Consider the following 127,264-nt stretch of genomic DNA (forward strand, 5'->3'; position numbering starts at 1 on the left):
TGGACCTGGTTTAGTCCTGGTTTAGTGCAGCTCTTGTGTGGTGTTCTAGTGTAGCATTAGTATATATCAGAGAAGCTTTAGACCTGGTTTAGACCTGGTTTAGACCTGGTTTAGACCTGGTTCAGTCCTGGCTTAGTCCTGGTTCAGACCTGGTTTAGTCCTAGTTTAGTCCTGGTTTAGAGCAGCTCTTTCAGAGTGTTCTAGTGCAGCAACAACATTGACCTGATGTAGATCTGATTTAGACTTGGTTTAATCCTGTATTGGACCTGGTTTAGTCCTGGTTTAGACCTGGTTCAGTCCTGGTTTAGTCCTGGTTGAGTCATTGGTTTAGACCTGGTTTAGACCTGGGTTGGACCTGGTTCAGTCCTGATTTAGTCCTGGGTTAGACCTGGTTCAGTTCTAGTTTAGTCCTGGTTTAGAGCAGCTCTTTTGGAGTGTTCTAGTGCAGCAACAACATTGACCTGATTTAGATCTGATTGAGAATTGGTTTAATCCTGTATTGGACCTGTTTTAGTCCTGGTTTAGACCTGGTTCAGTCCTACTTTAGTTCTTGTTTAGGGCAGCAATAGCATATATCAGAGGATCTTTAGACCTGGTTCAGTCCTGGTTTAGTTCTGGTTCAGTCCTGGTTCAGTCCTGGTTCAGACCTGGTTTAGACCTGATTTAGACCTGGTTTAGACCTGGTTTAGACCTGGTTTAGACCTGGTTCAGTCCTGGTTTAGTCCTAGTCTTAGTTAGCATTACTCAAAGTGCATCTCTTTTAGTTATGGGGTACAGAAAATAAGATAAGTAATGATGTCAAAATAAAAACATTTTTACTTGAGAAAAATTTGTATATAAAATAAAATAAATAAACTGAAGTGGGAGACAGAAAAACCTCAAAAATAATGTTATAATCTGCTAAAAATGCTGCAGACGTATTGGCCCAAGAATATATTTTCAGTAGCATCAATTTATTCAATCCACAAGTGTGAGTTTAATTAATTATAACTATAAAGGCAAGTTGGGGGCGACTCCTTAACCAAAAAAATTCAACATTTGTGGGTTTATTTTGTTTCTGAATTGGCTTAAAATATGATTAAATAAAGTAATTTAGACCCCTACTTTATGTCTGAAATGATGATATTTTCAAGAACGTGCACAAATGATCCCAAAAATGAACAAACGCAACAAAGTCTGATGTTGTTGTTACGCTTGTTGTCCAGTAGGAGGCAGCGCTGACCTCACACTTCACTCGTGCACAGTGCAGCGGCTCGGTGCGTCTCTCTTTATGTCTCTTTAGGTCTATATGGTGTTGCTGCTGGTTGGCTCGTTGAGGTTGCGGGTTAAATTTCACACCTCCAGTTCAGAGTCACTGTCCGTCACGGAAAGGGGCGTGTCCTCGTCCCCGTGTCCCGCGCTGTCTCTGGGACTGTCCCCTCCGCTCAGTCTGTGCAGCTGCAACCTGGTGCCAAAAAAAACACGGAGGATAAATAATGCTATAACTATATTAAAAATAGACAGAGTATGAAAAAAGTTAAATTATGGGTGTTAAAAAAGCGGGGAAAGTGCAAATACTGCTGAGTAAAACAACATTACGCATGAAAAATAATTCTTTTTTCTAGCATTTGCAGCATTTTTATTCATCTAATCTACTCCCTATCAACAAGTTTCATTTACTTGATAAAAAAAATGGTATTTGGTATGAAATTGAGAAGTTTTGCCTGATCATATCGCGCGTAATCCTGGTGTTAAGTGTTGTGTAATAAGGATAAATGCGCGTAAAAATAAGTTCAGTCACAGTTATTGATTTTCTGTAACTGAATCCGTGTCCTATATTTATCACAATGTGCTGAGATGCTCCAGTTGGCTGTAATGACATATTTATTCACTAACCCCATTCCTCCTGAACACTGACCCTGACATAATGGGAGTCGACTAGAGAAAGCAAAAGGAAAAGTGGACAAGCCGCTCTTTCCGCTCCAACAGTTTTGGTCCCAAGAGTGTTGAAGGTGGAAGCCACAAATCACAGGACAGTTTTCAATATGGAGAATTTAACTTCATTTTACTTAATTTTATTCATTTTAACTTAAGCGTAAATGTTGGAGATTTAATTTTGAGAACTGAAGTACCGTTATTGCTCAGTGTCGCCTTTTACGCACAGCCTTTACGCACAGCTTTTACGCACAAACCAAATGGAACGCACCTGTTTTTGGCCGCCGCCGCTCTGTCTCGCTGTCTCCTGTTCTTGAACCAGTTGCCCACTTGTGTCGGGGTCAGTCCCGTGGCACGTGCCAGCTCGCGCTTCTTGCTCGGGTTGGGGTAGGGGTCCTGGAGGTACCACTCCCGGAGCAGGCCCCTCGTGCGCTCCTTGAAGCAGTGCGTCTTCTGCTCTCCGTCCCAGATGGTCCGAGGCAGAGGGAACTTCTTCCTCACGCGGTACTTGTCCACGGGGCCCAGGGGCCTCCCGCGCAGCCGCTCGGCCTCACGGTAGTGCGCCTCGAGCCACATGGCCTGCAGTTTGCCGTGAGAGGCGCGCGTGAACCGGTGCGTCTCGAGGATGTGGTACAATTCTTTGAAGCTTCCCGCGTGGAAAGCGACCACAGCGCGTGCCCTCTGAACCGACTCGTGCTCGAAAATGGAATCCACACTGACTGGAAGTGACCACAGGAACCGGGCCAGTCTCTCGATGTCGCCGGTGTCCTCCAAAGTTTCGCAGACGCTCGCGACCTGCGCCGCCGAGAAGCACAGTCCCGGGAGGGCCACGGGGGCGCGCAGCGTGTCCATCAGCTGGGACCGGAACAGAGTGTCCATCTCCGCGGTCAGACCGGGACTGAGGCGGGGGACGCGAGGAGCGGGCTTTACACCTGCCCCGAGCTCACTCCTGATTGGTCAGAGGCTCCGGAGGATGGGTTACCATGGAGCAGCTGTCAGTCACGCTCAGATTCACGCACAATTCTCCAAGGAAAAAAAAAAAAACCTTCATCCTTTACCAAGAGCGGCTCCGTTAATCTGCAGTTGACCCTGAACACTGTCACAGCATCAAATGAACAGCGTTTATGGCCAAAGCTTTATAAAAACGTGAGTTACAATACTGCTGTACACCCCAGTACCTCAACATGATTAATCCCTGATGGCCTCATATTTACAGTGGCAAAAATAATAACGACTTGGAATAAAAATATATATAAAATCAGTGTTTTATATTGTATTTTCTGCGTGTCTCTCATCAGTACCATGGCCAAAATGTAGCATATGTATCTCTACTTATCACTTTTCATTTTCTAATTTCCATAAATCCGCAGCATAAACCACACTTCGCTCGATTACCTGGGATTATCGTAGCATCTGTTCGTATTTATCCATTCAATCCACAGAATTTACGCTGCATCGTCTCAAATTTGGACGCGTAAACTTCACAATAACGCAGAAATGAAAACTAGAACATGGAAATCTCTTGAAAAGTTCTTATGTTGACCTGTTTACATTAAAGATGAATAAAAACTGCGATGTGTGGAAAAGGGGGTCGCGGGTTTAAACGGGTCAATGCCAATTAGATGAATGACAGACAGATGTCCAGGCGCGTCCGGATCGCGGCGTGTGCCAGTTTTTCATTATCCATACGCGCTTTTTGATTCTAGATCATATGAGGAGGTCTGTGTTTAGGCTTTGTTGTTATTTTATTCTCATTGCTGCACTGAAAAACTAAGAATGACTTATTTTTCAATTTTATATTGACATTTATACATTTGTACATTTACATTTATACAATTATTCCTTATTTGACACCTGTCTCTTGCTATTTTTGCTACTTATTTAGAATTTATTATTACGATTTATATGTTTTTTACTCTTTGTTATTATATTATATTGTGATGGTTGAGCTACGGTGTCCAAATAATTTCCCTTGTAGATCAATAAAGCTTGTCTATAAGTCTAAGTTATGGCAAAACATTCAGTATTTTTAAGATATGAAAGCGATAGAACTGTTTCCCAATTGACAATTACAGAGACAAATCAAATAAGAAGGTGGATGAAGTGTCTTGCCCAAGGACTCAACTATATATATATATATATATATATATATATATATATATATATATATATATATATATATATATATATATAAAACCGTCAGAAGTGGGATCAAACTGACAGCCTTTTGGTTTGTGGTGCAGACTCTGTATAAAGAAGTGGAGTAAGTGAGTGTGATGTTATTTATTTATGGACAAAATAGTGTAATAAAAACACCAGGATCATGTAGAGCAGCGGGTTAAAATGAATATTTAGACCAAAATGACGAGGCTCACAGCAGCAGTTACAGAGAAAGAAGCAGTAGTTTTTCAATGTAAAGTCAATTAGAGCCAGAGTTGATGGAGCTGAAAGTGCTGCCATTCTCACTTCCTATTTGGAACGTGGAGGGTAGTGGGTTAAATATGTTTATTTATATGTACAGTCTACGGTTTGTGGGAAACCATTAAAGGGACAGTTCAGAATTTTGGACATAGGACCTCATTTCCTCGTGAGTGAGTCAGAGTGTTGGAGACGTGTGGAGACACTTTTTGAAATATTCCATCCAGTCCTTGTATTTGCAGAGGTCACTGGTGCTAGACTAGTGCATGTCAATGGCCATAGTTATCCTGCCACTAAAAACAGTCTTACCCACTCCACAAAACACCCGAAACAAATCTATTATTACACCAGACTGTCGATGTAAATGTCTGTGTTAATAGAATAATTTTAGAAGTAAAACCAACCTTGCATTTGAAGGATTTATGTCTGAGCAGCAGCAGTGAGTTGTACTTCCTGATAGAAAATTTGGCAGCGGCGGACTGATATATGAGAAAATAGTCCCTCAACATGTGACGATTCATGCGATGTAAGGTTAGTTTTATTTCAAACATTCTATTGACACAGACATTTACATGGACAGTCTGGTGTAATAATAGATTTGTTTCGGGTGTTTTGTGGAGTGGGTAAGACTGTTTTTAGTGTCAGTATAACTACGACCATTGACATGCACTAGTCTAGCACCAGCGACCTCTGTAAATAAACTCTGTGGCCGTACCGGTTTGTCAAAGCCTGGTCCCATCAGATCTCAAAAGCTCAGCAGGGCCGGGCCTGCACTTGGATGGGAGACCTCTGGGAAAATCAGGTGACACAGTGGGGCGCCAGTCATAAAACTGTCGTTGTGTCCTTAGGCAAGACACTTCACCCACATTGCCTAGTATGAAAGTGGTGTGTGTGTGAGTGATGATGGTGGTTGGAGGGACTGATGGCGCCGACTGGCATGGCAGCCATACTTCCGCTGCCCCAGGGCAGCTGTGGCTACAATAGTAATTTACCATCACCGGGTGTGGAGAGAAAAGAATAATGATATATAATATAATTATCTGTAAAGTGTCTTTGTGACATACGTCTGTGAAAAACGCTACAAAAAAAAAAAAAAAAAGACTTACTTACTTACAAGGACTGGATGGAATATTTTTAAAAGTGTCTCCACACGTCTCCAACACTGACTCACTAGGAAATGAGGTCCTATGTCCAAAATTCCAAACTGTCTCTTTAAACAGATTATTTCTTTCCCCGGAATGTTCCTTTTGGCACCAAACAAATCTATTTTGCATTTATTACACAAAAATCCAACCCAAAAAACAAAAACTGTATTTTTATTATGAGCTGACTTCACTCTCCACAGATCTGACCTGTAACTTGGCTTGTCTCCTCGCAGATAGATAAGTTGTCACACTGGGGAATTACATCTCCATGGAGACAAGCAGGCGGTAAACAATCCACTAGAAAAGTTACAAAGTGCATCTTTAATCACACAAGTGGGTGAAGTGTAGCGTCCACTGTTACTCCTAACGAGATTTCCTAAAGTACAACTTCCTTTTCTTTATCCTCTTCCTCTTTTCAGACAGATCCAGGAAACACTCGTCTTTCACTCTGCAGCTCTTTTGTCTCCACAGACACAACAACAAACCTCCTCCAGCACATCGGACGCAGACGGAGACTAAACTCTTTTACTCAAGACGTTTATGTTTGAAGACGACGTTTGGTGAAAGCTGGAAAATATCAGCAACTGGTTTTGGAAATATCTTAAATGATCTAAATTATGCTGTGTGCTACTGTTTGCCAAGTACTGATTATACTCATTAGTTCTGATTTGGACCTAGTTGAGTCCTAGTTTAATCCTGATTTTAGACCTGGTTTAACCCGGATTTAGTCCTGATTTAGACCCGATTATAGACCTGGTTTAGTTTGGGTTTAGTCCTTATAAATCATAGTTAAGTTCTAGTTTAGTCCTTGTTTAGTCCTGAATTTAGACCTGGTTTAGTTTGGGTTTGGTCCTTATAAATTGTAGTTTAGTTCTTGTTTAGTTCTAGTTTAATCCTTGTTTAATTCTGATTTAGACCTAATTATAGACCTGGTTTAGTTTGGTCTTAGTCTTTTTAAATCACAGTTTAGTTCTGGTTTAGTCCTGATTTAGTCTTGATTTAGGCCTGATTTTAGACCCGGTTTAGTTTGGGCTTAGTCCTTATAAATCACAATTTCGTTCTGGTTTAGTTCTAGTTTAGTCCTGATTTAGTCCTGATTATAGACCTGGTTTAGTTTAGGCTTAGTCCTTATAAACTGTAGTTCAGTTTTGGTTTAGTCCTGATTTAGACCTGATTATAGACCTGGTTTAGTCCTTATAAATCATAGTTTTGTTCTTGTTTAGTCCTAGTTTAGTCCTAATTTAGTCTTGATTTTAAACCTGGTTTCATTTGGTCTTAGTCCTTATAAATCATAGTTCAGTTTAGTCTTGATTTTAGACCTGGTTTAGTCGGGGTTTAGTCCTTATAAGCAATAGTTCAGTCATGGTTTAGTCCTAATTTTAGACCTGGTTTAGTTTGGCTTTAGTCTTCATAAATCGTTGTTCAGTTCTGGTTTAGTCCTGATTATAGATCTCATTTAGTTTGGTCGTAGTCCTTATAAATCATAGTTCAATTCTGGTTTAATATTTGTTTAATCTGGATTTAGTCCTGATTTTAGACCTGGTTTAGTCCAAGTTAAGTTCAGTTCTTGCTCAAAACTGGTCACTGAACCACCTGGACCACAACAAAATGATGTAGACCTGTGATTTACAACAACATTTAATAAAAAAAACAAACAAAAAACAACTTTATCCTGATTTATTCATAGACAAAGACCTGATTTAAACCTGGATTAGTTGTGGTTCGGTTCTTTATTCTTGTTGATTTAGTGTTGTATTTTATGTTTACCCAAAGCAAATCATTTCAATTTCAAATAATCCTTTAAAAATATTTACACCGTCTTATTTAAAATGGTAAAAAGTGGAATAATACGTTAAAAATAGTTCAATATTTCATTTCGTAGTTGTGTAGTTTAGCCCTGATTTTGAATTCCTCCTCCTTAAACTCACGCTGGTGCCACCAACGATCCCCGATAAGTGTTTCTCAAAAGCTTTTACAATGAAGTCAATAGAGCTACATGCCCCATTCAGAGGAGGGGCAATTAGCAGGTGGGGGGGGGGGTTCAGGGTACACCTCCGGGTTCGGGGCGTCTTCTTCTGCCCCTTCGGTAAACAATAGCCCCAGCTCCTAATTAACCCATTCACTGACCTACACAACTTAGCCCTGACCCCTTAAGCCCCGATGTGTCATGGGGCATTTACGGACCCGCCCCCCTCCAGCTCGTTAGGGCCGCTAATCACTTCCTGGGTCTGCCGTTGTGCTTTTGTGCCTCACACCGAGCGCACAATGGGGTAGAAAGGGAAAGTATGGAAGGGGGTTGTTGAAGAATTCAGACAGAGCGCAGGTTCGGTAAAGGGTCAAAATCACAACCTGTGTTTAAATGAGATTAGTTTTATTTTTGGTCACGTTTTTTTAAGGTTATAGTTCAAGTATTAGGCTGTTTACAGATCCATGTTGTTATGTTTCCTCAACAAAAACAGACCTGGAGTTGTGTTTTGTTTCATTCACACATGTTTAACACACAAATTCTGCGTATTTAGGCTGAGTTCTCATACAACAGACCTTTTTATGAGTAAAACTTATGAGATAGAGTCTAAGAAAAAGATCGTGTATATCGCAAGTCACGTCATGGGTGCGTATACGAGCGCGTTTCATTGAAGCCAGTGTAAAGCCAAAAGCGATTCTAAAGTATTTAAAAGTTAATACCTTTGTCATTCCTGTGTCTATCAACGTAAAAATAAAAAGTGTCAGAATATTTCAGCTGTAAATCCCTGTGGAGCCAATTTCTTGTTGCATCTGAGAAGGACGCTGCCATAACTGTTTTCCTTTCGGATCAAAATAAATGGTAAAACAGAGCGCATGGAGAGACAGCTGCATATATACACGTGTATCGACCAAACGTGTATCGAATCGTGAGACCAGTATCAAACGATTCGATATTATATCAAATATTGTTGTATCCCTAATCAGAATCAATGAAAATATAACTTTTAATGACCCGGCCCCGGATAAACGGAAGAAAATGGATGGATGGATGAACATATGATTAGGGAACAGAGTTATAAAATGGTTAAAATCTCATAAAAGTAGATTTTAAAAGTCCAACATTACACAAAATTGACTCTTATGAGCTTTAAGTCGTGTTATAATGTTGTTACCTCCTCAAAAACAAACCTGGAGTTGTGTTTTGTTTTCATTCACACATGTTTAAGTAATTCTTTATTATTAGTCTGTCTGCATCTCCAAAGCTCAAAATGCTCTGTTCCACCTTGTGATGTCATGTGGTAATACAGAAGTGCTCCACTGTGTTTTTAAACTCCATACCCATTCACTTGCATCATATGGATGATTGCAAAACTGGAATTGCCAATCTCGACTGAACTAAAGGTAAAAGGCTGTTAACTTGGAAACTACCTCTTCATGACATCACAAGGTGGAACACAGCATTTTCAGTTTTGGAGATGTAGACAGACTAATAATAAAGGAACAAAATATTTTACTGGAAGTGCCTTTCGTTTAGACAGTGACGGCGTTTTTGGATCTTAAAAACGCAAAAATCTGAAACCACAATCCAGAGTGGAAAAGTTGAATACACGCCGCCGTAGCGTTTCCGTCTACACTGCCCAAGACGCAAAACTCTGGTCAGATCTGCTCACGTCATGAACACGTTTACGTCACATACATACAGAACACGGAAACCTGGCGTGCATAACCAATCGAATTCCTCACACTTTTGCGTCACCGTATGCACGCAGATTTCCTCCTGAAAACACTCGTCTAAACGCGGAATAAAAAGCGAAGAAGCAACACCACTTTTGCGTCTTCTGTTCAGCCCGTCATCATATAAACGTAACCTTAGTGTCGCAGGGCAGTGTGTGGGAGGAGCTACTTTTCTGTCGCTGTTGGAAGAGGCAGCGAATCGCGGACAGAGGCATGAGGCGCGTGCACACAGTGAGACACAAGAGGAAAATAAACCATCAAATCATCATCAAAGAAGGAAAAGTCTGATAGTGTAGCTCATCTACCACTCTATATTATGAATAGACTGATTATATTATAAAATACACAATAGTCTGGGAAAGCTCTGTTCTTATTTTCACTGAATAAAAAGGCTGAGCTGTGAATCACTGAACCAAATGAACTAAAACACTTCACATATAAACTACAACTTTACATTGTATTGTATGTGCATCATAGTGTTATTATATTGTACTCATTAACAGAAACAATTACATGAGATCTTTATCTTTTTGCATCTTAAACCGTAATGAAATTGAATCGAAAACCATATTGTTGCATCCGTAATTCTGATATTAAGCCTTAACTTGCGATATTCCACAGTATGGCATTAACCTCATCTCTTTATAGTTTGCTGTGCTGACAAATACCTTGAAAAACATACGTTCTTACTATGAGCAGGATTGACTCTCCACAGATCTGACGTGCGACTTGGCCCGGTGGCGTCACCCGCTTCGAGGCAGAGTAATCTCCATGAAGAAAAACAACTGGGGGGACTTTCCATCTGAAAAGTTACATAGTGCATCTTTAAAAACACAGAAGAGCATTTTCTGGAGCACTTTATGACATCAGAAAGAGGAAACAAGCATCTGGTTTTAGTAAATATGAACGAAAACACAACTCAACGTGTTTTTGATAATGAAACAACAGAATACACAGCGAGTGAGTTAAGTTGCCATTATTATAAGATCTTTAACCCTCTCCAGGCAGGCGTTGCAGATTTGCAGCAGCTAAATTCCAATTACATACTTACTCCACATCCATGTTTTATGAGTTTTTTTTACTCAGGAGCCTTTTCTCCCATCCATGCTGATAAACGTGGGCGATGCAGACTGTGTAAGAAAGGCTACACGCAAACGGCCTGACAGAAGTGCAAAGTACTTTTTTTGTTTATGAAGGATAAATAAGTCAGGGTTTTCCTGATACTAAAAATTAATTTGAGCCTGATAGGGTTAAAGTGCTAAGAAAGTTTTAAGATACTGTAGATTCAGCAAAAATGTGTCTTAGTCGTGGTGCAGGAGAAATGTTTATATGTTTGTGTCTGTGGTTTGAGTTTAGATTTACAGGTAGAACAGTTAATCCCACTTACCTGAACTGAAATCTGATCTAAAGCCTAGGAGAAGAGGCATTTCTTACAGAGATAGTTTAGTGTTTTTATTATCAAATAAATATCGCACTATTCACAAATAGAATTCATGACTTACAAATAAATGTGTGTAAATTGACAGGACCTGGCTGATAATTTTCACTTTTAAGTTCAGTCACGAACTAGAAAAGCAGTCAGAGAGCGCAGACCTCCGCCAAGGACTACAGTCCCCCTCATATTAATTGTGTTTTCCATAAATATTTGTCTCGTATCTTTCAATTTGGAATATGAAAGAGGATCCCATTGTCCATCCCTGAGTCAAATTTCATGGGGTTTGGTCAATAATTAACCGAGATATTGAGAAACTAAATTTTTGGCCCCATTTACCACAATGTTAACAAAAATTTCAAAGTGATCCAGAATCCAGGATTTCTTCCGGATCACCCCCAAAATGAAATCAGTTCTTCCTTTTCACATTTCCAACAAATCCTGAAAATTTCATCAAAATCGGTCCATAACTTTTTGAGTTATGTTGCTAACAAACAAACAAACAAACAGACAAACAGACAAACAAACTGACAAACAAACTGACAAATGCCGGCAAAAACATAACCTCCTTGGCGGAGGTAATAAACATAAAAACAAGTCGTACTTACAGTTGACGAACCGCCTTCCCTCGACATTTTCGACAACCTGAAATTGATCTGGAATCTCTGGACCTAAAAATAGTAGTAAATCATAAACCATAAGCTTGAACATCAGCTGAAAGGAAAAAAAATCACATTTGTGCATGGAACGCCGTCAGGAAGAGCTCAAAAATCCACAAATAAATATAACTGCACTGACATTTGTGAGTCGAGAAATGCTTTTGTGAACATTCTTACATTTATTTTTCATGAATTATATTTGTGAATGTCGTTATATTTGTTTGTGGACCAAGAAATTTATTTGTGAATGCCCTGATATTTATTTAATAGTAAAGACACTAACCTATCTCCATAATTTCTGTGTTTAAAATGATGACGACAATAAACAAAAAAGAAAGAAAATAACACAAAAACACTCAGTAAGTCCCTGTTTGCATTTGACCCATTCATCCTTCAGTGCCACTGAGACCATCTACAGATCTTGAGCTAGTCTTGGTCAGGATGATCTTCGCTGGTGCATGTTTTAGGTTAAAGGTGAAAACTCTTAGTCTGATTCATCAGCCGGTTTCTCTTCATGGAAACCGTCTGACCTCGCAGCGTTAGAATTTGTTCGCTCGACGGTAGGTGGGTACTTTTTAAATTTAACCAATCGCTGCTATTTGGTGACGTGACGCTTTTCCCAAATCCCGTAATAACGTCTTTCCCCTTGATAAAATTCACCAAACATTCTCTTTGTTCCGGTTTTAAAATCTCGGGAATCTCTCCAGCGACTAGGTCAGAATACACTAGACGGTTCGCAAAAACCCCGGAAGTGTGAGTTCGGGCACCAGCCAATCAGCGAAGAGCCAGACATTCTGTGTTGGCAACAATTCCCGAGATCAAGGATTTAAAGATGAAACAAAGAGATGTTTGGTGAATTTTATCAAGGGGAAAGACGTTATTGTCCTTCTTCCTACGAAATTTGGCGCATTACATTCCTCACGAAAAACCAGCAGCGATTGGTTACATAACAAAAGTACCCACCTACTGTCGAACGCTGCGAGGTCAGACGGTTTCCACGAAGTGAAACTGGCTGATGAATCAGGCTGATTTAGATCTGCATCAGCTACACAAGGTTTTGAATATTTATTAGTCTTTGAAAAAAAAGTAGCAAAATTTTAGTTCAGCTTCAGTTCAAAACACATCGTAACACGTGTGACAATAAAAGAATATAGCTCGATCATTCCATGTCGACTCAACCAAGGCCCCAGCACTCAAAAAATACTGGCAACGATTCTCGAGATCGAGGATTTAAAGCCAGAACAAAGAGAATGTTTGGTGAAAGACGTTATTGCCCTTCTTCCTACGGGATTTGGCGCATTACATACATCACGACCAAAGAGCAGCGATTAAAAAAAAAAAGTACCCACCTACTATCAAGTGAATGAACCCTAATGCTGTGAGGTCAGACGGTTTCCACAAAGTGAAACCGTCTGATGAATCAGGCGGGTAGTTTTGCATACAGAACAATGAATGAACTCTGACCCACTCTACACTGCATAAAGCTTGGCCAAAATTTAAGATATAAACACTTAAATCCATCAGAAAATGACTCAAAAGTTGTGAAATTATCTGTCCATGCAGCAAGATCATTTTACTTGACAAGTTATCTTAAAATAAACAAAGTCTAGACTAGAATTAAACCTTCTCAGAACTCGTAAGTAGATAATAAATCGGACTTGTGGGACTTTTGCGATTTCACATCATCGAGGTTGCTTCTTCTTTCTTAAATTGGGAACATAAAAAGTGGGATTATGGAGTTGGTGTCGGGGCAGTGGGCAGATCCGGTCTGGTGTTTTTTGGAATAATCCCGTCTAATCTGAGCTGTGTTAACCAATCTGAGCATCCACGGACCATAATCCCACTGACAACGCGACGCTCGTCTGAAAAACCACTCCACTCAAAATCATATGCTCAAACACACACACACAAACACAAACACACACATATTAACAAGGTAATACACAAAATGAACAGGCTAAAGGGACAGCAAGATGATGGACACGCTGACACTAAAAGGCTGTATTTATCGGCAGTTTACTTTTACTTAATTATTTATTTTTATACTTCACTGTGTCAAAGTTTCACACACACACAAAGATATTCTTCGCTGACACTACAGTAGACACAATATTTATGTTTAGTTTCTTTGTATTATTCCCCCCTTCATTCTCAATTTACTTTACTTTTAGATTTTATTTATGCACTAACAAAAAGTCCTAAACGCTTTATTTTACGAGACAGTATCCTATGAATTGGGGGTGAAGAGTGGAGAGAGACATTCAGCAGATTGCCAAAGTTGGTAATCTAACTCACAGTGCAGAAGTTGCCTTGGAGTTTGTAGTTTTTATATAAACTATAACCTGATTGTGAAATATTCTAGCAAAAGATCATTTAGACCCCGTTTACAGTGAAATGAATCCACGTATCACCGTATCGGAAATGATCTGCATCCACACACGTCGTTTCTGTGTCCGCAATCCTTCCTTATACACTCAGCTTTGAGCATATTTGTTTATGTTTTACAGAAACAAAACTTAAAACCACATGGTTAATTTGCATAAACTGAGCTCTCAAAAAAACAGCTCGCTCCTTGTGCGCTGATGTGGTTCAGCTTCTGTGGGACTAAAGGACACGACTCAGTGGAATATGAGTGTTGTTTCTGTGACAGAGGGGTGTTCTGCTGATGGTGAGTCTGTTCTGTGCTTCTGTCACGTTGGAGATGGTTCATGTTAAACTTTTCAGAGATTATACGTCTGCAGGTCAAATGCACAGACCAAATATATGAATGGACATATATTCTAGCCTCTTAGCGTTATGGCGGTGAATTACTTTGTGGCACATAGAACTACATCAGAGTATCAGTGTTTTCAAGCGTCCACACAGTGCCGGATCAGATCTGTACTCAGATGAATTCGTGGGAGCTGGCGGCACCAGATCGTTCCGTCTCTGGAGCAGTTTCCATCGGGTTAGTGTGGACAAAAATGACTCGAATACATACTAGTGTGGATGGGGCCTCAGCTAAGCATTGAAAAAACAAAACAAAACAAAAAAAACACAACATTTTAATTGGAAAAATCAACTGAAATCCTTACCAGTTTTTATCTGTTGATAAAAAATATATTTAAAAGTGCTCTATCTAACGTTTTCATTTGGGGGTCCATCACCTGCTTGTTGCTCTGCCTGGAATGTTCCACAGTATGACATTAAACAGATCTACCTTACTTTTATTCAATTACAGGTGGTCAAAAATACCTAAAAAAAAATTGAATTCTGACTGTGTTGCCTCTCCACAGATCTGACCTGTAACTTTTGCTTGGTTTGGTCACCATGAAGATTAGGGGTGAGCAAAAATTTTGAAATATATTGTGAGCTGCTGTATTGATACATTTTTTGGTTTATTTACTAAATTATTTTGTTACAGCGCTACAGTTTTGTTGCTGGAAACTCGTTTATGCGACACATTTGACATTTTCACTGGTTTGATGAATAAAATGTTTGTGTTTCAGATGAACTTTGCACAAGTAGTGGTTTAACAAAGTCTTTTAGTATCACAGCCATGATTTTAACCTTTATTTTTTATTTGAACCGTATCAAATCAACTTGAAATAAATCGTTGAGTTGTTCCTGTTCTGCTTTGTGTTTTTGTGTTTTGAACAGGAACAACTCAAATCTATCATCTCTGACCACTGTAAAAAAGAAAACCACATTATGGACTGGGACGGAGCAAACGTCACTGGGACAGAGGAAAACAAACATCACCGCTGGATTAAAGAGGCAATTGAAATACAGAAACGTGCCCAAGGGACGATAAACCGAGACGAGGGGGCTTTTTTACTCTCACACACCTGGGATACTGTCCTGAGGAAGTCGGACTGCAGATGGCGCTGTCGTCTTGCCTCCACAGCGCCAAAACCGGTTTAAATCAGCTGATCAGACACGTCACAGCAACATCACGTGACTCTGAGGACGACCACTGGGTATGTCAGGTATGAAAACAAACTCTCGGTCCGTAAAAAGAGCCTAATAACATAAAAGATCGGAAGACCAAATTCATCTCATTGGAGTCTTCAAGTGTTTAATAATTATGTACAAACATGGACCAAAAAAAAGAGAAAAAAGTAAGTAAATAAATAATAAGTAGATGGTTAATAAACGTTTAACCAGTATTTTACAGGTATTTTCAAGTCGAGCGTACCGAGTCTTGCCAACCCTCTTCTTCTCTACCCTATTTGTAGATGGAACTCAAGGTTACTGGGGAAATAAGAATACAAGAAAAACATGGAGTGGGTGTAGGAGCGCTAGGAGTACATAGCTCATATCTCGCGCTCTAACAAAGCAGCTGGTTTTGCTATTTGCAAACGGCAGCCCAAGGTCGCGGGGTCGACGAACCTTGCGGAGGCACAAAGAGAGAACATAGAGGAGATGATAGGTGTACGATGAATAGGGACGCTGCAGTGTCATTGAACAAGCTCGAAAGACGTAAACGGTTAAAGTAAAGAACCTGCAGCTTTTCCGCGTACTTCAAGGTTTTTCCAATGTACAGGTTTATAGAAGGTAAGACACACACGTGGTTAAAAGAATAATAAAAGTATAGACAGATACTGGCTACTGCAAAGAGGTTTCCAATGCTGTTTTTAAAGTGAAAGTAAACATTAAATCACAAAAAAAAAACTAAACTTATGGTGTGTCAAAGGTGCATCGTGTAACTCTTCTGGTGGAGGGTTCGTCAAATGCTTCGTCTGGAACGTTTCTATCTTCACGGAGACCAAACCGGACCAAGTTACGAGTCAGATCTGTGGAGAGGTGACCCCACTCACAGTCAGAATCCCTGTTTTCAAGGTATTAAATATAAAACCATCTGTAATTGAATAAATGTAAAGTAGAGATGTTTAATGTCATACTGTGGAACTTTCTAGGCAGAAACAAGCAGGTGACATAGCACAAAACATTTCACAGTACATCTTTAAAGGGACAGTTCGGAATTTTGGACATAGGACCTCATTTCCTAGTGAGCCAGAGTGTTGGAGACGTGTGGAGACACTTTTTTAAAATATTCCATCCAGTCCTTGTATTTGCAGAGGTCACTGGTGCTAGACTAGTGCATGTCAATGGCCATAGTTATTCTGCCACTAAAAACAGTCTTACCCACTCCACAAAACACCCGGAACAAACCTATTATTACACCAGACTGTCCATGTAAATGTCTGTGTTGATAGAATAATGTTTGAAATAAAACTAACCTTGCATCGCATGAATCGTCGCAGGTTGAGGGACTATTTTCTCATATATCAGTCCGCCGCTGCCAAACTTTCTATCAGGAAGTACAACTCACTGCTGCTGCTCAGACATAAATCCTTCAAATGCAACGTTAATATAACCTTAGTTTTATTTTGAGTGTTTTTATTGCTCCAAAAATACCTTAAAAAAAACCTAAATTCTTACTGTCATCTGTCCAAAATTGTGACCTGTAAACTTGGCCTGGTTGTGACGCTGGATTGTCTCCATGGAAACAGACGAGTTTAATGCCATACTGAGGAACAATCCAGGCAAAGTAATGTAAAATCTCTTTAAACTGTACTAATAAATTTATTCCTGCCTAAAAATCTCTGTGCGTTAATATTAAAATTGCCGGTGTGTGAATAAATTTGCATTTTATTATCCTTACTGTAATAAACGAACGTTAGATTAGCGACATCTGTTCTTACATTGTCTTTTAAGGGGTCACTGTTTTCCTTTATTGTCATGGATTTAAATTTGGCGTGTGCCTCGAATAAACCACAACCATCACCAAATTAATTTACCCCCCCCTCCAAAAAAAAAAAAAAAAAAAAACACATCACATTATCATAATAACAATAATGACGGCAGCAGAGGTGGACTGCTCATTCCAGTAATCCCACACCAGATTGAGAACACCTTTGAAACTGCGGAGATGGAGATTTGGGATTATGACCAAATTAAGGAGAGATTAGACCAGGTTTTGTGGTGGTGTCGTATTTTCATTGCGATCTCTCAGTCTGGAATGAGCTGCAGATGTTCAGAGTATAAATAATCTCATCTAAAGAGGAGGCTCTGTTCACACCTGTACGACACTGAGATATGGACTGGAATAAAAATATAAACCGGTTTTTAAGACCACACATTTACTATGTTTTAGCTTCAAATGTTAAAATTAAACTCATAATTAAATATTTGCTTAAACTGCAGATTTTTTTTTTCTTTCCCATAATGTGAGATATGCATGTGTAAAAGGACAATGTAATTTAACATCTTTAAAAGGTGCACAGTGTAACATTTCCAGTGGAAGGTAAGGTGTCTCCATGGAGATGTTATTGCTTTACTTTCACAGTACGACATTAACCTTCTCCATCTCTCTGGTGACAAGCAAGAAACCCTGCTAAATGTTAGAATGTTTGCATTTCAGGTATTTCAGCAATAAACTCATTTTCAAGCCTTAATTGAATAAACACAAGATTGTTAAGTTTAATGCCATACAGTGGAACATTTCAGCCAAAGCAAGAACATCTTCATGAAGACAAGGAGGCTGTTGACTCCCTACCTGAAACGTTACACAATGCACCATTAAGTATTTTAGTATTTTAAGACATTTTAGTCCACTACATTGAAGGCCAAACATCTTATGAAAAGTTGCTTTTATGTATATTTGAAAAAAAAAAAAAAAAAAAAGTTACTGTACTTTTTGGACTATAAGTTGCTCCGGAGTATACAGTAAGTCGCACTTTTTGGGGGAAATTAATTTTTATAAAATCAGAGACCAAGAACCGACATTTTATCTTGAAAGGCAAGTTATAGTAAAAACAATAGAACAAAGAACAACAAGACTGTTAATGTCACATATGAACAGTTCTTCATATTAAACTATAACAAACAGAACAGAACAAGTTTACCAAACTCTCCATCTCACTCCAAATCACTAAATCCATTCAATTCTTCATCCTCGGTGTCACTTCTGAGCAACTTCATGACCTCCGCAGGTAAACAGAGCGCTGCTTCTTCTGCGTCACTGTCGTCAGACTCAGCATCAGTTCCAGCCAGAATTATTCCGGCCTTTCTGAATCTCGACAGGATGGTTTCGGGTGTCTTTATATAAGTTTGTTTAAATTTAAAATTGTTCAGTTGTACAGAAGTAATGGTGCAATCGACTGACATGATACAGACAGGACAGAGGCTCTTTCTGCAGGAGACACGTGCAGTAGAGTGAAGTGACAGTGGTACAGGAGGAACAGATACTGACACACAAGACTAGAGCCTCTCGCTGCTGTCAGTCTGAAAATTTTAATATATAAGTCGCAGCGGAGTATAAGTCGAAGGAAACACCCAAACCATGAAAAAAAGTGCGACTTATAGTCCGAAAAATACGGTACTCACTCTAATGACTAATGCAGCTCTATGTTCAATCACAGGAACTTGTCCAATCCTCTTATTGCTCAGCCTCTTGATAAAAAAGAATAAAATGTAAATCCTGACCTTGACATTAAAGTAGCATTGTGTAACTTTTCTGGTGGAAGGTCCGTCAAGTGCTTTTCTCCATGGAACCTAAGCCTAACCACCTGTAATTTAATAAATGTCAAGTAGAGCTGTTTAATGTCATACTGTGGAACATTCCGGGCAGAGCAGTGACAGATCTACGGAAATAAGCAGGTGACGGAGCCCCAAACATAAAGTTACGCAGTGCAACTTTAAGAAAATAGTTTGTTTTTGCTGTAATCAACCCCCCGTACGTTTATATAAGAGTGTTCTGAAATGAGACGTGGAGAGGAGGTCCTTGGCAGGTCTTTTATTTCATATATAGACGCTTTCTGTAATCAAATGTGAGTGCATCAAACAACAGCAATACAAACATTACCAATGCAGTCTGAAACCAGAAGGGGTTAAAACAGGGAGTCATTCACTCTACACAGCGAGCAGCTAGGAACCTCATGGACAACATAAAAAATAAAGAAAAAAATATATCGATTTCCTCCATCTTCAGGACAGTCCACCACTTTGACTGTTTTTGAGCGACTCGGGCCCAAAAGTCCTGCTCCAACCAACCAGTGATTCAACAAAGCCCCCGAAAATCCCCCCAAATTTGCCATGAGTTCATTTTGTTGCTTGCAGTGAACCAACTTCCCATGTAGCCCCCGTCATGATTATCATCGTCTAATCATCAACAAAGAAAAAAAAAACAAAAAAAAAAAACATTTGAAATCCACTTCGCACACGGCAGGAGTCCAGAGGTCCTTCACGGTTAAGTCACGTTTTAAGTTTTTTTTAATCCAATGGCTGTCCAAGCGCTGGTCAATAAAGAAAAAAAATGACGACGCTGTACACGAAGAATCCTATAGAAGTCCTCATGCGGTGCTCAGGTGAGTGTGGCGTAAAGTCCCGCCCTCTTTCTCTCGACGGACCAATCAGGAGCAGACGTCGGCTCAAAATACAAAAAGCGGTCAAATCGTTTTCAAATCCCGCTTGAAATGTTTCTCGTGACGATATTTTCATCTGAACCGCCGAATATAACACACACGTAAAAGCGGTGGGACTTGCTATTCCAACGCGTACCACTAGATGGAGTCGAGAGCCGCAGCAGTGCCGTTCGAATATTACACATCCAAAATGGCGTCTGATTTCTTAAACGTTGCTATGACGACCACAGAAATGTTAATACATGGCTAATTAATTACCAAAATAGTATCTCTCTATAGACATTAGCCACTTCAGCGAAATTCCCTATATACAGTCAATACGCACATTTTAGCTCATAAGTGCTTTGCTCTCAGTTCTACCGTAAAGTTCTACCGTGTTTTGTTTTTTTATTTTGTTATTTTGTACATTTGGTTTTGTCCCAGCGCAGCTCTTGAGGTCAAAACGAGACCGTTGCGTTCTGCGTCTTTTCGTAAAGCGCTTTATTGTAGTAAAGCTGATACGCTGTTTGCATGCTAGTTACCGTGGTGGCAAAACTCTGGTCTCTGAAAGCTGTGAAAAGTACTTATAAACTCATTGCTCTGTTTTTTTGTTTTGTTTTTCTCAAGTCTTTAAGACCGTAGGCTTTATTCACGCTTACGTCACAAACCGGGAAGACGTTCGGAAAATGCGACGACGACTTCCGGGGGGCTCCGTTCGCGGTAGTAAGTCTGACAAAATCTAGGAAAAATTAGAAAATGACCCACTTTTCTTTATCTACCTGTAATTGAAGCGTTCTGTTATGTTCAGCTAATCAACAATTACAACCACACCTCAGTTTTGATCATTTCCCCGCTGACACGCGATTAGAAGTGGTTAGGTGTGTGCAAAAATATCGAAATATCGTTATATTGCATCGATATCGTGGGCTGCTGTATCGATATATCGCCAAGAGTATTTTTTGTTATTTTACTAAATTATTTTGTTACAGTGCTACAGTTTTGTTGCTTGTTCAGAGGAAGGAAACGTTTTTATGCAACACATTTGACATTTTCACTGTTTTGAGGATTAAAATGTTTGTGTTTTATATGAACTTTACACAAGACGTTTTTTAACAAAGACTTTTAGCATCACAGCCACGATTTAACGATCTTAAAATCTGTATCTGCATTTCAGGTCCCTTTTGTGATGGAAGCATTCATTTCAGCACTAATGAAACTAGAGGGAATACTATACAATACTGAGCTGGTTAATGATACCCTGTCCTAGTATCAATAGTTTTAACACGTCTTCTCCAATTTTTATTTTTATCACCTATTTTTTTGCATATTATTCTCTCAGACAATCGTGTTAATGCATTTATGCGACACATTTGACATTTTCACTGTTTTGACGATTAAAATGTTTGTTTTTTATATGAACTTTGCACAAGACATGGTTTAACAAAGACTTTTAGTATCACAGCCATGATTTAATGATCTTAACGATACCCAGTCCTAGTATCAATAGTCTTATTTGAGTTATAACACGTCTTGTCCCATTCTCATCTATTTTTTTGCATATTATTTTCTCAGATGATCGTGTTAATGCGTTTATGCGACACATTTGACATTTTCACTGTTTTGAGGATTAAAATGCTTGTGTTTCATATGAACTTTGCACGAGACGTGGTTTAACAAAGACGTTTAGTATCAGAGCCATGATTTAGCAAATAAATTTGAAATATATTGAATCGAAAGTGCGCTATATCCAGATATGTATCGTATCGTGACCTATGTATCGTATCAGCTTCTTAAGCCCTAGAAAAGATGAGGAAGCCAAATTCAAGATGATTCCAAACAGCACATACGTATGAAATCTTCATTTTACCGCTGACGACATTTACTTCAGTGGGTTTTATCACAGTCGGGAACTATACTAGAAGTTGTCATCGCATGTTTCCATACTAAAAATCTTCCTGGTTTGTGACGTAAGCGTGAATAGAGCGTAAAAAACTCAGGTACATCCCCTTTAAACGTCACTGTACACGACTCTCACCGCTGTTGACAACTCCGGTACAATCTTACAAAACACGTGAAGGCACTGGATCGCTATTTGGACTTAAATATCTTAAATAATATCACGGACAAATCTCCAATGACCATGTTTTTTTTGTTTTTTTTGTATTTTACCACGTCAGTTCCTGAGTGGTCCACCAGGGGGCGCGACGTTTCCTTTGTATGTACTTGTATGTAAATGTTTGCGTTTTAATATGTGTCCAAGGGCGAAAAAGCGATAAGGGATGTTAGGCATTTTTATCTCATGATCTGGACTCTCACACACACAAGAAGGTCCAGGAGAATAAGGAATCAACATCGAAAAGTTTATCCCCAAAACGATTCGCTTAAAATTTCGCAAGCGCTTTGTTTTTTTTCGTCAAAGCGAAACTGTCCTTCTTTTAAACCACAAACACGCTAGGTCCTTTTTTTCGTCGCGGTGAAGTCGGGTGTCAACATTCAAGAAATCAAAACAGAATATCTCAATGGTAAAATTCTACCATCACAATATCTCAGTTCATAAAATCATTTCTGAATTTTTTTGAAGGCGTATTTTATTTTATTTTCGTGGTTATTTGTTTAATTTTCTCCTCTCACGCACGCAAACGCAAACACGCACACACGCATACGCACAACTAGCATTCAGACGTAATCACTCACTCCTGCCCTCTCCGCTCATTTGTTTACGTTGTGTTGTTTTTGGATGATTTGTTGATTATTTTGTGGAGATAAACACGGCGCGATGGAGAGAGAGAGAGAGAGAGAGAGTTGGGGCTCCTCTTCGGGACGATGTCGTCGAGGAGGCCGGACAGAGAGAAGTTTGGGTGCCACGCTACCAGGGGTCCTCCAGGTCACCTCCAGTCTGAAAAATAATAAAAAATTGAAGAAAACGAGTTATAATCAATTCAAAAAGGTAACTTGTATAACCATTATCACTACTCATATAAATAAAGAGGACATACTATGCTTTTGTTATGTTATTAAAGCTACCATCTGGAATTAAATCGGCGGACCCACCCCTGTTGTATTCTCACATTTCACCACTAGTGTGCCAGCTCTGGTCTGACAGAAGAAGACCAGAGAGCAAAAGTGAGACAAGGGGAGAACTGGTTTCACATCATGGATCTATAATTTTTAAAAATGGATAGATGTTCCCCCTCTGTCCCGGCTTGAGACCAACTAGTAGCTGCCAGAAGCTTGGGCTCAGAAAGAATTAGAGCGCCATGCAATTTTGGGGAATTTAAGCTTCCGTGTTCGGCTGACAGGGCATCAACAAAACTTTCTCAAAGGTCGGATTTTGTAGAGATTCCAGGGTTCCCACTCTTTTTCACTGACAAAATTTCAAAACTTTTCTATGTCTTTTTCTAAAGTGACTAAAGTGAATTTTCCACAACTTTAGGGCACCTACATATGTGAATTGATTAGACTTTTGGGGCTAAATATGAAACGTTAACTCTTTCCTTATGGTTTGGTATTATAGTTTTTAACATTCAAAATACTGTCCGTGCATTTATTGTCGTCTCTTTTAAACAAAAGGCGCAGACGTTCGGAAATAATCATAATAGCGTAATGAGAATTTAACGGAACACTGTAGTTGCGTGAAAGATAATAAAACTAAAAGACGTTTCCAAAACTTTCACTGAATTTACAAATTTCCAGGACTTGTCCAGGCCTGGGAAATGACATTTTCAATTTCCATGACTTTTCCAGGATTTTCATGGCCGTGGGAACCCTGTGATTCTTTTCTATATTCACAACATAAACTTTTTAAAATTTTTAAATCCTCAAAGTGCCTAAAAGTTTTGTAAGGCTGAGTCTAGCTCCACTCTAGCAGCTCTCGCTCTGACTGGTCCAAACGCTCCACTTCGTGCACATTACAGACGTCACATGGAAGAGAAAGTTTTTGGGCCCATGCACCAATGAGCACAGGCCACTGAAAATGATACGCCACCATCTTGGGTTCACCTTCCAGATTTTATTATACTTCTGTTTCACATCTACTTTTAAAAATAACAAATAATGTTACAGATGGTAGCTTTAAACCATAACATACACAGATAATTAGAGTAGCAAAGAGTTGAATTTTCATTTACGTGTTTATATTGTTGAGAAATGGCTACATGGCATTTTTAAACAAAATTTGGGAGCCATATTTTTTTTTCAATAACTGCAAATAAGCACAGAGCTGTGGGTGGAGATAGGGGGTAGGTGAAAACTTCTGAGCCCTCAAGCCTCAAATGCAGGACAATACAGGGTCACTCAAACATGCATGAATCACAATGCAGCTCTGAGTACATAAATAATGATAGAACACTATTATACCATGATTAAAACCTCATGAAACTTGATTTTACATAATATGTCCTCTTTAAATAGTTGTATTATAAACTGGGCATTACACGATTAGTCCTTGTCCCTGAGAAAAATATGTTCTCTGCATTTGAGGAAGACCTGCTATTCAAAAATGTTAATTAAAAGGCTACAAGTTCAAAAGCAAAAACTCTTAAGTAATAATTCCTTTTACGATGCATTGAAAATTAAGCATAAACACATTCTAGTCTCTGAGAAATGTGTCCTCTGCATTTGACCCATCCTTCAGGGCAGTAGACTTGGGTCAGAAGTGCGAAGCTGGACCTATTTACATTTTAGAAACCAGTTTACAAAGAGAAATCCCATTGAAGAGTCTCACCTTCTGGAGAATCACAAGGCCAGCAGTGAAAGAAAAACTACCCAACTACAGTCTACTGGGGTTTAATTTACCACACATGGTTCAGATGAAAAGTTTAGGGTTTAAATCAACAAATATCTGCGTCTAGTCGGTAAAGGATTCTGCAATAGGGAAAATTAGGACTCTATAAGACGACGTTTTCGCTCACAACAGGATTTCTGCAGGTTGAACTTAAAATTTTAAGACATTTGGTTTAAGTAGCCGCCGTACTTATTACATTATTGGTTTTATTTTACTAACTGAATACAAAATACGGATGCCAGCTCATTAAAAAGGTGCATTATGTAACTTTTCTGATAGAGGGTACGCCACATTTTTCTTATTCTTTGGAGAGATGCTATTGGTTGCTTTGTATGTTCCACAGTATGGCATTAAAAGTCTGTTCAGTCTTGGTCTCATTAGGTGATTTTATTGTTTGGAAATACCTGAACTGTACCTTGGCCTGCTTGTTTCCATGGAGACAGTCAAGTTTAAAGCCTTACTGTGAAACATTCTAGCCTGAACATGTGGTATACGCTCAAAGGTTACGCAGTGCACCTTTAACAATAAAATTTAAATAAATGTAGGTTTATACAAATAATGATTCTGTTTTTTTAGACTTGGACCTGCAGAAAACCCAATATATATAAAAAAACACAACACTTCTATTACTACTATCACTAACAGAAAACAGAGTAACAAACAGAAGGACATGATTCAAGTGTTAAACCTCAAAGCTTTAATTCTTTGCAGTATTCCCTGAAACATAATCAGTCCTCACACAAATACAATTGGCCATCACTTCTCACAGAGAGCTAAGAGCATTAATTAATTTAGTCTGGGTATGTACTACTAGTTGACCAGGGCATCTGTGGCATTAGAAATTCCTTATGAGCTGTGGTAAACAATTCAGAGGGCAACACTCAGTTCTCTACATTCTAAAAATCTGGGTTAACATTTGTGAATTTATTTGCTGTTGTAGTAATTTCCTAGTCAGTGCCTCCACTCAATTTCATTTCTCTACAGAGATTTGGTCAGGAGTCAGAATAGACTAGTACAGGGGTGTCAAACTCATTTTGGTCCAGGGGCTGTATCCAACCTACTTTGATCCCAAAGGGGCCGGATCAGAAAACTCATGTCATATAAACCCCAAAAATAACAATAAATTCAAATATTTGTGCAGAGAAACACAAATCTATTACAGAAATCTTTTTTAATTGATGAACTCTTTCTTTTACAAAATATTATAATATTATGAACAACCTGAAACCTTCAGAAAAATGTAATTTTAACACAATGTTTTAACATTATCTTGTATGTAAATAGGAATAAGTCAATTTTTCTGGGAAAATCCTGCACTCAACATCCACTTTTCTCATTTTTGACATTTTGCTGATGAGGTTGTCACGGTCAACAGTCAAAACGATCGTCCTTTAAGAGCGTTTGGAAAGAGACAAGTCTTCATTTGTGCTGCTCTGGTGGGAGGGGCCACGTACAGAGACGCTGGAGACGCTGCTGTGATAAACACCGCAGAAAATTAACAATATTTTAATAGAAAATATAATTAAAATATTTTTGTAGAAAATCAGCCGAGGGCCAGATTAAAGGTCTTGGAGGGCCAGATCTGGCCCCCGGGCCTGCACTAGGCTGTTCACAAAAATCCCAGAAATGCGAGTTCGGGCACCAGCCAATCAGCGAAGAGCCAGACATTATGTGTTGTCAATGATTCCCGCGATCGAGGATTTTAAAGTCGGAACAAAGAGAATGTTTGGTGAAGTCTTTACAAAGACGTTATTGCCGTTCTTCCTACGGGATTTGGAAAAGCTTAATATACCAGTTAGCCCCATTAGTGGCGCATTACATACGTCAAAACCAAATAGCAGCGATTGGTTAAATAAAAAAGTACCCACCTACCGTCGAGCAAACGAATTCTAATGTTGCGAGATCAGACTGTTTGATGAATCAGGCTAGTAATTTCCACCCAAACTATCATAATTAAAACAGAACTGGCACTCTGAATAACATCAGCGCATCCTTTAACTAAACTCAAAGACATGCAAATATGTCATTTTACATCATCAATTCAGATCATTTAAAGTTAAATGTGAGCTCCGTGAACAGGCCTCTAGATGGCGCTGTCTGTTCCATTACTTGTTGTGTCTCCAGGCTGTTTAAAGTGATTGTAATAATTAAAAACTAAGTGTGATTTTAGGTTTTTGTTCAGTAAAGATGGGCAATTCCAGGGCTGAAATCATCCAAATGATTCTAGTGGTGTATGGAGTGTAAAAACACAGTGGAGCACTTCCTGCATCACCTCATGACATCACCAAGTGGAACAAAGTAGGGTTTCTGTGTTAAACGTGTGTGAATAAAAGAAAACACAGCTCCGGGTTTGTTTGTGATGAGGAAATAAGATTGTAACAGATCAGAAAACAGCGCAGTATGAGCACTTTAAAGACTAAACGTGCTCTTCGTGAACAGGCCTCTAGATGGCGCTGTCCGTCGTCTTTCCCGTCGTGTCTCCGGGCTGTTTAAGGTGATCGTGGGGCTGACTCAGGTGCTTCTCCCCAGCGGGCGTTTAAGTGGAGCTCTGGCCAGGCTCCAGGACCGGACCAGAATAGAGCCAGCGGAGTATGAAGCACAGATAATGGATTAGACCAGGGTTTCCCAAACAGTGGGCCGGCGCCAGAGGATGGGTCAGAGATGGACTGGGTTTTAGTCACTCTGCAGTTAGAATCGGGTCCTCTAGGGGGAGACATTTTTAGTTTGTTGATGTGATTTTCTCAGATGTGGAGGAGTATTCCTGTCTTCTTTGCAGGTCTAGTGTTTTTATTCATACTTCATTCATATTCATGCTCCTTTGGGCAATTCCAGACATGGTTTAGTCCTGGTTTAGACCTGGTTTATTCCTGGATTACATCTAATTTAGTCTTGATTTAGTTCTGGTTTAGCCCTAGTTTAGACCTGGTTTAGTCCTGGTTTAGACCTGGTATAGTTCTGGATGGGCTGTAGTTTAGTCCTAGTTTAGCCCTAGTTTAGACCTGGTATAGTTCTATCTTAGCTTTAGTTCAGTCCTGGTTTAGACCCGGTATAGTTGTGGTTTAGCCCTAGTTTAAACCTGGTATAGTCCTGGTTTAGCCCTAGTTTAGACCTGGTTTGGCCCTAGTTTGGATCTGGTGTAAGCTGGAAAGCAAAATATCCAAAAGGGAAAAACTGAAATTAACTTACTGATGTAAAGATCCACTAAACCCAACCAACAATGTGCAGAAAAACAACATTTTTTCTTGCTCCCTTCCCAGTTAAACCTGGACCTTAATAATGTCATGTGATGTGAAACTAAAAAACTACTATTTTACTATTTCTGAGCTGGAGGATTAGTCAAATTCGCAGGTTTTCAGTACAATTTATTTCAAACAAGACATTTTGATCGCGTGTATATTCTTTCTTTTAAACAGCTGAGGTTCTGCATTCCTAAATATGCGCCACAATGTCCCAAAACAAACTGTCCAGTGAGCTTTATGCAAACATTAGCGACAAACTGAAGCAGAAACATTTAAACATTTCAGAAAATCCCAAGCGGCAGTAACAAAAAGAAGAGAAGAAGAAAAGCATTTGCAAAGAGTAAGCTAAATCTAAAATCAAACCGACAGTCACATCAGAGTCCAGAGTTCGTGGGTGGAGCATGGCAGATCAGAAGTCCATTGGTTCGAGAGCAAAAGGGGGCGGGGCTTGGGGAATTTGAGCGGGAATTTGAGCGGGAATTCAGCCAGAAGCTAAGAATACTAATGCTAATGGTAAAGCCGGGAGTCGACCACTTTTACATATGATCCAAATTCAGTACATTTTTCTATTAAGTCTAAGAGGTCAACATGGAAAAGTGGTTTCAGAAATTAAAAGTTGTGACTAAAGACAGAACGTGAACATCCGAAATGGCCACTTACTAACGGCTAATTTGAAATCCAATATCCTATTCTCTTAACGATTATCACAACTAAAACAAAACCGTTATAGACAGCAGAGTTAGTGGACCAAGAAATCAGTCATGTATGCGTCAATCTGAGAAATTTCTTCATTTATTTTACTACGTACAAAGAAATTCTAGCAAAGTAAAAAGCTGTTTCAGATTCTAGTAAGTTTAGACGACATACTGAGGTGGTTCTGATGAAGAAATAGTCAAAAAGGAAATGCAGAAATGCAGAAATGATTATTTAAATCAGTTACAAGATCCATTATTCTACAACTGCATTCAGAAATACAGATTTGACGACTGGCCGATCTAGATTTTAAGACTTCATTTGGATAGAAAAGGATTAAATGCATATAAAAAGTAAACTATATGCCCTACTGTGAAAACAAAAGTTAAAAATTAGGTCATTACTTTCAGATGACAGAGTCCTGCACTGAGTCGGGTATCCGCAAATAGTTGCAGTGTTGCCGGCGGCTGTGCTCCTGGTTAGTCCTGGTTCAATCCTGGTTCAGTCTTGGTTCAGTCCTGGTGATCAGCACTACGGTTGCAGCGTAAATATAATTATAATCCACTAATGACACGGCATAGGCTCAGTCCTGGTTTAGTCCTGGTTCAGTCCTGGACTACTGGGCTGTCGGACTAATGGGCTGACCCCACACCCCTGGTTTATCACAGGCATGGGCGGGTAAACGGGTGAAATGTTAACAGTCTGGATGGGTGTGGATTTAACTTTGATCGCAGTTAATAATCACAGTTTAATCATGGTTATAATCACAGGTTAAAGGGCGGGTGTGGTGCTGAACTGCGCTGGTTCGGGCGGGTGCGGGTCTCCAAAAATGAACCCGTGCAGGACTCTTAGGCAAAATAAACATCAGCACATCTGCATACATACATCATCTAACTGCCAATTAGTCTGTTGGTCCACTAATACGCAATCTGTAAATTTATTTAAACAAAAAGCAAAACAACCGTCCCACGCTGTTATTATGTACAATGTGACTTTCGTATTGCCAATTACTGTTTATGTGCAAATAGAGCAACGGCACGTCTGGCACTTCTGGATGAAATCAAACAGTTCTTTTATTTTTATTTTACATTCTCTACACAAAGGCCTATCGCTGCACGTACGCATTGGCCCATATGACTCAGGTTCTGTCCAGCAGCAGAGGAGAGGGCGTGTTAAAGCACATATGACAGGTTAGACTACTCAAACACAGTAACATTTTAAAATATAATGAGGTTAACTACATATTTAGCCTAGTTTTTCATGTTGTTTTTTTGTTTTTTTTGTTTATAATTTTACCTCCTGGCAGCAGTTGTGACATTCATAGAGGTAATTCCTAGTAGCCGTTTCCTAGCAACAATAATATCAACAAAACAATACCTATAATTAGACTAATACAAATAAATACCTGCGCCTTTGTTTGGTTAATTAATGTTTACACTGCAAGCAAAGTGACGTCCTTGAGAGTTAATTCTCCTTCGATTTTGGATGGACTTTTCAGAGTAGGCCTGTAACGATAATCAATAAATCAATGAATCGCATCAGAACTTTTAAGCGGCTCGATAACTTTTCCGGCCGCGTTCATTTTCTATTTGCATTGCTTGTTTGTTTTCCTCGTCTCTTTCCTGCTCTTTCTCTCTTTCTGACTGAATGTCAAAAGGCTTCTATCGCTCTCTACCGTGGATCTATAAAAACAACTGACTCCTCTCGTTTCCTTTTTCCTCCGGTGAGCTACTTTTACAAAACAAAAATGCCAGAGCTACTCATTTAGTGGGGCAAAAAATAGAGATGATTATAAGAAAAAGGGCAAGCATTTGGGCACAGTTGGATGCCTATAAAACATAAACCACCGTCCATTTATTAGTGCAAGAAGTTGGGATTCAGAATTGTACATTTACAATAGTAATACGCATTTAATTAACCACATTTTTGTTATTTAAAAAAAGTATTTACCTCTTTTCCCTATATTTATTTATTTATTTATTTATTTTTATTTTTTTATTATTTTTTTATTTATTTTGGAGACAGTGGAGGAGGGTAAAGGGAGGGGAGTTTGGGGAATAAAAAATAGTCACATTATATTACTACTAATGGTTTCGCTCTGTGACATCTGCTTTATGTGCACACAAAAAATAAAAAATAAAAAATCAGCACAATGGTATAATTTTGAAATCCTTTGGTAGCTCCCGAGTTACAGGTTGGAGACCCCTGCCTTACTGTGATGATGCTTGTACGAACGTGTCAATTAGGCGACTTGCCGGCATAGACTGTATATAAAAAGTGGACTAAGTGGGTGTGACGTCACCCAGAGCGTTCAGCGCCGCTGCGATGCTGATGGTTACAGGAGCGAATTTGAAGCCAGGGTCTATGTTATGAATAGGATTTTTTGATGGACAAAACAGCAAAATAGGATCATGTAGAGCGGGTTAATACGAACACTTCAAGACCAAAATGACGAGGCTCACAGCAGCAGCAGCAATGGATGTCAGGAACAGTAGGAGCCGCAAGAGCCACATAAAAACGAGAGCCTATGGGACACATTTTGAATGATTAATGTTGGCCTATCATACCTCATTTGTGCTGGAGATTTTATTTGGCATTAATAAAAACATTTTAAGCAGCCTAAATTTGTGGACGTGGTCTAATCTCGCGCACATTTTAGACAATTCCTTTCCGCTTCTTCGTGTTTGATAGAGCTTAAGAACGCAAATGTCCCATTCTTGCGGGATTTTGCGGGCGTGAGCGGGTCAAAATATCGCAGATTCGGGGAGCAGCAGGTGCGGGTGGGAACTAGACTGGAAATTCTATCCCGCGTAGACCTCTAATACAAACTTCCTATTTGGAACGTTAGCTATGTCCATTTATATACGGTTTATGCTGCCAGTCACATGGTGTCGTATCATCACTGAGTAGAGAGCGCCGCGAGAAGTAGAAAGTCACAAGCTAGTTGGGCAATTTTGTTCCAGAGACTTAATAATCCATTTTATTTATTTATTGCTGTAAGTAAGACTACATTATAGGGATGCAAAAATAACCAAAATATCGTGATATCGTAACATCAGATGTCTCTCAATAATATCGTGGATCATCACAACATATCAAATCGAGTTTCTTTGCTTAAATTCATTATTATGATGCAGCAATAGCTAAAAGAAACAGAGGGAACTACATCGACCATGATCCTTTGTTTTAGTGCAAACTACGTGAAGAAATAACAGTTCTAAGCACTTTTAAATCTTAGTTCTTTGGATTAAGTCTTATTAAATGATTTTAAGAGGAAAAGTAGCATAATTACAATTTTGTTTGTTAGCCTCCACAAAATATCACAATAAATACCATACTGTGAGATGTGTATCGTGAAAATATTGTACCGAGAGATTTGGATATCGTTACATCCCTACTACATTAGGCTATTCTTATATTAACAAGTCTATTTTATTTAGGTCTCTTGTTTTTGTTTGTCTTGCATTTCCTGTGTTAAATGTTCTTTAGACAGTAAAGTTCATTGATCTTTGAAAGGGCATATTTGTTTTTTTATTCCATTGTCATAATAGTTGAAACTGGTCTCAAAATGTCAATATTATCGTTTATCGCAATAATTTCTTGGTCAATTATCATTACAGGCCAAACTCAGAGCTACTTGTTGTATGTTTTTACGTAAATTTTTTTTGCACAAACTGCCACTTAACTAGGATAAATATTCACTTCAGGTACTACCCCACCAAACCAAAGTATAACTAGAAAAACATGAAACCTGTCATATGCAATTTAAGAGCAGGATATGGGCGTGGCTTTGTGGAGGGAAGGGGGCGTGGTCAGTCCGGGGAGGGTGTGGTTTCGTCTGGGCCAGAATCCAGCTCAGTGGCGGGTGAAGGCGGGGGCGAGGGGGGAGAGGGAGGGGAGGCGGGCCGGTTCTCATCCTCCTGGCTGTAATCCGGCTGCTCTCTCTTCGCTGTCCCGGAGGTGGTACGAAGCCAGCGTCTCCTCCAGCACCGAGCGATACTGCCCCCGGTGGTTCATGCGGAAATGGCGCAGGGCTTCGAGCAGGTGGGCCGCCGTGCTCCCGTCTCCCTCCTCACTCTCCTCCTCTCCCCCCGCACAGGCCTGGGGCGACACCAGCCATCAGACTAGCACCAGGTTACATTTTGTACCTCTAAAAACACCAAATAAGACATCACACTTTCACCGTATCACTGCGTTCAGTAAATAATACAAAGGAAGTCAGGTCTAGTTTGTTCAGTGTTTAGGGTGACCAGACATTCCCATTTCCCCGGGACAGTTCCAGTTTTGACGCCTGTGTCCCCTGACCCAGCAGATTTATCCAAAACCAGTGATTTGTCCCAGTTTTATACAAAAAATGTCCCTATTTTAGACCAGTCTGATCCCGGCCAACAGTAAAGAGGCACATACATTGTCAAAATACAGAAAAACTGCTTAAAAAATGACCAAAACACAAAGAAAATGTGAACATACCGACTCACCGAGTGCGTAACAAGTGTCCCAGGTTTTGATTTTGAAATTCTGGTCACCCTATACAACCAGGAACTTAACATAACTTTCGCATCAACTTTACAGAGTAGACAAGCAATTTCACACATCACTTAAGTCCTGCTAAAATTATTTCAAATTCCAAACCAGAATTCAAAGTTTTGTTTTTTTCATTTTCTTTCAAACTCTTGATAATGCTGTCTAGTTTTTTTGTGTGTACCTCTTTATATAGGTCAACTTATTTACAGTAACTGTCTGAGGTCTAAAGGTTTAGCCTGAAAAATTGATCTAAGACCCACATTTCTCTTTTTGGATTTCACAGTTCCTGATTCCGTTAAATAACTTCCCAGAAAGTGACAAATTACTCAGGCTACAAAAACCAAATAGGATATAAAGATGATCAAAATACAGAAACAATGCATTGAGTACGATCCGTGTACCATTTGCTCTTTTGAATTTCAATTAAGAGCGAAAATAAAATCTAATAAAATGCAAAAACAGTTTATTGCATTGTTCCTTTTTAGTGTCAAACACAAAATAGATTTCAACCTCTATTTCCAATATTTAATTTAAAGTTTATTTCAAATAACACCAATCAAAAACAGTCTCAGTACCTATTTTAAGTTTGATATTTTATTCTCACTGGCTTATTTGGTCCAGAAGTTCTGCTGCTAGAAGGACTGCCCTGAAAAATCGTTGCAGTTTTGTTGACAAACATGTCGTCTTATTTTATAGCGACGCGTTTACTTTTCCGTCTTAGAAAGTCATTGTTGTACTCTATGACAATAAACTCTAATTTATTCAGTTGAGCAGCAGAACTTCTGGGGCAAATAAACCAGAGAGAATAAAACATCAAAATTGAAAAAAAGGCACCAAGACTATTTAAAATTAGCCTAATTCATCACGTGTTTCACTTCGTAGAAACCGTCTGACCTCGCAGCATTAGGATTCGTTCGTTCGACGTTAGGCAGGTACTTTTTTTATTTAACCAATCACTGCTATTTGGCCGTGACGTATGTAATGCGCTGCTAACGGGACTAACTGGTACATTAAGCTTTTCCCAAATCCCGTAGGAAGAAGGGCAATAACGTCTTTCACCTTGATAAAATTCACCAAACATTCTCTTTGTTCCGGCTTTAAATCCTCGATCTCGGGAATCGTTGACAACACAGAATGTATGACTCTTTGTTGATTGGCTGGTGCCCGAACTTGCACTTCTGGGGTTTTTGAGAAATGTCTAGTGTATTCTGATTCCTGACCTAGTCGCTGGAGAGAAATGAAATTGAGCAGAGGCACTAGGTAGAACAAGCTTGTCTAATTTAAAATAACCCCAATCAAAAAAAAACTAACTTTAAATTAAATATTGTAAATAGAGATTGAAATCTGTCTTTTTGTTTGACACTAAAACAGAATAATGAAATAAACTGTTTTTACATTTTACTGTTTTTCGTTCTTAATTGAAATTCTAAAGAACGACCGGTACATGGACCGAGTAAAACTTCTTTACGGCATCAGCACGTGTCTCAAAGTCGCTGACAACTCAATGAGCAAGTATAGATTTTATATGTGTTACAAGACTTGGTTTGGCTGTAAAACGTACTTTAAGGCCTTGTTAAAGCTTTGAGGTTGCTTTCCTCACCCAGTTCATTCATAAAACAGAGGTAACAGAAGCACGCGCTCGCATTCACGTCCACTGTAAAGATAAAGCGGCGTTAAGCAAAAACTATTTTAAAACCAAGTTCACCTGGCAGCCCTCCACGCAACAAAACACCAAATTAAAGTAGAAATATAGTTGGGGCGTTGTCCGAAACTCAGATTAAAACACAATAAATTATCTTAAAAGTTGTGAAATGTTTACATTAATAGCCCAAAACTTCAGCTACAAAGCAAGATTCCTCAAAAGATACGACAACAGTCTCGATTCATTGAAGCTCGCTGCCCCAGGGAAAGGAGAGTCGTGAACATTAATTTCCTTTTAATTTGGCTTTTGAAAGTTTTAATGATTTTCTGGGGCTATGTTTTGTAAAGCGTAGTTCGTAATGAATAGACTTATTTATAATAGTCAATCACAAGATGTCGTTTTTTTGCTAAAAGATTGTCTTGAACCAGTAAACTCAGGGGTAAAATGAGGGCATTGTTAGATTAAAAATGATATCTTAATACAATTTTATGTCATTTATTTTCAAGTAGTACACAAAAAATTGGTAGTTTGTCATGGTTAGTAGAGTGATCTCTTTAGATAATGTTCGTCATTGTTAAAAAAAAAAAAAAAAAGAAAAAAGAAAAGTGAATAGTAATGAAACTTTTGTTTAGCTTTTGAAAGTTTTAATGATTTTCTGAGGCTGTATTTTGTCAAATGTAGTTCTCAGATGAGGGAGGAGTAATCACAAGATGTTTTTTTTTTGTTAAAAGATAAAATGAGAGTATGTGTTTGTTACTGTTATCTTAAAATTTTAACATACACTAAAACAATCTTATGGTTTGTATTTTCAAGTAGAAGTTATATTATATTCCACAAAATTGGGTAGTTAGTCATGATTAGTAAAATGAGCTCTTTAGATAATATTTGTCATCATATTTACATAAAAAAAAAAGTCTGAATAATAATGTGACAGATCTGAGTAGTTCAGTGAAAAAAGCGAAACAAATTTCAGAAAATAAAAACAATCTTGGACAACGTGAAAAAAAAAAAAAAAGAGCATTATATCAACTATACACTTTAACCCATATAGAAATAGTATAATACATTTATTTACTTCACAAGAATTCACAAGCATTCAATCATTGGCTTCCAACAGTTGTTCCTAATCTGGGGGTCTCCAAAGATTCTCAGGGGGTCCCCAGGTTTTTAAGTAAGAAGAACAAACTAGATTATTTTGTTGAATTTAATGAAGGAATGGCCTGTTAATTCTATCCATGGGTTTCAGCTTCCTGTGATATGGTGCCATTTTGAGGACGGTTGACCATTCAAAAGATCCAAAATTATCTTCAATAACTTTTCATGACACTGAAACCCATGAACAAAGTATTACCGTAATTTCCGGACTATTGAGCGCACCTGAATATAAGCCTGCTTCAACGAAATTTTAAAAGAAAAAAATAAGTACATCTATAGGCCATACTTGTCTAAAAGCCTTAAGCGTCCACATTGTATCTTGAGATATTTACACTGAAAGATTTTTTTAAGTTTTTAATTAAAAAGCGGTACATGCGTTTTTGGAACATGACAGTATTAAGACAGGATTATCAGACGACAGGCGCGGTAGAGCGAGAAGTGACGTAGATTAGGAGTGTAACATTATCCAAGTCTCACTATACAATATTGTTACGGTACGATATTTATTGCGATATCATGGGAAAACTCACAATATGATGGGGAGGATTAGGGATGTAACAATATCCAAATCTCTCGATATGATATTTTCATGACCATCTCACAATATATTTATTGTGATATTTTGTGGAGACTAACAAAACTGTGAATATTCTACTTTTTCCTCTTAAAATGCCTTGACAAGCTTTAATCCAAAGAACTAAGACTTAAAAGTGCTTAGAACTGTTATTTCTTCATGTAGTCTGCAATGAAATGGAGCAAAGGATTGTGGTCTATGTAGTTTTTCAGCTATTGCTTAATTTACTCTTAATTTAAGCAAAGAGATTTGTAATTCGATACATTGTGGTGGTCCACGACATTATTGTGAGAACTTTGACAATACAATATCACGATATTTGGGTTATTGTTACATCTCTAACGTAGATTCAGCAGATTTCAGGCAGGGTGGGGCTATTTGACAATACAATATCACGAGATCAGGTATGAGTGGATGTCCGGCTACTGAAGTTCGAGACATTTCTTCTCATCATTTACGCACTCGCTTTCATGTTAACTCTAGATCCATGTGTTAATCGCACAGACAGTGGCGCTTTCTGTATCCACTGTGTAGATAAACGAATAATCCGTCCATAAATCAGCCACATCGTCGTACAGGTCGCAGGGTTCAAAGTGTGAGAAAAAAGTAGCGGCTTATAGTCCAGAAATTATGGCACACAAACATAATCATTGCATGTTTATTGACTAGAAAATAATAATGTTGGGGTCATAGCCATGTCCACAGGTAAAAGAAATCAGTTTACCACGTGTAGTTTACACCATTACTCATCCCTGTAAACACACAGTTACAGACGGCTAATATTGCTCTCTTACTTGGTTCAAAAGCGTTCACTCTCTGCATTTCTCATCACACAAACCGGGAATGTTTTCATTGTGAGTTTTTCTTTACATTGCGCTTGCCAAGGTAAATGTGATCACATCTTTCGCTTCCTTTCTCCTCTTCACAAACTCCATCCATTCTTCAGCATCAACAACACAACCGTGACCATAATGGGGTCCCTATAGACAGCACCCGAGGGTCACTCCGGCGCCCAGGGGTCACTCGGGCCCTGTAGGTGTGGGTATAACACTCACCCCTTCTTCTTCTCTGTGAGGGTTCAGCTTGTTGTAGATCGCCTCGATAACGCTGCGTCTAAAAGCACAAAGGGAAAGAGACATAAATTGCTTGGAAAGGAGCTCTGGCTTCTGCGTAGTCTGTTAATGGTTGGTAAATGTGTATTGATCGACTCTTCTTCCGCTCTTTATAAACATCCATAAATGGGAGTCTTTTTGTGGACTGTTAATGCACTGTGGGATTCTTAAAGCTACACTGTGTAACTTTTCCGGTGGAGGTTCGGTCAGATGTTTTTGTCCGTGAAAATGTTATTGCGTAGTCTCAGAAGTTTCACAGTGTGGTATTAAACTTTTCTATCTTCATGGAGACTAGGGCTGGGTATCATTAAGAAGTTGCCGATACGATACATACCTCGATACACAGGCCACGATACGATACATATCTCGATACAGAGCACTTTCGATTCGATATGATATATTTCAAATTGATTCGATGCGAGTCAATAAAAAATAAAGGCTAAATCATGGCTGTGACACTAAAAGTCTTTGTTAAACCACTTCTTGTGCAAAGTTCATATGAAACACAAACATTTTAATCATAAAAACAGTAAAAATATCAAATGTGTTGAATAAATGAGCTTCCTTTCACTCCACAAGCAACAAAACTGTAGCTCTGTAACAAAATAATTTAGTAAAACATGCCTAAAAATACTTTTGGTGAAATATCGATACAGTAGCCCACGATATCGATACTGTATCATCACATTAAACGATACGATATATTGATATTCCGATATTTTTGCACACCCCTAATGGAGACCAAACCAGACCAAGTTACAGTTACAGGTCAGATCTGTGGAGAGGCGACCCCGCTCACAGTCAGAATCTGTTTTTGAACTGTAAAACCACCTGTAATTTAATAAATGTAATGTAGAGCTGTTTAATGTCATACTGTGGAACATTCCAGACATATCCATAGAAACAAGCAGCAGTTACATAGTGCACCTTTAAAGATACACTGTGTAACTTTTCTAGTGAAGACTTGATCACTTTGATTTGAATGTGCCTGTGCTTTCTTTATCATTATTATTAGTTCATACAACCATAAATGAAAAAAAAATAAATAAAAAATCATCAATCTCAATTTTTTTCATTCTCACTGCGATTTATTTTGTACAGTCATAAATGATAAACTTTTGCGCCGCTGTTAACATTATTATTAGTTTGTATGACCATAAACGGAAAAAAAACAAAAAAACAAAAAACAATTGGCATCTTTAAAAAAAAAATGAAGATAAAAACTAAGAAACTAAGAGAAAAAGTGATTGTATTTCTGTTGGAGGGGTTAGCATAGGGAACAACCTAAGTGCTGATTTAAAAAAAACATTAATAATAATAATGATAAATGCAAACTTGCTGTTCATACGCTGCTTTTGTTTCTAAGTTTTTTGTTTTTTTTTACTTCAGCCTAAACCTTTCGGTCATGATCCATGGGGTTGTAGTCTATGTTTTGTTTTGTTTTGTAGTGCTTCAAAATGACCGAATAAACTACTACTAAGAAAAACAAAAACAAACAAAACAACCTCACATATCATGGCTTTAAATGTGTCTATCTCCATGAAACAAGAAGCAGGTGGTGTAAATAAGCCAAGTTACAAATTGGGTCTGTGGTGAGGTGACCCCGCTCACAGTCAGAATGTTAGTTTTTCTAGTTATTTTTGAGCTGTAAAAGCACCTGTAATTCAATAAATGTAAGGTAGAGCTGTTTAATGTCATACTATGGAACATTCAAGACATATCCATAGAAACAAGCAACAGTTAAATAGTGCAAGATACACTGTGTAACTTTTCTAGTGAAGACTTTATTACTTTGTCTAGATTGTGACTGTGCTTTCTTTATCATTATTATTAGTTTGTACAACCATAAATGGAAAATAAAAATAAAAATCAATCAATAATCTCACATTTTTTCATTCTCACTGTGGTTTATTTTGTACAATCATAAACGATAAACTTTTGTGCTTTCGTTAACATTATTATTAGTTTGTATTACCATAAATGGAAAAAAACAAAAACAAAAACTGTCATCTTTAAAAAAGGAAGATAAGAACTAAGAAAAAAGTGATTGTATTTCTCTTAGAGGGGTTAGTATAGGGAACAACCTAAGATGCTGATTAAAAAAATTTAATAAATAAATTGTAAAATGTAAACTTTCTGTTCATACGCTGCTTTTGTTTCTAAGTTGTTTTTTTTTTACTTCAGCCTAAACCCTTTCAGTCGTGATCCATGTTTTTAGTTTTATTTTGTTTTGTTTGTTTGTTGTAGTGCTCCAAAATGACCTGAATAAACTACTGCTACAAAAAAAAAAGTCACACATTATGGCTTTAAATGTGTCTATCTCCATGAAAACAAGAAGCAGGTGGTGGAAACAAGCCAAGTTACAAATTGGGTCTGTGGCGAGGTGGTGTGGTTTTCAAGGTATTTTTGAGCAGTAAACCAGTAATTAAATAATGTTAAATAGATTGGTATAAAGACATATTGCGAAACATTAGAGAAACAAGCATGCAGCAAAACCAGAAACGGTTCCACAGAGCTTCTTAATGATACACGTACAACAGGTGGTGAGGTAATTGAAAGTGTGATTTTCAAACCACAATATTTGTTTTTCCTGTTAATCGAGGTCAACAGCGCAAAGTCAAGTACCAAAGCTTAAAGAGTTAGTTAAAAAAATATTAGTTATAAGTGTTTAATTCTTTTTAGGATTTTTGTGTTTGACTATACTGGGTAAAAACGCATTAAAAAACAGGTTAGAGGTGTGCAAAAATATTGAAACATCTCTATAAAGTATTGTTTAATGTGATGATACAGTATCGATATCAGGGACAGCAGTAACTATATATCTATAAGAGTATTTTTTGGTATATTTTACAACATTATTTTGTTAAAGAGCTATAGTTTTGTTGCTTGTTTAGAGGAAGGAAATTCGTTTATGCGACACATTTGACATTTTCACTGTTTTGATGATTAAAATGTTGGTGTTTCATATGAACTTGAAGTGGTTTAACAAAGACTTTTAGAATCACAGCCACGATTTAGCCTTTATTTTTTATTAAACTGTATTGAATCGATTTAAAATATATCGTATTGAACCGAAAGTACATTGTATTGAGCTATGTATCGTATCAGCAACTTCTTAATGATACCCAGCCCTAGAGCAGGTATACTATGAGGGAGCAATTTAACAATAAAATTTAACAAAACACCTATAATTTATTGTTTTATAAAAATCAGAGGGACATTTTTTGAATAAAGTGAATATTTAAAATTTTTAAAATACACTAAATATTTTTTTTCCTCATAACTAACATATATGGGAGTTGATTTTGAAATACAAGTGTAGAAAACTTGTTTGTGATGTGTACATGTTCACCACTAGATGCCTCCAAAAACAATACACTGCACATTTTCTAATCTGTTTAATGAGGTGGACCCTTAAACGACCTTAAGCTTTCAAGAAATGCTGTGCGCATCATTTCACAAGATAAAATCATTGGCCTTTATTAAAATCCACAAACCAGTGTCGTCAGTGGTTTTTCTGCCAGTCTGGACTTATCCTTGTTTATATTTCCCATATCTGATCGTTAGTGTCTCAGCCTCTGCCAAATCAGAAGAACTTCATGCCCAAACTTGAATACAGGCCTTCTCTCAATATCTGAATCACTGTGAGGGTGCGTGCTGAAATTTGAATAATTAATCTATTTAAAAAATACAAAGGAAGAAATAACTGTTGATTTAATGACTCAATATTACACAGTTTTATGATCTGTGTTATAATGTTGTTCCCTTATCACAAAAACAGACCTGGAGTTGTGTTTTGTTTTATTCACATGTTTAAAACACAAACCCTGTATATTTAGGCTGCAGACATGTCAGACTCAGGCCCGGGGACCAAATTTGGCCCGTGATATAATTATATTTGGCCCGCGAGATCATATCAAATAAGTTCTAGAGCTGGCCCGCTGACTACAGTTAGACTATAGAGACATTATTTTTAAATTTTGTTATTATTTTATATTATACTTGTTCTGGGTTAAGTGTTTAAGCAAAACTAATATTAAACATTTATTTTCAAGAAAAGGTTTAACATTACATCGAAAGAAGAGAAAACATGCACATGTTGTTGAAATTTTTCAATAAATATTTTGGTGAACAACTTAGTCCCAGTTTTAAATTTTGACACCTCTGTTCAAGAGCATTTAATTTGAATAATTTAATCTCATCAAATTCAAATGTCACTTACTGCCCATCTTTAAGTAGTCCTTTTTGGTCACTATATTTAACCTTTAAATTGTTCATTAGATAATGTTTAGTGGTAGAAGAATGGGAAACAAAGTGTAATTTATGATGCTTTTGTATAATCCAGGATGTTTTAGACTAAAAGTGGAGAATTTTAAGATGGGAAATGTTACTGTAAACTCTCTGTGGATGCTGCTTGCTTACAACAGTCAATTCCCAGAGCCACACTGGGGTAATTGGGCTTTCTCTGTCACTGGCCCCACACTCTGGAACAGACTGTCCCCCGGTATGAGCACTATCACAGACTGGCCTGTTTCAATCCAAACTCACAGCGTACAGTATCTATTCAGACTGGATTGGTTTTTAATGTTTTGTTTTATTGATTTTATTGGAAAGCACTTCGGTCACCGTGAGTTTTGTAAAGGGCTCTTTAAATAAAGAGTGATTGATTCCCAGCCTCTGATAGCATTACATCTGTCAGCTCGTGTACCCGTGTGGACTCAGTGCAGGACTCACTTGCTGGCCAGGCCTCCGCCCGGGGGGAGGTTGGGGATGTTCTCAGACGCGATGCTCCTCAGGACGGTCACCAGGTCAGGCAGTCCACTCTCTCCACAGCCCCCCAGGAGGTCTACAAACAACAAGAGTCAGAGTTTGAAAAATGAAGCTGCAGAGAGGGCAAAGACATAGATTTTCTTTTTGTCCTAGGTTCAAAGAAAATATATTTAATTATTGTATTTTTCAGACTATAAGGCGCACTGGATTATAAGGCTCAATATCAATAATGTTGAATTCTTTCATCTATTTTCATACATAAGGTGCACCAGATTATGAGGCGCATTAAACAAAACAGACGACACTTGAGACTGATCCCTCATGATCCATTGGCAGATCATGGCATAACTCACCCGGTGGTGTCTTGGTGAGCTGTGTATTATGAATGTGAATTTTTTTTTTTTTTTATTTCCTCCAAGGCCGACTCAAATATACACCAAGTAATAATGTGTGTAATGCAAGTTTGCGCACATTTGTTTACTTTTTACAGAAACAAAACTTAAAACCACATGGTTCACTTGCATAAACTATAAGTGCTGAAAAAAAGCCTGAGCTTTCTCCTTGTGCACTGATGCTCAGCTTCTGTCGGACTAAAGGACACGACTTTTCAGAGATTATTGCTTCGCAAGGCTCCTGATTTCGGCAGTCGTAATGCTCCGACAATCCATCAAGCGGTGTGGCTTCATAACTTACCAAAGTCGTACTAAAACATTTTGACAGATTTTTGAGCGCCGTGTGCCACATAAAATTGGTTCGAGGTCAGTAAAGACAACCAGAATTAATACATAAAACGTACCGGATTATAAGGCGCACTGTCGATTTTTGAGAAAATTAAAAGGATTTTAAGTGCGCCTTATAATCTGAAAAATATGGTATGTTATTTAAAGGTGCATTGTGCAACTTTTCGGGTGGTTGTATTCATGGAGATGTTATTACTTTGCCTGGAATGTTCCACAGTGTGACATTAAACACATCCATCTAGCATTTATTCATTACGGGTGTTTCTATTGCTCAAAAATGAATAATTCCTTCTGTGAATAGGACGTCACCCCTTTTACAAGAAATAATGAAGGTGTTACTAAGTCTGTAGCGATCGTATTGTGTCTCGCATCATTAGCTTTGCATTTTTGCTGTCAGACTTGATCAAAATTGCAACGAGCTAATGACCCTAGCCGTAAAAATACAAGAAAACGCTTCATAATAACATTCGTCCTGCCCATAGACATATCTCCCACTCACACAGAAAAACAGAAACAGCAAAACATATCAGCGGTTTGTAGAAAATATTTGCACAATTTAAAGAATGTTTGTTTTGCCCTGATATGTGCACACAAAGTCAGCTCTGTATGAGGCCACTGGATTCAGCTGACCCTCCAAAATCATTTCTCAAACCGCCTGAGGTCATCGGGTCAGAGCTCTCACCCGAAATGACCCGTATGTGGGGCCAAAACTCAAAAATTAAAGGTCTTAAAATCGACTCTTGTGAACTTTAAGCCGTGTTATAATGTTGCAAACTCATCAAAAACAGACAGAATATTAGTTTGTTTACATTTCCAAAGCTCAGCATGCTCTGGTCCACCTTGTGATGTCAAGTTAACAGCTTTTTTACATTTAATACAGTAGAGAGACAGCCTAAATACGCAGGGTTTGTGTTTTAAACATGTGTGAATGAAAAAAAACACAACTCCAGGTCTGTTTGTGATGAAGAAACAACATTATAACACATCAGAAAATAGTGTAATATTTGCCCTTTGATGTTTTGGGTGAAGAAATAAGTAATTTTTCCCCTACGTCAAAAGTTAATATTTAGACAACTTTTATAACAGCATTTATTATTTACAAGAGGATTTCACAGCAAAGATGCTTATTATAAAGCTATAAAAAGTTATAGCCATACAAATATAGTTACTGTAATTTGAATATCCAATCCACGCATGTTTGTCCTGTGTAGATAAAATATGGGCAAACACAGTTCAGGATTTGTAAACTGTGCTGGTGGTGTAGCGGTGTATTAGTCTGACATTCTTGGATCAGTTTTTGTGGAGCATTAATTGTTACCTTGGTTAAAAATCCTTCCATTGCAAAGCCCTACCGTACGCTTTCCAGTAATGTCTATTGTACATTGTGTCTTCTGTTTGTTTTGTGGTAAACTGACCTTGTACACGCGTCTCCAGATACTTGTCCAGCTCCTCCTCTTTCTTCAGAGCCTCCTCTGACACTTTGGGCGCTCCAGGCAAACACACCAGCACCACGCTCATGTTGTCCCGGCTCCCCTGAGGGACACGCAGGAGACACAGAGTCACAAACGGAGGCAGGAGGGGAAAGGGGAATAGAAGGGAGGAATAGTTTGAATAGTGACATTTACTGGGGTTACAGGGACACAAGTTATATTGGTTCCCTTTCCCCAGAGTGTAAAAAGAAAACAGCTTGAAGATGAAATAGAAACAGAGACTGAAAAAGCCTTTAGATAAATACTTGTGCAAAGCTCTGTCCTCCGGCCTCACCTTGTGCAGGCAGGTGTCCACCACAGAGTTGCAGATCTTCTCCAGGTCCTCACACACCTGCAGTCTGGAGCGCACAAACTCACACACGTCCTCGTTGGACATGACGTCCCAGATGCCGTCACAGGCCAAAACGATAAACTCGTCCCCCTCTCCGGCACGCTCCAGCACACACACCTCCGGCTCTGGACTCACCAGCTGCTCCGTGGGGCCTTTACCGTCCACACATTTGTAGTCGTAGTCTCCCAGCGCCCGGGACACGGCCAGGGAGCCGTTGACCCTCTGGATCATGACGGAGCCCCCGGCTTTCTGGATGCGCTCCTTCTCTCGAGGCAGGTTGGGTTTATGGTCCTGTGTGGAGAAGCCCACGGTGCCGTCGCGGCACAGCACGGCGCGCGAGTCCCCACAGTTAATGAAGTATAGGTGTGTGGGGCTCAAGAGCACGCACACGGCCGTTGACCCGCTGCGGTCCAGGCCCTGGCGCAGGTCCGAGAAGCTGCGCATGTACTCGTCTATGTTGAGGAAGCCGGAGCGGATCCCGTCCTTCACGCCCTCCACGGAGCAGGGGCTGGAGCCGAAGTCCGCGCCGCCTGACAGGATGTGCTCCAGCAGGTGTCCCGAGCAGTAGTTGGCGACTCTGGAGCCCGCGTGCCCATCGTACACGGCGAAGAAGGACCAGTCGGCGAGTCCATGGGGCAGCCCCACCACGGCCGTGTGCGCGTCCTCCATCTCCACCCTCCAGCCCTGCATGGAGCTCAGGCCGTACCTCAGCCCGTTCCCCTCGCCATGGGCACTGTGCTTCTCTGTTTTGGGTTTGTCCAGGAATGCACCCATCGCTGCCTACACCTGCGGGCACAGAGGGAGAGCGGTCAGTCAAGAGAGTGAAGCAACCTCCAATAACATTCAACAGCAACGGAAAAGGCCATATACTTTCGTTGTGTGGACAGCTGGACAGAGAAAGATAAAGGTTAGTCCTGATAATCCTGACGTCAATGAAAGACAAACCCACTCACAAATTTGTAGTTTTAAGAATGAAAGAACTGACATTTTTGTTCAATTTTTCAGCGTGAGTATAAAACCATCCCATTTCTCCAAAGGGTCAGAAATGAGAGGAAGAAGCAGAAGCGTGAGAGTCTAGCCTTTGCTCGACTTTTACACTCGTGTTGTTTAAATTAATGAAGGTTGTGGCCAAAGAGCAAAGGTCTGCAGACAGTCGTGTGTGCTCTGAAAACACAGATCCTCTTTGACTTCATTTAACTATTAGCTCAGTTACAGCTCACACTAAAAGCCAATCACGTCATTACCGAGCTCTCAGATTCACACCACCGGCCTTGTGTCCTTCCGGGCTCCCTTACTCTCAGACAGTATTGTGCAAGTGGAGCCTGTGGGAAACATGCAAACTGCAGACAATGATTTCATTTCTGCTCTGGCCCAGGCCCCGACCCCGAGTTACACCGACTGTCAGCAAAACGTGACACGGCCAAGCTCCGTGTTCACTGCACGGAAGAGCACGGAAAAGAAGACTCCAGGAAGGAACGAGAGAGGAGGAGGAGGAGGGAGAGAGAAACAGAGGAAGACAGGGGAAGAAAGAAAAAGACAAAGAAAAGCAGATGGGGGGAGAAAGAAAGAGAAAGAGAGAGGGAGAAAGAGGCAGAGGGGACAGAAAAAGGGGTGAAATAAAGAGAGGGGCAGAAAAAGAGAAACTGGGAGAAAGAAAGAGGAAGAGAAGCAGAGAGGGGGGAGAAAAAGAGAAAGAGAGGCAGGGAGGACAGAAAGAGAGGGGTGAAATAAAGAGGAAGAGCGGCAGAGTGGGGGACAGAAAGAGAATGGAGGAGAAAGAACCGGAAAGGGAGAGGGGGAGAACGAAAGAGAGGCAGAGTGGGGGCAGAAAACGAAAGAGGAAGAGAGGTGGGGGGGGGGGGGGCAGAAAGAGAAAGAGGGGGAGAAAAAAACAGAAAGAGAGAGGAGGAGAAAGAAAGACAGGAAGAGAGCCAGAGGAGGGGACAGAAAGAGAAAGGGGGGAGAAAGACAGGAAGAGAGGCAGGGGGGGCAGAAAGAGAAAGGGGGAGGGAAGACAGGAAGAGAGGTAGGGAGGAGGAACAGAAAAAGAGAGGGGGGAGAAAGAAACAGAAAGAGAGACAGAAAGGGAGAGAGAAAGAAGAAGAGATGGAGAGAAAGAGTGAGGGGGGAGAGAAAAAGAGCGAAGGGGGATAGGCAGTGAGCGATAGAACAAGAAAGAGAAAAAGGAACAGAGAAAGCGAGAAAGAAAAAGAAAGAGGGATAGAGAGAGATAGAGCAAGAAAAAGGGAGATAGAAAGAGAAAAAGATGACTGATAGACATGAAGAACACAGGCAGGCAATTAGAGATAAAAACAAAAAGAAAAAAGAGAGATAGACTAAGATAAATGGATAGAGAGAATAGAAAGAGAAAGAGAGAAAAGAGTCTTATTTTTCAGAATTACAGTCTGTTTTTAAGTAGAAAAAACAGACAGATCGAAAGACAGATGTATAGATAGAGGAGGAGAGAGAGAAAGAAAACGAGAGAGGGAAATGGAGAGATGATTAGAGAGAGAGAGAGAAAGACGGGTCTTATATTTCAGAACTACTCACATTAAGTAGAAAACACAGGCCAACAGCACCTGACCTGGTCCATCATAAAAAATGTAAAGACCTTTGAAGCAGGTGTCACTCGGAAACGACAACTTCATCTGGTTTTTAAAGGAGCTGACGAGGACGATTTTAACACGAAAATTAAACCAACACTAATAACTTTAACTGCAGTAACGTCAATGTCAACAAGAGAGGTCTTTTTTTTCTATTATAGTGCAAAAAAAAATATTATAATTAACTTAAAGGGAGCATATTTCTGATCTACGTTATAATGTTTCCTCATCACAAACACACACAAACACTCTGTTCCATCTTGTGAAGTCATGTGGTAATACAGTTGCTCCACTGTGTTTTTAAACTCCATAAACCTTCACTAGAATCATTTGGACATTTTCGGTCCTGAAATTGCCAGTCTCTTCTGAACAAAAGGTACAAAGCAGCTGAAAACTTAAAAAACTACCGCTTCATGATGTCACAAGTTGGAACTTATTATTATAACAAGTTATTATTATAACGTGTGAATGAAACAAAACACAATTCCAGGTGTGTTTTCGATGAGGTAACATTATAACATAACTTAAAGCTCACAAGAGTCGTTTTGTTATAATATAGGATCTTTAAATACATGTTTTACCAAATAAAGGTTGAAATGAGGTGATTCAATAGCCAGGCTGGCACCACCTAGTGCCTCCCCTAAATTTCATTTCTCTCCAGCGACTAGGTCAGGAGTCAGAATACACTAGACGGTTTGCAAAAACCCCAGAATTTGTAGACCGCACACCGGCCAATCAGCGAAGAGCTGTGAAGCCATGACTGTGTCCCTTTTGTGGTACAGCACAACAGTAAACAAAGCAGTCGAGATGGATGTAGACAAAGATTTACATTCTGTGTTGGCAACGATTCCTGAGATTGAGGATTTAAATCCAGAACAAAGAGAATGTTTGGTGAATTTTATCAAGGGGAAAGACGTTATTGCCCTTCTTCCTATGGGATTTTGCGCATTACATACGTTATGACCAAATAGCAGCGATTGGTTAAATAAAAAAAGTACCTGTGTACCATCAAGCGAACGAATCCTAATTCTGCAAGGTCAGAAGGTTTCCACAAAGTTAAACTGTCTGATGAATCAGGCTAGTGATTCAAGGCTATAAAGACTATTTACGAATAAAGTGTATAATTGATGACATTCAGAAATTGTTCATTCTTTTTTGACATTCAGATGTAATATGTTATAAAATGGTCTACGTATGCCTTTTAGAATTTCTATAGAGCAGATGACTACTGCAATTATCAAAATACGAACACTATTATTTTCTATAATTGACTAGTCACAATTATAGTGGTTCCAGCCCTAATCCTCCTTAATATGAATCACATATGTCGGTCGCCATAGGGCTGAGATCATAGTTCGATTTCATCATAACACTGCATTAGCCACACTTTGAAACAGTCCAACTCTGAACAGAAACAGACATGACACCACCGCACTAAAAGGCATTAATCACGTTTCACTGCTGTAGGTAATATTTTGGTCCAAACACAGGCTCCATAACGCTTGTGTCTATTTTTCCTTATCACCATGGAGACACATTTCCATGACTCTGTATTGCAGTAATCTACAGACACCTGAGTCAGCGCAGACGCTCTTCAAACCCTGTGAATGTGCCGCTTTATTTTCCCACAAACGGATCGATCCAGGTCTAAATGTCGAGAACTGCTGCAGCTCCTCAGGTCAAGGTCCGCACTGCGCCGAGACAAGAGACTTTAAGATTGTTTTATTATTTTATTTTAACGTTTGACTGATTTAATGCCATACTGTGAAACATTCTGGGCAAAGCAATAACTCCATGGAGACGAGCAGTTGGCAGACCCGACACCAGAAATGTTACAGAGTGTACCTTTAAGTGAACATACAGTGTGTCAAACAGTCCTGCAATAATATTCTCTCTAACGCAGTTCTAAATATCTCACTGTTTTCTCTCTTCCGGCCATGCTCCTCTGCACCCTCTGCTCTTCCTCTGCGCCCTCTGCTCTTCCTCTGCGCCCTCTGCTCTTCCTCTGCGCCCTCTGCTCTTCCTCTGCGCCCTCTGCTCTCTCTGCGCCCTCTGCTTCCTCTGCGCCCTCTGCTCTTCCTCTGCGCCCTCTGCTCTTCCTCTGCGCCCTCTGCCTTCCTCTGCGCCCCTCTGCTCTTCCTCTGCGCCCTCTGCCTTCCTCTGCGCCCTCTGCTCTTCCTCTGCGCCCTCTGCTCTTCCTCTGCGCCCTCTGCTCTTCCTCTGCGCCCTCTGCTCTTCCTCTGCGCCCTCTGCTCTTCCTCTGCGCCCTCTGCTCTTCCTCTGCGCCCTCTGCTCTTCCTCAGCCCTTCCTCTACACCGGCCTCTTCTGCTCCTCCTCTACAGAGGCTTCTTCTGCTCCTCCTCCACACCGGCCTCTTGCTCTCTTCTCATCTCCTCCCCTACACCCTCTACTCTTCCTCTACACTGGTCTCTTTACTTCCTCTACACCGGCCTCTTGCCCTCCTCTACACCGGCCTCTTGCTCTCCTCTAAACCGGCCTCTTGCCCTCCTCTACACCCACCTCTTCTCCTCCCCTACACCGGCCTCTTTCTTCCTCTACACCGGCCTCTGCTCCTCCTCTACCCGGCCCTTTTCTTCCTCTACACTGGCCTCTTTCCCTCCTTTACACCGGCCTCTTTTCTTCCTCTACACTGGCCTCTTTCCTTCCTCTACATCGTCCTCTTTCCCTCCTCTACACCGGCCTCTTCCCTTCCTCTACCCTGGCCTCTTTCCCTCCCCTACACCCTCTTTTCCTCCTCTACACTGGTCCCTTTCCCTCCTCTACACCCTATACTCCTCCTCTACACCGGCCTGTGCCCCTGCGCTGGAGGACAGACATGTGCCCAAAAAAGGCTGGCAGGTCTTGGGAAGGAGTGCCCCAGAGCCGCGCACCGTCACCGTCTGCACACGAGAAAAGACCTGCTATAAATACTCGCGCACACTCACATGTCGGCTCAGGGTGGGGCCGGCCATTCACATTTCTTACACCGCACGGATCCACACGAGAGACACTTTTCAAACAGGTACACGGACCTGTCACAATACGCACTGCACGGATTTTCACACATAACAGTCCGAGATCTCAGTACCCATAATCCTCCAGTGTCTGTTTAGTCAGAGGAACCCCCCCAACCCCAGCCTCCCACACTCAGGTCCACGAGGTACAGCGGCTGAAAATGGATTAACTTAAAAGTGCCTATTAAGATAAAAAATATTGAAATGTCGATATATTGTACCATTTAATGTGATGATACAGTATTGATATCATGGGCTGCTGTATCGATATATCGCCAAGAGTATTTTTAGGTATATTTTACACAATTGTTTGACATTTTCACTGTTTTGATGATTAAAATGTTTCATATTCACTTTGCACAAGAAGTTTAACAAAGACTTTTAGTATCACAACCTTTATTTTTATTGAACCGTATCGAATCGGTTTGACATATATCATATCGAAACGAAAGCTCATTGTATCGAGATGTGTATTGTATCAGCAACTATATATCGTATCGTTTCATGTGATGATACAGTATCGACATCGTGGGCTGTTGTATCAATATATCACCAAGAGTATTTTGGGGTATATTTTACTCAATTATTTTGTTACAGCGCTACAGTTTTGTTGTTTGTTTAGAGGACGGAAACTCGTTTGTGCGACACATTTGACATTTTCACTGTTTTGAGGATTAAAATGTTTGTGTTTGATATTAACTCCGCACAAGACATGGTTTAACAAAGACTAAGTACCATAGCCATGATGTAACCTTTATTTTTATTGAACCATATTGAATCGGTTTGAAATATATCGAAGTGAAAGCTCACTGTACCGAGATGTGTAGCATGTGTATTTCATATTAAATTGTTTAATGTGATGATACAGTATCGATATATTGCCAAGAGTATTTTGGGGTATATTTTACTCAATTGTTTTGTGAAAGAGTTACAGTTTTGTTGCTTGTTTGGAGAAAAGAAGCTTGTTTATGCCGCACATTTGATATATTCACTGTTTTTTTTTAGTAAAATGGGTGTTATTCATATTAACTTTTTACAAATTTAGTGGTTTAATAAAGACTTTTAGTACCACAGCCATGATAGTGTTTTCTTTTTTTTACTGAACTGTTTGAAATATATCGTAACGAATCGTATTGAATAGAAAGTGCACTGTATCGAAAAATGTATCGTATTGAGGTATGTATCTTATCGGCAAACTCTTAATGATACCCAGTTGGACTATTCATTTGACTTCCCATTTTGGCAGTTTTTTTAAGTTTCCAATTTTACTTTCTGGTTGGAAATCATAACATCACGTAAAGGATTTCCATAACCTAACAACTATATATTACACTGGTCCAAAACTCCTCTAAATGTACACAGGAATTAATATTTACGCGCTTTCATTTAGTGGAATAATACTAGGTATAAATATAAATTTCAGTTTCACACAAAGCCAGAAGCAATTTACAAAGAAGGTTGAAAAATAAGTAGAAAATTACGGGAAGTAGAGAGTTTTATCTTAGACAGTCTCATATTGATGATATCATGGGGAGAATTCTGTCCAAAACTTTGGCACAGTTTACACAAGAAACACTTTTTTTTTCAGTATTTTCAACATTTCAACAAACTAAAAGGTGTTTTCTTACATTTTTATTTGTCAAATATTAATTCCTGTGCACATTACAGGAGTTTTGGACCAGGGAAGTAAAATTTGAGACCTAAAAAATTTACAAAAAATTACCAAAATTGTCAAAAATGTTTGGAATCTTCAATAAAATCTAAAATATAATGAGTTTAAGTGTGTTTTAGTCAAATAAGGAGTCCAAACTGTTATAAGCACTTTAATTTAGCAAACAATTGGGACAAATACTCAAAGCTGATCGGCTGAAGCATCACAACAGCAGAAAATCAAACTTTGCTTAAATCCAACTGGAAAAAAAGGCACAAACATCTTTCCTGTCCACAAATGCACAAAGCGCTTCCCTCTGCATGATTTTCAAAACCAAAATAGTCCGTATTTCTGCTCAAATAGGCTGAAGTTTGTCAGCCATGTTTGTTTTGGTTTGTTTTGGTTTGTTTGGGCGCTTCACTCTTGGCTTCTCCCCAAACCACAATGCTGCTCTGTGATTGGTCCAGTGTCCCCTTGTTATTTTACTTTACTACAGTGAGATTTGGGCTTGTGGAGGTTTGAATAAATAACCTCTGTGACTCATTAGAACCACTGTTGTTCCTGCGACTCAAGATTTTAACAATAGAATGGAGCGTTAAGCCTGTTTCACGGTTTTTGTGTCATAAATTAGTTTCAGTATTAGTGTTTATTGTCTTTATTTCTTCAGCTACTTAAATGTGTATTATCCTGACATGTCTACAGATACAGACGGGGTTTGGGCGACATTTGCCACGTTTACATGAGAGCTTTAATTCTGAGGGCCTGTTTACTCAAGAACGCTTGAGGGTAAAAACAACTAAATATTTTATCAGAAATGCCTTTCGTGACGGCGTTTTTGGGGCTTAAAATGCAAAAATCTGAAACCACCCTCCAGAGTGGAAAAGAGGAATACACTCCACCGTAGCGTTTACGTCTACACTGCCCAAGACGCAAAACTCTGGTCATAACATAACATACATCACCACCTAGCCGCCTGGCATGCATATCCAATCAAATTCCACACACTTTTGCTAAACTCGAAATAAAAAGTGAAGACGTGACACCACTTTTGCATCTTCTGTTCAGAGCGTCATCATATACACCTGCCTAGCTTGAATAAAAATAAGTCTGAATAAAAATGAATTCCGCTTTAAAAAGACCACATAAAGACTTAATTTTTAATGTAAATTACTTACTTTGGAATTACGTTTAATTCCGGAGTAAGTGGGGGGTTTAATTCAGATTTTAAAGCCGAATTAATTCATTCCTGGATCATGTTAATGTTTACTCCTCTTAAAAATAATTGCGGTTGTTCAGTGCATGACAGAAAAGCCGGTAGCACCTGAAGTGCGTGTTTTCTTCCGGTCAACGTAAATAAATTAATGTCCTTGTCTAATAAGAACCCTTCCTGACCTCCAGACATTGAGCGGAATTAAATAAAGGCAATTTAGGTTACGTTTACACTGAAACGTATCACTGTAACGGAAACGATTTGCATCCAGATACATCATTTCTGTGCCGCAAGCCTTCCCTATCCACACAGCTTTGAGCATAATTGTTTACGTTTTACAGAAACTAAACTTAAAACCACATGGCTAATTTGCATAAACTAAGCGCTCAAAAAAACTATTGTGCGCTGATGTGGTTCAGCGTCTGTCGGACTAAAGGACACGACTCAGTAGAATATGAGTGTTTTTTCTGTGTCAGAGGGATGTGCTGCTGATGTTGAGTCTGTTCTGTGCTTCTGTCGTGTTGGAGATGGTTCAAGTGAAACTTTTCAGAGATTATACGTCTGCAGGTCGTACACACAGACCGTATATATGAATGGACATATATTCTAGCCTCTTAGTGTTTTGGCGGTGAATTACTTCGTGGCGCAAAGAACTACATCAGCGTATCAGTGTTTTCAGCCGTTCACATGGATCAGACATGGAACTGTACTCAGGTGAATTTGTGGGAGCTGGCGGCACCAGATCATTCTGTATCTGGAGCCATTTTCCATCGGATTAGTGTGAACGAACACTGCATCCAACACGAATATATACTAGTGTGGATGGTAGGGCTGGGTATCATTAAGAAGTTGCCGATACGATACATACCCCGATACACAGGCCACGATACGATACATATCTCAATACAGTGCACTTTCAATTCGATATGATATATTTCAAAATGATTCGATACGGTTCAATAAAAAATAAAGGCTAAATCATGGCCGTGATACTACAAGTCTTTTTTAAACCACTTCTTGTGCAAAGTTCATAAGAAACACAAACATTAAATCTTCAAAACAGTGTCAAAATGTCAAATGTGTCGCATAAATGAGTTTCCTTTCACTCCACAAGCAACAAAACTGTAGCGCTGCAACAAAATAATTTAGTAAAACACACGTAAAAATACTCTTGGTGATATATCGATACAGTAGCCCACGATATCAATACTGTATCATCACATTAAACGATACGATATATCGATATTCCGATATTTTTGCACACCCCTAGTGGATGGGGCATTAAAGTTTCTGTGTAAACCTCAATTCTGAATTATTATTTCCATGTAAACTCAAAGAATATTTTAATTCAGAAAATTTTAATATAGAACAATTAATTCTGAATAAAAAACATCATGTGAACGTGGCCAGTGTGGAGGTAATATTATGAAACAGAAAGTGCCAGAAAAGTGCCAGAGAAGGGAGATTTCTGCTATGCTCGACGGCTGCGCTACTCGCTAAAAATAAAACAAACACTGTGGGTGCCTAGCAACAGCCCGCCCTACAGTACAAACATGCAGGCTTATACCTCCATTCACAGACAGCACCCGCTCTCTCTCTTTCTCTTTGCTCTCATTGTCCTCCTCCTCCTTCTTTCAGTCGCTCTCTCTCTCCTGGGTTTGTCTCTTTACTCCTTTCTTCCTCCTCTCTCCTTCTCTTTCTCTTCACCTGTTTTCCATCTTTAATCCTTTCTTCCTCTTCTCTCCTCTGCTCTTTCTTTTTCTCTCGCTCTCTCTCTCTTCTTCTGCTCTTCTTAAGACTTACAGCTTCATTCACAAACATCACCTTTTCTTTTCTCACTCCTTCCTCATTCAGTCTCTCTCTTTGTCTTTAATCCTTTTTCCACTGCTCTTCCACACCGTATCTCGCTTTCCTTCCATTTCTCTCTTTAGTTTGTTCTTCCTCCTTTCTTTCCTGCTCTCTCTTTCCTCCTAGGTTTCTCTCTAAACTAATTTCTTCCACCTTTGTCTTCCTCTCCTCTCATTTTCCTCTCCCCATGTTTCCCTCTTTAATCCATTCTTTCTGTCTACCTTTCTCCACTGTTTATCTAACCCTTTCTTCCATCCCTTCTGCTCTCTCTATCTACCCATCCCTCTCTCCACTCTCCCCGTCCTCTTTCCTCTCTCTTTTTTTTCTTGTGTTTCTCTCTCGTCTTTACCCCTTTTACTCAGTCTCCTCCCTCTATCCTTATTCCTCCCCTTCTCCTGTTTGCTCCCTCCCTCTTTCCTTACACTATTCCCACTCTCCCCCTCTCCTCCGTCTGCCCCTCTTTCTCTCTCTTTCTCTCCCCCTCCCTCGCTCGCACGCAGCTGCCAGAAAAGAGAAGAATTGCATCATCCCGTTGCATTACACAAAGCGCTGGAGTTAACACAGACGGCACACGGCAAAAAAAAACAAAAAAAAAAACACCATTATTTATTTTTTTTTTCAAGTTTGCAGTTTCTTTCTGAACGACGACAAAAGATGAATTAATTGTTTCGCTTAAAGATATTACATATTCCGTTATTTCCTATCCGTTATAATGTTGTTTCCTCATCACAAACAGACTGGAGTTGTGTTTTGTTTCACTCACACATGTTTAACACACAAACCCTGCAGATTTAGTCCAACTCGTGATGTCATGTGGTAAAACAGGACGTGCTCCGCTGTTTTTTTAAACTCCATACACCTTCACTAGAATTTCTTGGATGATTTCAGCCCTGGAATCTCCACATCTCTACTGAACTAAAAGCAAAAAGGTAGCTGTTAACTTAAACTACAGCTTCATGACATCACGAGGTGGACCAGAGCGTTTTGAGCTTTGGAAATGTAGATAAGCTGGAGAAAATGGAAGCTGATAATAAAGAGTTACTCAAATGTGTGTGAAGGAAACAAAACACAACTCCAGGTCTGTTTTTGCATTCCAGCACGGCTTAAAGCTCAAGAGTGACAATCTGAAATGAAAAACATCTTTATTTTTCCACAAAGTTACCTTAAATTTAAAGCTGCACTGTGTAGCTTTTTCTTTGGAGAAGATCTGCCACATGTAGCAAAAATATCTAAATATCAGTGTATCGTTTAATGTGATGATACAGTATTGATATCATGGGCTGCTGTATCGATATATCGCCAAGAGTATTTTTTGGTATATTTTAGTAAATTATTTTGTTACAGTGCTACAGTTTTGTTGTTTGTTTAGTGCAGGGGTGTCAAACTCAAATTCACAGAGGCCAAAATTAAAAACTAGGACTACGAAGTTGTGGGCCAAACAAAATATTTCAACATCTGCATGTTTTCTCTTGTTAAATCTTTTCGTTTAATAATAGTGTTGGTTAAACACTGAATCCAGAACAAGCAAAATATAAAATAACAACAAAATTTGAAATAAATAATGTCTCTATAGTCTATCTGTAGCCGGCGGGGCAGCTCTAATACATGTTTGATATGATCTCGCGGGCCAAATATAATTATATCACGGGCCAAATTTGGTCCCCGGGCCTGAGTTTGACATGTCTGATTTAGAGGAAGGAAACTCATTTATGCAACACATTTGACATTTTCACTGTTCTGATGATTAAAATGTTTGTGTTTCATATGAACTTTACACAAGAAGTGGTTTAAACAAAAACTTTAAGTCTTTATTTTTTATTGAACCGTATCGAATCAATGTGAAATATATCGTATCGAATCGAAAGCTCACTGTATCGAGGTATGTATCGTATCGGTAACTTCTTAATGATACCCAGCTGTAGCCACATGGTTGCGTTCTTGTAGATATGATTGTTTTGCTCGGAAAGTACCGCACAGTATGACACAAACATAACTATCTCCATGGAGACAAGCACGTGACACCACTAAGCCAAGTTACAGGTCAGATCTGTGGAGAGGCGACCCCGCTCAGAATAAAAATGCAAGTTTTTCGAAGATATTTTTATTTCATTTACAGCACCTGAACACCTTCGAATAAGCACAAGAATAGAAAAGTTGAATGTGATACTGTGGAACATTCCAGACAAAACAATAACATCTCCATGGCAGCAGCTTATACAAGGAAGGTTACACAGTGCAACTATTAAAGCCGCTTAAAAAAAACCAAAAAAAAAACAACAAAAAAAACAACGAGAAGTGAAACTGCATTTATTATGTGGTGAAACTCGTAACCACCGAAAAGTCTCATCACTGTGTCGTAATGAAACCAACTCCCCCGACTACGATGTTTGGACGAAAGCTGAGGCCAAAAACTATTTAGGAACTGGCTGTGAACGGAGAGAGAGAGAGAGAGAGAGAGAGAGAGAGAGAGAGAGAGAGGAAGAGAGAGAGACGGAGAGGAGGAGGAGGAGAGGAAGGGAGAGAGAGAGAGAAGTGGAAGCAGTGAGCGGTTATGTAATGCTGCAGAGAGGCGCTCACACAAAAACAGACCAGATCGTCCTCGCAGTGAGAGAACAGGGAACCGGAGCAAACCAGGACTGTACGATGATTTTTTTTTTTTTTTATTGCAGAATTTGTTGTTATAACCAAATCTGTTTTTAAAATTTTATGTAAGCGATTTTTAATTCATATTTAAAGGGCTCATATTAACTATTTTCAGAGCTCTTATGTTGTCGTTTCGTCATCACAAACTTATCAGGAGTTGTGTTTTGTTTCATTCACACATGTTCATTATTAGTTTGTCTGCGTCTCCAAAGCTCAAAATGTTCTGTTCCACCTTGTGATGTCATGAAGTGGTAGTTTTCAAGTTAACAGCTGCATTTTACTTTTAGTTCAGTACAGATTTGCAGTTCCATCGCTGAAAACATCCAAATGATTCTCGTGAAGGTGTACAGAGTTTGAAAACACAATGAAGCACTTCCTGTATTGCCGCATGACATCACAAAGTGGGACAGAGCATTTTCTGTTTGAGAGAAGACAGAGAACACTCCCGTACACTGTCTTACTTGCAAATTGTGAGATTAGAAGGTTTTAGCACTAGGCCTTCAGTAAGCAAATGGAGTGAGAGGTCAGGTGGCCTATTAAACAGGGCGTGGCGAGCACCCAAGGGTGACAGGTCATAAAAGAACAGTGAACCCAAAACAACAAACATAATTTAAAATACAAAAGGCAATCAACTCATATACAGTGTAATATAAATAATAATAATAATAATAAAACCACTAATACTACTAATGACACTAATGATACTACTACTACTACTACTACTACTACTCCTATTACTTCTACTCCTATTACTTCTACTCCTACTACTACTATTACTTCTACTCCTACTCCAACTACTCCTGCTACTACTACTCCTACTCCTACTACTACTCCTACTAGTAGTCCTCCTACCACTCCTACTACTACCATTACTTCTACTCCTACTACTACTCCTCCTACTATTACTCCAACTACTCCTACTACTATCCCAACTACTACTCCTATCCCAACTACTACTCCTACTACTCCTACTTCTACTACTACTTCTACTACTACTCCTACTCCCACTACTCCTCCTGCTCCTCCTACTCCCAGTCCTACTCCTACTACTACTACTCCTGCTACTCCTACTATTACTCCTACTCCCAACTCCTCCTACTTCAACTGCTCCCAATACTACTACTAAATAATATAGTAGAAAAAATAATTGAAAATACAAGAGAAGAGTATGTGAATACATATAGACATTGTTTATATTCACCCAATTATGGAGTAAGACTGGAGTGTCGGGCTGGGTGTCGTTAAGAAGTTGCCGATACGATACATACCTCGATACACAGGCCACGATACGATACATTTTTGATCTAGTGCACTTTTGATTCAATACGATTCAATAAAAAACAAAGGCTAAATCATGGCTGTGACACTAAAAGTCCAAGTCCACCAAGTTCGTGCAAAGTGAATGATATCAGATATAGGACAGGGAGTACTAAACGTATATCATTTAACAAAAACATGAACTTCATACATACATTTACTATGAAAAACAACAATTTTACTCATCAAAACAGTGAAAATGTCAACACAATTGTAGCTTTTACACAAAATAATGTAGTCAAATATATCTAAAAATATACTGATAGAGCAGTCCAGGATCCAGCCCAACAGAGGTGAGTAACATAATAATCACGTGATACTTGAAAATACAAGAAATGCTTAAATTAAAGTCATCATTAAGACCTTTTGGAGCTAAAGTTCAGAGGGTTATGATACCAATATGCTGTTTGAGAGAAGAACTCAGCCTGGATACGCAGAGTTTGTGTGTTAAACATGTGTAAATGAAACAAAACACAACTCCAGGTCTGTTCTGAATGAAGAAACAAGATTATAACAGATCAGAAAATAGCGTAATATGGACCCTTTAAGCATGTGTAGTCATTTTATGTTCATGGAATTAAAAACGATGCTTTCACACACAAAAATAATCACTACAGTTTATCGTCCATTGTATTTTGAGACAGACATTATAACTTATATTTGTATTTTTTAATAGCGAGAAGGGTGAAAAAGAGTCTAAAAGAACCAAAAAATACATAAAATACATAATGAAGCCTCTGTTCTATTACTGTCAGTTTTAGAGTATTTTAGAAGATAGTTAAAGGAATGAAAAGGCTAAAAACTCAGTGAAAAAGCAACAATAAGAATGGAATCTGAGATAAGAAGACAGAAACTAGAACATTTGGATGCAAGGAATTCACTTTATTTCTTGCAGTAGCTTTCACAATTCCTCTAGACTTTTAAGGCAAAACTAATCTATTCTTATCTGGTATGTTTATTACACTACTGCAAATTGGGTTAATGTCACTCACCCCCATTTATTTTATTCTTTTTTTTACGTTATTCAAGACAATGTTTTAAGAACGCATCAGGAATGTGCTCAGATGTGTCTGTAAATGTCTTGGTCGAGGTTCAGGTATCGCCCAAAAAGTGAATGGAGCGTAAAAGTAACTCTAGAGCCTTGAGACTTTTTACACTACAAGTTTCTGTCTCATTTTGTAGTCACTTTAAAAGAGCCATAATTAGGCTTTTTTCTGTATATAAAATCTATCTATCTATAATGTTGTTTCCGTGTCACAAACATACCTGGAGTTGTGTTGTGTTTTGAGTGTTAGACAGAGAAATAATGAAGAGTTACTCAAACATGTGTGAATGAAATAAAATGTAACTCCAGGTTTGTTTGTTTTTTGCATTCTAACATGTCTTAAAGCTCACAAGAGTCAATTTTGCTCTTAAACAAGTCTCTCACACATAAAATTACAGTGACAGGGTTGCTAGAGAGCACTAACCAACTGTTTTTTCACTCCCCATTTTTGTTGAAAATCAAACACACCAAAAAAAAGTGACTGTCATGTTATTTTAGAGACACTTTTGACTTTGACAGCACAACGTCACCTGCTGCAGTTCAAACCAAGTCAGCTCTTTCTGGTCAGATTGTGTTAAAATAAAGGTCAGATTAAAGCTGAGTAACAGAATTTCAGACAGAGTAATGCCTTCAGTTAGCTTCACACCCCGAGGGAATGTTGACGAGATGAGCTGCAACGCTGCAAAAAAGCTTGGCCAAAATTTAAGATAATGTATCTATCAGAAAATGACTTACAAGTAGTGAAATTATGTGTCCATGCAGCAAGATCATTTTACTTTACAAGTTATCTTAAAATAAACGACTAGGGCTGGTTATCATTAAGAAGTGGCCGATACGATACATATTTCAATACTAGGGAAGTAACGATATCCAAATCTGACGGCACAATATGATCACGATACGCATCTCACGGTACGATATTTATTGCGATATTTTAAAGAGGCTGATATAATTGTAGATAGGACACTTTTTTTGCTTTTAAAATACCTTGACAAGATTTTGGTGTGAATTATTTCCATCATAATCCCAAGAATTTAAGTAAAAAACATATTTCTTCTTGTTGTCTGCGCTGAAATGAATCATGGGATATGTAGTTCCCAATGTTTATAAGATGTTGCTACTGTAAAACAATGCATTTAAGCAAAGGAACTTGTGATTCGATATATTGTGACGGTCCACGATATTATTGTGAGTCTTTTGACGATACGATATCACAATATTTCGGTTATTGTTACATCCCTATGAAACACAAACATTTTAATCATCAAAACAGTGAAAATGTCAAATGTGTCGCATAAATGAGTTTCCTTCCTCTAAACAACCAACAAAACTGTAGCTCTGTAACAAAATAATTTAGTAAAATGTACCAAAAAATCATCATCCTTTTCATAATCATCATATTAAATGATATGATATTTTGATATTTTTGTACAATCCTATATATTGTATTGTTTAATTTGATGTTGGTATAATTTACAAAATTATTTTGTTACAGCGCTACAGTTTTGTTGCTTGTTTAGAGGAAGGAAACGTTTTTATACGACACATTTGACATTTTTACTGTTTTGATGATTAAAATGTTTGTGTTTCAGATTCACTTTGCACAAAAAATGGTTTAACAAAGACTTTTTTTTAGTATCACAGCCATGATTTAGCCTTTATTTTTGTTGAACTGTATCGAATCGATTTGAAATATATCGTATCAAATCGAAAGTGCACTGTATCGAGATATGTATCGTATTGAAACCTTCTAAATAATACCGAGCCTTATTGATATTTTGATATTTCAATATTTTCACACATCCCTACTCTAGACTAGAATTAAGCCATCTCAGAACTCGTAAGTAGAAAATAAATCTGAAAACAGCTGATATAAGTTTTAAAATCTTGTCGAGATGAGATAAATGTGCAGTGGAAGTATGAATGGTTCGGTCTGGTCGTTGAACGGTTACATGAGCGTTCAGGTTTGGTCGTGTGCACAGAGAGAGCTTTGTGTTTTGGCCCTTGAAAAGCCTTTGTCTGAATGTCATCTGCTCTGTAACAGTGATTGCTGCTGACTCATAAGATTAATGCTAATCAACTGATCCTGCTCCAGTGCCCCTCCGCTCCCTCCCGCCCGCTCCCCTCCGCGCCCGCCCGGTCAGCCCAGGTCACGCTCAGCTCACTCGCCTCGCTCTTACGTACGGCTAATGCGGGCAGGGCATCAGGCGCAAACACTCAACACACGACAGGAGCGACAGACAGGCCCATAACCCACTGACCACAGATAACAGCTCCTCTGATAGACCGCGGGAAGAGAGCTGGAACGGTTTGATAAAAAAACAAACAAAAGAAAACTAAGATTTTACTGTAAATATTGATTCGTTGCAGCTCATGTTATCAATATTCTTTGGGTGAGTGATGCTAACTTGAGGCACTGCTCTGTCTGAAGCTCTGTTACTCAAATTGAATATAATCTGAGTTTTGTTTTAACACGATTTGGGCAGAGTTGGAATGGTCTGATTAAAGAAAAAACTAAAGAAAACTAAGATTTTACTGTAAATATTGATTCGTGAGAGCTGGTGTCGTCAATATTTCCTTGGGGGTGTGATGCTAACTTGAGGCACTGCTCTGTCTGAAGCTCTGTTACTCAAGTGAAACCTAATCTAAATTTAGTTTGACACAATCTGGACAGTCTTGGAATGTTTTGATTTTTAAAAAAAGAAAGAAAACTCAGATTTTACTCTAACCACTGATTCATGAAAGCTGATGTCGTCAACATTTCTCTGGGGGTGTGATGCTAACTGGAAGCACTGCTCTGTTTCTCAAGTTAGACTTTAATCCGACTCTTGTTGTAACACGATCTGGGCAAAGAGATGGAACAGTTCGATAAAAAAAAAAAAAGAAAGAAAACTAAGATTTTACTGGAACTCTTTTGATTCATGAAAGCTCATGTCATCAACATTCTCTGGGGGTGTGATGTTAACTGAAAGCACTGCTCTGTTTGAAGCTCTGTTACTCTAGATAAACCTAATCTGATTTTTGTTTTAACACGACCTGGGCAAAGAGTTGAAACAGTTCGATAAAAAAAAAAAAAAAAAAAGAAAGAAAACTAAGATTTTACTGGAACTTTTGATTCATAAGAGCTGTTGTCGTCAATATTCCCTGGGAGTGTGATGCTAATTGGAAACACTGCTCTGTCTGAAGCTCTGTTCCTCAAATTAAATATAATCTGAGCTTTGTGTTAACACCATTTGGGCAGAGAGTTGGAATGTTTTGATAAAAAAAAAACGAAAGAAAACTAAGATTTTACTGTAAATATTGATTCGTTGCAGCTCATGTTATCAATATTCTTTGGGTGAGTGATGCTAACTTGAGGCACTGCTCTGTCTGAAGCTCTGTTACTCAAATTGAATATAATCTGAGTTTTGTTTTAACAGGATTTGGGCAGAGTTGGAATGGTCTGATTAAAGAAAAAACTAAAGAAAACTAAGATTTTACTGTAAATATTGACTCAATGCAGCCACTGTCGTCAACATTTCTCTGGAGGTGTGATGCTAACTGGAAGCACTGTTCTGTTTCTCATGTTAGACTTTAATTTGAGCTTTGTTTTAATGTGATCGGGGCAAAGTGTTGGAATGGTTTGATGAAAAAACTAAAATAAACTAAAATGTTACTGTAACTATTGCTTCATTGCAGCTGATGTCGTCAAGATTCCTAAGGGGTGTGACGCTTAAAAAGAAGCACTGCTCTGTCTGAAGCTCTGTTACTCAAGTTAAACAAAAGACAACTAAGATTTTGTTGAAACTATTGATATCTTGCAATAATATTTAGGTAAGTTAAAATGACTTAAATTGAGAACATTTTACTTTATTTGAGTCAATTCAGCTTGACAAGTAAAATTATCTACCAAAAGAATAAGTGTGTTTTTCTTAATTCAAGCAACATTTGATTTTATTTCTTATTTTAAGCGCAAAAAGTTGTTGTTTTTCTTATTTTAAGTGTACCAAGATGTAGTTTGATATTTTAAGTAAAAAAGGTCTTGTTCCACTGGCAGATTATTTTACTTGTCAAGTGAAATTTACTCAAATCATGATCAAACTTTCTTAATTCAAGTCGTCTTAACTTGACTAGATTTTGTTTTTGCAGCTCATGTTGTCAATATTCCTTGGGGGTGTGATACTAACTAGATGCACTTCTCTGTCTGAAGCTCTGTTACTCAAGTTAAACCTAATCTGAGTTTTGTTTTAACACGATCTGACCAGAAAGAGCTGACTGAGTTGGAACTACAATAGGTGAAATGATTTGTCCGGTTTAAAAAAAAGTCTCACACATAAAATTACAGTCACAAGTCACAAGTTATTCACTCTCAGCATGAAAACTCGAACTGATCACAGGCTTCTGAAAAAATTGTTTGTACTTTTTCTTGAGTTTTTAGACCATTTTTAAAATGTTCTTTGTCCGTGTTTGATACTGATGAACATTACGCCAATAGAGATCCATGTAGCAAACCCACAGCAAGCGTCAACATTAGCTGATATCTGACGAAGAGAATTATAAAAAAAACTAAAAACTGTGCAGTGTCCAGTCTAGATAAAACAGACACAACAGACAAGCCCATAACTGACTGACCACTGATAACAGCTCCTCTGATAAACACCGAGAGTCAAAAAGGAGTCAAAACTGCCTCGATGTGTAAAATGTTTGAATAAAAATAAAAATAAATAGAAACCAAAACTCCAGTCTCGATTACACAGTAGCAACAGAAGAGTCAAAATTGTTTTACTGTTTGAAATGTTTAAGCAAAAAATGTGATTAAATAGTAGTTTCTCATGGTATTTTTAAACGTTAAAAGACAACGCGTGGAAAATGAGATGACCTTTTAGTTCATATATGTAAAGTAGAACTGACAGGTTTCTAGTAAATTTCGAGAAGTGATACATTTTCAACCTGTTGTGTTTAGAACATCACAGGGTTGTCTAAAGTATCCGACTGTAAGTAATACCGAAACTAATATCGAAACTAGATACTCATTCAAGTGTTAATATAAGTTTCAAAAGGACAACATTGGTTATGAAGAAAATACAATTCATTAACGTAAAAAATTACATCCTACAGTCTAAAAATCTAGTCTAAAAAGTCTAAAAGAAAGTGTTTTTTTTACTACTGTGGAAATGTTAGTACTGTGACAACACAACATTTAAGGGATGACACCAGAAATAAATATTCAAAATAATTCAGCAGTAGAATCTGCGTATCATTTGTTCATTCCTTTTTCAAAATAAAACCAAAAATAAGAAAACAAAAAAAACAACTATTTTCTTCATTATTTGTCTTCAAAACCAAAATGAAAAAACAGGTAATGATTTGTTTTTTTAGTTTTCAATTGTGTGATTAAATTAATAATGCTGGACTTTTGCACCGCATATGGACTGAGACCAGGACTGAACCAGGACTAAAACGGTCTCTGGCCCGGTCTCTGGCCCGGTCTCTGGCCCGGTCTCTGGCCCGGTCTCTGGCCCGGTCTCTGGCCCGGTCTCTGGCCCGGTCTCTGGCCCGGTCTCTGGCCCGGTCACCCGACAGTCGATGCGGGAGCACCTCCAGGCCTGTCATGACACTCAGTCCTGGTTTAGGTCTGGTTCAGTCCTGGTTTAGGTCTGGTTCAGTCCTGGTTTAGGTCTGGTTCAGTCCTGGTTTAGGTCTGGTTCAGTCCGTATGCGGCGCAAAAGTTCGGAAAACAAAATCGAAACCTGAAAATATTAATCATTCTCCTTTTTTTTCATTTTGGTTTTGGAGACAAATAATGAAGAAAATTGTTGTTTTTTTGTTTTATTTTGAAAAACGAATGAACGAATGATACATGGATTCAGTAGCACTAATTTAATATGTAAAAATGGATTTCAAAACAAATTTAAACATGCAAGTCCACTCTGCGCATTTGCAAACATTATATTTTGACACATGGGTTCATTCTGAGTAATTAACCCTGTATTTTCTTGTTTTGCGGCACTGTAAAGATCGGTTTATTTCTCTGTGGACTCATTCTCGTTGCTAAGGTCAAACAGCCTCTGATATTCAAACTCACTGAAGCACTTTTGGCACAGACTTTTCAGCTCATCAATAATAAAAGCCCCATTTCTACTTAAGCTCCAGCGTTGGACAATTCATTACAACAGGAGACATTAACCACAGGCACCGGGACACCGAGGCGGGGCTGTTCAGGTCAGACAGGGGCAACTCAAACTCACAAATTATAACGTTATTTTGTGTATTTAGAAAAGTAATTGCATTTTGATCATTGTTTTTCGTTATCTGGACAATACAGACTCTAAAACCAGGGGTGTCTTCTAGAGATAGACTGATAAATCGAGAAGATATTTGGAGTTTTTAGTGCACTATTGGACTTAAATCTCCAGCACAGGGCAATGTTTTGTTTTGGTCAACTTCCTGCCTAAAAAATACACAAAAAAGTTTATTTATACTGTTTATTACAAAGAGATAACCACCCAAAATGTGACTCTACTGCTTTCTCAAAAGGTTTGCGGTAAAAAACGAGCTGTGGGTGAATGTGTAGTACAATTCAATTACATAATTTGAAGAAAATAATAAAAATCTGAAAAAATATTGACAGATCGTATTGGCGATGGATTCTAAATAAATCAGTATCACCATCGGCCATTAAAAACAAAAAACATATTGGTCGATCTCTAGTGTGTATCGAAACACAGACCGTAGATCACTGGTCAATACCGTGAATCATTTTAAAAGTTGTTTTTATCTGAGCGATAATAAATAAGAACCCCGTACACAAACGTCCAATGCAGACAGAGATAATTTATCGGTTTCAGGTAAAAATTTGTAGTCCATTTTAAAGACAGAGTCAATATTCCAAGCTGATACTGATGATTTGATTTGAATACAATTTGATGAAAGCACAAACCTACACTCAACTTTCTGACTTTATTTAGGTCCACTAAGTAACTCAGTCATTCAGCATCGACTTTGGTCTATCAAATATTTTGGTAAATTAACTTGCTTACATAATTTCCTTTGTGGATCAATAAAGTTTGTCTAAGTCTTAGTTATAGGTCAAACAACATCATAACATCATTTTAGAGCTGCTCGATTATGGAAAAAATCATTATCACGATTATTTTGGTCAATATTGAAATCACGATTATTCAAACGATTATTTTTTTGGTTACACGATGCATTTATTCAGCATTTCTCTCTCTCAGAAAAACACTTTGTAATTGACCATTTACGCAAAACACTCAAATTGAAAATAAATATAGTCTACAAATAAGTATCTTAGAGCAGTTTTGTGATGTATAAAACATAAAATGAGTAAAATTGAACATGAAATAAGGCATTAAGAACATAAATGTATCTCTGTATTTAATAAACTAAGATTAATATACTTATATTTAAAAACATCCCAAAATGAACTTTGTTAAGCTTTAAATTATTATTATACGAGTTTGGAGATCGTTTGACACACAAATCGAAATCACAAAATTCAATTAATTGCACAGTCTTATTTATATTCATTTATATATTCAAATTAGATTAAATTACAATCCTGTGCGCCAATCTGTAACCTTATTTTCAGATGTCTTTTTTATCGTATTGTATTTTTACTTTGGGTTTGTTTCGTTTTGTTGTTTTTTTTTTACCATCTGCACACACAGCGTACAGAGTAATAATTACATAAGAGCCGGTAGAGATTAAAGTAGCAGAAATAAAGCGTGTGATTAGTGGTGTTGGAGTAGTTATTGTAAATGCTGGGTTCACGTGAGGTCTCGGCGGTGTTGTCCAGGAGAAGCGTGCATTATGTTGGCTGTAAACACTGATCTGGAGTGACTCATGGAGGAGCAGAGAGCGGAGTGAAGTGGAGTGAAGTTGAGTGGAGTGAGGGGCCCGGGCCTCTTTCTAAGAAAACACCACCAGCACCAAAACACCAACATGTATGCATTAACTCTACAGACGCACACTGTTGGAAAGTTTTATGTGATTTGGCCAATAAAAACTACGATATTGGTATTATTGCGATGTTTTAATGTTGTTTTTTTCAGTCATCATAAAATATAAAATCCATGTGCTTTCTTTTACTGGTGAAAACTGTTGGGCAAGTGACTTTAAAACTGTAATGTGTTATTTATGACTTGTTTCTGTCATTTCAAAGTCATTTGTTACATTTTAAATACAGTAATACTGTAATGTGAGGCATTACATTACTACTGCATTACTTTTAAGTTACTCTCACCAAAATAACTCTGAAGATGCCAAACTTTTGCACCGTATATGGACTGAACCAGGACTAAACCGAGAGGACTGAACCAGGACTAATCCAGGTCTAAACCAAACTGAACCAGAGCTGAACCCGGACTGAACCCGGACTGAACCAGGACTAAACCAGGATTAAAACAGAACTGAACCAGGACTAAAACAGAACTAAACTAGAACTGAACCAGGACTAAACCAGGACTGAACCAGGACTAAACCAGGACTAAACCAGGACTGAACCAGGACTAAACCAGGACTAAACCAGGACTGAACAAGGACTAAACCAGGACTAAACCAGGACTAAACCAGGACTGAACCAGGACTGAACCAGGACTAAACCAGGACTAAACCAGGACTAAACCAGGACTAAACCAGGACTAATCTTGGACTAGAACTTGGAGGCGACTTGCAGACAGGGTCTCTGCAAAGCCCGATCAGGCGTCAGCTGTGATTAGCCCCGTGGAGCGCGGAGTTCTGCGCCGGCCCTTTTGTCCGCGGTCACCTGACGGTCTGACGGCGTTGCACCGCTGCTGATATCGTGGTGATTTTAGCGAATTTGTATGAAGAAAAAGGAAAAACCCACCACTTCAATCCAGGTTAAAAAAGCATTGTGAAGCGCGTTACTGACATTTGTGCAGAGTAAAATATTACTATTTTTTTCTGTGTAATGCCGTAATGTGAAAAATACCTAGAAAATCATACATTCTGACTGTGAGCGGGGTCGCCGCTCCACAGATCTGACCTGTAACTTGGTCTGGTTTGGTCTCAGTGAAGACAGGAAGGTTTAATGCCATACTGTGGAACATTCCAGACAGCTGCACGATATTGGAAGATCTTATGATATACGATACAGATGTTAAGAAGTTATGATGTTGATAGTATCGCGATATTTTAATACACTTTTTAAAATACATTTCAGCTATAATATAGACAAAAAAATACATGCATTTTCATTTGTGACTTAAATTTTTTATTTTTTTATTTAAGCCTAAAATCTGCTTTATTTAACATATTCTTTAAAAAAAAATGCAGTTTTGTCAGACCGGACCTTGGCGTTACTGCGCTATATCAAGTATGTCATGATATTGATTACTGTGTGAGTTACTATTGTGATATCAATTATTGGCTGCTCGATTATGGAAAAAATCATTATCTCGATTATTTTGGTCAATACTGAAATCACGATTATTCAAACGATTATTTTTTAGTTACACAATGCATTTATTCAGCATTTCCTTAAAAAAAACCCCACTATATTATTGATAATTTACGCAAAACTTTCAAAATTTGAAATAAATATAGGCTACAAATATGAACCTTAGAGCAATTTTGTGATGTATAAAACATAAAATGAATAAAACTGAACATGAAATAAGACATAGAAAAACATAAATGTATCCAAAATAAACTATATATCCATCGTTTCTACTTGATGAGTTTGGAGATCATTTGACACACAAATCGAAATCACAATCAAAATTCGACTAAATGCACAACCTTAAAATCAATATTTGCAGTCCTAATAGACACTTAACTAGAGTTTTATATGGTCTTATGTAATGTATAATTCAGGCGTTTAAAACTACTTTCTCCATTAGCACTGATCAGGACGACAACCGACAATTATTTTAGCTCTCGTCTAATCAATATTTTTTTGTTTCAATTAATGGATTAGTAAAACTTATTTCTATCGTACACTGAGTCTTTGAAAACACATAAAAAGTTCAAATATGTTGACTGAAGGCTTCTGGAAAGAGACGATTTATGAGTTAAGTGTTTTATTGATGAAAATCCAAACTAGTTTATTCTATTCTGATTTAATAATGTCACCGTTTTTAGCTTGACAGATCATAATCAGATGATGTCCGACAGCCCTGCCAGTTGATTAGTCAAATAAAGGGAACAGTGTATGAAACTGGCAAAAGTTCTCAAAACTATTAAATGTCTCTATATCTGACCCAAACCACACAGGAGTTCATGCAAAAACAATTTAAACAGAAAAGTACTAGTAAGCAGCAATTATATATAAAAAGATTAAACTCAGACTAGGAAAACTCACTCACACCTAAAGTCTAATCTTATGCATAAAACTTCAAATCTAAATAATGAGTCAATTAAAGTAAATTTTGGTCGACTAAACACCACTTCATTAAAAAAACAAAGGTCACCATATTAAAACAATATAATGCCGTTACTACTTAATGACATTTTCAGTTGGAGAAAAGAACATACTGTATTTTTTCGGACTATAAGTTGCACTTTTTTTTTCATGGTTTGGGTGTTTCCTGTGACTTATACTCCAGTGCAACTTATATGTTAAAATTTTCACACTGACAGCCGCGAGATGCTCTAGTCTTGCGTGTCAGTATCTGCTGCTCCTGTTACTCCTGTATCACTGTCACTTTACTCTACTGCGCATGTCTCCTGTAGAAAGAGCCACTGTCCTGTCTGTATCATTACTTCTGTACCAATTTAAACAAAATCATAAAGACTGAACACAAATGCCCCCAAAAGAAAATCATATCCTGCAGATTACAAGCTGCAAGTAGAAAGCTGCAGCTGAAAATGGTAACTGAGCAGCAGAAAGAAAGTTTGGGGTGAGCGAGAAACTTATGACACCGGGAGGATGCACCATGCAGCTTTCCTGGAAGTCATTGAATGGATCGACAAAGCCTGGACTTCAGTGACAACAAAACCATTCTGTCGGGATTCAGAAAGGCTGGAATAATTCTAACTGGAACTAATGCCGAGTCTGACACAGAAGAGGAAGTGGCGCTCTGTTTACCTCCGGAGATCGGGGAGTTGCTCAGAAGTGACACTGAGGATGAAGAATTGAATGGATTTAGTGATTTGGAGTGAGATGGAGAGTTTGGTAAACTTGTTCTGTTCTGTTGTTTATCTGAAGAACTGTTCATATGTGGCGTTAACAGTCTGTTGTTATTACTAGAACTTTCCTTTCAAGATGAAATGTCAGTTTCTGGTCTCTGATTTTATAAAATAAATTTCCCACAAAAATTGCAACTTATATATGTTTCTTCTTCTTCATTGTACATTTTTTGGCTGGTGCGACTTATACTCCGGAGCGACTTATAGTCTAAAAAATAGGGTAGTCTAAATATGAAGGAGTTGTGTGTTAAACGTGAATGAAACAAAACACAACTCCTGGTTAGTTTTTGATGAGGAAACAACTACAACATAGATCAAAAATAGTAAAATATCAGCCTTTAAACCTTTAAGATACATACCTATACTATTGTTAATATGCGAGATCTGTTTTCTGCATGTTAAGATGGCTGTAAGAATGACAGTGCATGATTTCAAACATTAGTGGTGTTCATTAGAAAGCAGCATCAAGTTCAACTGTACTACGATGTGGAAGCATTACGTGTATTGATTTACCATATACTGAATACATCCACTCTGATATGTTGGGACAAACGGCGCCATATTTCTTGCTAGAGGAGTAGATTGCAATATGATACTGAATATTTTGTTCCCACATATGCAAAGCAGCGTTAGTAGCCATGGTTTTGTAAGTAAGACTCAAACAGATGAACAACAAGCGAGATAAAGCACACTGAGAAATCGTTAAAGGTCCTATATTACGCTTTTATCTGAGCTATAATAAACGAGAACCCCGTACACAAACGCCCAACGCAGACAGATAATTTCTTATCAATTTCAGGTACAAATTTGTCCGGCTCACGTCCTCGGATAAAAGTGCACCATTTTAAAGACAGAATCAATAGTCCAAGCTGATGCTGACAATTTAATTTGAATACAATTTGATGATAAAAGAACAAATGTACTCTCAACTTTCTGACTTTATTTAGGTTCACTAAGTAATAGAGAAACAACAATAGAGATAAAGCACACTGAGGACCTGTTTACATGAGAACGCTTGCGGGTAAAAACGACAAAATATTTTATCGGAAGTGACTTTCGTTTAGACGGTGACGGGATTTTTTGGGGCTTAAAAATGCAAAAATCTGAAACCTCCCTCCAGAGTGGAAAAGTTGAATACGTTCCGCCGTAGCGTTTCCGTTTTCATTGCCCAAGACGCAAAACTCTGGTCAGATCTGCTCATGTCGCGTACACGTTTACATCACATACATACAGTACATAGTAGGGGTGTAAGAAAAAAAAAAAATAATCGATTCAGTGATATATCGTGATATTTCATTGCATAATTCTCAAATCGATTCAAAATGGATCTGAATTGAGTTTTTAAATAATATTTTTCACAAAAATTCATGAGTTACATTCACAGTTCTCATGATTTTAAAAAGTTTATGAATTATATTTCATATAATTGTCTTCTCTTGAAGGTGTAGTTGACCGTTTTATTAGAGGTAATTACTGATAAATTGCAGTATATATCATCCATTGTTTTAGTATCGGGATATATCGTGATATATTGAATCGTGACATGTGAATCGTGATATGTATCGTATTGTCAGACTCAAGGCAATGCACACCCCCAGTACACAGAAACAAACATGTCGGATTTCATACATACCCAATCGGATTCCACACACTTCTGCGTCAAAGTATGCACGCAGATTTCTTCCCGCAAACGCTCGTCTAAACACGGAATAAAAAGTGAAGACGCGACGCCAATTTTTGCATCTTCTGTTCAGACCGTCATCACATAAATGTAGCCTGAGTTTATCTACATCTCCAAGGCTCAAAATGCTCTGTTCCAACTTGTGATCTCATGTAGTGGTATTTTTTTCAAGTTAACAGCTCCTTTTACATTTTGTTCAGTAGAAGACGGCAACTCCAGGCCTGAAATCATCCAAATTAATCCAGCGAAAGTGTGTGGAGTTTAAAAACATAGCGGAGCACTTCCTGTATCACCACATGACCTCACAACATGGAACAGAGTGTTTTCTGCTTGAGAGAAGAACCTAAATATGCAGGATTCGTGCGTTAAACATGAGCGAATGAAACAAAACAAAACGCAACCTGCAGGTATGTTTTTGACGAGGAAATGACCTTACAGCAGAGCAGAAAAAACATAACACGGGCTCTTTAAAATTTGTCCAAGAATGCCGCCCCAATGCAATTTACTATAAACAGACTTCGCAAAAGATTTTCCATAGAGATAATTGGGCCAAAACACGTTCACCTACTAACCTAATTAAAAACTCTAGACTAATATAAAGCACAAACTCAAATACTTAAGATACGCATTGCCTCACAGTATATCTACCAACGTTAATGTACATTTACAGAATATCTTAACACTGGAAAACGAATTTGACTGTATACAAATGTAATATGGTAATGCTAGAAATGCCATTAGGCTCACAAACTAACGCTGAATAGCTAAACATTGACACCTGAACGGCAAAGTCCACGAAGCTGTCAGTAGCCGTTTATGGCCATGACAACAGATTAGGCACCTATACATCAGAATGGAGTGAATGTATAGGGTTTAGAAACTGGCCATGAACTTATCGTAAAGTTTCTGTAAAGTTTTGGCATCTGGAAAGCTACGATTTAAATTCAACAGGTGAAAAACACACTGGAGAACAGGGCTGGTGTCATTAAGAACTTGCCGATACGATACGATGCATTTTGTGATACAGCGCGCTTTCGATTCAGTATAATTTAATACGGTTGTGTGGAAAACAAAGGCTAAATCATGGCTGTGATACTAAAAGTCCACTAAATTCACTAAGTTAATATGAAAAACACCAATTTTACTCATCAAAACAATGAAAATGTCAACACAATTCTAGCTCTTACACAAAATTATTTTGTAAAATACACCTAAAAAATACTCTTGGCGATAAATTGACACAGCTGCTCACAATATCGATACTGTACCATCAAATTAAACAATACAGTATATCGATATTTCAATATTTTTGCACACTCCTACTGGTAATGTGCAAAAATGACAGCGTTTTGTTCAAATAGGTGGAACCAAATTAAATAGATGTTACTGTTTGATACATATGAAACATAACTGTATTTTTTATTTTTACTTAACATATAGTTATGCCTTATATGACACTACTCTCCCGTTATTTTTGCTACTTATTTTGAATTTATTATGTCCATTTCTTTGTTATTGTATATTTTATTGCGACATGTGAGCTACTGTGTCCAAATAATTTCCCTTGTGGATCAATAAAGTTTGTCTAAAAGTCTAAAAGTGCAAAAACTCTTCTGCAGCTGAGCAAATGTTGACCAATAACGATTACTTTCATTCACAAAAACTACAAATGAGTGCTCTGTAGCTTTAAAATACGATGGCCTATATTCTGTTGGATATATTCAGCAAATAATTGACGTCTATTGGTAGAACCTGAACACAGACAATAAATGAGCTGGCAATGACTTTGGACAATGGACAAGTGTGTCATCATTCAACCATTAACTTAACCGAAGAGACAATTTCACGTATAGCAGATACTGTGGCTGTAAGCATTGTATTTATGGTTCTAAAGCTGTTGTTTAATATAAGACTGCAATAAGTGATGCCAAATAATATCTATAGGACTATTTTTTAAGAAATTATGATAGAATTTGCTGTTAAAATTACAAAATGTAGATGTTTTGATTAGGTTTATGGCTAAAAATGTACAGAAATAGGCACTTACTGGGTCTACGCATGTGAAAACTGTCTTTTGATCAATAAAAATATGTATACACTCTGGGCAATTGTGTCAAAAATATAGCAGTTTATCACACAGTTGTTATTTTGCACATTTTTAAGTAAGATTTATAAGCTTATCTATCATCAGCAACTAAAAATATTTCAATTGTGGATTTTGTCTGGTTAAAATTCTTTCAGAAATAGTTCCCATGCCCTCCATCTGACATTTCTAAATCAATTTCTCGTAGTGAACCCAACCCAGTCCAAGTTGTGTAGCTAGCTATACCGGTGTTAATTAGGGCTAGTTATTATTAAGAAGTTGCCGATGCGATACATACCTCGATACATAGGCCATGATATGATACATACCTCAAAACAGTGAGCTCTTGATTTGATGTAATACATTTCAAATCGATTTGATACGGTTCAGTAAAAAAAATAATGGTCAAATCATGGCTGTGATACTAAAAGTCTTTAAGTTAATATGAAACACGCCCATTTTAATCATCAAAACTGTGAAAATGTTAAATGTGTCGCATAAACGAGTTTCCTTCCACTAAAACGGACATGTCAAACTCAGGCCCGGGGGCCAAATTTGGCCCGCGATACAATTATATTTGGCCCACGAGATCAAATCAAATATGTATTAGAGCTGTCCCGCCGGCTACAGATCGGCTATAGAGTCATTATTTTAAATTTTGTTATTATTTTATACTATGCTTGTTCTGGATTCAATGTTTAAGCAAAATTATTATTAACCATTTATTTTAATAAGAAAATATTTAACATTACATATCTCGAAAGAAGAGAAAACATGCAGATGTCGTTGAAATTTCCCAATAAATTTTTTATTTGGCTCAAGACTTAGTCCCAGTTTTTAATTTTGGCCTCTGTGAATTTGAGTTTGACACCCCTGCACTAAACAAACAACAAAACTGTAGTGCTGTAACAAAATAATTTAGTAAAATATACCAAAAAACACTCTCAGCGATATATCGATACAGCAGCACACGATATCGAAACTGTATCATGACATTAAACCGCACGATATATGGATAATTTGATATTTTTGCACTCCCCCTAAGTGTTAACCATTCGCAATAACAAAACCACAAAAAGCACGTTAAAATACGGTTCACAAAATTGCTTCTGACGACGAATAGCGTGATTAGAAATACGTGCGGCACACATTTATTTTTCCTAAACAAGAGTACGCTCCGTTTGTCGAGCCAGGCTACGTTCTTGCACAACACACGTCACGTATCGGACCCGCTGTCAGTGTCTGCTTTTGGACACGCGTTTGTGTGTTAAATACCTATGTAGTGACCACATGTCCAACTTGCATGCCACTTCCACTGCTCCCCGCGCCGAGGCCTTCGTGCGAGCGTTGTGTGTAGGGGATATATATATGTGTGTGTGTGTGTGTGTGTGTGTGTGTGGATATGTGCTAAGTGTGTGAACCGAGCTAACTTCACGGCTAGCTCATGACGTTAGACTAGCACGCATACCCGTTAGCTTAGCATGCTACTTACGTTTTCCTGTCGATACGCGAATCCAATCCTGATTTCGTCCTGAGTTTTGCTCGATACTGAAGAAGAGGCGTTATCCTGCCCGTCTGCGAAATTAACGCCAGCCAGCTAACTATGATATGTTTCCTTATTTGACAAAAATAATCGCGATTGGCCTCAGATGAGCGGCGATAATTCCTTTCTCGGTGGTCCCCTGCTTGGATAGCGTTGATTTTTACGCATGGTTGACGCCAGTTCTGTCCCTCGCATTAAACGCAGGCAATTCCGATCGCTCCGAAACAAAAAAAACACTGACAAATCTGTTATAAAACACTGACAAATCTAGCACTTTCGTCCATTGAAAGGCCAGAGCTTTCCTTCGACTTTGGGTGCTGAACAAGAGGAGGTGCTATTTTTGGCATAAGCGCTCCGATTGGTCGGCGCGCGGAGTCAAAGCGGCACCTAATTGGTCGAAGCGGGTGTCAATTAGCTCTGCCCCTGCCCGGATCTGCTCTGTGATTGGTCCATCCCCAAATATATGTGATGTATTGGATCTTTCGGACGCACTCGTTACAAAACCACTGCACTAACTAATTAACTAACTAAATAACTAACTAACAAACTAAACTAAATAAATAAAATAAAATAAAAAACAAAACCACTGCACTAACTATTTAACTAACTAAATAACTAACAAACTAACTAACTAACTAAATAAATAAAATAAAACAGAAATCCAAACCACTGCACTAATTAAATAACTAACTAACAAACTAATTAAATAAATAAAATAAAACAAAAAGCAAAAACAGTGCTCTAACTAACTAACTAACTAACTAACTAAATAAATAAATAAATAAATAAAACAAAACAGAAAACCAGTGCACTAACTAACTAACTAATCAACTAACTAAATGAATAAATAAATAAAACAAAAAACAAAATCAATGCACGAACTAACTATATAAATTAATTAAATTAATTAACAAAAAACAATACCAGTGCACACCAGCGCAGGAAGGAGTCATCTTTAAAATCAACATCTTTTACCACGTCAGTCATTATTTATCACAATATCATTTTTGCACTGTTTTCTTGTACACTGCTTTAGAGTAGTTAGACTTTGACAAACTTTATTGATCCACAAGGGAAATTATTTGGACACAATAGCACACACATCACAGTATAATACAATAACAAAAAGTTTAAAAATACATAAATGGCCAGAATAAATTTTAAATAAGAAGCAAGAAAGATAGTTATCAAATAAGGCTTAATTATTTAAATGTATATGTACAAGTCGAAATAAAATGGAAAAATAAGTAATAAAATATCATCAAAACCGTGAAAATGTCGAATATGTCGCATAAATGAGTTTCCTTCCACTAAACAAACATCAAAACTGTAGCACTGTAACAAAATAATTTTGTAAAATACACAAAAAAAATACTCATATATAGCCATATATTGATACAAAAACCCACTATATCGATACTGTATGATCACAATAAACGATACGATATATCAATATTTTGATATTTTTGCACACCCCTAGTGTTAATCATTCACAATAATAAAAATACAAAAAGAAGTATTGGCTGAAGTGAGTGTCAGTTAGCTCTGCCCCTGCCTGGATCTGCTCTGTGATTCATCCCCAAATATATGAGATGTATTGGATTTTTCAGACACACTTGTTACAAAACCAGTTCACTTCCATTTTTAACAATATAAATTTGAATATTTAGTAAGCCTGCACATTGTGTTGGGATAATTTCATATCCATAAATTCAAATTCTCCAATTCCAGATCATTATTTAAAATCAATATCCTGGACATTAAGAAGTATCTTCAAACACTAAACTGCAAAGTCCATCAAGCTGTCAGTAGCCATTTATGACCATGACAACAGACAGAATGGAGTGAATGTATAGGGTTTAGAAATTCACTATAAACTTATCTTAAAGTTTCTGTAAAGTTTTACCATCTGAAAAGCTACGATTTAAATTCAACAGGTGAAAAAACACACTGAAGAAGTAATGACACAGTGTTTTTTCAAATGGGAATTACCAGATTCAGTACATGTTATTAGTTTCTTTTTTCAGACCTAGAGTTTTGTTTCATATCTGACAGTTTCGACTGCTTACTAGCGCTCTTCCTCAGAGTGGTCACGTGATGTGACTGTGTGAGATTCAGTTCATGTTACTGTTTACATTCAACATTCAAGGCTGATATACTTGAATTGCTATATTTCTGTATTTTATTTAATTTTTTTATTCTTACATGTACATTTATATTCCTTATTTATTACAAAACCAGTGCACTTCCATCATGAACAACATAATTTGTAATATTTAGTAAACCTGTGTATTCTGTTGGGAAAATTTCATATCCATAAATCCAAATTCTCCAATTCCAGACCCCTATTTAAAATCAATATTCTAGACATTAAGAACTATCTTCAAAGACTAAACAGTATTTCAAAAAACAAATCTGTCAAAACACTCAGTATTACAGAAGAAATAGGATTTTATTTTTAAAACTTCCTCAGACTCTTGGATGGATTTCCTCGTATGTATAATTATCTGTCTCAGTTTAACCCTCCAGGCGCCAGAGGTTTTTTCCAGAAACGTTCGATTTTGACGCCTTCATTTCAAAATTCTACAACTTAAAAGTGATAAGAGACAGAGGCTTTCTGTAATTTGGAGAACTATTAAGTTTATGATGATATGATATGATGATTGACAGGACATAGGGTTATCTGTTACATAAAGGTGAGTTGTAGGGAGTATTATCTGTTACATAAGGATAAGTTTTTGTACACTTGTAGGGAGTATTATCTGTTACACAAGGGTGAGTTGTTGTACAGTTGTAGGGAGTATTATCTGTTACATAAGGGTGAGTTGTTGTACAGTTGTAGGGAGTATTATCTGTTACATAAAGGTGAGTTGTTGTACAGTTGTAGGGAGTATTATCTGTTACATAAAGGTGAGTTGTTGTACAGTTGTAGGGAGTATTATCTGTTACATAAGGTGAGTTGTTGTACAGTTGTAGGGAGTATTATCTGTTACATAAAGGTGAGTTGTTATACAGTTGTAGGGAGTATTATCTGTTACATAAAGGTGAGTTGTTGTACAGTTGTAGGGAGTATTATCTGTTACATAAAGGTGAGTTGTTGTACAGTTGTAGGGAGTATTATCTGTTACATAAAGGTAATTTATACAGTTGTAGGGAGTATTATCTGTTACATAAAGGTGAGTTGTTGTACAGTTGTAGGGAGTATTATCTGTTACATAAAGGTGAGTTGTTGTACAGTTGTAGGGAGTATTATCTGTTACATAAAGGTGAGTTGTTTGTACAGTTGTAGGGAGTATTATCTGTTACATAAAGGGTGAGTTGTTTTACAGTTGTAGGGAGTATTATCTGTTACATAAAGGTGAGTTGTTGTACAGTTGTAGGGAGTATTATCTGTTACATAAGGGTGAGTTCTTGTACAGTTGTAGGGAGTATTATATGTGACATAAAGGAGAGTCGTTGTACAGTTGTAGGGAGTATTATATGAATTTTTATAGGCCTGTCCATGAGTTTCAAGCAAAATTGTGAAAAATTAAAGCTGTTGCCAAAACAATCGACAATTTCCAAACAAAATATCGTTGGAATTGTAAAGTTGTGAAAACCTCGATTGCGCGATGAGGAACCATTTAAATTTAGAGGAACATAACGTTGGCCAAGTTCTTAGTTTTAGAATTTGATCAGTTACACAATACCTGCTTCAATAAACGATCTATTGTTACTAGGACTAATTATAACTGACTGTACAGCAGCTTATTGTTTAGAGTTAACTGGCATACACATAATTATACACACGCGTTGTATAAGTTTGTATGGAAAGAGATACTGTAGACCTGTCACAATAACAAATTTTGAAGCACTGTATGTCACTACAGAGAAATATTGTGATAAAAACTACTTTTAAACTACTTCATATCTCTGACACAAAAACCATAAAGCAGAATAATCCCAGTAAAGCAGCATTCAAATATACAGTGTCAGGCATTGGGTAAACTAACATTACAAGAAGACGACAGCACATCCCGATTAGACAGAAAGTAAAATGTAAATTCATGAACCATAAACCATTTTTTCATCATATTTAGTAAGGGTGTAACGATATCCAAGTCTCACGATACGATATGGTCATGGTATGAACCTCACGGTACGATATTTATTGCGATATTTTGTGGAGGCTAATATGTTACACGACTCAATCCAAAGAGCTAAAACTTAAAAGTAATTAGAACTGTTATTTCTTCATGTAGTTGCCACTGAAATGGAGCAAAGGATCATAGTCTATGTATCGTATTTTCCGGGCTATTAGACGTGCTCTTAAGGCAAGGCAAGTTTATTTGTATAGCACAATTCGTACACAAAGTAATTCAAAGTGCTTTACAGAATAAGAAATACATTAAATTCATAATAAAATCTAATCAAAACATAAATAATCATAAAGATTAAAATTAAAAAGAGAGACATAAATTGGAAAGAAGAGTGTGGAATGAAAACCTTTCAGTTATATGCACAGTTAAACAGAAATGTTTTGAGCCTGGATTTAAACAGCGTCACAGAAGAGTCTGTCTCACATGTTCAGTAAGACTGTTCCAGGTTTTAGCTGCATGAACCTGAAACGCTGACTCCCCTTGTTTAGTCCTGACTCTGGGCACCAGCAGGAGGCCGGTCCCTGAGGTCCTCAGAGTGCGAGATGGTTCATATGACACTAACATGTCACAGATGAACTTTGGTGCTCGCCCATGGAGACACTTGTACACAAGCAGAGCTGCTTTAAAGTCTATTTAAGTCTGCTCTTAAGCCTCCAACCCCATCAAAAGATGACTACACACCACAATCCAGAGCGCCCTATACACGAATCCACTTGGGTGTCCCAGCACGACTTCAATAAACTACAAAGCCGCACCACCTGCAGAGCACACAAACACACACGGAGCAGACAACGACCGCACAGCGAGAAACACCCACAGACTCCCACTCATCACTCCACGCCGACGAGGAACGGAACGAAGGAGCGAACCGAAAAAGTGAGCGCAATGTGTCACTTCTAGACACAACTGAACAACTGAGTCACTGCGAACACGCCGACAATCCAGTGGTCCCAGACAGCACCCTCCCTACACGCCACAACTGAACAAAGCCCAGAGTCACCGTGAACGCACCAAACAAAGTCCCACTGACCCATCCAACTGTTGTGTTTCGTTTAAAGTCCAGTGCGGTTTATTTGTGAAAAAAGTTCGAAAACTAGACCATTTAATGACAGTGCGTCTTATAATCCAGAGCGCCTAATAGCCCAGAAAATACAATAGTTCCATCTGTCTTTTTTTAACTATTGCTGCACCATAACTCTTAATTTAACCAAAGAGACTTGCAATTCGATATACTGTGATGGTCCACGATATTAGTGTGAGAACTTTGACGATACGATATCATGATATTTCGGTTATTGTTACATCCCTAATATTTAGCAAAGAATTTGAACTTTATATCTAATCCATTGCCCATTCCAACAACAAGAAACCAATCAAAAACATAGAATCCTGCATTTCATTAGGTCTGGTTACAGTCCAACACTTTTTTATTTAAGTTTTGGTTTGTTTTGTTTTTCATTTTCTGTTTGTATTTTCTACATTTCTTCATTAAAAAGTGCATTTTGTAACTTTTCTGGTTCCATCAAATACTTTTACTTCATGGAGAGTATGGTATTAAACCTTCCTTTCTTCATGGAGACCAACCAGACCAAGTTACAGGTCAGATCTGTGGAGAGGCGACCCCGCTCACAGTCAGAATTCCTGTTTTTCTATGTATTTTTGAGCTATAAAACCACCTGTAATTGAATAAATGTAAAAGTACCAACCAAAAAAGTTACACGGTCCGCTTTTAATTTTAAAAAACAAAACAAGAAAGCAAAGTGAAAGCGTTGTATCAGTTTGTATTGAGGTATTTAGAGGGATAGTGCGTAGTATAGCTGGTTTATCCCTTGTCGTTTTGCGATGGTAGCCTCGGATTAAACCTGATTCTTATTAATGAAAAACTCCTCATATTTCAGCGAGGCCCCGGGAGGAAAAGCCTGGTTTAGAACGCACACAACACACACAGCAGGGACGTTTGGTTGTAACATTCAAAGACATGTTACGGACAGAAGGGCAGATTTCACAAGTGGTTTTTAATTTCCCAAGATGAGGGATTATCTCCGTTAGAATTTGATCACTGGACTCTGATTTGAGGATGTTCAATTGCAGATTATCCCAAATATTAAGTCTTTTGTCCCCGGTGTCCCCCAAATCTTTAAATCCAAACACACAAACTGACATACATGGACACGCTGATAGAGCTACACTACAGTTATTGTTTGGTTTTCTTTTCTTTTTAAAAAAAAATGTGATTTATTTTAAAGAAATTTATTGGAAAAATATTCAAACTAAAGACAAAACCCAATAACACTGTGAAATATTTGCACTTTCCCACGATTTCAGTTGGAAAGCTGGAAATAAATTTTACTTGTCTCTATATCGAGATGTTATTTCTTTGTCTGGAATTTTCCGTATGCAATGATTCTGTCTGTGTCCATGAAGGAAGCAAGTGATGCGACAAGACTTGGTTACAGGTCAGATCTGTGGAGCAGCAGCCCAGCTCACAGTTAGAATGTACTGTATGTTTCTCAAGGTGTTTTTAGCAATAAAAACACTTTCATATCACACTGTGGAACATGACAGGCAGAAGCAGATCCTTCATGCACCTTATTTTCTAAAAAACTGGGACATCCAGAAAATTAGTTGTATTTTCAGTAAGCAGTTTTTCTGAAAAAACAAATAACATTGGGACACATAGGGCCTGATTCATGATTCATCCGGTCATGGCATTGCAGCATTAGGACTCGACAGTACGGGTACTTTTTTTCTTCAAAAACAATATCGTAATAATTGCATTCTCTTTGTTCTGTCAGTCTTGGGAATCGTTGCCAACGCAGAATGCATGTCCATCTCAAGCTTTGTTTACTGTTGTTGTCATGACTTCACAGCTCTTCTCTGATCTCTTCTCTTCTCTGGTCTACAACTTTAGGAGTTTTTGCGAACCGTCTAGTGTATTCTGATTCATGATCTAGTCGCTGGAGAGAAATGAAATTGAGCGGAGGCACTAGGTGACACTTGTATATAAAACTGAGTATAAAACTGAGACAAATCACTGGTTTTAGATACATTTTCTGGGACAGGGGACACAGGGCTCAAAAATGGGACTGTCCCGGGTAAATGTTTTTATTTACCCTGGACAGTCTGGTCACCATATACAAACTGTATCACCTAAAATAAATACAAATGCTGAAACAGTACAGATTTTTAGAAGGTTTGTTTGAGCAGAAGCAGTTTTTTCTAAATGTAACACAAAGACTGTAGGTATAGACCAGGGGTGGGCAAACTTTTTGACTCATGGGCCACAAAGGGTTCTGAAATTTGACGGAAGGGCCGGACCAGGAGCAAATGGATGGAGTTTTTTGGTAATCCACTTCATAAGAGAAAAAAAATAACATGGGAAATGTAGAAAACATATTACATGTTATTGAAATATCCAGTAATTGATTGACTTCAACAAAATATCTGTCTTTCAAGTCCATCAGTATTTACAATCTATTAAAATGACTTTTTAAACACCAAAAAATATTATTATTATTATTCAAGTTCGGAGGGCCAGATTAAAAGGATTAAAGGGACCCCGGGCCGTAGTTTGCCCACGCCCGGTATAGAGGGACATATATGGGTTCCCTGTAATGTCAAGACTGGCTTTAAGGTCTTAGCAGCAGCTGATGAGAGTAAATTAAAATCAGTTTTGTCTAATCTCCTGTCCTGTGAACAAGTGGCCCACCACAGCCCTCCCAAATCTGATCCCACCAAGTGTTTACAGGGATAAGACGGCTTAAAGACACCCAATCCCAAACGAGAAAGTCCCGCACTGAGACATGCACCGGCAGCAGCCAATCTACACCAGGGAGGGGGTTAAATTCCTTGATTGTGTCCCATTTGAGGAGGGGTCTGGCAGGGGACAACACTCTCATTTTCAGCCTGTTCCGGGACATCTGGGTCACATCATTAAGAGCAATCTTCTGCTTGTTCATTCGCAGCTTACACAGATTAGAGCGAGAGGAATACAAGGGAATACAGGGATTTACCAAGCAAGACATGGGGCAGGTGGAAGGTCAGAGTAAAGAACGAGGAGGAGAGGTTTTAAGATACGGCGATAAAACCTTAAAACATGGAAAGTATCTGTGAAATGAGGCGCTTTTTGGAAAACTAAAACAACAACAAACAAAAAAAAAAAAACATGTTTAATACAATCTATAAATAAGTATGCATTTTATAGACTAGTGTTATCAGCAAAAGTCATTTCAGTTTCATATTATGACTAGAGGTGGGACCAAGTCATCGTTTTGCAAGTCTCAAGTCAAAAATAGGCAAGTCCAAGTGCAAGTCACTGGCTTACAAGTCCAAGTCAAGTCCAAGTCGTCTGCTTTGAGCTTCAAGTCATTTCAAGTCTTTAAACCAAAAAAGTACCAAATATTGCTTAGATTTTTGCAATTTATATGAATTTTAAAATAAATTGCACTTATAAACTCATAGTATGTTTATATATGAGTATTTATAGAGTATATAAGAGTTGTAGAAATGTAATTTTTTTTCTTGACAAGATCTTAGTGTGAATCATTACGGTCAGAATTGAAAGAATTCAGATTTAAAAGTGTTTCTCAAGGGGTCAAGTCCGAGTCAAGTGTCAAATCACTGACCTTCAAGTCCAAGTCGAGTCCCAAGTCTTAGTCCATTTTATCAGGTCAAGTCTCAAGTCCTCAAAATAGAGACTCAAGTTTGACATGAATCCAAGTCTCCACCTCTGATTACGACAATATTATGACATAACATCCTTGTTTTAACCACAATAACTGCACAACCCTGACTTAAATCCTCACCTTAATCTAAACATTTTGTTGATCTAATATCAAAAAAGTCTTTATTTATACATGCCAATCAGAGCCATCAGTCCCTCCGACCACCACCATCACTCACACACACACCACTTTCATACTAGGCAATGTGGGTGAAGTGCCTTGCCTAAAGACACAACGCCCCACTGTGGCCCTGATTTTCCCAGTGTCTCCCATCCAAGTCCTGACCAGGCCCTGTCCTGTTTTAGCTGCTGAGATCTGACGGGATCAGGCTTTGACAAGTCGGTATGGCCATGAAAGTTTATCTATAATTTTTGTTCTCAGTGTAATGTTTCCACACACGAACTGTACCAACTGGAAGAGCACATCCCTTTTGGATTTTGAACTCCACCCAACCATGTTAAAAATGCAAATATTATGAAAACCACTAAAGGATTTTGTAATCATTAAGGTGTAGTAGGTGACAAAAAGCTACTGTTCACTAACAAGTGAAGGAAAAGTCATAAACAAGCAGGTATTTACTGATTTAACACAAGTATTTATTAAAAAAAAAGAGAAAAAAAAATACACAAAATGGTAAATACTCTCATCCCAAGTTCACCATTAAGTTGTGAGTCTGTTGTCATAGCACCCTCTAGTGGTAGATTCAAGTCTCTACAAAAATAAAAACATAAATTCCCAACAGTGACCAGGAGGGGGCAGTGCTCGACAAGACAAAATATACAATGGAAGGCCGAGCTGTACCAACAGGAGCAATGCAAACGAGATTCTATGAACTTTTTTGCATCGTAAACTTAGTCTCCTCTGGATAGAATTCCTTTTGTGGATTATGAGGTGGGTAATTTTGTCACAAGGTTTGTAATTTGTACTTTATTAGGGTTATTAGGATGACCAGATTGTCAAAATTTAAAACTAGGACACAAGAGGGTTGGGATGGTTGGTAGCTATAAATAAAATTGTGAAAAGAGAAAGTAACATTGTCCGTTCTTAAAACATTTGTGGGTCATAATCATAATCTGAGGAACTTCTGACGGTGCTTTCTTCTTAAGGTCATTTTGAAGCTCAGTTTTCTGTATTTTAGCTAAACAAATGACAATGGTTTACTGGTGTTAAAGTGGTCAAAAACAGACTGGGACAAAACACTGGTTTTGGATAAATCTGCTGGGACAGAGGACACAGGGCTCAAAACCCTGACTGTCCTGGGTAAATAGGGACATCTGCTCACCATATACTTTATATCCGGTGGGTTATTGTATACTAGATCATTGTTTCCCAAAGACTGGATTGCGACCCTCAGGTGGGTCGCAAGAGATTTTTTGGTGGTCACAGACAGGTCCACCTATCTCAATAGAAATGTTGAAATGTTAAGACATGTTTTGTATAATTTTGAATCTTTTTGTAATGATTTTATTGACTATTTTGTTCCAATATTGCTGGTTCAATAGAATGCTGAAAAGAAAAAAAAAATGGGCTAAATTTAAAGTCCTAGTAGGCGACTTATGGATTTATTATTTATTACTGGTTCAGTTACTGTTTTTAATTGTTTAAAACTTGAGTAATACTAATTGTTCAGAGACACGATCACTCAGTCAACAATAAAACATCCTCATTAATGTTCACTAATGATCAAATCTTTGGGCCATGAAGCTTTGTGACTTTTAAAATATGAGTCTCCAGAAAGTTTGGGAAACACTGTACAACAGGGGTGTCAAACTCATTTTGGTCAGGGGGCCATATCCAACCTACTTTGATCCCAAAGGGGCCGGATCAGAAAACTCATGGCATATTTACCCCAAAAATAACAATAAGTTCAAATATTTGTGCAGAGAAACACAAATCTATTAAAGAAATCTTTTTTAATTGATGAACTCTTTCTTTTATAAAATATTATAATATTATGAACAACCTGAAACTTTAAGAAAAATGCAATTTCAACACAAAGTTTTAACATGAACTTGTTTGCAAATAGGAATAAGTCAATTTTTCTTGGAAAATCCTGCACTCGTCTCCACTTTTCTCATGTTGGACGTTTTTCTGATGAGGGTGTCACTGTCAACAGTCAAAACGATCGTCCTTTAAGAGCGTTTGGAAAGAGACAAGTCTTCATTTGTGCTGCTCTGGTGGGAGGGGCCACGTACAGAGACGCTGGAGACGCTGCTATGCTCAGCACTGCAGAAAATTAACAATATTTTAATAGAAAATATAATTAAAATATTTTAGTAGAAAATCAGCCGAGGGCCAGATTAAAGGTCTTGGAGGGCCGGATCTGGCCCCCAGGCTGTATGTTTGACACCCCTGCTGTACAAGATTATTCATAATGACAGCCCAAAGAAAACACAGCCTATTACATGTCATTTGTCTAAACAGACATGTTGAAATTGTAATGTAAACAACAAGTAAACCACGACCTGCCTACATTAAATTAAACGCTTACATTAGATTTGTCATTCTCCTCCAATAATATATATTAATATAAATATAAGAAACCTATAAAACCTTCAGACATTCGGGAAAATTTGACAGTAATAGTTTTCAAAAAGTGTGCGTGCTGGAGCTGAAACGTTTTTCTCTAATGCGAACAGACAAAGTTCATTTTTTGGCGTTTACTTTGAGAATCTTTGTTGTTGTTTTTTTTTCCAGATGTTGACCAAACTTTTATCTCTTTTCCCTGGAATTCTTCCTTCTTAAAAACTCTGCTCCAGGTGAGGCTCGAACTCACAACCTCGGCATCGCTCTGCAGATTACTGTCTTATAAGTACCGCGCGCTAACCGATTGCGCCACTGGAGCTTCACTGTATCCGGGCCGGAAAATCGCTTTACAATCGTAACCAGCGTGAAAAACGTCAAATTACGAATGATTTAAAGATGTTTGTGGTCGAGAATGATTAAATGAAAGAGGTTAACGCGCTTTGTTTTTGTCTTGTTTTTGTTTTGGTGCATTAGAAGAGAAAGGACCGAGCGGGAGCAAATGAAACGTAGAAGAATTAATGAGGCGTTCAAGGACAGACAATACGCCTCAGAGTTTTTAAGTTTAGTTTAGTTTAGTTAAAAAAACATAAAGAAATAAAAAAAAAATAAAAAAAAATTGTTTATTATCAAGGACAATGCACATATAACACTGAGCTACACAAAGAAGTCATATGTTTGTGTTTGGTTTTCGCAAAATTGCAACATTTCACCTTCAGTCCCTAAACAGGTTGATGTTCATGCCAATAAAAAATAAATAAATTAATAAAATAATAATAAAAAAATAGATAATAATAATAATAATAATAATAATAATAATAATAATAATAATAATAATAATAATAATAAACAATGTATATTAATGCAGTCATTCAATGAGTCAAACAATAAGTAAAACTATAGTCCCATTCAGTCTCAGTCATCACGTCCACACACTGTTTACATATTTACAGTTCATTTTGCTGCATTGATAGAGGGGAGATTAATGTGTACAGGTTTGTTTGGTTAAAGCCGTTGTTGGTTCAGGCGTGCAAACATTTCATCATTTGTACATGATATGATTTCAGGGGTCTGTTCCAGAGGCCGGTGGCTCTGTAGGAGAATGATGACAGACCAGAAGAGGCTCTACATCTTGGAACACGGCTCTCTCCTCCGGCTCTGGACTGTGTGGCTCGGCAGGTCTGAGCTGAACTGAGCACCACAAACTTTCTCAATGGGGGGAGCAGCTGAATAGACTTTTTTCACAAAGGCCGGAAGTGCCCCGCTGTAGGTTTGCAGGACTTCCCGTTTATGGTTTTCTGTGGTGAAATGTCTGTGGAAATGTCTTGTGTAAGGTCTATAAGGTTAAGCAATAGGGATGTAATGATATCCAAATCTCACAGTACGATATTATCACGATATGCATCTCACTGTACGATATTTATTGCGATATTTTGGAGAAGCTAATATAATTGTAGATAGGACACTTTTTTGCTTTTAAAATAAAACAAGATTTTGGTGTGAATTATTTCCATCATAATCCCAAGAATTCAAATTAAAAACATATTTCTTCATGTTGTCTGTGCTGAAATGAATCATGGGATATGTAGTTTCTGATGTTCATAAGCTGTTGCTACTGTAAAACCATGTATTTAAGCAAAGGAACTTGTAATTCGAAATACTGTGACATTTCACGATATTATTGAGAGACTTTTGACGACAAGATATCTTGATATTTCGGTTATTGTTACACCACTTTTAAGCAAGTTATCAAATTTTACAATTTATATTTGACAGGTATTGAGCAGTGGTGGTGAAGACAAGATTTTTTATCATAGATTTTTAGTGCTCGTTTATACAATGTTTCTATCGGCTTTAGAGAAGTTTTAAACACCTAAGACCAACTTGCAGAGGTGGGACCAAGTCTTTGTTCTGCAAGTCTCAAGTAAGTCTCAAGTCCCAAGTCAAATACAGGCAAGTCCAAGTCGAGTCTCGAGTCACTGGCCCATAAGTCCAAGCCAAGTCCAAGTCGTCTCCTTTGAGCTTCAAGTCATTTCAAGTCTTTAAATCTAAGTACCAAATATAGCTTTTACAATTTATATGAATTTTAAGATAAATTGTACTTAAAAAATCATGGTATACTTATAAATGAGTATTTATAGAGTACATAAGAGTTGTAGAAATGCAATTTTTTCTTTTTTAAATGTCTTGACAAGATCTTAGAGTGAATCATTATGATCAGAATAGAAAGAATTCAGATTTAAAAGTGCTTCTCAAGTCACTGGCATCAAGTCCAAGTCAAGTCCCAAAGTCACTGACCTTCAAGTCCAAGTCGAGTCCCAAGTCTTAGTCCATTTTATCAAGTCAAGTCTCAAGTCCTAAAAAGAGTGACTCAAGTCTGACTTAAGTCCAAGTCACGACTTGCAAGTTCCCAATGTTTTGATATAATAGCATATGCACAAAAAGCCTAAAATGAAAATATCAAATATGAAATTTCAGTCAACTAACTTTTTTTTGTTTTGTTTTTAAAGACTCACTATGTAACTTTTCTACCCTGGAGATCCTGTTGTTTTACCTGGACTGCTCTTTGACATTAAACCTAACTCACATTTATTCAATTACAGTGTTTATTAGAAAATACTCAATATCAGCTGCTTGTTTCCATGGAGATAGATTAGTTTAATGACCTACTGTAAAACATTCCTGGTAAAGTAATAACATTGCCAAGGAGATAAGTGGGAAAAAAAAACCACAGAGCATCTTTAAGTTCTATTTTTGTGATGTGTAATTAAAGTAATAAAACATAATTAAAGGAAAACAGCTTTATACTTTCGGGATATTAAACAGGAACAGTGTATCCTTGGTTATTAAACAGAGTGAACTAATACGCTTCTCCATTTTCTTTTTCAGATTTCACCTTTGTACACATAGCCTTTCCAGTAGCCTATTTTTCCAGATAGGCCAATCCATCATTTCCATAAAAGCTCCTGCGCTGTTTCATACGTGTCAGAGTTGTTTAGGAGGTCTCAGCGTGTCAGAAAAACACAGTGTTCCTTCAGGGCACGGAGCATTTCCAGGAACATGAATTATCCTCAAATCATGTCTCGTTTTTTCAGCTTTGTCAAAATGGAGGATCAGTCATTGGTTTCTTTTGCAGCTCGACTCGGTGAGATATCCACGTTATGACAAAGTATCATCACGATAATATGTTTGATAAATGTGGCTTCAATTTCATGTACTCGACTGTTTCTTTTGTATAATATAAGTTTAAGAAAATAGTGGGAAACCGGAACTAACCAATGTCTAAACCAGAAAGACACCAGGACAAATCCACTTTTATGTTTTTAATCATTTGTCTTCTATCTGCTAATACTACTACTACTAAACTACTACTACTACAACTACTACTATTACTACTACTATTACTATTACAACTACTACTACTACTACTACTATTACTACAACTACTATTATTACAACTACTATTACTATTACAACTACTACTACTACTATTACAACTACTACTACTATTACAGCAACTATTACTATTACAACAACTATTACTATTACAACTACTACTACTACTACTATTACAACTACTACTACTATTACAACTACTATTACTATTACAACAACTACTACTATTACAACTACTATTACTATTACAACTACTATTACTATTACAACTACTACTACTACTACAACTACTACTACTACTACAACTACTACTACTATTAGAAAAACTATTACTATTACAACTACTACTACTATTACAACTACTACTGTTACTATTACAACTATTACTATTACAACTATTACTATTACAACTACTACTACTATTACAACTATTACTACTATTACAACTACTACTACTATTACAACTACTATTACTATTACAACTACTATTACTATTACAACTACTATTACTATTACAACAACTACTACTATTACAACTACTATTACTATTTCAACTACTATTACTATTACAACTACTATTACTATTACAACAACTACTACTATTACAACAACTACTATTACAACTAGTACTACTATTAGAAGTACTACTAATACTATTACAACTACTACAATGATAAAAACAGGTCACAATATCATATGGACAAAAATAATTATTGTGACTATTTTATATATAATTAAGTAATTTAAATAAGTTGTTTATTTATATAACACTCTTCACAGACATTTGTCTCAAAGATACTTTACAGAGCATTATTCAGTCACTCCATACTCAGTGATGGTAAGCTGCTATTGTAGCCACAGCTGCCCTGGGGCAGACTGACGGAAGTGCGGCTGCCTTTTGGTGCCACTGAACCCTTCAACCACCACCATCACTCACACTCACACCACACACCACTTTCATGTCTTGCCTAAGGACACAATGACAGTTTTTGTGACTGGCGCCTGATTTTTCCCAGTGTCTCCCATCCAAGTACTAACCAGGTCCGGTCTTGCTTAGCTTCTCAGATCTGATGGGATCAGGCTTTGACAAGTTGGTATGGCACAACAGTATACTCCAAAAAAGTAAGTAATGATCACTAACTGAACACTCCTGCAAGATGACGAGGCTGGTGTCCCCCATCCAGTCTCATACTTCTCCACTGAGTTCAAAAAGCACCAGCTGAACTACTCCACCATCGAGAAGGAGACTTTGGCCATACTCCTCGACCTCCAGCATTTCAACGTTTATGTTGGATCCACCAGTGTCCCAGTCTCTGTCTCCACAGACGACAGCCCCCTCGTCTTCTTTGCCCAGATGTATAACCACAACCAGCGGCTGATGCGGTGGGCGCTGCTGGCCCAGGGATACAACATCACCACCATCTGGCACAAGACGGAGAGAGACAACGTTGTGGCTGATGCCCTTTCGTGAGACTGAGGACCACCATCACCGCTTGGACGCAAATGGTGATGGTCTTCTATATCCTTTTTGTGGGAAAATGTCTGAATTTTATGGTAGGAGGTGTGACGGATGATGCCCTACTTCTCTTGTTTGGTCTTGCCTCCACCCACTTCAGATCCGCCCGTCTGATGAGTGGGGGTATAAAAGTCCGGAGCTGCCACCAGACCCGTGACCAGTGGTTCCATTGCTGCAGTGAACCTTAGCTCCTTACTTTTGCGTTATTTATTTTTGTGTCAGTTTTGTACACTTTTTTTGTATTTTTTGTAATACATATTCTTTCTTTTGGACACCTCGCTACGCTTCCAGTTTTTGTTCCACTCCCGGTTTCTTGTTACATCTTTTTCTAGTTCCCGTGCCTCCCCCTAAACCCCTGAGGCCTGTAACAGTGATCTTAACTTCAGGTATTATTCAAGTATTATTACTAAAGTCTTCACTACAATTTAGTTGATGGATTAAGCTTAAAATTAAAAATGTAATTATTATGATTAAATAGATAATATTTAGTTTCATACTTGAGGCAACTACTTCTAAAACCATTTCAACAAATCTATCCATGGGGTTCAGAATGATGAAGTTTGGAAATTAGGACTGTTGCCATATAATTAACAATTAAAAAAAAACAATTATATTCTATCTTTTTAATGGTGAAACGTCCTCAAACTTTTGTATTTAATGGAAGCAGGAAACCCAAACGCATAAAGCAAGTAAAATGACACTTAAGTTATTGAAGTTTTTATTTTATTTTGATTTTCAGCATAGTCATAACTCAACACAAGACATACAGTAACACGAACAGAATCATTGAATGAAAGAGAAGAATTCTGCTTTTCTGAAATCTCTGGATCTTAAAACCGCAACTTTTTGAGGCCACATTTTTCCACCCAAAGAACATCTGAAATGAAGCTTTATTATTAAACCAGGTAGTGATCCGTACAGGGGAGGAAATGCATTCGTTAGCTTCGGTTTCAGCCTCAAAATAGTGCAGTTTTAAACACAAGCTTTGAGTAACATCATGACTTATTTTTCCAGTTTTTTGCTGGAGATAAGTGCGTTAGTTGTACAGACAGTAGAACCAATGGACCAAAGAATAAAGACTGGAAGGTTGAATTTACTGACAATCCATGTATCATTCGTTCATTTGTTTTTCAAAATAAAACCAAAAATAAGACAATGGAAAAAACAAATATTTTCTTAATTATTTGTCTCCAAAACCAAAATGAAAAAACGGAAAATGATTTTTCAGTTTTCAATTTTGTGTTTAAATGAATAATGGAAAAAAACAGATAACGGCCGTTTCCCATTTCCGTGACTTATCGGACTTTTGCGCTGCATATGGACTAAACCAAGTCTAACCCAGGTGTAAACAAGGTGTAAACCAGAACTAAACCAGGAATAAACCAGGACTAAAACAGGACTAAACCAGGACTAAAACAGGACTAAACCAGGAATAAACCAGGACTAAAACAGGACTAAACCAGGACTAAACCAGGACTAAACCAGGAATAAACCAGGACTAAAACAGGACTAAACCAGGACTAAAACAGGAATAAAACAGGAATAAATCAGGACTGTAACAGGTCTAAACCGGGTCTAAACCAGGTCTAAACCAGGACTGAAACAGTCTCAGTCCTGGTCTCAGTTTCTGTCTCAATCCTGGTCTCACTCCTGATCACCCAACAGTCTATGTGGGTGCACTTCTGGGCCGTCCCAACACTCCTGTTCAGTCCTGGTTTAGTTCTGGTTTAGTCCTGTGATCAGTCCTGTTTTGGTCCTGGTTCAGTCCTGTTTTAGTCCTGTTTTAGTCCGTATGCGGCGCAAAAGTCCAGCATTGCAGTTTAAGTCACGAGAACATGAAATGGCCATAATCCGTTTTTTCCATTATTCATTTAAAAACAACATCAAAAACTGACAAAGAAAATCGTTATTTGTTTCATTTTGGTTTTGGAGACAAATAATGAAGAAAAATTTAGTTTTTTCATTTTCTAATTTTTGATTTTATTTTGAAAAACAAATGTTCGAATGATACACAGATTACTGACTCCTGCCTTTATTGATAATTGATCAAACTCTTTTTTTAAGAAAGTTGAACAAATTCCTGCTTATGTGAGGTGGGTTTGTGTCTTGCCCAAGGACACAATGACAGTGGAACTTGCAACTTTCTAGACATGATGACCACTCTTGGATTTTTTCTTTTTTTTTGAGAATTGAAATTATTATTTATTTTTTATGTATTATTATTTATTACATTTCATTGTGTTGTTAATAATTTGGGAGCTGTTTAGTCCATTGATTCTACCGTCTATAGAAAATACATTTTAGGGCCATGTACAATCCGCCATAGAAAGAGAATGAGAACAATTTACAATGTCATGACAACCGTATATTACAGAATGTAGCTTTATTAACATATGAGATCAGCTTTGTTTCATATTATCATTAAAAAAGAAATCGCTGGCATGTTTTTGTCATAGGCTGCAAGTGCATTTTATTTTTAGCGTCATTATTGGACATCTTCTTCTTCTTCTTCTTCTTTGACAAATTAAAACAATCAATGCCTCGAATATGGAGTACAAAAGAACTTATTCAGTTTAATGAGAAGTCATATAGTTTGTAAACTGCCTTCTTAGACTATAGTTTTTAACTTGAGATGTAACTTTTTAAAATTTTCAATGGTTTAGAATTGAACGTGTGTGTGTTTTAAAGAGGCATTGTGGAACTTTTCTGAAGGGAGTCCTGTTTTACCGTCTTGTCTCCATGGAAACGTTATTGCTTTGCCTGGAATGTTACTGCATAATTTGTCTTTATAGTTACGTATGATTTTATTGCTAAAAAATACCTTGAAACACACACTTCGCAGATCTAAGGCTACGTTCAGACTGCAGGGCTTAACGCTCAATTCAGATTTTTTTGTGAAATCCGATGTTTTTGCGAGGTCGTTCACATTTCCAATTAAATGTGACTTGTATGTGACTCCAGTTTGAACAGTAAACAGCTCGAAACTGTCCCACATGTGCAATGGAGACACAATGACGTCAACCGCAGCGAGCGTCTCTGTGTTTACAGAAGTTGTCCAAACATGGACGTGAGCATTGAGCACCTGGAGATTTTAAAGTTCCTCTCGTACCGGAGCCAGAACATGAACAACTTACTTGTTTTAAGGAGGAGATTGAGAAGGAGAAGGACGAGGTTTTTGGCTGTGGTGTTTTGTGGGGCAGCGGCAGCGACGTCCGTTGAAAGGAACATGTGGATGTGGAGACGTAGCCAAGAGTGGTGAGTGGTGATGTGCTTCACTTCAGTGACACGGAGTTCATCATTAACAATTTTACTTCAGCACAGAATAGTGACGTTTGTGGCTTGTTGATAACGTGTAGGTCGGATGAATGCGCTTTGGCCGTGCACACTGAAGTCGCATGTCAAAAGATCAGATATGTATCGGTTTCAGGAGCACATATCCAAGTGTCCTGGGTCGCATTTGAAAAAATCGGATCTGTGTCGTTCAGACTGTCATTAAAAGATCAGATACAGGAGCATAGAAGCCAAAAGATTGATTTGGGTCACTTCAGGCTGCAGTCTGAACGTAGCCTAAGGTGTAGGCCCTCAAGTCGATAAGATTAATACCATACTGTGGAACATTCCAGACAAAGCACAAACATCTCCATGGAGACGAGCAGGAGGCAGAACTTTAACCAGCAAAGTTCCATACTGTACCTCAACTTTCGTGGATGTTACTATAAACAGGGGTGCGGCAAAACTGTGTCCCACGAGCGCTCACAAACTCACAGTGTGACAGGAGTGTTGTGAAGGCGAAAATTGGTCTCTTGGTGCTTTTATTAATTTATTTATGCAAAGTTTACACACTATTTCTGACGTATTATCTGCCTGATCACTTTACCGCGTAACAACCCAGGCTATAGTCAGGATGCATGTTTTTCAAGAGGCACTTTTACATTTCACAACACTCATTAACAAGTCTGAAAACAAAATTACATTTAAAATACACATTTACATTTTGAAAACAAATTTACGTTTCATGAAACACATTTGCAAATGAGCAAACTAATTTACAAAATGCAAAACATGTGTATAAGCGCCGAGACAAATTTACATGTGGCAAAAACACAAACACAAACCTCTAAAACACAACGGTCCAGAAGTGTCGCGATGTAGAGTAAACGTAACTCCCGGGTAATGGTTTTCTGTGGCAAAATATCTGTGGAAATGTCTTGCGTATTTTTCACCAGCTTCATAAATCTGCACTATCACCAAATCTTCATCCAACAAGATTGACAAAGGATAAATGTTCTGTCCCTGAAGAATTTATTCACAACTATCAAGGTAAGAAAGATGAAAAATTAAAATGCAAACAACAACGACGCATTAGTGAAATATTTCTGATCAAAACTAACGCTATGGTCGCTCATTGTTTCCGCTTTTTAGGGCATTCCCTTTTCGTCCTGAACTTTCATGTTAATTTGTTTTGGGGGTTTGTATTTCTGTTTTTGCCACATGTAAATTTGTCTCACGTTAGTACAAATGTTTGGTGATTTGTAAATTTGTTTGCTCATTTGCAAATGTGTTTTATGAAACTTGGAATTAGTTTTCAAGATGTAAATTTGTATTTTAAATGTAATTTTGTTTTCAAACTTGTTAACGTGTGTTGTTGTGACAAAGTGAGTGTTTGCCTCATTTTAAATTTTCCTTAGTTTAAACATTTTGATTTTGAAAGGAGATATCTTTACTTTGAAAAGTGACCTGGAACCAATACTCACCTGGGGGGAGGAACTTCCTGCTGGGCGGAGTATAAAGGCAAGCAGGTCTCATCAATACACGCATCAAGAATCTCGGACTTCTGGTCATTGCGCAATGCATACTGGGAAGGATTTTCCGAAAAAGTGAGCATCAAACCACCATGTTTGATTTCCCAGTGGGATGCGTCTATTGACAAAGTCGATCTTTTCAATTCTTTTGAACCATATCGCTTTTGTTTCTGGTTCTGATATTGTCATATTTTAGTTTTGGGATTCGGACATCGTTAATTGTGTGGTTGTTGGATCCTAACAGTGGAAAATCGGCTCGAGAAATGTGTTTGCGAACTCCATAACTGCATGACGTTCCACATACAAAATGTTCGCTGCAAACTCGGGATGATTTAAGCAGCCAAAGTTTTCTTTTTCGTCTTTTCTTTGGATCAATCGTGCCCATCGCCTTCGCATTTCACTATTTTTCAATTCCGTTGGGAAGAGAAACAGTTTGAACTGAGGTTTGCAGTCACACACATCTGATTCCCTTTTGCATTTATAGAGTTCGCAAACAAATTTCTCGAGCCGTTTTCCGCTGTTAGGTCATCCAATAACCACACAATTAACGATGTCCGAATCCCAAAACTAAAATATAACAATATCAGAACCAGAAACAAAAGCGATATGGTTCAAAAGACTTGAAAAGATCAACTTTGTCAATAGACGCATCCCACTGGGAAATCAAACATGGCAGTTTGATGCTCACTTTTTTGGAAAATCCTTCCCAGTATGTATTGCATGATGGCCACAAGTCCGAGATTCTTGATGCGTGTATTAGGGGAGAGACTTCTGTTCAGGTTGTTTAATGGTTTATGATTTGAGTTACTAATTTTCTGTTTATTTGTACTTTTGTAGGTGAACTCCAGAAGTCTGTTTTAAAATAATTTTGTCTGGTGAAAGATTTTTTTTGTTGTTGCATCTGCCTGATACTTTGACCACTCAGCTTCCCCACAGTTGTGAAATGTAAAAGTGCCACCATACAGAACACTTAAAATTGAATAAATGCAAGATAAATACAAGTGATTTAAGCTGCATTTATTCAGTTTCAAGTTTTCTTTTCCAGAGCAGTAACAGCTCCACGGAGACAAGCAGGTGTGGGACTCACCTGAACCGTGGTGCTTCTTTAGTCAGAGTTTTGCCAAACCACTGTCAGCAGCAGATCCTGTAAATAGTGATGATGTTTTGCTTGTCTGAGTGAGATCATGTTTTTGTTGTTGACGTTTTTGACTTTCTCGGACAGTCCTTGTTGGTTAGTTTGTTTACGCTGATTTTGTCAGTTGCAGTTTGTTCATATTTGATTTTGCGGGTGGTCCTGGACCCTGGACTCAGTCGTGGATGACGATGGGCCCCCTCATCCTCAGACTGGGGTGTGGGTGGGGCGGGGCCAGCACCAGCCCCTGCGGAGCGCCCTGGGAGACCCTGCGGAGGGTGATCTGCTCGCAGGGCTGTCGACAGGCGCGTCTCAGCTGGGAGCGGGTCAGTAACCTCCGGGCCCTCCTGTGGACAGAGGGGGACAGGGACGGTTTACGCGACATCGCAACAATTTCCTTAGAGTTTAAAGATGCAATATTAAACTAAACTGACTCTTGTAGCTTTAAAGGTGCATTCTGTAACTTTTCTAGTGAAAGCTCCATCAAATGCTTATCCATCGAGGTATTATTGCTTTGTCTGGAATGTTTCACAGTATGGCATTAAACCTTTCTATCTTCATGGAGATCAAACCAGACCGAGTTACAGGTCAGATCTGTGGAGAGGCGACACTGCTCACAGTCAGAATGCCTGTTTTTTGTAGGTATCCTTGAGCTATAATTGAATAAATGTAAGGCAGAGCTGTTTAATGTCATACTTTGGAATATTCCAGGCAGAACGATGACATATCCATGGAAACAAGCAGGTGACGAACCCTCCATTAGAAAAGTTACACAATGCACCTTTATAATGTTGTTTCCTCATCAAAAACAGACCTGGAGTTATGTTTTGTTTCATTCTCACATGTTTGAGTAACACTTTCTTATGAGTCTGTCTACATTTCCAAAGCTCAAAATGCTCTGTTCCAACTTGTGATGTCATGTTGTGGCAGTGAAGTCCAAAAAAAAGAAAAGAAACAAAACAGGAAGCATGAAGAGTTACAACAGAATACCTCTACCTATGGCAGAGTCCTGCACAGGTCCATTTTTAGAGACCTGCACTCACCCACACCCGCGCAGTACAACACCACATCTGCCCATTAACCCGTGATTATATCAACGTTAAACCCACACTCGTCCGGACCCATTAATATTCCACCTGTTACTCGCCTCTGCCTGTGATAAACCACACACAGATTAAAAGCATTCTAACTGAAGCATCCATCAGAATATGAATTGAAAAGTTACAACTTCAAGAATTACAATCACGAAACGAAATGAAACGAAACGGTTATGCTTTCTTCATTATGAACACAAATTCACAGACGCGACTCGACTGACATCACTTCACAGGCTTTACTTACTGAGCAGAAGAAACACTGATCGAGACGCCGGACTTCTGCGCCGCACACGCCACAGACTGAACCAGGACTAAACCAGGACTAAACCAGGACTGAAGCAGGACTAAACCAGGACTGAACCAGGACTAAACCAGGACTCACTGTCTGGACGGGCTTGAACTCTCGGAGGTGTGCCCACATAGACCTTTGGGTGACCACGGGCGAAAGAACCAGCGTAGAGCTCCACGCTCCACGGAGGTAAGCGCAGCCGTCGCCCGATCGCACTTTGCAGACACTCAGCTCCACAGGCTCGGTGTTCTCTCTCTCTCTCAAAAGTCCAAGATTATTCCTGGTGTAGCCCTGATTCAGTCCTGGTTTAGTCCTGACCCGCAAGTGTGTAATTACTGCGCACCCGTAAAATTCCAGAACGTTAAAACCCGCCAGGACTCTGACCTCTGGCATCAACACCAAAAACTCCATCCAAAATACAGAGACAATTTACGCACAAGAAACACATTTTTATGACAAATTAAACATTGATTTAACCAAATAAACGTTTCGTCATCTATTTTTATTTGTCATATATCATGAAGATGGTGTAATATAGACGGGGTTTTGGCTCTTCCAGCTCTGGAGAAGACTGGCACCACGTCATGACATCAACAGGTGGAACAAAGTGTTTTGAACTGCTGAAATGAAGACAAACTGAATATAGAGGATTAACCAAACACAAATGAATTCCAGGTGAGATTTTTGAAGAGGAAGCAGCATTATATCATAGTTAACCGTTCCAAATGCTCAAACCCACACCGTGTGAAGCCGGGGACTCCTCTCAGCTGCAGAATACATTAGAGAGGGATTTTTATTTTATATTTTCCACATTGGGCTCTGAAAAAGCTCCCACCCTGAGGCACATTTGGCAGAACACTGTAATTATGTCACTTCAGTTTTTGGATCAACACCTGGACATTTGGATTCAGTGTGAGAGCTGCTTTTTAAGGTGCGAAACAGCAGTTATTTACCATTACATTTAGCAGTTTAGTCATTAAAAGCTATGGACACACAGAGTTATGCAACGTAAAAGTTGGACGATCACCAGCAAATGGGGACGTTACGTGAAAAACTGTCTACTTAAACTCTTACATTAATATTTCTTTCAAACAAAAATCTATTTAATTCTGCACTCTTCTCTCTCGTTTAATGTCCCTCACTCTTTTTTCTTTTATTTTATGATTATTATTTATGTTTTGGTTTGTTTGTATTGTGATTTTAATGTATTTCTTATTCTGTAAAGCAGTTTGAATTACCTTGTGTATGAATAAATTTGCCTTGGTCATAATATTGTTTGTTTATTTCAGAAAAGCTGTCTATATTTAGATTAGTTTTGTTGCTTATTTACAGAAAGAACAGTTTACATGGTTTCGTTTATTGAAATAACAATATTTTATGCATAAATAAAATTATTTAAAACATTTCTAACTTTAGATGCACAACATAACTTTTATGGTGATGGGTCTGCCACTTGGGTTTTTGCTTTGTCTTGAATAGCGCTGGTATCATTAAGAAGTTGCCGATACGATACATACCTCGATACATAGGCCACGATATGATACATATCTCAATACAGTGCACTTCGATTCAGTACGATATATTTTAAATCAATTCAATATGGCTCAGTAAAAAATAATGGCTAAATCATGGCTGTGATACTAAAAGTCTTTGTTAAACCACTTCTTGTGCAAAATTCATATGAAACACAAACATTTTAATCTAGCCAGGCTGGCGCTACCTAGTGCCTCTGCTTAATTTAATTTCTCTCCAGCGACTAGGTCAGAAATCAGAATACACTAGATGGTTCTCAAAAACCCTGGAAGTGCAAGTTCGGGCATCAGCCAATCAGCGAAGAGCCATATATTCTGTGTTGGTGTCACAGTTCTGCCCTTTGTTTACATGTTTTCCCCAGTCTGATTTGTCATATTAAACATTACCTGTTATAGGACACTTTCTGTTATTAAACTAAGACTTTGTTTGCCTGTGTACTTGAGTTGCATTTGAGTCCAGTTTACCTGCGTGATAGTTGGCAACGATTCCTGAGATCAAGGATTTAAAGCCGGAACAAAGAGAATGTTTGGTGAATTTTATCAAGGGGAAAGACGTTATTGTCCTTCTTCCCACGGGATTTGGGAAAAACTTAATATACCAGTTAGCCCCTTTAGCGGCGCATTACATACATCATGACCAAACAGCAGCGACTGGTTAAATAAAAAAAGCACCTGCCTACTGTCGAATGAACGAATCCTAATGCTGTGAGGTCAGATGGTTTCCACAAAGTGAAACTGGCTGATGAATCAGGCTAATTTTAATCACCAAAACAGTGAAAATGTCAAACGAGTTAATTCAGTAAAATACACAAAAAATATAATAAATAATAATATAAATCAATACAGCAGCCCACGATATCGATACTGTATCATCACATTAAACGATACGATATATCGATATTTCAACATTTTTGCACACTCCTTGTCTTGAATGTTCCATAGTGTGGCATTAAAGAACTCTATCCCCATGGAGATACGCAGTAGGCATCACGAGGCCGAGTTAAAGGTTAGATCTGTGGAGAGGCGAGCCCACACATAGTCAGAATGCAAGTTTATTATGGTATTTTTGAACACACATAAAGGAAATAAAGCAGTACACTGGAAAAAAAAACAATATCTAGATAAGTTAAAATGACTTAAATTAAGAACATTTATTTGAGTAAAATTATCTTTTCTTAATTCAAGCAACATTCAATTTAGTTTCTTATTTTAAGATGAAAAAGTCATTGTTTTTCTTATTATAAGTGTAGCAAGTAAAAAAGTCTTATTCCACTGACAGATCATTTTACTTGTCAAGTGAAATTGACTCAAATCTTGATCAAACTTTCTTAATTTAAGTCGTCTTAACTTGCCTAGATGTTTTTTTTTTTTGCAGACCTGTGAGTACATTGTTTCGTTTCTGTTTTTTTATACTGGAATGACAATGTCACACTGTGGAACATTCCAGGCAAAGTAACAACATCTCCATGGAGACAAGCAAGCCCCAGACCCCCCGCTATAAAAAGTGACACAATACATCTTTTAAACAGAGTAGGTTCTGTGCAATTTTGTAAAAACACAGAATATTATTGAACAGAAATGCCCTTTGCGTAGCCCCTTTGGTGTTTATTATGTCCGTGTAACAAATATCGGACAATTTTCTTCAATTACAGACAATCTAACCTCCAGACATACATCTTAGGAACACAATTACAATCTACACCACCATTAGTCAAAGTCCAAACACATCCCACATCTGTTTTTTTCCCCCCCTAGTTACTTCATTTCTTTATTGATTGTTAACAGCGGGGCATTTCCACTGGTGTTAATGGCGTCAGAAAAAGCTGATTTCGCCACAGGGAGCGACAACATTACGAAGCGCAGGGGCAGTTTGTCTTTGGGGATCGCCACGGTAACGCCGGCTTTAATCAGGGATATCACATCAGGCTCATTTACATAGCCGTGGGTCTTCCTCACAGTTTCCGCCCATGTTTATTCACAGGGTTGACGAATGCAGCAGCTCTTTTGTGAAGGAGAAACCGTTACAGTCCAAGCTGTCGCGCAGGCAAGGATATACCAGCAGTTTGTTCGGATTGTGTGTTAAAAAGCGACGAAACTGGTCCGCATTATGTTTGTTTTCTTAATATACTGTAGAAATTAAAGATGTACTATGTAATTTTTCAAGTGAGGAGTCCACCACCTGCTGCTTAGGTCTAAAATATTTTACAGTATATGGCACTAAACCTGCTCTACGTATATTTTTGTGTTATGTAAAATTGTCTCTTGCGAGCTTAAATGGTGCATTGTGTAACTTTTTGGTTGCTTGTTTCTATGAAGATGTCGTTGTTCTGCCCGGAATGTTCCACAGTGTGACATTAAACAGCTCTACGTTACATTTGTTCAATTACAGGTGATTTTATAGCTCAAAAATACCAAGTAAAACAGGAATTCTGACTGTGAGCGGCGTTGCCTCTGCACAGATCTGACCTGTAACTTGGTGTCGTTTGGTCTCCATGAAGATAGAAAGGTTTAATGCCATACTGTGAAACATTCCAGACAAAGCAATAACATCTCCATGAAGAAACACATTTGATGGACCCTTCACCAGAAAAGTTACACAATGCACCACAGTAGGGCTGAGTATCATTAAGAAGTTGCCGATACGATACATACCTCGATACACAGGCCACGATACCATACACATCTCGACACAGTGCACTTTCGATTCGATATGATATATTTCAAATCGATTCGATACAGTTCAATAAAAAATAAAGGCAAAATCATGGCTGTGATACTAAAAGTGTTTGTTAAACCACTTCTTGTGCAAAGTTCATATGAAACACAAACATTTTAATCATCAAAACAGTGTCAAAATGTCAAATGTGGTGAATAAATGAGTTTCCTTTTACTCCACAAGCAACAAAACTGTAGCGCTGTAACAAAATAATTTAGTAAAACACGTAAAAATACTCTTGGTGATATATTGATACAGTAGCCCACGATATCGATACTGTATCATCACATTAAACGATACAATATATTGATATTCCGATATTTTTGCACAGCCCTACACCACAGACTGTATAAAAGAAGTGGACTAAGAGAGTGTGACGTCACCCAGAGCGATCAGCACGTCTCAAATGAGGCTTGTGATGCTCACAGTTACAGGAGCGAATCTGGAGCCAGGCTCGGTGTTATGAAAAGGATTTTTTTAGTAAGTAAGTAAGTCTTTATTTATATAGCACTTTTCACAGACATATGTCCCAAAGACGTTTTCCAGAGCATTATTCAGCATTATTCATTCACTCCAGACCTGGTGATGGTAAACTACTACTGTAGCCACAGCTGCCCTGGGACACACTGACTGAAGTGCTGCCATGCCAATTGGTGCCATCAGTCCCTCCGACCACCACCATCACTCACACACTCCACTTTCATATTAGGCAATGTGGGTGAAGTGTCTTGCCTAAGGACACGACAACAGTTTTTTGTGACTGGCGCCCCCCTGTGGCTCCTGATTTTCCCAGTGTCTTCCATCCAAGTACTGAGCAGGTCCGGCCTTGCTTAGCTTCTGAGATCTGACGGGATCAGTCTTTTTACAAGCCGGTATGGCCACGACGGACAAAATAGTGAAAAAAATAAATAAAATTCAGGATCACGTAGAGTGTGTTAATACAAACATTTTAAGTGCAAAATGCCGAGGCTCACTGCTGCAGTTACAGAGAGAGGAGGGACAAGATTCCAGTGTAAGTCAATTGCAGTCAGGGTCAGAAGGAGCTGGAAGATCCTCCTGGAAAACTTCTTATTTCTTCCTAGAGCGTCAGCTGCGTCCACTCATATATACAGTCTATGCAATGCACTTTAAGTCATGGTGTAATGTCTTTACCCCCTAAAAAACTGACCTGGAGTTGTGTTTAATTTCATTTATGTTTGAGTAATCCTTTATTATTATTCTGTTTACATCTCAGGAGCTCAAAATGCTCTGCTCCACCTTGTGATGTCATGAAGCGGTAGTTTTTAAGTTAACAGCTCCTTTTACTTTTAGCTCAACAGAGATTGGCAAAGTCCAGAGCTGAAATTATCCAAATAATTCTACTGAAGGTGTATGGAGTTTAAAAACACAGTGGAGCACTTCCTGTATCAACACGTGACAAAATTTTTCAGTTTGAGAGAAAAACTCATCTTAAATATGCAGGGTTTGTGTGTTAACATGTGTGAATGAAATAAAACAAAACACAACAAAACAAAAACAAAAAAGGTTGACAAACCAAATCATCACCTATATATTCCTCATGGTTGGCCTACCTTTTTTGTTTTTTGTTTTTGGTTTGTTCATTGTCTTTTTCCAATTGTTATGTGATGTTGTCATGTGATTGATAATTAATTGTATTTAATGACATTAAATTTACCATTTTGCCCTGACAAAGACCATTTTGCTGGTCAAAATGCATTGACATCCCATCATGCAAATAAGGACTTTTAATATATTCTGTCGGAGTGACTCAGGTTTGTACCTTCCCCACTGTTACATTTTTTAGTAAGGGTAATGTTCTGTTAAGACAACTAGTTTAACCATTGTAGAGCATCTGTACTGCTATTTTTAACAGCTCCAGGTTTGTTTTTAAAGAGGAAACAACATTATAACAGATCAAAAAATAGAGTAATATGGCTCAGATCACCATTTCATCCAACCCAACACACAATATCAGATTATTAGAAAACATTTGACAGTTTTATTCTCCATATGTTCATGTATTCATAATTACCACATAAACTAAAGGTAGTATAAGGCCATTTCATATTCCTTGTCTTATTTTTCGCTCATTGTTTTGCATTGTGTTTCTGGATTTAATGTGATAATGGAATTTCCAGTAGCGTAGCCCTTCACGTCCCCTCTGTACCAGTTAGCAGCTCTAATTTTAGTCTCGATCGAACGGGGCTGAAGCTGTGAGCACGCAGGCCCCAAACTCATTTAGACACTCACCATAATGGAGCCACATTCTGTTTGCTCACGACGCGATGCTAACTTTGACTTCCAATATTCACCGAGAAGTAATAAAGAAACGAGGAGAAGAAATGGTTATTTACGATTCAGCTGAGGTAATGTAGTGTACGACAGTACGTATGTTGTATTCATGAGCTCATTTAGAAGCTGTACATTTGCTATTACTGCATAGGTTTGCATAAAATAGAAGAAATGTACAAGTATAATTTCAGTTTTCCATTTATGATATTATGTTAGTCTCCAGGCCAATTTTAAAGGACATATTATGCCATTTTTAAGAGTTTAAAGAGCCAATATTATATTACACTGTTTTCTATGTTACAATGTTGTTTTCTCATCACAAATAGACCTGGAGTTGTGTTTTGTTTCTTTTAGGCTGAGTTTTTCTCTTAAATAGAAAAACACTCACACATTTGGTAATCCACTGTGTTTTAAACTTCATTCACTTTCACTAGAATCATTTGGATAATTTTAGCTCTGGTAGATAGGTAAATGGCAGATTGTTAACTTGAAAACTACAGCTTCATGACATCACAAAGTGGAAAAGAGCATTTTTAGAGATGTAGACAGACTAATAATAATGGTAGAGGTGTGTAAAAATATCAAAATATTGATATCTTGTATTGTTTAATGTGATGATACAGTGTCGATATCGTGGGCTGCTTTATCGATATATCGATATCGAGTATTTTTTGGTATATTTTACTAAATTATTTTGTTACAGCACTACAGTTTTGTTGTTTGTTTAGTGGAAACTCATTTAATAATAAAAATAATAATAATAATGCATCAGTTTTATATAGCGCTTTTCTGGACACTCAAAGACAGTTCCTTATTCATTCACTCCACAGTTGGGGGGGTAAACTACTACTGTAGCCACAGCTGCCCTGGGGAAAGCTGACGGAAGCGAGGCTGCCAATCACTCACACACACATCACTTTCATACTCGGTAATGTGGGTGAAGTGCTTTGCCTAAGGACACAATGACTGGCGACTGGCGCCCCCTTGTTTATGCAACACATTTGACATTTTCACCATTTTGAGGATTAAAATGTTTGTGTTTCATATGAACTTTACAGAAGAAGTGGTTAAACAAAGACTTTTAGTGTCACAACCATGATTTAGCAATTAAATTTTTTTTAACCGAATCAAATCAATTTGAAATATATCGTATCGAATCGAAAGCTCACTGTCTTGAGATATGCATCGTATCGTGGCCTGTGTATCGAAGTATGTATCGTATTGGCAACATTTTAATGATTCCCAGCCCTAAATAAAGAGTTACTCAAACATGTGTGAATGAAACAAAACACAACTCCAGGTCTGTTTTTGATGAGGTACCAACATTATAACATGACTTAAAGCTCACAAGAGTCAGTTTTGCGTCATATAGGATCTTTAAAGTTGTGTTTGAGTAATCTTTATTTTCCTGAATTTGAGACGGCATTGCTCTGAAAACTTCCATTTTCACCTCGCCTCCAAACACAGCCACTGCTCTGTACTTTGGTCATTCTTTGATATATATTTTTTTCTACACCCCAAAACTTCAAAAACTGATACACAAAGAAATAAATTGACAGCTCACTATACTGTGAACAGCAGTTATAAGCAGGGAAGTCAGATTGGTTTAAGAACACGGAGCTTCTTTACTGTGATGACTTTTACTTTGAAAAATTACAAAAGAAAAAGCGTAAATCAGTATCGCAATTTTATACATCATTGGATTTAGGACTTTCCATAATTACATTTTTTTTAGATCAGTATTTTTGATTTAAATTGAACAAAAATGAACAAAATACCAAAAATGTGGAATAACACATAATAGTTTATGAATCATATCTTAATAAAAGAATTATATAAATATCCAAAATGTAGCTATGCAATTTTTTGCCACTAGATGGAGTCAAGAGCAGCCTTCAAGATCTAAACCAGAACCCAATCAGATCAACTAGCTCTGATTTTATAGCTCGATTCATCAGCTGGTTTCACTTCGTGGAAACCGTCTGACCTCGCAGCATTAGGATTTGTTCGCTCGACGGTAGGTGGGTACTTTTTTTATTTAACCAGTTGCTGCTATTTGGTTGTGAAGTATGTAATGCACCAAATCCCGCAGGAAGAAGGACAATAACATCTTTCCTCTTGATAAAATTCACCAAACATTCTCTTTATTCCGGATTTAAATCCTCGATCTCGGGAATTGTTGCCAACACAGAATGTACGGCTCTTCACCGATGCCCGAACCCGCACTTCCGGGGTTCTTACAAACCATCCAGTTTTTTCCGATTCCTGACTCGTGACTTATTCCTGAGTTGCTGGAGAGAAATTAAATAGAGCAGAGGCACTAGGTTACTGAAATTAACAAGTGTTTTGAAAACTTTCTGTACACTACACTTCAATTTCCTCATGTAAATTAGTTTTGCCACAGTACAGATGGGTATATTGCAAAAGCTCTTTCAGGTATGCAAACCAGGAAGTGTTCTATTAGCATGAGCATTAGTTAGTTGTTGTTAGCAGTGGCATCACAGCAAAACTCTGCTCTGGCCTTTGAAAGTTGCGAAGCGGGTAAGTAAACTCATCACAGTGAATAATTAGAAATGTGTTAGGAAAGTGAGGACTCATTTTGCACAGCTACAATCCATAGAAGAAGAAATATTTTTCATCTTTTTGTCATGTACATCACCTTTAAAGGTTTTTAATCACGCAACATTGAGTCTTGTGAGGTTTTAGTCATGTTATAAAGTTGTTACCTCATCAACAAAACACAACTCCAGGTATGTTTTTGATGAGAATCCAACATTATAACAGATCAGAAAAAAATGTACCCTTTAATTAACACTCTAAAAACTCTATTTACCAGAACATAGACCCTTTAATTAATCATAAAACATGTTTGTATTGGTCACAGGAAGCAAGGAGACCATTTTCTTAACACACAATGGTATATTTTATAGCAGTTCAGACATAATTTACATTTACATTAATATTCCGCAGCGGTTTCTCTTCTGTCCTTGTTGCATTTTACAGAAGTTTGAGCAGATGTACAAAGTCTGTCTCGTAATCTCAGACTCTGATAATATTTCAGGGACGTGGACGCTGGAGGAACTCAAATGAGTCGAGAGATTCACACAAAAGTCCTGATAAAGTTTACTGACCGTTTTATGTGAGGAGTTTAGTTGAGATTATCTGTTCCAAATGGCTCCTGCTCGTGGGTGGAATATGTTAATGCAGGAAGTTAATTATACGCTCAATGTTAATTTGTTAAAAGCTGGTTAAAAATTAGCAGTGAAAAGTCGATAAATAAAAATATATGAGTGAGATTGACAAATTGTAATGCTTAGACAAACGGGTCAAAGCAAAACTCATATTATTATTATTATTATTATTGTTATTAAATCTGCAGGTATTTCTCTATTGTGCCACTAGATGGAGTCATGAGCAGCACTTGACAGGGTCTAAACCAGAACCCAACCAGGTCTAAATCAGGACTGAACCAGATCTAAACCTAAGATCTAAAATGAACCCTCAAAACATGATGATATGATAGTGTTGTCCATTCCAGTCTCGTGCAGGCCAGTCTTACTATGCTTCTGTTGTAGGGAGTATTATACCTCTGAGGATGTTGGCTGAGATAAAGAGGACTAAAATATAAAAAATACTATATCTCTTCTTATTTCAAGACCTGAGACTACTCGCAATACACAAGACATTACTTATTATTATTTTTAAAAAGAGTAAAAAGTGTAAATGTTTTATTCCATATTGTTATATATTAAAACCTGAATAAGCAAATAGTTTTTTTTTAAAATACTGTTTTGCAGTAAAAAAAAGTACTTATTAAAGATTAAAGGTTCACTGAGTAACTCCGCAACCCGTTTGTCTCCATGGAGATGTTAACGCTTCAGTTTAAATTGTCCACAGTATGGCATTAAAATAATCAGTTTAGCATTTATTCAACTACAGAAGTTTAAGTGCTCAAAAATATCTTTAAAAAACATAAATTCTTACTGTGAGTGGGGTCGCCTCTCCACAGATCTAACCTGTAATTTGGCTTGTAAGTATTATGGAGATTCTTAGTTTATTTATTTAATGAGACAGGGACAGTGCACAATTTTTACATTAACCTAAACAGGAGAGATGCTTTGTACCAGGTTGTTGCACCAGTGTTAATTTCCACCTGTCGTCCCTGTGTAGTTCATTGATTGTATATTTAATTGACCTCGACTATCAACTGTTCTTCTTGGAGACATATGTAGCGTGTTTTGGGTTATTTTATTCATAAGCTTATGGCCGTGTAGTGTATTCTGACTCCTGCCTAGTCACTGGAGAGAAATGAAATTGAGAGAAGGCACAAGGTGGCACCAGTCTGGTTAGTGCTCATTGGCGCATAGGCCCAAAAAAAGTTTCATTTACTATATATACGCATTTAATTCCTTAACACGGGCGAGCTCCTCTCATCCGTAACGTCTGTAATGTGGAGCGTTTGAGCCAATCAGAGTAAGACCTGCTAGAGCGGAGCTAGAGTTGGCTCAGAGTGGGCTCAGAGGATTTGAACATGTTAAAAAGTTTATGTTCTGAAAATAGAAAAGAATCCCTACAAAATCCGACCTTTCTGAAAGTTGTGGATGCCCTGTCAGCCGAACACGAGCAGTTTGAAATTCCCAAAAAATGCATTGCGCTCTACGGGAGAATTCTTTGTGGGCCCAAGCTCCCAGGAGCTGCAATACTTGGAGCGGCCACTAGTCGGTCTCGAGCTTGGACAGACGGGGAATGTCTTATCCAGGTTTTATTATAGATCGATGGTCCTCACATGTAAATAGTTCATATGGTTTAATGTAAAATGTGTGAAGAATGCAAAAGAAAGCTCATTATGTTAAATTAGAAGAAGGGGTGGGATTAAATAAGTTTTCTTCTTCCCACTCGCTTCTGGGCAGTTTTTTTGTTCTTTTGTTCTTTATGTTCTGATTGAATGTCATACGGATACAACTCTGTTCCATTGTAAAAGAATGTAAATTGCTTACCAAAAATAAATACATAAATGAAAAAAAAAAAATGAAATAAATAAATGTCACAAACCATTCACTCACATCGTCATTGTCTTTTTACTTTTATTGACATGTTTCAATCAATGCTTGCACAGTAGTCGCAGTTTATTCACAGCTCACGTCACATGACCAACTCGCTCACAACTGATTGGTCAGATGCCCGGAGCTCACCTGGTTTCCCTGGTGACGAGGAAAAAGCTGTCGTCCGGCGCGTCGATCCAGTTGGGACGCCTCTTACGGATCATGACTCCTCCTCTGGTGTTTCCGCTGGAGCTGCTGCGCCCGTTGTGCTGCAAAAAACACCCACATGTGAGACAAAGAAGAGAAGATAAACAAATGTGGACGAAAATGTAAATAGATGGATGAAATAAAAGTAAACCAAATCTTCTTTTTTCAATCAGACCAAAAGAGAGATGAGGGAAGAGGAGGGGCGGGGTCTGGTGGTTTAGTAGTTAGAAGTAAGAGTAAGAAGGTTCAAGGTTCCGCTCCTGGTTCTGGGCGGGTTTTAGATCTAAAGTTTGCCCTCAAGTTGAAAAAAACTAATCAGAAACATTGGAGAAGGCCAATAAAAGAGACTTGATGTCGTGTTTAGTTACACTTTAAGCGTAAGTTTGAGTTATCTGCTTGCTTGGAAGTATGAAGCTGAATACAAACGTACAACGGGAGTAGTTCCAGATGGATAATGTGTGATACTCTACCCAGAATGCTATGCAAATTACTCTGTCCAGGTAACAAAAACCCACCAGGAGTTGTGTTTAATTCATTCACACATAAATAAAAGATATTTACTCTGTCTACTTCTCCACTACTGTGTAACTTTTCTGGTGGAGGGTCCGTCAAACGCTTGTCTTCATGGTTATTGCTTTGCTGGAATGTTTCACAGTACGTGTAAGAGAATTTAAGTAATTTATCCTCCATTTACATCTCACAGTAAATTACATTGACTTACAAAGGCAATATTTACACCATGATCTTCTCTTGGCACACCATTAGCATAGCCTGATTCATCAGCCAGTTTCACTTTGTGGAAACTGTTTGACCTTGCAGCATCAGGATTCATTCGCTCGATGGTAGGTGGGTATTTTTTTATTAGTATATTAAGCTTTTCCCAAATCCTGTAGGAAGAAGAGCAATAACGTCTTTCCTCTTGATAAAATTCACCAAACATTCTCTTTGTTCCAGCTTTAAATCCTCGATCTCGGGAATCTTTGCCAACACTGAATGTCTGACTCTTCACTGATTGGCTGGTGCTCGAACTTGCACTTCCGGGTTCTTCCAAACCATCTAGTGTATTCTGATTTCTGACCTAGTCGCTGGAGAGAAATGAAATTGAGCCGAGGCACTAGGTGGCACCAGCCTGGCTACCATTGTGGCATATTGCTGACTAACTGGTGCCTACTGGCCTTCGTAGTCTCACCACATTTGCTTTATAAACCTTCTCCGTTGGAAGCAGAGTCAAAGGGGCTTGAACACTCAAAGATCACACTATGTTGACGTTTATTGATTGTAAATAAACATCTCCTGCTTAAGACATCCAGCTCATCTCCAGCCCTTTACTTCCTGGTGGTATTAAACCTTTCTATCTTCATGGAGACCAATCCTGACCAAGTTACAGGTGAGATCTGTGGAGAGGCGACCCCACTCACAGTCAGAATACCTGTTTTGTTTTGGGTTTTTTTGAGCTATAAAACCACCTGTAATTGAATAAATGTAAGGTCGAGCTGCTTAATGTCATACTGTGGGACATTCCAGGCAGAGCAATGGAATATTCATAGAAACTGTCACAGTTTTGCCTTTTGTTTTCCCTAGTCCAGCTTTGTTTCCCAGTCTGTTCTGGGTCCTCTCATTCCCTAATCATCCCAGGGTCGTCCTTGTTCATTCAGTCTTTGCTGGATTGTTGACCTGTCAAGATAGACACTCAAGTTCTTTATCTGAAACTCTGAACCTGCATTCTCTTGTTTTCATTTTGTGCAATTCTGTTTTTTAATTTTTCTCTTTTTGTAGTACCTGTTTGAGTTTATTCCCAGCCCATTTTCTACCTAGATATTTTAGTTCACATTAAATAAATCATATATTGCTTTGTTGTTTTTCAATCTGATTCGCCATATCTGTTATTGAGCTAAGACTATGTTTGCATGTACGTTTTGTGTTGCGTTGGAGTCCAGTTTACCTGCGTGACAGAAACAAGCCGGTGACAGACCCCCAATTGAAAAGTTACACCTTTAACATTACTCTATGCATTATTTCTCCTGTTTGAGTGAAAAACTCTATGCATATTAACCACATAAATACAACAACATAACATAATCATTATTAAAAGCCTCCAAAATGTCATGTTTAGCATAATAATAATAATAATAATAAATATTGGCGTTACATACCAGAGGTCCTCCTGTTGTACTTGGATTTTCTGCAACAACAAAACAACATTTAGTTAATTAATCCTTTTCTGCTAAATTAAATATTGGCAAAAAGCAAACTACAGCTGGGCTAATATTTAGTGTATACTCAGTGAACGTAAAAACAACAACAGACAGGTGGTACATTAGCCGTAGCAATTCTTCGGTAATTAGCATAAATTAGCTCGCCTGCATCAGTAGTAATGTCCCTGTGTAGTAAAAAGTGTATTTCTAGTTTACGCTAATGATGCTTTGAGTACATCCGTAAAACAAGTTAAGCAAAGGGGCCGTTTTTTACAACAAAGCAAATTACAAAATGCTGACGTTTTTCATTTTACAACTGAGGCGTAAAAAATATTGTAGGCTAAATGAAGGTATTATAAATAATTAATATAGGAAGTATAATCACCGTATTTGTCAAATGTTGCCTCAGTCAGTCTGCGCAGTCAGCGGTAAGAGACAGGGCTGTTAACGAAAACTGAAAAAACTTGAAAATTTTGAAATTTACGAATACAAAAAGCCAATCCGCAAGAGAAAATTTGTTTGGCGCAAAATGCATTGTTGTGTAAACGGCCCCTTTTCTTCGGTTTTACGTGAAAATTCGACACGTTTTGTGGAAATAAAATAAATATAACAATGTCAAAGGAGAAAAAATAGCTAGGATATGGCTTGTGTAATATCTTTAAAAGTCAAAATGCAACCCTTTTTATGTAGTAATAACATGTTTTAAAGCTGCTAATTCAATGCTGTGACTGAAACACTGAGCAGTTTTTAAAAATCTATCTTAAATTTTAACTTAACATTTTGGGATTTTGACCAAGTAAGAAGTGCAGCTTGTACAGTTCAAAGGACAGAAATACATGCATCCTGAATTTCAGACTTCCGGTCATTGCGCAATACATACTGGGAAGGATCCTCCGAAAAAGTGAGCATCAAATCGCCATGTTTGATTTCCCAGTGGGATGTGTCTATTCTCAAAGTCGATCTTTTCTAGTCTTTTGAACCATATCGCTTTTGTTTCTGGTTCTGATATTGTCATATTTGAGTTATGGGATTCAAACATTGTAAGTGTGTGGTTGTTGAATGTCCTAACAGCGGAAAACGGCTTAAGAAATGGGCTCCGGAAGTTTGCGAACTCCATAAATGCAAAAGTGAATCAGATGTGTGTGACTGCAAACCTCCGTTCAAACTGTTTCCCTTCCCAGAAAGGCGAAGGCGATGGGCAGGATTAATACACAGGAAGGACCAAAAAAGGTAAAAAGAAATCAACCCGAGTTTGTATGTGGAGCACCATCAAAGCAAAATCCCGTTTGTTAAGTGAGAGGTGCAGAAGACAAACAGACTGAGCTCGCACTTTCTTGTTCTTGTGGCTCTACAGCAACATCACGTCATGGTCGCTTTGCAGTGGAAGTTGTTTCTTGGTGAAGAGTTGGTGCCTTTCGCTTTGGTGTTGGCTTTTTAAATTCGTAACCAAGGCTGAGTGAGGGATCGGGATTTTGCTTTGTTGGAGCTCCACATACAAAATGTTCGCTGCAAACTCGGGATGATTTCTTAAGCAGTCAAAGGTTTCCTTTTTCGTCTTTCCTGTGGATCAATCCTGCCCATCGCCTTCGCCTTTCACTATGTTTTAATTCCGTTGGGAAACAGTTTGAACAGAGGTTTGCAGTCACAGACATCTGATTCCCTTTTGCAGTTATGGAGTTTGCAAACTGCCAAAGCCCATTTCTCGAGCCGTTTTCCACTGTTAGGATCCAGCAACCACATAATTACAATGTCCGAATCCCAAAACTAAAATATGACAATATCAGAACCAGAAACAAAAGTGATATGGTTCAAAAGACTTGAAAAGATCGACTTTGTCAACAGACGCATCCCACTGGGAAATCAAACATGGCGATTTGATGCTCACTTTTTCGGAGGATCCTTAGCAGTATGTATTGCACGATGACCGGAAGTCCGAAATTCAGAATACATGTATTTACGACTATTGGATTGTGGGATTTGAGCAGCTTGTTTTTCCCGTTTCCATAGCAACCCCGAATGAAGCTAACTATGCTAACCTTCTACTTTTACTTTTAACAACAATGCAACAGATTTTCTACACCAAATAAAGTAGATGTTTTGTTTTTGTCCTTATTTAGACCTGGTTTAGTCCTGGTTTAGCCCTGTCATAGTCTTGATTTAGTTCTGTCTTAGTCATATCTTAGTCCGTATTTAGACCTGGTTTAGTCCTGGTTTATTCACGTCTTAGTCCTGATTTAGTTTTGTCTTACTCATGTCTTAGTCCTTATTTAGACCTGGTTTTGTCCTGACTGGGGACGGGGGACTGGCCTGTCTAATCAAAGTGAGAGTGTCTTTTGTGTTGTGTGCTTTAAGACAGACCCTTATGTCCTGAGGGATGTTACTCTCCTCAAATTGCCCTGACACTTGATCTGTTGAGCTGCACTGAGATGTTTATTTGGGCTTCACAGAGAAAAATAAAGCGATTCTGATTGATTTATTGATCTTCGGTGTCATTCAATCAAATATTTTTCACACGTTTTTTTTTTTTTTCTCAAGGACAAACTTTGCTAAATCCTGAAAAGCGAAATTAAAGTCCTCAGGGTTTCTAAAGAGCTTGGTTCTTGTTCATTTAATTTGAGGTAATTTTAATTTGTTTGGAGCGTTGGAGAAAAGCGATTATCTACTTTCAGGCTCAATTTAATTAAATGTTCAAAGTTATTGAGCCGTGTGTCGTGGTGATGGAAGCCTTTAGAGCGCTGAAAATGCACTTCAGATTTAGTCTTCCTTCTCTGGTTCTGTTTAGAACTCCTCAGTCAGGACTAAACCAGGACTAAACCAGGACTAAGACATGACTAAGAACTAAATAAGGACTAAACCAGGTCTAAATAAGGACTAGAACATGACTAAGACAGAACTAAACCAGGTCTAAATAAGGACTAAGACATGACTAAGAACTAAATCAGGACTAAACCAGTTCTAAATAAGGACTAAGACAGGACTAAACTGAGACTAAGACAGGGCTAAACCAGGACTACGACAGGACTAAATCAGGACTAAATAAGAACTAAGACAGGATTAAAACAGAACTAAACCAGGACTATGACAGGACTAAACCAGGACCAAGACAGGGCTAAACCAGAACTAAACCAGGTCTAAATAAGGACTAAGACAGAACTAAACCAGGACTACAACAGGGCTAAACCAGAATTAAGACAGAACTAAACCAGGACTATGACAGGACTAAAAGGAGACTAAGACAGGGCTAAACCAGGACTACGACAGAACTAAACCAGGACTAAGAGAGAGCTAAGTGAGGTCTAAACCAAGTCTAAATAATGACTAAGACAGAACTAAACCAGGTCTAAGACAGGACTAAACTGAGACTAAGACAGGGCTAAACCAGGACTACGACAGGACTAAACCAGGACTAAAAAAGGACTAAAACAGGATTAAAACAGAACTAAACCAGGACTAAAAAAGGACTAAAACAGGATTAAAACAGAACTAAACCAGGACTACCAGGACTAAACCAGGACCAAGACAAGGCTAAACCAGAACTAAACCAGGTCTAAATAAGGACTAAAACATGACTAAGACAGAACTAAACCAGGACTACAACAGGATTAAACCAGGTCTAAGACAGGACTAAACCGAGACTAAGAGAGGGCTCAACCAGGTCTAAAACAAGGACTAAACCAGGGCTAAATCAGGATTAAGACAGGACTAAACCAGGTCTAAGACAGGGCTGAACCAGGACTAAGACAGGACTAAACCAGGTCTAAATAAGGACTGAGCCAGGGCTAAACCCAGACTAAACCATGACTACACCAGGAATAAACCAGGACTAAACCAAGTCTTAGTCAGGACAAAACTAGTAATGAGTCTGTATAAAATCAGGAATAAATCAGGAATAATCCTGGACTAAACAAGTATAAACCAGGACTGATAAGACTTAAAGAGGACAAGTCTAAATCTGGACTAAAAAAGGACTTAACAGTGTCGAAACCAGAAATAAAACAAACAGACAAAATTAGGTCTAAACCAGGACTAAAACCAATCTAACTCATCATTAAACCAAGTCTAAACCAGACCTAAACCAGGAACAAAACATGTCTCACATTCACTCTGGTCTTTTTTATTGTTTCTTTTCCGTTACCTGAGCGTCTCTCGGGGTCGGTGCGGCTGTGATGGTGGAAGCTGCGTTTTCCCAGCATGCCGTGCGTGCCGTGGGGCAGAGAGGAGAGGAGGCGCCGGGGCGGGGCGTCTGGAGCCCTGGGGTGCGGTGAGAGCGAGGGACCTGAGTCGCAGGACGGGACTCTGAGACCAAAAACACAGACTTAATAAATACATAAAACAATACAATGATTTTAAATATGACAACGGAGACAAATGCAGTTATTCTAATCTATAAACCAAGACTCCGCCAATAAACCAGGTCTAAACCAGGTCTAAACCAGGTCTAAACCAGGACTCAAGCAAGACTAAACCAGGTCTAAACCAGGACTAAACTAGATCTAAACCAGATCTAAACCAGGTCTAAACCAAGACTCAGGCAAGACTAAACCAGGTCTAAACTGGGACTAAACCAGAACTAAACCAGGACTAAACCGGGACTAAACCGGGACTAAACCAGGTCTAAACCAGGACTCAAGCAAGACTAAACCATGTCTAAACCGGGAGTAAACCAGGACTAAACCAGGACTAAACTGGGACTAAACCAGGACTCAAGCAAGACTGAACAAGGTCAAAAGCAGGTCTAAACTATGATATAATAGCAATGAATCAGGACTAAAGAAGAACTAATCCAGGTCTAAACTAGGACTACAAACAAGTACTGAATGAGGACTAAACCTAGACTATATCAGGCCTAAATGAGTTCTAATTCAAGACTTAACCAGACCTAAATCTAGGTTTAAACTAGGTAACACGTTTAAACTACCAGTAAAGTGGTAGTTGTAGTAGTAGTAGTAGTAGCAGTAATAGTAGTAGTAGTGGTAGGAGTGGTAACAGTAGCAGTAATGGTAGTAGTAGTAGTAGTAGTAATTGTAGTAGTTATTCTTAAAGCCGTAGTTGCCGTAATAGCAGTAATAGTAGTAGTAGTAGTGATGGTGGTAGTGGTAGTAGTCGTAGTAGTAGTAGTAATTGTAGTAGTTATTATTAAAGCCGTAATAGCAGTAATAGTAGTAGTATTAGTAGTAGTGGGAGTGGTAGTAGTAGTAGTCGTAGTAGTAGTAATTGTAGAAGTTATTCTTAAAGCCGTAGTAGCCGCAATAGCAGTAATAGTAGTAGTATTAGTAGTAGTAGTAGTGGTGGTGGGAGTGGTAGTAGTAGTAGTCGTAGTAATAGTAATTGTAGTAGTTTTTCTTAAAGCCGTAGTAGCCGTAATAGCAGTAGTACTAGTAATAGTAGTCATAGTGGTAGTCATAGTAGCAGTAGCAGTAGTAGTAGTAGTAGTAGATATAGTAGTAGTCATATTAGAAGTAGTAGTCGTAGTAGTAGTATTTACCTAGAAACTGCAGTATACTGGTGAGCGTACTCCTCTGTGCGGCTCTGATCTTGGGCAGGCGCATCCCCTGTCCTTCAGACGCCCTCAACATATCTATCATCAAACATAAACATCAGTGTAACCAACCACAGGCCCAGTGTGTCGCCCCCTACAGGACACACGTGTGCATGACAAACACATACAAGGTTTAGTGCTGAAGAAGAACTACAGAGAACTTTTAAACATGGAAAAGATGGACAGAAAATTCAGTCAAATGTGTTAAACTACCTACAGACGTCCATGAAATATTATTGTAATGTAACATATTAAAGTTATTAAATGATAAAAACATGATGTTCTGGATGAATGGCATGTTTCTTTTTGTTTTTTTTTTTAAACTACACTACATAACTTTAGAATGTTCCACAGTATGGCATTATTAATATCTCCAGGCCACATCACTTTATCACTTTACTGTTTTTCAAGGAAGTTTCGAACAATTCTGAAGCCATAATGCAGACATGTCAAACTCAGGCCCAGGGACCAAAATTTGGCCCGTGATATAAATATATTTGGCCCACGAGATTATATCAGAATAGGTGTTAGAGCTGCCTGCGAGAAAACGCAGAGAAACCAGGACAAAGACAGGACTAAACCAGGACTACACCAGGTCTAAATAAGGACTAAGACAGGACTAAACCAGGACTATGACAGAACTAAACCAGGACTAAGACAGGGCTAAACCAGGACTAAGACAGAACTAAACCAGGACTAAGACAGGACTAAACCAGGACTAAGACAGGACTAAACCAGGACTAAGACAGAACTAAACCAGGACTAAGACAGAACTAAACCAGGACTAAGACAGGACTAAACAGGACTGGACAGGGGCTAAACAGACTAGACAGGACTAAACCAGGACTAAGACAGGACTAAACTGAGACTAAGACAGGGCTAAACCAGGACTAACGACAGGGGACTAAACCAGGACTACAGGACAGGAACTAAACCAGGACTAAGACAGGACTTAACCAGGACTAAGACAGGGCTAAACCAGGACTGCGACAGGGCTAAACCAGGACTAGGACAGGACTAAACCAGGACTACGACAGGACTAAACCGAGACTAAGACAGGACTAAACCGAGACTACGACAGGCCTAAACCAGGACTAAAACAGAACTAAACCAGGACTGCAACAGGGCTAAACCAGGACAATGACAGAACTAAACCAGGACTAAGACAGGACTAAACCAGGACTACGACAGGACTAAACCAGGACTAGACAGGACTAAACCAGGACTACGACAGAACTAAACCAGGACTAAGACAGGGCTAAACCAGAACTAAACCAGGACTACGACACATACAGACATGTCAAACTCAGGCCCGGGGACCAAATTTGGCCAGCAAGATCATATTAAGTATGTCTTAGACCCGCCGGCTAAAGATAGACTATAGATACATTATTTATTTAATTTTTTTTTTCTTGTTCTGGATTCAATGTTTAAGCTAAATTATTATTAAACATTTATTTTAATAAGAAAAGTTTTAAAAGAATGAGAACTTTGCACATCAATTACTTGAGACGAGTGCGTCGGAGGAGAGGGAGCAGCCCAAGAACATCGAGAAAAATCCCACACACCGTTTTACTTGCAAATGGTGAGATTTTGTCCTAATAAATCTCACAATTTGCAAGTAAGACGGTGTGCGGGATTTTTCTCGAAAAGATTTAACATTACATATCTCGAAAGAAGAGAAAACACGCAGATGTTGTGGAAATTGTTCAGTAAATATTTAGTTTGGCCCACGACTTAATCCCAGTTTTTTATTTCGTCTCTTTGTGATTTTGGCTTTGACAGTCCTGCGGCGTAATGAATTTGCTGGATAGATGTTAAATGCCATACTGTGGAACATTCCTGGCCAGGCAATAATAACATGTCCATAGAAACAAGGAGTTGGCAAACCATGGACCAGAAAAGTTACAGAGCGCTTCTTTAAACGGTAGGATACAATATTCTGCTCCTTTTGCAAATCTTAAAGTATTATAGCACAGTTTTATTTGACAATTTTCCGATTTCTCATTAATGTGTGTTGGAAATCGACTGGAAAAAATAACTAGAAAATGTTGAAAAATAACTTACTTGGATGGATGAAATGGTGCCCTTAACCATGCACATTCACATATCATGCCGTCATGCACATCCCAAACGAAACCCATTCAAAATCAGGCTTTAACACTGGAGGTTTTAACATGACGGGTGTGGCGGGGCATCCGATGGACCAGAGACAAGACAAATGACGGACAAGACGCAGAGGAGATGCTTTCAATGCAACTTTATTGACACACATTCACACGGCAATGAAAAGAAACACAGAGGTAGAAAGATGAGGTGGAGACAAACACAGATCAGTCAGAACATTAAAACTACCGAGCTCCATTTTATTTTTTAACTTACTGCAGTGGAATACGGACTAAACTTAAGCATTAAAGCTGCGCTACGTCGCTTTTCTGTTTCGGGTTACGCCAACTGCTTGTCTCCATGGAGATGTACTGTAACTAAGTGTCTATAATTTCCCACAGTATGGCTTTAAACTCAAATATCTCATGTAGACAAGCAGGTGACGGCACCGAACAGTAAAAAAGTCTTATATTTTTAGCATTTTTTAGACACAGATAAAAATGTAAAGCCATACTGTGGGACATTCCAAGCAAAGCAATGACATCTCCATAGAAACAAGCAACAGAAAAGTTACACAGGCGAGTCTATCTTCGACAATTTGGGTATAAGTTGTGTTCACATGATACACAGACGCTAAACTACCAATAGTCAGACTGCAGATTATTTGAGCTGGTTTAAGGTTAATATCTCTGTAATACATGAATTCCAAATATTTCGGACTTCCGGTCATCGTGCAATGCATGCTGGGAAGGATCCTCCGAAAAAGTGAGCATCAAATCGCCATGTTTGATTTCCCAGTGGGATGTGTCTATTGACAAAGCCGATCTTTTCAAGTCTTTTGAACCATATCGCTTTTGTTTCTGGTTCTGATATTGTCATATTTTAGTTTTGGGATTCAGACATCGTAATTGTGTGGTTGTTGGATCCTAACAGCAGAAAATGGCTCAAGAAACGGGCTTTGGAAGTTTGCGAACTCCATAACTGCAAAAAGGGAATCAGATGTGTGTGACTGCAAACCTCTGTTCAAACTGTTTCCCTTCCCAACAGAATTGAAAAATAGTGAAAGGTGAAAGGCGATGGGCAGGATTGATCCACAGGAAGGATGAAAAAGGAAACCTCTGGCTGCCTAAGAAATCATCCCGAGTTTGCAGCGAACATTTTGTATGTGGAGCGCCATCAAAGCAAAATCCTGATCCCTCGCTCAACCTTGGTTATGAATTTAAAAAGTCAACGCCAAAGTGAAAGGCACCAGTTGTTCACCAAGAAACACCTTCCACTGCAAAGCGACCAAGACTCGGGACGTTGCTGTAAAACCACAAGAACAAGAAAGTGCAGCTCAGTCTGTTTGTCTTCTGCACCTCTCACTTAACAAACGGGATCCTGCTTTGTTGGCGCTCCACATACAAAATGTTCGCTGTAAACTCGGGATGATTTCTTAGGCAGCCAAAGGTTTCATTTTTCGTCCTTCCTGTGTATCAGTCCTGCTCATCGCCTTCACCTTTCACTATTTTTCAATTCCGTTGGGAAGGGAAACTGTTTGAACAGAGGTTTGCAATCGCACACATCTGATTCCCTTTTGCAGTTATGAAGTTCGCAAACTTCCGAAGCTCATTTCTTCCAACATCCAACAACCACACTATTACGATGTCCAATTCCCCAAACTAAAATATGACAATATCAGAACCAGAAACAAAAGCGATATGGTTCAAAAGAACTTGAAAAGATCGACTTTGACAATAAGAGAGAAATCAAACATGGCGATTTGATGCTCACTTTTTTAGAAAATCCTTCCCAGTAAGCATTGCGCAATGACCGGAAGTCCGAAATTCAGGATGCATGTATTACGGGGCCTGACCATATGAAATGACAACTAGCAAAGTAAAACATCATCATCAAGTGTCAAGTGAAACTACTTGAATGACTTAATAATGGATCAACATTTTTCAGTTTGGACAGCCTAGAATAAAATAAGAAAGTGCCTTGATTGCCCATAGAGTTACAGACCTCAATACTCAATTTGAGATCATGACGACAAACAGTTCTTGCCACTAATTTAGCCAAGTTCAAACTCAGTTATTAATATTAAATCTGTACAAAATGTCCCCTTGCTCTCCAATAGATCACACAACTAAGCCATGTTATGCCTGATCAGTGGGTTAGAGCACTTGTTAGAAAAGACAAAAGAGTTAAAGGAGGTATGGACTTCAGTAATCCTACAGTCAGTACGGTTAGTGGGTTTCTGTTTCACAAAGCAACATGGATCAGTCTATGTTTTGCTATTGTTTTAACACAGGGGAACAAAAAAGAATGTACAGGTCGGGGGCCAAACCTAACGACATTTGGCACATAAAAAAGAAAAAGAAAAAAGACATTTTTGATTAAATTTACTTTAAATATTTGGAAATTGGAGCTGGGAAGGAGTAGTCAGGGTGGCACCACCTACTGCCTCCACTTAATTTCTCTCTAGCAACTAGGTCTGGAATCTGAATACAAAAGACGATTTGCAAGAACCTCGGAAGTGCGAGTTGGCAACGATTCCAAAGATCGAGGATTTAAAGCCAAAACAAAGAGAATGTTTGATGAATTTTATCAATGGGAAAGATATTATTGCCCTTCTTCCTACAGGTTTTGGCACATTACATACGTCACGACCAAATAGCAGCGATTGGTTAAATAAAAAAAGTACCCGCCTACCATCGAGCGAACGAATCCTAATGCTGAGAGGTCAGACAGTTTCTACGAAGTGAAACCGGCAGATGAATCAGGCAAGGGAAGGAGGCCCATCCTGTCTGCCTTTTCAATACAAAATTTATCAAAATAGATCATTCTTAAAATTTCAGAGCCTCTTTGGGCCAAATCAGACCACCTGGAGGACTACGTTTGGCCCATGTGCCCCACTTTGGACATCCCTGTATTAACCTATGATAGTGAAAATGATTAGGGATATTAGTTAAATATTATATTGTGATGTGTGAGCTACTGTGTTCAAATAATTTCCCTTGTGGAGCAATAACATTTGTCTAAAGACTTTAGAAAGGCTCTAAAGTGCGGTACGTGTGTCGAGCGTGGGCACAGTCGAACTAGTGACGCCTCCAGGCCAAGTCTAAGGTCAGGTTGGAAAGGTGACAGCACATAAAGTAAGAAAGCATGTCTTTCAAAGTAACAAAACAATCGAACAAATAAAGTTAAAAGTCATACATGGAAGATTCCAGGTAAAAGCCATAACATCTCCATGGAGACAAACATCCACAGAGCAGCTTTAATATTAAATTTGGCCCTACCATTCAAAAAAGAGAAACTGTTGGAAATATCGTAAACTAAACTCGCCCGTTGTGAGTTAAATATAATTTTTTTTAAAAGAACAAATTTTCATCATTTTTCACATTTCAAGACGAAAATCTTAACTAGATGGACCTGCATACCACAAATACTATGGGCTGTATTCGGTGTTGTTCGTATTTTGGTTAATTTGTGGCAAAGGTAAAAGGTTAAAGGGGTCAAAGGTCATGTTTTTTTCATTAAGGACTCCTTCAGTGGAGCTGTGGAGCTTTTCATGGCCATGGCAACTCACAATAGACTCTCCAAGCTCACAAGTAAACAGCCGGGTTCAACAGAGTAAAGTCATTTTTCACAGAATGATAGGATGTTTTATTATTATTTTCTGTATATTTTTTTTAGAATAGATTACATTTTTGCCAAACATTTTATTTTTAATCTCCAGACTAGTTGCTGTTTTGTCTTCTTATATTATCTCATCTATTTTTTTCTTTATAAAGTTAGTCTCGACCAGATCCATGAGTGACAAACATGTGTTATAATAAATTGTGGTCCTGTTATATTACTGGATTTATATTAACAATATCAATCACAACATTATATCAGCCTATTACATTTAAAACAGATGAACAAAATACAAATCCAGCTAAAATAAATATTATGAAGCCACATGCTGCCAGTTTAATTTTAATCAGGGATGTGCTGTTGCAATATCAGTCATATTTATTGTTTTTATCTTTTTTTTCTCCCTCAGTACTGCTTTTATGTATTGATTTTACTATTTTTGTTCATTGATTTTATTATTATTATTTTATTTATTGAGTCTATTAGTTTCCTCTTGGTTGGAACATAATTCTGCATTTTTTTTTTTTTTTTAGTACTGCTTTTATGTATTGATTTTACTATTTTTTTCATTGATTTTATTTTTATTATTTTATTTATTGATTCTATTAGTTTCCTCTTGGTTGGAACATAATAATCTGCTGATTTTTTTTTGTTTTTTTTCCCAAAGTAAAATGGTTTATATTCCTATGTAAAGCACTTTGGAAACGGTCTTGTTTATAAAATGTGCTGTACAAATAAAGATGGATCAGATTGGATTGAATATCTATGGGGTTTTTCCAGGTATCAGTATCGGTCTGCTGTTTGATATTTAAAATTTTGAAGATATTTGGGACCAAAATATATATTTTTAATAAGCTATCTCAGTCCCAGTTTGTCCATAGTGCATCAGATTTGTCTTTTTGATCAGACTTATGAGTAAAAATGGAAATAAAAGAGCAATTAAGATGTGTAATCGAATATCAGTATAGGTATCGGTTAAAAAAATTTAATAAATCAGAATATTCCTAACTGTAACATCCAAGAAGTCACGTTTTAGAGAGATATCGGGTATTATTTGATTGTTTTTTTAAAAAGTCCAATGTTTATCACTATATTGAACTATACTGAAATAATCTCCAATGTTAGGTCTCTTTATTTGCAGTTTTACATCAGATGCCCTCCCTAACACAAAATTCTCTTACAATAAAGTGAAAAGTAAAGTTAAAGTAAAGTGATTTGAGACTTTAAAAATATATTTGATCACTACAGTTGTGTTTTAATTAAAGTATTAAACTAGTATCTTTGGTAGCAGTTTATATCACTGTACAATAAGGTGCTGGCAAAACAAATACACAAAATTAGACTGATCCTGGCGCTTTTATGAAACAGACCTGAATCTACAACACACAACACGGAGTCTAGTCATAATCGGATGAACTAAAACACGAGGAATTGCAACTTTGATCTTTGATAGTCGCTCTAAGGGATACTCTACAGTCTCTCTTTTCTCAGTCTTAACCCACAAATTCATTCAAGTATAATTACAATGAATCTAAAGCTCACACACAGCAGTAACAGTCTGTCCAAGGGAAAGATCCTAAATCCTCCAGCAGGGGGCGTAGGGCTGCACAATACAACTACTGTATCTACTAAAGCTCTGTGCAATAATCAGTATTGAAAAAAACTTAAAGCCTCTATATTACAGTTTGAAGTCATGTTATAATGTTGTTGCCTCCTCAAAAACAGACCTGGAGTTGTGTTTTGTTTCATTCACACATTTTGAAATAATTCTTAATTAAGTTTGTCTACATCTGCAAAGCTCAAAATGCTCTGCTCCACCTTGTGATGTCATGAAAGTACAGTTTTCAAGTTAACAGCTTCTTTTTACCTTTAGTTCAGTAGAGATTGGCAATGTCACGG

The 127,264-nt window shown here is 38.1% G+C and overlaps 3 protein-coding genes and 1 non-coding gene across 5 annotated transcripts; all 4 read right to left on the reverse strand.

Moving 5' to 3' along the window:
- Positions 1-1,332: 1,332 nt before the first annotated feature.
- six3b (SIX homeobox 3b) lies at positions 1,333-2,793 on the reverse strand. Its single transcript, XM_055149917.1, has 2 exons — positions 2,186-2,793; positions 1,333-1,444 (listed from the first exon to the last, which is right to left on the reverse strand). The coding sequence occupies exons 1-2, from the start codon at positions 2,791-2,793 to the stop codon at positions 1,333-1,335; spliced, it is 720 nt and encodes a 239-aa protein (XP_055005892.1).
- A 16,239-nt stretch (positions 2,794-19,032) lies between these two features.
- ppm1bb (protein phosphatase, Mg2+/Mn2+ dependent, 1Bb) lies at positions 19,033-76,822 on the reverse strand. Of its 2 annotated transcripts, none has more exons than XM_020940685.2 (6): positions 76,447-76,822; positions 44,651-45,493; positions 44,302-44,419; positions 42,111-42,222; positions 37,320-37,377; positions 19,033-22,550 (listed from the first exon to the last, which is right to left on the reverse strand). In XM_020940685.2, exons 2-6 carry the CDS (start codon positions 45,479-45,481, stop codon positions 22,521-22,523), a joined length of 1,149 nt encoding a protein of 382 aa, XP_020796344.1. In that variant the 5' UTR covers positions 45,482-45,493; positions 76,447-76,822; the 3' UTR covers positions 19,033-22,520. The 2 variants fall into 2 exon arrangements, with proteins under 2 accessions (XP_020796344.1, XP_055005878.1); XM_055149903.1 differs by lacking the exon at positions 76,447-76,822 and adding an exon at positions 76,230-76,361.
- An 11,289-nt stretch (positions 76,823-88,111) lies between these two features.
- Positions 88,112-88,205, reverse strand: trnai-uau (transfer RNA isoleucine (anticodon UAU)). Its single transcript has 2 exons — positions 88,168-88,205; positions 88,112-88,147 (listed from the first exon to the last, which is right to left on the reverse strand). It is a non-coding gene; the product is annotated as a tRNA-Ile (tRNA).
- Positions 88,206-98,366: 10,161 nt separating this feature from the next.
- On the reverse strand, positions 98,367-119,998 carry LOC129407861 (metastasis-associated protein MTA1-like). The gene is made up of 5 exons (XM_055150235.1): positions 119,585-119,998; positions 118,235-118,395; positions 114,058-114,086; positions 111,848-111,966; positions 98,367-99,076 (listed from the first exon to the last, which is right to left on the reverse strand). The coding sequence occupies exons 2-5, from the start codon at positions 118,290-118,292 to the stop codon at positions 98,905-98,907; spliced, it is 378 nt and encodes a 125-aa protein (XP_055006210.1). The 5' UTR covers positions 118,293-118,395; positions 119,585-119,998; the 3' UTR covers positions 98,367-98,904.
- Between the last annotated feature and the right edge of the window lie 7,266 nt (positions 119,999-127,264).

The sequence above is a fragment of the Boleophthalmus pectinirostris genome, unplaced genomic scaffold (assembly GCF_026225935.1).
Source record: "Boleophthalmus pectinirostris isolate CB_2022bp ecotype Guang Dong unplaced genomic scaffold, ASM2622593v1 HiC_scaffold_14, whole genome shotgun sequence".
Classification (NCBI taxonomy): domain Eukaryota; kingdom Metazoa; phylum Chordata; class Actinopteri; order Gobiiformes; family Gobiidae; genus Boleophthalmus; species Boleophthalmus pectinirostris.

Excerpts from the sequence above, each read along its gene's own strand:
- six3b (XM_055149917.1), bottom strand. The coding sequence starts at position 2,793 with ATGGACACTCTGTTCCGGTCCCAGCTGATGGACACGCTGCGCGCCCCC. Across the intron at positions 1,445-2,185 it reads GCGGCGGCGGCCAAAAACAG|GTTGCAGCTGCACAGACTGA; the intron begins GTGCGTTCCATT and ends TTTTGGCACCAG.
- ppm1bb (XM_020940685.2), bottom strand. The coding sequence starts at position 45,481 with ATGGGTGCATTCCTGGACAAACCCAAAACAGAGAAGCACAGTGCCCAT. Across the intron at positions 44,420-44,650 it reads TGGACACCTGCCTGCACAAG|GGGAGCCGGGACAACATGAG; the intron begins GTGAGGCCGGAG and ends CGTGTCCCTCAG. Across the intron at positions 37,378-42,110 it reads GGCGGAGGCCTGGCCAGCAA|ACGCAGCGTTATCGAGGCGA; the intron begins GTGAGTCCTGCA and ends TTGTGCTTTTAG.
- LOC129407861 (XM_055150235.1), bottom strand. The coding sequence starts at position 118,292 with ATGCTGGGAAAACGCAGCTTCCACCATCACAGCCGCACCGACCCCGAG. Across the intron at positions 111,967-114,057 it reads GTACAACAGGAGGACCTCTG|CACAACGGGCGCAGCAGCTC; the intron begins GTATGTAACGCC and ends TGTTTTTTGCAG. Across the intron at positions 99,077-111,847 it reads CTCGTCACCAGGGAAACCAG|GAGGGCCCGGAGGTTACTGA; the intron begins GTGAGCTCCGGG and ends CTCTGTCCACAG.